We start from the raw sequence: 143,489 nt of genomic DNA on the forward strand, positions 1-143,489 counted from the left end.
TAATGGCAAGCGGCACACTCTTGTTGTAGGTGGAGGGTGCGCATAATAGTCTTCCTGTGGATACTGGCAATCCGGGAAGTAGAGCTGTGGACGATATCGGTCCCATTCGTAATCATCGAATCTTGACCGGGGATCGGAGTATCTGGAAGCTCCGTCCCATTCACGGCGCGGTGTTAGTCTTGGTGACGGCTGTAATGGGATTAATCCCTGAAGTACTTGAGGCCTTGGAGGTTGTTGAAAAGAAGCCGCTGACGCCGAATCCCTTAGCTCGCCCTCCGATAGGCTGGGCGGGCATGTCGGTACCGTAGCCATCGGTACCGACTGAGATCTCGATACCGAAGGAGGCCTCGGTATCGAAGCGGTCGGTACAGTGGGAGGAGTGGAGTGACTCCTGACCGGCTCTGCCGCATGAGGTGACGCTAAGGAGGGTTTCTCCGTGTCCCTCTTCTTCTTCTTCTTCCTTTTTTCCATGTCAGAAGAAGGTTTGGGAGTTCTGGCTTTCTTTGAGATCTTCTTTGCCATAGAACTCGTCAAAGACCGGCCAGGCGTGAGGGGTATCTGAGCCCTATGTGCTCTGGCTTGCACTTCAGTGCTGCGGTCTGTCGGTTTATTAGTAACGGACTTACTAACTGCCGTTTTGTCGGTAACGGATTTAGCCGTTTTATCCATCGTAGGAGCCTCCGTGGCCATGAGAGCTTTTTCCCAGAAGATGGAACGAAGTCGGTCAGCTCTGTTTTTTCTCGTTTGTTTTGTAAACGACATACAATGATGACAGGCCTCAACGACGTGGCCTTCGCCCAAGCAAAGGACACAGAGGGAGTGTCTGTCAGTAGGTGGAAGCTTGGCCCCACACTTAACACACTTCCTGAACGGGGCTTTAACTGCCATACGGGCCTCACATGACCAAAGTCGCTGAGGAAAACTATCTAATAAGAAAACTTTTTTATATATATAGATATAAAGAGAAGAAGTGAGAAAAGTCTAAGAAAAAGATCGAAGAACGAAGGAGATTGTAAAAGTGAGAAGAAAGTTAACAAGAAAAACGCTAGAGGTTCAGTTAAACAGTCTGTGCACAATGGCGGACGACGAAGAACTGAGGTAAGGGCGGGAACCCCATGGATATGCGCGGTAGCATGGGGGGAGGGGTTCCCGCCAAAAACGTTCCACTCAGCTATAGAAGGCGCAAAGCCCATATGTGTGATGCACAGAGACCACGAAGAAGAACTGGATGCAATACTCAAGACGAGGCCTAACCAGGGCTGAATAGAGAGGAACCAGTACCTCACGCAATTTCGAAGCTATACTTCTATTAATGCAATGCGAAATAGCATTTGCTTTTTTTGCAGCCACATCCCACTGTTGGCTCATATTCAGCTTGTGATGTCTTCCATGTAGGCTGAGCCTTCTGAATGTGACCTACAATTCTCTTGTTCTTCATCGTGGTCTCTATGCATCACACATATGGGCTCTGCGCCTGCGCTGAGACTTAGATCGGAACCTCCAATAGCTAAGCGAAACGCTTTTGGGCGGGAACCCCTCCCCCATGCCACTGCGCATGTACCGTGGGTTCCCGCCCTTACCTCAGTTTTTTTCCGTCCGCCATCGTGCTAGACGCTAGTTTCTATACCTCCAGAAAAAAACTTACCTGTATTTCTTCTATCCTCTTCTTCTCCAAGTTATTCATCCTTTTCAACCTAAAAAAAAAAAAAATTTTTTTTGTTAGATATAGTACAGTTTTTCAGACTCGCGCTTCAACTGAGGCGAATGGCAGTAAAGGCCCCATTTTGAAAATGTGTGTCCTGCGGAGCTAAACTCCCGCCCACGGACGGGCATTCGCTGTGTGTACTTTGCTTAGGGGAGAGCCACAAAGTACAGTCGTGCCACCATTGTATGGCGTTTACAAAACAAATGCACAAAAATAGAGCAGACAGACTTCGCTCCATCCTGTGGGAAAAGGCACTTTGAGCTACCGAGCCAAAGAAGGCCAAAATGGACAAACCATCTACAAAGACCTCTGAAACCGAACACGAAATATCCTCGTTCATCGTGGGAGATGAGACCGTGGCGGATTATAGGGCTGAAATACCCTTCACGCCAGGACGGTCACTAGCGAGTTCCGCGGCTAAAAAGCTTACTATTAAAGCCTGGACTCCTAGATCCTCCGAAACGGAGAAGAGAAAGAAAAAGAAGAAAAGGCTGGACAAGTCCTCCCCGAGGCGTTTTGGAACGTCCAAAACGAGTCGTACCATGCCGACCTCGCTACCGACAGCGACGGCAACTTCTTCGGTATCGGTACCGACTACGGTACCGACACCTACCGTACAGAGACAGCACGAGCTTCCAAGTCTCTCGGAGGGGGAGATTAGGGACTCAGCCTCAGCGGCCTCAACACGAGACCTGGCACGCCTCACAACAACAGACGAGCCTGCCGAAATACCTAGGCCTTTAACTCCTAGACCTGTAGCCGCAGTAGAAGCACATCAGTCCCCCAGATCAGAATGGGATAGATCATCTCAAGTTGCCTACTATAGACCCGATCACCGGTACTATGACTGGGAGGGCTATCGGCCGCATGACTATTTCCCTGATGGAAGAAGGCCCCAATACCCTCCGGAGGCATATTTTGCTTATCCACCGCCCCCAACTAGGGTCTGTCGAATCCCAGCAGCTCCACCATTATCTCACCACTCATCACCAGCATCTACTCTTCGACGTCGAGATGATACGTCTCCGCATCGACCAGCGCCACATCAAGAGCAAGCGTTGCAGCCTATTCAACAGCACTTACAAGCCGAGACACCCTCTTCACCGGAAAACGACTACCCTTCCGACTCAGAATCTGCAGTTTCGATTGCTCCATCAATCCCATCACCTGAAGACGCGGTCTACACAACTGATCCAGCTTCCCCATCGGATGACACAGGGAGATTTGCCGAGCACATTCTAAGAATGGCTCAGTCCTTGGGATTGGAAACCAGAAACCAGAAACCAGAAACCAGAACCCAGAAGAACAAGTACAAGACAAAATTTACGATGTCTTCCATACCGACGATAATACACCGATCGCCATTCCATTGCCGCAGACATTGATACAAACTGCCCAGCTAGCATGGAAAACCCCAACTTCGACTCAGCCTAATTCTAGAAAGTTAGAGTCTATGTATAGGATTCAAGAAAAGGACGCGGGTTTCCTATTGCAACATCCAAAACCCAACTCCATAGTAGTAGAATCGGCACAAGGACGATCACAGAGAACCCACTCGGCGCCTACTGATAAGGAGGGTAGGAAGCTCGATGTAACGGGGAGGAAAATTTACTCCTCTTCATCACTTGGTATCAGGGCAGCCACTTATGAAACAACGATGGCCCGATACCAATTATTTCTTTGGCAAAAAATAGGAGCACTGTGCGATCACCTTCCAGAAGACAAAAGGGAGTTAGCCAGAGTCTTTCAGTCGGAAGCATCGGCCATAGCTAGGCAGCAACTTTCCACGGCGAGGCACCAGACTGATTGCCACTCCAAGGCTATGATGGGCACCATAGCCTTAAGAAGGCACGCCTGGCTCAGATCTGCTAACTTGACGACTGAAACCAAAAGCAGGATTGAAAGCCTACCCTTCGACGGGGAAGGACTCTTCAATTCCAAGACAGATGAGGCATTAGATACCATCTATAAGGCCCGGACAACAGCTAAAAGGATGGGGTTCAATGCACCATCCCAACAGTACAAACCACGTCGCTGGACAAGACCACCTGCTCAGCAATACCAGCAGAGGCCTTACTAGCAACCTCAACCTAGGCAACAACAACAGCAGTTGCAGAAAAAGAGACCTTTCCAGAGTCGATTTCAAGGAGATAAACGTCAACCTGACTTTAACAAAAAACAGCGGGTTTGACTCCTGTGCCCCAAATCTACCACCATTTTTGAACCGCTTAGCACCCCATTTCCATCAATGGGAGTCGATAACAACCGACTCCTGGGTGCTCACTATCATCAAGCAGGGCTACGCCATCGAATTCGATGCCCTTCCTCCTCCTTCGGGACCGAAAGTAACAGCACCTTCCGCACCCCTTCTTTTCGAAGTTCAGACCCTCCTATCGAAGGGAAGCGAATCGTTTGTTGTTTTCCGAGTGGCCACTGGGGGCGCAGGAGGAGGATTTGATAGGTTTAAACTACCAATTAAACAAATGCTTACATCTGCATAAGTTTTAAAGATAAAGACATCAAAATTGGCACAGTAATAGATATTGAGAGCATGAGTTACACGTGGCGAATTATTCCCTTTGAGCCACTGTTTTGGTACCTACATTTTAACAACTCCTTATACTTGAAAGCACTTGTGTTTTAGCTGCTGAGAAAGCAGGGCAACAACTGTTTCTTTCTTTAAAAATATTCATAGCACACCTTTCCTTCTCACATCTCAATGTTCAAGGTGGCAACCATTACCAGAATGTTTAAAAGAACCTCATGACTAGCAAAACCACATACATTTTATTTATTTACTTTTTTTTTACAGGGGAATAACAGAGTTTTTAAAAAATTGGGCAGGTCAAAAGTCCACTGGGGGAGAAAAGGTAGAACTATCTGGTTCTAGAAGTTTGCACCCAGTTCTTACACCAAACTGGCGAATTATGCAAGGTGTCTCCACAGAGATGTGCACATCTGCACAGAATGGAATGCAAGTTTGGAGAAGTAATGATAAGCCCTGATAGACAGAGGTCCCCTCAGACAGTGGGTGATTGAAACTCTCTTGAGGAACAAAGATATATCCATTAGTTGTGGAGTGCCATTTACCAGTGCTGGCTCTACTATTCTTCCCCCTACTCACCTTGTGGGAGCCTTCACTGAGGGACAGACTAGCTTATCTAATAATTTCTACCTTCAGCAGGTCATGAGGTTTGGCCAAAGGTATCCTTTGTGTGGCAGTAACTTTGGTGAAATTCAAGAGTACTGATAGTCTAGGCTGCTCTTTTGGTACTATTTTCAAAGACCCTCTGAGGCAATGGGGTACTTAGAGCTGCCACTGTTGTCTGACAGGGCTCCTGGTTCTTTAACAGCTGCGAAACAGGCAGACATGAAATAGGTGGAGCTTTCCAGCGTCCCTTTTCCATGCTGGAAAAAGCTTTACCTGTTAATGCTTCTGCTTGTCACCCAGAAATTAGATGCAACCTTTTTTTACCCTAATTCAACAAGTTGAATCTGGAAACCATCTCTTTACAGTTCTTTAATCAGATTTAGTTTTGCATTTTGAGCACCATACAGAGATTACATCTAATCTGAACAGTAAATATAATCTCAAAATGGAATTCTAAGGCCACAATCCTAAACCACATTTGGGAATGTTCTAATATGTCAGGCAGTGTTTATCCTCTCAGAATCCATTTTGCTGCTGCTTCCTCCTCTGCCTCCAATATTCTAAATTCTCTTCCAGGGGACAAGAGAATGGAAAGGAGAATGAAGGAGGGTAAACCTATCCAGAAAGACTCCATGAGAACAGATCCTCAGGGTCCAGAGGGAAATCCTCAGGAGAGTGGTTTGCACAGTGTTGGGCAGGAGAGCCAGAGCAGGCCAGTGAGGCAACGAAGAAAGAACCCTGCAGCAGGCAGGAAGTTTGGTATATCCGCCCAATGTGAGGAAGGCATTTGGAAGTTGAAGGACATCTTGGCGTTGCACAGGTCCCACTCCCGCACGAGGCCAACGATCTGCAGCGTGTGTGGTAAAGGCTTCAGCCGCAGTTCGGACCTCATCCGGCATCAAATCACCCACACAGGGGAGAAGCCGTACACTTGTGCCGACTGCGGGAAAGGGTTCAGCCAGAACTCCAACCTTGTGACCCACCAGAGGATTCATACGGGAGAGAAGCCCTACCAATGCAGCGACTGTAGCAAGCGCTTCAGCGAGAGCTCGGCCCTGATCCAGCACCAGAAGACTCACACGGGGGAGAAGCCTTACCAGTGCATGGAGTGTGGAAAGAGCTTCAGCGTCAGTTCTAACCTTATCCGTCACAGACGGACCCACACAGACGAGAAGCCCTATGCCTGTGTGGAGTGCGGGGAAGGGTTCCGACACAAGTCACAGCTTGGAAGACACCAGAGGCTGCATGTAGCTTAGTGTTTTGGAATGGGGGTGGGGTGGGGATACAGAATCAAATTTAATAGCATGTGTTAAGAGGAGGAAGATAGTATATCATATGTGGAACTAAAGTAGGTAATGGGGGGAAAGTTTTCAAGCACATTTTCCTATTTAGGATTTACTTGCATAAACCTAGATGTTGCTCCTTATAATTTTGTTTATTGCATTCTCCTTTACAGACACGATTGAATTTAGACTACAATGCTATCCAGCCTTCCCCAACCTGGTGTTCTCCAGATGTATTATTATTAATTACATTTATATCCCACCTTTTTTCCTCCAAGGAGCCCAAGGCAGCATACATAATCCTCCTCTCCATTTTATCCTCACAACAACAACCCTGTGAGGTAGGTTGGGCTGAGAGTCTGGAACTTCCATAGCTGAATGGGGACTAGAACCTGGATTTCCCGACTCCCAGCACAACACTCAAACCACTATACCACACTGTTTTCGACTTCAACTCCCATCAGCCCTAGCTATTATGGCCAATAAGGAATACTAGAAGTTGTAGTCCAAAACATCTGGAGGCCACTAGGTTTGCGAAGGCTAACTTTACAGTATACACATTTATCTAAAATTAAGTCCCACTGAACTCAATGGAACATATTTCTGAGTAGACTTTCTTACCGTTAAGTTGTGTTTTCTGGGGTTGTTGTTTTTTTTAAAAAAAAAAAAACTTAGGCTGCCAAAGTACTGCATTTGGCAAATTAACACTTTAAAATGTAGCAGCAACACTGAAAATTTTGTTTGTTTGTTTTTGGTTAAAGTATTCCTCAAAATCAGATTTTGTAATTGATCTTTGAAAATGGACTGACATTTCATTCAAGTTATAGTGTGGTTGTAAATGGATCAAAATCACATGAGGCCTCCATATTTTATAACATCATAACACAACCATTGAAGCATTTCTTTTCTTAAAGTGTGCACATTTGCACTTTCAGCCATGTCATGCTCCTGTTTTGTATCTAGTTGAAATGCCGCACCACAAAAAATGACAAAAGAGCAAAGCCCATCTTTGCCAAGAAACAATTTATTGAAAAGTTGATGTTAAGATTTCTCAAAATTCTCAATGCATTTAAAACGTCTGTGTTTATTCCCCTTGAGAGACTAAAAATATTCATCAGTTGTTGCAAAGCGAGATCAAACCCAAGCTTGTGCAACACGCATATAACAGCTAATAAAAGAAAAAAGCTGCACTTTCTGATAAAGCACCTATGAACAGAGAGGTTTAATAACATAACATAATTTACATTCGCAGTGTAGGTACAGTATGTACATTAGGTTTGTAAGGCTCACAGAATATGTCACTATGAGAAGGACTAAAGAGAAAGGTATAAACTGTGGAGGAATTTTGAATCTGATTTTAGCTAGAGACATGTCAGGTTGTTGAGCAAAGCAAACTGTGTGAAGGTGTGGGTATCTTGCAGCCTTCCAGATGTTTTGGCCTACAACTTTCATCTGCTCTCACCATTGGCTATGTCGGCTAGGGCTGATGAGACTTGGGGGTCAAAACATCCCTGAAGTAAAGGCTGAATCTGCAAAAGGACTTAGTTTTTGGTTTTAGTATTCCTTTGGGGAAACCTTCCCCTGAACAGTCAAGCAGTAGTAGTGTCAGGGGCAAAAATATGTTAGTCACATCTTGATAATGTCAGATAGACAGGTCTGGTGTGTGTGTGTGTGTGTGAGAGAGAGAGAGAGACATTCTTGCCATATGGAATAAATTCCTTTCCTTGTATTTAATGTAGTACTCTCCTCCAGTTAAGGAAAGTTGTGTTAATTTGTCTTATGTTTTAATGAAATCTACATATATTTGCATAAAATAACAGTTCAGAAGACAAATACGTTCTCTTCTGCACTTCTGCCAGCAGGTTTGATCCAGCTTAAATCTGGATCCAACCTCTCTTCTTTAAATTTTAGAGGACCCTGTGCGAGGCAGCAAATGGAGTTCCGGTTAAATAGAAGGCTGAAGTGGGTTTAATTATATGTTTTAGTGACGCACTTTCTGGACTACATCCTACATTATGAACATTCTGATGGCTGTCATAAAAAAACCTTGATACCTTAAGTGCTGTTGTTATACATACTGAAGATACATTAGAACTCATTCTTTAATTAAAACAGGTTCCATTATTTCTATAAATATTTAATTCCCTCCCTACACTTTCAAAATCTGGTAGAACTGCTACAATTAGGATTGACAACAGTGGTGTTTTGTTTTTTAAATTGGCCCCTGTGCCTTAAAACAGTCATTAAATCAGGAGACATGGCAGGGAATCACTGTATACTTCTATGCTACAGAAAGCATCATCTGCTGATATCTAAAGATCAGTGCAGGCTCTGCTGCCTGATAAGCAGACGTTTAGTAGTCAAAAATTTCCTGGAGATGAAGATCTCACCCTAAAGGGGGAGAGACTGTAGCTCAGTAGAGGTGCACATGCTTTCCGTGTGGAAGGTCCTAGTTTCAAATTCTGGCATCTCCAGTTAAAAGGACCAGGAAGCAGATGATGGAAGAGACCTCTGTTTGAGATTCTGTGGAACCATTGCTAGACACAGTAGTCAGTTCTGGGCTAGATGGACCAATGGTCCAGTCTGGTATAAGGTAGCTTCAGCTTGTCAAGAGTGCTGTTTATAGGGATAGGAGCTCTGCCAGAAAAAGAAAAGTTGGCAACCCTTTTAAAGAATGATCAACAGAGTGATGCTAAGGCTGGGTTCACACAACATACTAAGCCATGATGGTTTATTTTCTGGCGGAACCCATGATGAGTTCATGTGTTGTTTGTGGGATGTTTCTGCTACCCACGATGGGTTAATCCACCCAAACTCACCACTTTGAGAATCCACACTCTGCAGAACGGGCATAGTGGGCTGTTTGCATAGGGCCTGTTCAGACAACACGCTAAGCCATGGTTAGGCTGCTAACCCATTTGTAGCAAATGGTTAGTGAACGTGTTCAAACCATGGTTATGTAGCCACCATGGTTAGGATGGTTCACGCAACATTCTAAGCTATAATGTTCAGCTCAAAATGCTCAACCACCGTGACTTAGCATGTCATCTGAACAGGGCCATAGTGATTATTGACCCATCATGTCTTAGCGTTAGGTGTGAACCCAGCCTAAGTGTGCATACTTAGAAGGCACTAGAAAGGGACTTACTCCCAGGTTAGTGTGCGTAGGATCGCAGCCTCAGCAGCTAAAATGTTTATCATCTCTACTAGGTCAGTTACTGAGCAGAGAATTTCTAACCCAATAAGGTTACAATAAAGTTCCATTTGCTTTATGCATAACATCCATATTCAGGCCTACGAACAACTTAAAAATCAACTTTTCTCCTTTGAAATCCCTGGCCCTTGACAGAGCCTGTAAAACCAATTAAGCAAGCTAGGGCCAGAGTTTTAATATTTGAATGACAACATTCATTTTCATTCTGGTGACCTACAAAACATGAATGCTTTCAAACATCAAGGAATTGCTGTGTTAGCATTCCTCTTCAGACGCAGTAACTAGCTCGTAAAAGTTGCCTGCAAGTCAGATTTCTATATCATAAATAAGCCAGAGGCTTCATTTTCACAAAGATGAATTCAACTAATTAAAGAGAAAAGTAAAGAGACACACACAGAGAGAATTAAGACTAATTACATAAATCTGAACTGGAAGAAAGTTCTTCAAGTGTGTGCGTCAGAAGGCATGGAAGCTTACTTAGGAATTCATGCCTTCTAAATGGGTTGGACTACATCTCTTATCATCCCCAGACAGCATGATGGGAGTTGTAACCCAACACATCTGGAAGGCACCAGACTGTGATAGTCTGATCTCATTTGTTATTGATCATTACATGTTAATTCGACTGTGTTTTTAAATATATATTTCTTTTTAAAAAATCTTATTTGTATATTTAAAAATAAAATAAAATTGTAACTCGCCTTTGGGGGCCTTTTGGAGCCAAAAGGTGACTCATAAATAATATTCATAAATAAATATGAATATAAGAGAGGTCCAACACTGCAGTCTGTTGGTGTGGGGTTGGTAGCGGGCTTTCTGCTTTTTTTAAGCCTGCTGCTTGTTAAGTGGATTGGGTGCCCCCAGGTTCTAACTTTGCCTTTAACTCAGTGGTTCCCAAACTTTTTCAGGTAACTGCCCCCTTGGTTCTACAAACTCATGCTCAGTGCCCCCTACCCTACACTATAAAAAATATTGTTCAGAATAACCATTTTCAATGACCCACTAAGGAAGATAATAATAAAATTCAAAACAGTAACAATTAATTGAATATTTATTCAAAATCCGAAGCATCTGCCACAGGCTTACCGAGGGAGGGAACAGAGAGCTAACGCCTCTGTTTTGCAGTCGGCGTGGCGGGGCACACCAAGCAGGGTATGGCTCTTCATTAGCGTTTTGGTGCTTTTGAAACATTTTAATTCACCATTAAAAGGTCTCTTCTTAAATGGTACAAAAACATGTGTGGATTCTTCCCCTATATGGCTTGGGACCAAACTACCTTCTCCCATAAAAATGTCCCTGGGTTTTAAGACCGTCTGGAGAGGCGCTTCTCGGAAAAGACCACTTTGAGCGCCCCCCTGCCGCCCCCTTGCCTCTTAATGCCCCCCTATGCAATTCCATCGCCCCCAAGGGGGCAGTACTGCCCACTTTGGGAACCACTGCTTTAACTGATTGCTAGGCTATTTAACTTACCAACTAAAAATAGGGGTGGAAAGAAGGAAGGTCAGACTAAGAACATAAGAAGAGCCATGATGGATCAGACCACTCTGTTCCAACCAGCTGTCGACCAGGGACCCGCAAGCAGGACATGGTGCAACAGCATCTTCCCACACATGCTCCCCAGCAACTGGTGTATATAGGCTTACTGCCTCTGATACTGAAGAATCCACTTGTAGATTGCTGGGTGATTTGCAAGAATTTCTGACTCCCAAAGGTTGAAGATAAAATCACTTTTGTCACTTAAATGAGGCTCATGACTAAGGGCAATCCTATGCATGTCTACTTGGAAGTAAATCCCAATGGGTTCAATGGGACTTCCTCCCAGATAAGTATGTATGGGATAACATATAATTTCTGCTTCTCAGGCTGCTGTTTTATCACCTGCCTATTTCTTCATATGCCACACAGCTTCTGCTAAAGGCACAGGAGCTGGTTTTGTAAAAAGTTGGCAACCATCCTACCGACGGAAATGGCCTTGCATAGTGACATTTACTTGGAAGTAAGTTCCTCAACGAGTTGTTCTGCATAAATTATTTCCAAATAACTAAATTTATAACTTCCAACAACCCATTGCTGTATTCACAATCACTGACCTCCAAATGCAAAGTGGGGATGGTGACCATTCAGAAGAAATTACTACACATCATACCCACCTTCCCCTCCGCAGTAAATTTACACGGTCAAATCGGCGAGTCTTACTTTCCAGCGAACCCTGATCCGAGAGCCTGCCGACGCCCAATTCTGCCGTCTGCATTCATGTCAGGTGAGAAAGTGCAATTTTGCTAACCGCTTGCAACAAGCGAGCGACCGCTGCTGATCGCCCATTCCCTAACGAGGAAAGCGAGTCACTCGCCCGGTTTTCTGAATGTTTAACCCCGGTCCCTAGGAGATATAAATATAGATATATACAAAAATGTCACACGATCACATCGATTGGATCTTCACGTCTAAGAAAGTGCGTTAAAGGATAGCCGCTTTAACCATAGAGCCACCAGTTCCTCCCTGTTCCTAGCGATCACCAGGAAATGCAGCCGAGAGGAGGAGGAGGAGGAATAGGGGATTAAATTAAAACTGGGACCTTCCTGTTCCCAGCGGCCCCCTGAGCTGAGAGTTGAGCTTTAGTGTAATCGCTGCCGTGGCTGAACCTTCGTTTTCTGCCTAGGAACGTCAAGGAGGTTACCTTGGCACCCCAGGGGCAAGTGAGTTTTTATGGAGGGATCTGGGCGGTTGGGGCGGTGGGATCAAAAGGAGGAGAGGAAGAAAGAGAGAGAAAAAGACACCATTGCCTGTAGGAAGTAATTTGGAGAACTGGGAGCAGGACTGCAGCGGGGAGAGGAACATCTTTTGGAATAATCTCCGTCTCTGCCTCCTCCTCATTGCAAATGGGCAAGATTGCTTTGCTAATTGGGCGCAATGCAAAAAGACTTTCCAATCCCCCCCCCCCCCCCCCAAAAACCTGCACGCTTTAGGGTTGGTCAGATCTTTCTACTGCCAACCTTGGTTCTAGTTTTCATATTCTTCCTCTCTCTCTCTCTCCCTCTCCGGTGCAAACTCGCAATGGCTTTCTCTCCCGGAATGTAGACTTGTTTTCAAAATGCAGAGAATCCGTTCATTTCGTCCACACCACCTGCTTGCTTGCTGCCCCAAATGACATTGCTCGATCCCAAGATGGCCACCCCGCACTATAGAGAAAGCTGTCATTTAAAAGTTGCGGCTCTGGGGTGCAGCCTGCCTGCCTTGGGGTATCCAGATCGAGGTTTCTAGGGCTAAGTGAAAAGCTGGCTGTAGGTGATACCTTATCCTCCGGAGCAGATGTTGAACTGAGCAGTACAAATGAACAAACGAAAAAGGTGGCGTGAGTCGGTTTCTCACCCTTCTTTCAAAAATAAGATTTATAACTTAAAATTGAGTCTAGTAACACCTTAAACACTAGCAGATTTACAGTATAATCCTATACGGAAGCAAGCCCCGTTGAGTTCAGTGGGACTTATTCCCAGGGAAGTGTGTATAGGACTGTAGCTTTATTGCAGGATAAGGATAACAAGAATATATATTGGTCTTTGAGACTCCTTGGGTTGGATCCAGGATCTACCTTCTTTGGATGAAGGACCCCACAGCCCAGCCCATTCAGCAGGGCCTTCTGAGTAATATTTTCAGGGGGCTAAAGATGCTGACATAGGGAGAAGCAGGCAAAGAAGTCTGCTTCCAGCAGCCCAATTGCATAGGCCTAAATCTGGATCCAACCCCTTATATTTGGTGTAATGACCAAACATGGCTACCTTCTCTGAGACTTATACTTGCAGCTTGCTATATTTTTTCAAGAATAAGGGAAAATATGCCCCTTTGTCTTCATTAGTACTAGATCCCCATGCGTATACTTGGTTGCAAACTAATCTCTTGATGTTGTATTTGAGGCAGTAAGCCTGTGTGTACCAGTTACTGGGGAACATGGGTGGGAGGGTGCTGTTGCACCATGTCCTGTCTTGTTGGTCCCTGGACAATGGCTGGTTGGCCACTGTGTGAACAGAGTGCTGGACTAGATGAACCCTCGATCTGATCCAGCATGGCACTTCTTACGTTCTTACACGTCATCCCCTCCCTCTTACATGCACACCCCCCCTGTCTGGATGGCTGGACTGTTCATATTGTGCCAAGTTTACATATGGCAACCTTGTTTTGAAGGAATGTTGAACACCAAGAATTTGACTATGCAACTTCTTGGCAGTAAGTTTCCAGGCTATAGTTCCTGCTCAAAACTTGCCGGAGGTTTTCCCTATTGATTATTTTTATGTCTACTTCTGCATGGACAATTAATTTGTCTGAACTTTTTTTTTTATATAAAAAAGCCCACACCCACCTTTCCCAGGCTTGACTGGAGTGTGTGTATGTGTATTTGTGGTGAGCAGGGACAAAGGAGGCAAATTGCTCCAGGGCCCTACAAAATTGAGGGTTTCCCACATTGGTTTATATTGCTAAGGTTAGTTGACGAAAAAGGTTGCACCTGTTGTACTCTGTTTCCACTCACAGGCCGTGTGAGTGATGGAGAAGAATCAATCCCACTTTTGCAGCACAGACCTGGAAGAATGGTTGGGTCTGTACAATCTCTTCAGAGGCCAGAACAATCCTGAGCCTAGATGAAGCCGGGATCAATTTTTAGTTATGTTGCACTTGCTTCATTTCCTCCAATCCAAAACTTTTGGCCCTGGATTTTCCCAATGAGATATAATAATAAATAGTTGTGTTTTTAGAAGAAGTCCAGTGTATGCTGCTGTTCCCACATATACAATCCAATCATTCCCTTTTGACCTTCAGGCAGGTTAGTCATATAGGAAGCCTCTTCCCAGAATTCCCTGCAGATTAACTGGAGTGCTGCAGTGATTCCTTGACTGTGTACTGTAAGTAGGGATAAACAAGGGTTTTGAATGGGAGGCCCCAACACTGCTTTAAGCTCTTTGGAGAGGGGGAAAAAAGCAGGATATAAATGCAATAAATAAAAATAATAAAATATGCATGCTTAGCTGCATCCCCATATCAGTTGCATCAGATGAGTGTAGCTTTAGTAAACTGAAACTAGTAAAGGATGGCCTAAGGGCAAAATAACCAACCTATTAATCAACTGGGTCTGGTTTTCACGTAATGACAACCCAGGGATTTTTAAATTTACCAGATTTACCCTGGCTTGTTGGGTTTACCAATACTATGAGGATTTGTAATTTCCTGAGATAGCAAGATACTCATTTTGCATTCCAGTAAGGTAGGTTTACCTGTCTAGTGAATTGGCATTCGTAGTTTTATTAATGAATTTATCATAATTAAAATACCACATATTAAACTATATAATACATTTATTATGCTGGTATCCCATGTATTTAAATATTTTATTTATTTATTTAAGCATTTTTATGCCGCCATTCAGCCAAAAAAGGCTCTCATTGCGGCTTACAAAAGTATTTCTTGACAGTCCCTGCCACAGGCTTACAATCTAAAAGACATGACACAAAAGGAAAGGGGATTGGGAGGGAGGAGGTGTGGGGAAAGCAAAGCAAATATGCTATATTATCTACTGATAGCACTTTTGGAGTGCAGGAAGAGGGTCCTGTTTTGCCCTAGGTTATCTCTTTGGCTCAGATGACAGCCCCCTCCCCCCCCTCCCCCAAATGGAAAAGGCTACATCCCTGATCTGGGAGAAGCTTGAGTTACAATGCTTTTCTTGCAAAATATTTTCACATGATGAGTGTAATACATGTACACAGAGGGCTTGCTATCTCTGCAAGATGTATCCACCACTGCCACCAGCCCAGACATACAGTGGGAGTTCCTCGTGGAGTTTTGCGATGAGATTGAGTTTTGTAGCCGACGCCCCTGAGTTTTGTACCTGACTCCATCATTTTTGCTGTTAATGGCTGAAGCCAGAAAAGCAAGTGAAAGCTCAGATCCTGGACTTTGTGATCGTCAAGCAGTTCCTAACTGTCCTGCACCTGGAGATGAACAGGATTGGCAATTCATTCCTGGCCTTCTCCACTTTGTAATGGGATAGAAGCAGTTGCTGTGCAGTTGCCAGGTCAGGGCTTACTGACCTCTGAGGAGGTGGCTGTGTAATTCACGGAGGAAGAGTGGACTTTGCTGAAGCCAGATCAAAGAACCCTGCAATGGGAGGTCATGGTAGAAAATTATCAACATCCTTGCCACCGTGTCTCGTACCAACTATATCTTCTGGATAGTCTCCAAGGGCAGCCCCACATAAAGTGGATTATAACAATCCAAACGTGAGGTTACCAGAGCATGAGTCACTGTGCCTAAGTGATCCTTTCCAGGAATGGCCATTGCTGGTGCACCAGCCAGAGCTGGCTAAAGGTACTCCATGCCGCTGAGGCCACCTGGGCTTCTAGTGACAAAGCTGGATTAGAGAGTGTCTCAGACCTGCTCTTTCAAGGGGAGTGCACCCTCATCTGGATTAGGCCATCTGTCTAATTCCTGAACCCAAGAACCACCTACCCACAGGTTGTCTGTCTTGTCTGGATTCTATCAAAGTTTATTGGCACTCATCCAATCCACTACTGCTTTCAGGCACCAGTCTCTCACCTGTACAGTCTCACTTGATTCAGATGACAAGGCAAAACAGAGCTGGCTGTCATCAGCATGCTGCTGACACCTCACCCCGAATTCCTGGATGACCTCTTCCAGCAGATTGATGTAGATATTTAAACATGGGAGACACAACAGAACCTTGCAGGATGCCATAGCAGAATTGTTGTGGGGTCGAGCAGATGTTCCCCGTTGCCACTGTCTGGAAATGATCCTGCAGGTAGAAGTGGCGTCAATGTTTTTAGCGTGCCCCCAACCCACAGAGTTGATTAAGACAGTATCCAAAGCTACCAGGAGGTTCAGGAAAATCAATAGGGATACACTGGATCTCATTGTCCATAAAGTGTCAGTGCATAGACATTGCATAATAAAAGACTACAAATAAACGAACTGATGAAGAGTATGCACACACACTCCAATCTCTGACACAGGCTGTTTCCACTGGTTCTCATTCAGGTGCAGCCCTAAACAGCATGGTCAAATTAAACTGTCTCCTGAAGGAAAGAAGCCCAGATGGGCCTCTCCGAGGAAGGAATTCTATAACTTGGGTGCCACTGATGAAAAGGCCCTCTTGCTAGTGCCCGCTTAATCATTGGGGTGATAGTTAGTGCAGGGTTTGAGATTATGAAGGTTCAAATGGGAAAGTATGTGTTCCCAAACTGATCATAAAAGCATTGGCTTCCTGTTGTGCCAGTTGCTGAAATAGTATCTTCTAATGTCTGCACCTTGAGTTGCTTTTAAAGCCATGGGGATAGTGGCTCATTGAAGAATTGGCAACTTGCCTTATACCATAGGATCCATCACAGGAGATGAGCATCTAGTTGTTTCTCAATAGTAATTTGAGGGTTCCTGCTTTATCAGCTTCTGGCAGAGGATTTGACTTGCTAATTCATGCCTTACTGCTCTGGCAAGGGGGCGCAGGTTGCGGTGAGGTTTCTTGAAGGTTTGTGCCTTTTGGATTCTACTGAGGGTTACCCTTGTATTGGATCCATTATGAAGGCTCTTGTGATTTTTATTCTAGTGCATTGGTTGTGCTCCTGCCTCTTAGGGCACATCCCTGAAATATGTTTTCAAGGTAAGATGGCCTATGCTTGCACACTCCCAACATGAGTTCCTCTAGGGTAGCCTTCTCCAACCTGGTGCTGCTCTAGAGGAGCAGCTTGTGATGTGTCACAGACGTCAGCGTCTTAAAGGAGAAAAATGAAGAATCCCATGGTGCTTGTGCAAACTCCTTGCCACAAGCCTAGGCAGCTCTTTTTGCTTCCCAGCCTGCACCAGCCATGTTTGGTGCCTTCCAGATGTTTTGGACTTCAACTCCCATCAGCCCATCCAGTCAGAAATGCTAGTCCCAACACATCCAAAATACACCAAGTTGGGCAAGGCTTGTCTACACCACTCCTATAATTCAAAACAAGGTAGCTGATTCATTATTATTATTATTATTATTATTATTATTATTATTATATATAAAACCATCAATGTACATGGTGCTATACAAAGCAAAATAATAAAACAGCAACACCCTGCCACATAGGCTTACATTTTAATAAAATCATAATAAAACAATCAGAAAGGGAAGAGAGTGCACCAAATAGGCACAGGGGACAATAAAACTAACAGTGTGAAAGTAAGTATATCATGTGATATAGGAGAAATTCTCATGTCCCCAACAAAGGGATGGGCTTTAATACAGGTAGTGATAAAGCTGTGTAATAGCTTTCTCTTACCTGGAGGCTTCTAGATGTGTTGGACTACAACTGCCATCCCATGATAGGAGTTGTAGTCCAACATACCTGGGAGGCATCAGGTTGGGGAAGGCTGCTCTGTATGCTAAGCAGGCTACAGCATAATTTGCTTCTGGCATCTCCCTGGGAACATGTGAGGCGGTACAAAAAAGTGTTCTTTAACATATGCAAAGTGATTTGGGGTGAGAACTGAGCTGCCTCCTCCCATTTGAGCTTTTATTAGAGCAGAGGATGTGGCTTCCAAGTACTGTTAAGCCCTGAAGCTTTGCTTTATAGAGGTTAACCCTACACAATGGGAGATCATGGATTAGCAGAGCTAGGTAGGCCTCACTCCCATCATGAATCCCACCAGAAGAGAGTCAAAGGAGAGTCTGTGTGACCCCAGGCTGTAATTGGTTGGGTCACTCTTGTTCTTTAACCCAGCATTGTTTTTTTTGTGCACCCCACAAATACTTGACAATTTCTCTCACCTCAGCTTTTTTACTTTCCCCCCATAACAGCACCATTCTGGCTTGAAAAAACTCCCTCTGAGATGGAGCGTGAAGATCCAGGCGGCGTGGAAATCCACAACTCAGAGGATGGTGGGATTTCAAGGAGAGTTTACGTAGGTGAGAGGCTCGGGGCCAGCTCCATAGCCTTGGATGAATCCTTTTATTACTTTTATCCCTCCCCAATTTATCTGCACAACAATCCTGTGAGATAAGTTAGGCGAAGAGATTATAACAACTGATCCAAAACCATTCAGGAAGCTTCAGGACTGAGTGGAAATTCAAAGCCAGGACTCTCCAATCTGACACTCTAGTTACAGTTGGACAAGATGTGACCCCCAGTTCCCTCTCCCCATCCAGTGTGGCCCCTGCCACCCCCTGAAATTCAGGGCATCCCAAAAAATGTAAAGAAAAAAGAATTTGCAAACAAAATGGCTTCCAGAGCTGCTATGGGGTCAAAGTTAGTTTGTTTGTAAGCTCATTCTGGTTCCCACAACTCCTGAAGTTGACCACCTCTGCTCTAGCCATTTCATCCAAAAGAAAACAAGGACAACATTCACAAATATAAACAACCAGCAAATTCTTCTATAATTAAACCATTGAACCCTAATATGCATACAAATGTCTTGCCAATGTTGGTTATCTGCAGGCTTTCAGTTATTAGAGAGAATAAAGAAACATTTGAGAAAGTGCTATAAGACAATTTTGGCTTTTAGGCAGCTAATGGTCCTTCTTGGGAAAGAATGAAAGGAGCATGTGCGTGGATCAAGAATCTTGGCTATTCAGTGGCAGGACCTGCTGAAGTTCAGTGAAACAGAATTACTGGTTGCCCATCGCTTTGCTTTCTTTGTCAATGTGTTATTTCTTTAGAAAGATACACTTAAAGATGCGATCCTACGCATGCTTGGACTGGGGGGGAAATTCCTACAACTCCCAGCATTTCCTAGGCAGCTGTTTTTTCTTTCTTTCTAAACATGCATATGATTACACATTTACCTATTCAGGAATGTAGAACTTTGTGCCTTTCATTGCAACGTCTCGCTTCAGCTCCTGCCTGACTCTGTATGTATGGCATCTTTCCTTGAAAACGAGTCCAAGGGTTCAATTTCAAATGAGGACCGCTGTTGACGTATATGCCGAATGTCACTCTTCAAGGCTCAAGGGTGCAGGCATTGCCTCTCTCCAAGAATGGGTGGGGTTGAATATGGTGGCTAAACTGGAGGAGGGCCACTTAAGCCACTTAAGCAGGAGGAGAAAAGGCAGGGTAAAAATGTAATAAATCCTATTTGTTTTATTATTGTTTTAATCAAGTTTTATTTTATTGATTGATTGATATTGCATTTCTATACTGCTCAATAGGTGAAGCTCTCTTACCATTTATGATGGTAAGCTGCCTTGGGCGCCATTTTTTTGGGTGGAAATGTGGCGTACAACTTAATAAATAAACTTGAAGTGCAGAATAAGGTCCTGGACAAAGATGCTACCTTTCATTCTAGAATCTCCCTGCTAGAGACTTTACTGCATTACAAAGAAATCGAATGCCGAACAGGCTAGTCGAAACCAAACTTGCTTTCGTCAGCCAGTTATGTAAAATAATAGACAAGGAAGAATAAACCATGCAAAATGGAAGAAATTGTGTGAAGTAGCAGAACTAATGCAGGTTGCACAATTCTCTCGTGCATCACATTTGGGTCACCTGGGTGCAGGTGTCATTTTTTTTTAGTTCCAGTATATAAAGCAAGGGTGGGGAACCTGCACCCCTCAGATGTTGTTGGGCTCTAACTTCCATCAGCCTCATCTGGGACGACCAGTTGTTGGGAGTGATGGGAGTTTTAGTCCAGTAACATTTGGATGGCTGCAGGTTGCCTACCTCTGACTTATAGCCCTGCTTATAAGAGTTTGCAGGATCCCTCTTTTTGGAGAGGCAGCCTGCAGCGTTGCTCCTGTAATGGAAGTGTGTGGCTTTCTTCCCCTACAGCCGACAAAGGTGCAGTAAGTGAGGGTGAGGACGATTATTTGGAGCATGAGACCATCCAGCCCACCATACAACACGGACAGCCTAACTGGAAGGCAACTTCCCAGCAGGAAGGAGCAGCCGTGGAACGGCAGACCCCCACGCTGGCCCCTGGCAGTTATGGCGAGGGGGAGGTCGCCGCGTCCCCTGCAGTCATCTCGCGCCCCAGTAAGCAGCGCCCCTTCATCTGCAACGAGTGCGGCAAGAGCTTCAGCCACTGGTCGAAGCTGCTCCGGCATCAGCGCACGCACACAGGGGAGCGCCCCAGCACCTGCTCCGACTGCGGCAAGAGCTTCTCTCAGAACTCGCACCTGGTACAGCACCGGCGTACACACACGGGCGAGAAACCCTACGTCTGCCGCGATTGTGGCAAGAGCTTCAGCTGGAGCTCCAACCTGATCCAGCACCAGCGTATTCACACCGGCGAGCGCCCGTACACGTGCGGGGACTGCGGCCGTAGCTTCACCCAAAGCAAGAACCTGGCCAAGCACCGGCGGACGCACACGGGTGCCCGGCCCTTCCGTTGCCCGGAGTGCGGGCGGGGCTTTGCACACACCGCCGGCCTGGTCAAACACCAGCGCCTGCGCCACGACACGGACTCCCCCATTGGCCACCCTTGTCCGGAGTGCGGGCAGCGCTTCCGTGCACCCTCGGAGGTGGAGCGCCATCGCGTCACTCACCATGGGGTCACCCCGTCGGAGCCCTTCATCTGCGTGGAATGTGGAGAGTGTTTCACGAAGAGTACCACGCTCATCCGCCACAAGCGAGTGCACAAGCCGATCTTTGTGCGTTGAGGCTTTTGTCCCCTTTGGGGCGGGTATCCTAACTGTACGCCCAGGTTGGAATCCAAGGTGTTTCTTTGACTGCAACCTGGGTCTACCTTGGCCAGGTCAAGGGCCCTGAGAACACCATCGTACAGAACCGCTGAGCAGCGACAAGGGGGAGGAAGGAGATTGGGCCCAGAGCTCGGATTTCAGTCACTTGTTGGGAGAGCGCAAAGATCTTGGTGCCCAGGCCTTGATCTGCGTGCAGAGCAGGATCCAAACGGAGCAAAATCCTCACCGGTCTCCTGAGACCCTGGAGATCCTGCTGTTGTACATAATGTGGGGGCAATTCTTTAGTTAGAAGCCAAAAATAGCGATCTACGAGGGGAGGGAGGGGGAAGAGATCCAGTCAAAATCAGGCTTCTTGGGACTTGGTTGGAAGGAAGAATTCCAGAAGAGAGCGCACATCTCAGCAGAACTGAGTGGCCTCAGGGAAGGGGCAGGGACAATGGGCAAAAAAAAAAAAGTTGCAAGGGCAGCTTGGGGGAAAGGGAGGTTGAAATCAGCCTTGTGAAATAAAATTTTCGGAATCCCCTTATCTCAGATTGCCAGCCTCTCTCTAACCATTTCCTGTTCCATACAGCTATGATTGAAAGGGGCAGTTCAAGAGACAATGGAAAACCAGGCAGGGTGTCCAAACAGAAGCTGCACCAAACTGTGACCAGGAGATGGCTTTGCATTGCTGAAAAGGCTGGTGGAAGGCTGCCATGGCAGGTTGGTGCCACCGGCTGCAGCATGGGCCACACGGGTAATTCACACACACAGAGAGAGAGAGAGAGAGAGAGAGAGAGAGACACTTACTTTTTTAAGTAACCTCACGCTTGCACATGCTCACTCAAAGGCTGGTCTCTGTTGCAAACTGCAATAGAAGGGAGCTTTCTCTCTCTGCCACATGGCTGCTCAAGTCAAAAGATGTGTTCTGCTGAGGGAGAACCAATAGCCATTCTCCTCTCTCCCTCACATACTGATTGGATGGGAGCATCCTCCCTTCTCACCTGCTTTTTCATGGAAGCTTTCAGTCACAGTTGGCAGGGGTGGAGGGGTGGGACGGAGCATTGCCCATTTATGGCGTCTAGGCTGTTCAAGTGTCCCTGACAGCCTGCCTGGAGCCTAAGCTAGTCTGCTGTCTACAATGGGAGGAGGCAAGGTGCATACGTTGCCTCTTCGTTCATTCATAAAGGTGCAAAGAGCCAGCAGGCATGCTCAGAGGCACCGTGAGCCCCACTAGAAGAAGACTGATCTGGCTGCACACAGTAAGTCAACCTTCCACGAGCTGCTGCCCTCCAGTTGTTTTGGACTACAACTCCCAGATTTCCTAACCATTGACCATGTTGGCTGGGGCTGATGGGAGTTGAAGTCCAGACAACTTAAAGGGCACCAGCACCAGGTTGGGAAGGCTGTAGTAAGTGAATGATTTGCTCATTTGGCAGGAGAGGAAGAAACTTTTTTTTGGGGGGGGGGGTAAACTTAAAATATCCTTGCCTTTACACTTAACAAGGGTCAGATTTACTGAAGAATTGTAAAAGAGCTCCAGGCGACAGTGATGATTCTACCATGACAAATGGGCCTTTTAAATCCATTGCCTGTAATGATTGCTTGCTCACTGTGTCACGTGTACAAGGTAAGTTACTGTCAGTGTACTGTACCTTAGTGTGAAAATCAACTGGTAAAATTATACTGAGCCTACAGATACAGGCTTTTGAAGTTCACATGGAAGCAAAGTGAAAAGCAGAATTAGGGGGTCGTATGATACAGATTATTTGTTGACCTATCCAGGGATGCTAAGGCTGCAATACTAAGCATGCTTACTAAAAGCATTAAAGGCTCATTAAAATCTAGAACTGTGTTCAGACATAATGCAGAAGCGTAGTTTACGGTTACAGCAAACGTTGGACTTGCAATACTCCCTCCCCTTTTCTGGTGTGGCTGTGAGCAGACTGGAAGCTTCAGCTTTAAATTAACTGCAGTTTAGCATGTTGTGCAAACCTTGGACCAAAGGAAGCCAAGGTGGTGGTCCATGGGCACTAATGTGTCCCCAGATACCTTTCTGGTGCCCTACTCTTCCCACCTGTCTTGCTGTGAAACAGGTTTCTGTTGGTGCTTAAAACTGGATTCAAATGAGTTTAGTGTGTGTTTGGACGCAGACTCTACCTCTGCCTTGTCCTTTGAGCAGTGTACTTGGTCTTTTGGGTAGTTTACTCATCCTTTGCCACATCTCCCATGGCAGCTATTTTACTGAGGTGCCCGGAGCAGTTTCTCAAATTGCCAAATGTGGCTACAGCCCAAGAAGGCTGCCTACTCCTGTCCTAAACTGTGGTTAACTGTGCTTTGTTGAAAGCAGTGAACTTAAAACTCTGGCTTTGAAGTGTCCTTCTTTCAACTAAGCATAATTAAAATTAAACTCAGCTTGCTGTGCCATCCAAACTTGGACAAACTAACCTAAAATGGAAGCAAAAGCTTTTGATCTCCGCTCAGCGGCCCTGGGAAAGGGGGGGGGGGCATGCAAGCATGAGGCCAAGCGTGAGGCTAGCTGCAGCTCATTCTCGTTAACACTAAATTAGTGGTTTAGCAAGAACAAGATACAACAGTCCTTAGGCTCACATGCACCCTCTCCTGTGCTGTGGCCATGAGGAGGAGCTTGGAAGCTTTTGCTTCCAAAGTCTGAACAAGTTTTATGGGATTTGCTTCTGAATAAATATGCTAAGGCATCTGGTGCCCTCCAGATACATTGAACTGCAGCTGCTGGCCTGGTCAACTGGCTGGGGATTATGGTAGTTGCAGTCCAACACATCTGGAGGGCATCAGGTTGGAGAAGGCTGTGCTACAGTTTACACTCTTAACGACTATTTAGCAAGAAAGAGACTCAGTCCTGGAACCTGGACCTATTCTCCCTCACATTCATTTCATACATACAATCAGAATGTTATTTACCCTAGATCCAAAAAGATTTAACAATTGCCCACCTCCACAACCCAGTTCCTTGCTTTCCCCACTCTCGATTCCAAATATCATCCAGTCAGTCTGCACACACATTTCTTGCTCTGTAATCCTACCTGTTTTATTTTGTACAATTTCATTTACAAACAAAATTTTCACAGGTGTTTTTTTTTTAAGATTAAAGAAAATTCTATGTGGCAACCAGCAATACAACCACCCGTTCATAGGGCTACTGAAAGCCCGTCCACTTGAACAGATGGGATCTTCCTCAAGATGTCATCATTCCCAAAACAAAGCTTCTGCCATACTCAAATCCCACCTGTATTCAAACAATGAGCCACCTCTTCCCCACCCTCAAGTGCACAGTTGGCTGGAGTGCTGCACTCTGGGCTGCTATATCGGGATACATCACAAAATAGTAAACCATGAAGGCATAGGAGTGGTCCGTGTTTGCTAGGCCTTTGCTGCTGTTGCCTGTGAAGCCCCTGCTGCTGTTAGTTGCTGAATCTTCTGGCTCATCATCTCTATCACAGCTGCAAAAGAATAAACAAAGAGTCAAGAACTCACTCCAGCTGTATGCTATGACATAAGAACATGGATGGCTTTAAAAGGGGGTTGGATAAATTCCTGGAGGCCAAACCTATCAATGGCTACAAGCCCTGATGGTTGTGTGCTATCTCCAGTATTCGAGGCAATAAGCCTGTGTGCACCAGTTGCTGGGGAACATGGGTGGAAGGGTGCTGTTGCACCATGTCCTGCTTGTTCATCCCTGACTAATGGCTGGTTGGCCACTGTGAACAGAGTGCTGGACTAGATGGACCCATGGGCCCATCTAGTCCAGCACTCTGTTCACACAGTGGCCAACCAGGGACCAAGAAAGCAGGACATGGTGCAACAGCACCTTCCCACCCAAGTTCTCCAGCAACTGGTGTATGTAGGCTTACTGCCTCAAATACTGGAGGTAGAACAGATGGGCTATCACCAGATTTAGGTCTTTGCCTACTGCCAGGCCCTCACCTTGCTTCATTGCGTGCTTCTCCTGTAGTGCTGGCTGGATTTTCTCCATCTCTTTTGTCAGGAAATCAATCTTCCTCTTGAAGAAGTCTCTGGCATCATCTAATGACTGCAAGATCAAAGGTACTGTGACAGCCCTCCATCCCACCAAGATGGCTTTTGAACTAAAGAATGGTGCGCTAGAACTGCTAAAGGGGCACACTATAATTTAAACCAGCCACCCCAACCTGGGTCCATCCAGATACTTTGGTCTACAACTCCCATATCTCTGACATTGACCACACTGGCCATGGCTGATGAGAAGTTACAGGCCAAAACATCTGGAGGCACCTGACTTAAACCCTTAACTACTTTGGCATGCCAATTATTCAGGTTACCTTTTCCTCTGAAAACATCATACCCACGGTTATTGTAGGTTTATTCTCTAGGGATGCAGGAAAACCCTGCTAAGAAATTTAGCTACTCTTACTGAAACTCTTTTGGCTTCCTTTGAAAATTGGTCAGACTTTTTGACTCAAGAAGAATCCCTGACTTTTATTTATATTTCACTTAAGGCACATTTCAGAAGCAATTCTCGTCATCTCTCAATGCCATGCCAGCTTTGATGCAAGCGGAGTAGCCAATTGCTGGGGCTCATAGACTGTTGAGGGATTTATCCCTGCTGCCGCATATGAGTGCACACTAGCCAAATGAATCTTGGGTACAACACACAGGCATCTGTGAAATGAAAGAAGCTACTTGAACATAATGGTCTTCACCAGAAGCCCTTTCCCTAAATCTCAGGTATTTTGAAGCTGGCTATGGTTGTGCAGTGGTAAGGCAAAGCACATTGTACATTCTCAAGGACATCAGGGGTTCCCCAGCACCCCATGCACCTGGCACAAAATGGGACTAGGCGCCCCCATTAATAGCCTCTTGCTAAAGGGACCACAGAAATCTGGATCAGACTGTAGTTATAGCTCCCATTTCGAGTCCCCCCCCCCATGCTGAAGCATTTCAGGGCTACAGTCACACATTCAATACTAAGCAGTTCTGAGTACAGATGCAGTAGGTGCTGTTTACTGCAGGTCAGTCAACATGAAGTAGAACAGCATGGTTTGCGTATGCGGCATAAGATTAGACATTGCCTGACATGGGGTAGGATTGTCCACAATTTATCACCTTATTTTAAAAAACCTTAACAGACCTTGAAAAACCTCATTATTACCCATACTGATAGACTCTAGGAGAACAGCTAAAGCCACAAACTAGGGTCCACAACAGCTACCTCCAGGCCAAGCCTGTTGAATAGTACAACTTAACCTTTTTCTATTCAAAGCAGAAAGTAGTAAAGAATCAGACTGTAGCAGGCCCCAATGTTTCACATAAAGTTAAATTATGTGTTGCTGCTTCCTTAAATTGCATATCACTTTTGTGCAAATCTAGAGTACGGGTGTCTTACCTTTTCTACATAGTAACCTGTCCCTACATCTATCAACACTTGGCTGACGTCAGAAAGCTTCCCAGGAACATACATCTATAGAAGAGGTTAAGGAAATGTGCAAGAGGCAGGGAGAAATCAACTGAGGAGAGAAGAATTACGTTTCTGATGACAAAACACCCCATCCGGCAGATGTACAGAAGCCAGGCACACTGCAGGACCATATAACAGTTGCACCAAATGTTTCTAGCCCTCATGGTCAAGGACAAAACTTTGAAAGTGCAAAGGCTCAGAAAACAAGGACCTTTCAGGGGTTATATTTGTATGGTCTATGTAGCTCCCTATTAATTCACAGGACACCTTTCTCCCACTCATTTAATAACCTCTACCATACTTGTCTTCTCTCTCTCTCTCTCCAATTTTTGTAAAAAAGCAAAACAGGACACCAAAATTATCCCAAATACTGCAATAAAAATTATGCAAGTTACATTAATGGATATGTGCAACATTTATCTAGAGACATCATTTGGTTTAAGGATGTAGAGGCACAGGAGGATTCATACATTATAAGCTAAAGAGAGGAATAGGCATTTTTTTCTTTGCAGAAAACCCTGTAGACATCCCCTTAGCAGTCTTAGACACGAAATGGACACTAACTGTCTAATTAATGAGGCACTTAATTAGGCAATAGATGTTTTCCAACTGTTTTATATTTCCTCAATGGCCAGCGTGACCCCAAACTTGTGCCTGATGGATCTGTTGCACATCAGAGGGAAGAAAAGATGCAGGAATGAATATAATCCATGGAAACACAAATTTACCTTATATTTCTCCAGAAGTAGCACCGCGTATTTTAGCTTGTTCAGACAGCACAGCAACCTGGTGTGTTGTTTTAGGCTGAAGGTGCAAAAGATGTTTCAGCCGGAGGAGACCACAACACTACACTATACAGTGATATCTCTTTGATGAGATGTGGCATCACTGCACACAGTGCTCTATTGTGACAAACACAAAACACGCATCACTATGAAAGGTAGGGAGTGGTCATACAGAGAATAATTGGAGGTACAGCTGGGGAGAGGCATCCTTGGTGACCCCAGGGCCTTGGGGAGTGGGGCAGGTTTTGCCTTTCTCCAACTGTCTCAAAATCAGCTTGAAACCAATGTGCACTGGAAGGACTGTGGCTCAGTGGTAGAGCACCAGCTTTGCATGCAGAAGGTCCCTGGTTCGATCTCTGGCTTCTCTAGGTAAAGCTGGGGGGAAAATCTGCCTGACACCCTGGAGAGCCACTGCCAGTCAGTGTCGACAGTACTGGACTAGATGGACCAAGGGTCTGACTCAGTATAAGGCAGCTTCCTATGTACTGCTTATGCTAAAACCAAGAAAATGTCTAAAGAGCCATGGTGGAGAAAAGTATCACAGAGATGACAAAATTCAGCTACCTACCACCATATTTACATGTGCTTACAAGGCCCAGGCTTTTCTACTTAGGAGCCTGAAAAGAACCTCAGAGAGAAATGAGGCGTCCCTACTCTTCGAACAACCATGATTAGAGCACATGCACAAAGTGATTATAGAGAGGAGGCGTAAGGCTCCCCAAAGAGACTGCTCCCTGAAAGATACGACATGGAACCCCAGTAATTATAGGATAATGGAATGGCAGCTTATGGAAGAATGGAAAAGTTTTAAGCAGGAGTAGGTTATTGTGCTGCCAAAATACCACATCTTTCCAGAAAGGATACAGAGCTGGAGAGTGGAACCAATAGCTCTTTACCTGAGGAGACAAAAATACAGCCTTTTAACGTTACTGTTCATAGAATCTGCAGAACTATCCCTTTCCTGAGCAGAAACTTCCACAAAGATGGGTTTTCAAAGTGCTAATTCAGTTCAGCTCAGTTTAACTGGTTAACTTTTTTTTTTTTAAGTGAAAATAGTTTGAGTCACAGGAACTACTGACGAATTCCTCCACAGCATCTTTCATGCAAATCTCTAAGATAGCATAGTAAGGTATGTCTCGGTCTTGTTTCATGTAAGGAACTAAGGAGAGGAAAAGGGTTGCCAGGTAGGTCAGTGGCAGAATTCAGAAGTTTTGACCTTCAAACCATCCTCTTCCAGTCACAGCTTCCTTAACCCAGATGTCACTGTGAGCCCAAACCGGATGACCAGAATCATACAATTGAATGATTTCAGCAGGCCACTGAAATTCACAAATTTCACACACACCCCGAAATGCGAGAAAAGCAAAATTGTGAGAAACATGGCGTATCTACCCTCACTGTAATGGGGAAAAAAATACTCAATTTGTAAAAGGAGAATCTTCCAGGTAGCAAGAGGAGGTGAGGACAAAGTCAAGGTTCACCCTCTTCCCCAAATTAAAGATGCTTAAGGCTGCAATCCTATACCCACTTACCAGGAAGTAAGCCCCATTTAATGCAAAGGGGCTTACATCTGAGTAGACCTGTATAGGACTGTACTGCAAATCAACCCTTCTGCATGTCCAGCATCCAGTTAGGCCACAGCGCATGCACTAACATTCCACAGGTGTACTGAGCATCTTATCCAAACAAAGGTCATCCTTGGAGGGCTCTTGGGAGGAGCTGGGTGAGGGCTGCAAGGTTGCCTAGAGTAATGCAGGGTGTTGATCGAAAAGGAATTACATAAAAGGGGTCATTATGGAATTCATGGCTCAAGACAAAATCAGGTGCTCCATTCCTTGTTTATGGACTGTATCCAATATTAATCATTTTAATGAGCCTACTCTAAAAAGGACTAACACTGGGCACAACCCTGCTTTCATTGGGACCGGTTCTGGGTAGTGATTGGTTTGGAGCAGTGAGATAATGCACTGCCTTCAGATTTTAACATTCTAGTATCCTGAATTTTTCACATTACTACTTGCATATATAGAGAATGTTTGTTTGTTTTCTAGCTGGTCAGGAGAACAGAATTTAAATACATCCTCACCACCTAAAAAAAAGACACAATAATATATTACTACTACTTTTTAATGTTTGTTTTGCTGGTTTATATTTTCATTGTTGTAGCCCACTGTGAGTGGCTACATTTTAGAAGGGGGAAAGCAGGATATACATGTAAAAAAATAATAAAGTTACTTGCCTTCATTGCCTTTAGTCAAGACAGTCAGACAGTCCTTTGCTTCCACGTATTTTGTCTGCACCACCTTAAGTTGTGCGATGGATGAAGAAAGGAATTCCACTTCCTATAGAAAGGCATACAAAACCCAAAGCTCAGCAATGGAGGACCCATAGCCTCAGTTTACAAATTATAATTGGATCAGGCACTCTTAAAGTAGTGTAAAATAATTTTGCCAACGGGGGCCACTATGCCACAAGTGATTACAGTAAAGAACTGGGATAACTGCTTTATTGCAAGGGGAAGCAACCTGGTGTCCTCCAGATATTTTGAACTATAACTTCCATCGGTCCCAGCCAACATGGCCAATGATTATGGGCATTGTAGTCCAAAAGATCTAAAGAGCACCAGTAAACATAACCCTGGTTTATTGAGACACCAGGTGCTTTCATTAAAAAAAAAATCTGGCCAGCTTTGTATGACATTCATAGTGACATCACAGACACTTGGAGGAGGGTAGAGGCTGCATGGCAAGAAAGTGAATGGAGCCATAATGGATATGTGGACCAGAAAGTGTGGCAACTGAGTGCAATTTCCTGCTATTGACCTTCTTTAGGCATGCTAGCCTCTTCTGACACTCATGGCAAAACTTGGAGCAGTCCACTTCCTCTTCTGTTCCATGTGAGCACATGTATGAAAACTAAAGATCCCATGTTAACTGCTATTCTATGATTCTATACTGGGCATGTTTAGCCTGGAAAAGAGAAGACTGAGGGGAGACATGATAGCACTCTTCAAATACTTAAAAGATTGTCACACAGAGGAGGGCCAGGATCTCTTCTCGATCCTCCCAGAGTGCAGGACACGGAATAACGGGCTCAAGTTAAAGGAAGCCAGATTCCAGCTGGACATCAGGAAAAACTCCCTGACTATTAGAGCAGTACGACAATGGAATCAGTTACCTAGGGAGGTTGTGGGCTCTCCCAAATAAAAGGCATTCAAGAGGCAGCTGGACAACCATCTGTCAGGGATGCTTTAGGGTGGATTCCTGCATTGAGCAGGGGGGTTGGCCTCAATGGCCTTGTAGGCCCCTTCCAACTCTGCTATTCTATGATTCTATGTTTATTCCATGACTGTCTGAACATAAACTCCCATTTATCCTGGATACAGAACACATGAGCACCAATCCATTCTAATATAGGCAAAGCCAATTTTTTTTTGTAATTCAATTAACATCAGAAACCATGGGGAATGAATGACCAAGAGATGGCTTACTTCAGAAATTGTTTGGTACCTTTCTCATACACTTCCCCAAAAGCAGCCCATCCCTACAATGAACTAAATGGTTCATAGTCTAACCCAGTAGATAACAACGTAAGTCTCATGCTCTCTTATACCAACAGACTGTGTTCCTCACCTGACATTCACTGGAAGAATTATTATTATTATTATTATTATTATTGGCTGGGGACTGCTGGGACCACCTGTGCCTCCAGTTGCAGTGCTGGATCGAAGGGCACCCAAAACTACAAACTTGACCCTTTAGGGCAGAGCTTTCCAAACTTTTCATGTTGGTGACACATGTTGCTTTCCTTCTTTCTTGGGCTACTTCCAGTGTCTCAGCAGACAGCCATCTTGCCTTCTTGGTTGTCTTTTTCTTTGGGACGTTTTTTGTTGCCACCTCTTGGACAATGTTGCGAACTTCTGTCCATAGTTCTTCCAGGACCCTATCTACTAACTCTAGTCCCTTAAATCTATTCTTCACTTCCACTGCATATTCATTAGAAATATTAGTGAGCTCATACCTAATTGATCTGTGGGTCTTCCCTATTCTCTTTAGTTTGATTCTAAATTGTGCAATAAGAAGTTCGTGATCCCTGTGAGCTCAGAATTTTTAAACATGCAAATAGGAGAGAAGGCAAAGGCAGTGGATTGGCCTACTGGTGGGCAATGTCATTGTGACATCACCAACCAGTAGGCCAATCCACTGCCTCTGCCTTCTCTCCTATTTGCATAAGTGGCTTGGAGGAGGCCTCAGGGCTTTTATTATAGATAGAGATATGAAACGGGCGACGCCAGGAACATCAGAGGGCTGGAGCTTGTTGAAATGGGGCAGAAAGTAGCGGTGCCCATTGGGGACACAGGGCAGCACTTGGTGCGGATAGGGGGAAGAGCCTGGCTGGATCTGATGGCCGTACAGCAAAGCCTCTCGCCAAGCCAAGCCGAATTTGAGGCGAGTGGGGAGAAGGCGAAGTATTGCAATCTGAAGCTTTCTGGCTTTCCAGCAACATCACGAAATCGGGCTTTCCCCATCCTGTCCCCTTCCACTGCAGATCCCGAAAAAGTGGCTGAGGCTGCAATCCTTCTCGCTGGGTCCAAGGGAACTTACTGCCGAGTAGCCCTACTTAGCCCTAAACCTTCCACGCAGACCCTGACACTAGAAGCATCCTAGGGCAGCGCTGGCCAGGAGCCCCCTCGCTTGCGGGCAGTTGGCGCCTGGCAGCCTCTTCATGGGTTCAGCCGGGCTCCGGCGGGGAGGGCTGCCCGTCCCCTTCCGCCGCCGCCTCCTCGCCCGTTCGCTCCCTCCCTCCCTCACCTGGTCGAGCTGGTTCTTCAGCACCTCCAGCTGCGGCAGGGAGAGCTCGGTGATGTTCACCTGCTGCGCCATCTTGGCCGGGAGAGAGAAGAGCCGTTCTTCCACACGCCACACTGGGCGGGCACGGGCGTCCTCTCTAGCCCACGGAGTCTATGGTCAATGAGCCTATTGTGACCCAATACTCGCCGGAAGCCCCGCCCCCGTGCTACGCAGAGATCCCACGCCGCCCTCACTTCCGGTTGCAGATTAGCCTCCTCCTGGAGCGGTAGACGCAGGGCGGTGTTCAGAGGCTTCCAGTGTCGTCTAAACGGCTGCGCTACAAGGCAGAAATCCCACACAGCTATTTCGTCATGATGGAGTGAAGGACTCTACTGGTTGAATTTCTGCCTGTTGCACAAACTTTAATAGCAAGCTAGCCGTGGTCCTCCCCCACTTTTGACTACACATATTTTGTTTGCTTTTTTTTTTTTGGCGTAGTGGACACAGCGGTTTCAAAACTCGGCAACAAAAGTGAGCCTGTAAGACACTCCTGTGCTTTTAAAAACTGAAATGACGCATAAATTCACAGCTTGAAATGTTATATCGCTACATTATTTGCTGAAAATCTGTTTGTCATGGAAGCACTTAAAAAGCACAAGCACCTTTTGCTCTGTGTGTGTGTGTTGTGGGCATATTTTAGGGTGACCATATGAAAAGGAGGACAGGGCACCTGTATCTTTAACAGTTGTATTGAAAAGGAAATTTCAGCAGGTGTCATTTGTATATATGGGGAACTTGGTGAAATTTCCTCTTCATCACACCAGTGAAAGCTGCAGGTGCCCTGCCCTCTTTTAAATCTGGGCACTCTTGTATAGCTCCTGCAGCTTTAACTGTGGTGATGAAGAGGGAATTTCACCAGGTTCTCCAAATATACAAATGACACCTGCTGAAACTCCCTTTTCTATGAAACTGTTAAAGATACAGGAGCCCTGTCCTCCTTTTCATATGGTCACCCTAAGCACTGCCAAAAAAGATTTTAGGCCTGCCCGCTTTCAGTTCGTACATCAATATCCTTTCTCTCAGCCGCTCAGGGAATTCTAGTAGAGTAGCTTGTCTGCTTGTTTTTCTAATAGAAATTCATGATAGCTCAGTTGTATCTGTTGGCAGAAGTTTGGCTTTTGAGCTTTTTAATACAAAACCTGATTTACACGGACTAAGATTCTCATTGTAATACACAATACTTGGAATGACATCCTATTGTTTTCTAGGGTAGCTAGATGTCCTACTTTATAGAAGACAGTCCTGTTTGAAAATCTGTCAGAGGACTATCCTCTCTTTGAAGGGCTGTACACTCCAAGTCAGATTTAAAGGTAAAGAACCACCAGAAGGGAGACTAGGAAGTTGCCCATCAACACTTAAGAGTCTGGACAGCCAACTGAGCAGCCACACAGGTCACCCAGTCAATCTTCCACATGATAGTGAGATGTCCTGTATTTCTATTTGTTATAGTTGTGATTTCTTAACGTGCATCTAAACATATAAATTGGCATGTGCAATGCTGTGCTCTCTTGGCAATGTGTAACTGGCCACCCAATGTTTGTGGGAGTGTGTGTACTGAAACAGCATCTTTGGCTATTGGGCGGCATAAAAATGCAATAAATAAATAAAATCTGCCAACAGTGCAATTTCTCTCCCTGCTGCAGGTCCACATCCTTCCCCTCCCCCCACCCACATTCTACTCTGGAGAACTGGGGGACCCTCCAGAGAAGACTTTAGGGGCACTCAGTGGGGAGAAGACAGGAAAATTGTTATGTGATCAAAAGTCTGCTTATGCAATTCTGGACATAACATAGAATATTCAAATTATTTCACATACCATCTTGGTCATCCTTACAAACAAGCCTTGAAGGTAGGACTTGCAGATTAGGGACTGATGCTTATAGGCAAGGCACAAAGGCAGCGCCTTGAACTTCTTTCAGCCCAAGGCCCAAATCCTACTTTGAAGATGCTCTCTGGGGCCACATTCCCAGTGGTGGGCAGGACCAAGAGTAAAAAGGGTGCCCCCAATATAACAAAAACAAAAAAAATCAGCATATTTTATCTTGAAGTTATTACCAATAAACAAGCCTTAGGAGAGGCATTCCAATCTTTTAGAATTGCGGGGCGGGGAGGGAGATGTGCAAAAGCAAAGAAACCACCGAACCATCAGTAGTTGGGAAATCCAGAGGGTTGGATTTAGCCCCTGGGCCTGAGGTTCTCCATTCCTGCTCAAAGGCCTAACACAGAAAAATGATGCCCAACATCGCCACCACATTGAATTTCCCTCCTGCACATTGATTGCCACTGGGACAAAGATGTGGTATGTAACACAATGGGATGATGTCACAGTCCATCATCACAATGGGATGATGTACCAGGAGGCTGAGCTTGAAGCCTGGCCACAAGCATTGCCTCTTTGACTCAGGAACTGTGGCCCTTACTCTCTTTAGGGGTTAAGGTAAGCTGTGAAAGCTGATGCACCCTCTTTGCGGCTCTCTGGCATTCTAGTAGGGTTCTGGGGCTAGGCCAAGGCTCAGATTAAATCCTACCTGTGATAAGTGGTTTTGCTTTAGTTTAGAAATGTACAGCAGCAATAGAATCGGTAAGTTTCCCACAATTTCACACGTGTGTGTGGTGGGATGGGGGCACGCTTGTAAATAGTTTCTCCAATGGCAAGATTAATCTTTGCTAGAACAAGCAGCGGGTCAAGCAGCACTGTATTTAACTGTAGGTATACATACCTCAGTCCTTGTGAAAATATCTAGAGTAAGCTATCCTAATTAAGGGGAGGGTGTTTGCAGTTTTAAGTATCCACTCTGTTAAGCTTATGTTTTGCAGTTCTATGCCCTATCCCTTTCTTCACCCATTTGTCATCCTGTAACCAGTGAGGTGGATCCAAATATCAGCTTGATCAACTGTGCTGGTGGAAGAGAGTTTCAATGTGTTGCTATTTGTATAGTGAACATTATACCCCCTGCTTGACATTTACAAAGGAATTTCCTCATCAAGGTAACCCAGATCCTGTACCAACAAAACAGGGAATGTGGGGACCTGTACGTATTATACAACTGCATCTCATTCTTCTGTTTTATTTATCAAATCCATTATATACACCACCTTTTAGTCTTCTTTTACGTAACTCATGATGTTCTGCTAGCCTTGGGAAGAGCTAGGAAATATAAATACATTTGCAACAGAAGGCACGTGTGCCCTAGATGCTTTGCCAAGCGAGAGTGGAAGATTAATCACAGAGCTAGAATGCTATAGCCACTACCAGGAGGCATATACAAATCAGGAGCTATAACATATTGGTCAGAACTAGTGTGTGTGTATACACACACACAGAATTATTTGCTTTGACTTTTATTTAGGCTTTTAAACATTAAAATACAAATAGATTTAAGAATAACTGATAATAATCTCTGGGAATTTTATTGGTACATTGCGCAAATGATATTTTTAAAAAACCAACCCAGAAACTTAGATAGGAATGTCCCCCCATAAATGCAACACAGACTCCTCAAGACAAGGTAAGGCACCAATTAGTGACCAAACCAGCTTCCATAGGCCAAATATTTTATCCTCTCCCCCCCCACAAGAGCAGTTTGCATTAAAGGCAGTTCAGAGTCCATGAAAAAATCATCCAAGTCAAATCCCTCCCACCCTAAACCAGATGTCATGCTCTTGTCATGTTGTCTACTGCAGAGACACTGGTAAGCCATAGGCTATAGGGGCAGCACCAATCATGTATCTGAGTCTGGGAGCCTGGCGGGCCTGAATGACATATTGGAGCAGTGGAGCTCTGGACCCTGCCTTGAGCCAACTCTTCAGAAGTGCCTCCATGTAGCGATCGATGTCTCGGTCAGTCACATCCCAGAGGTTACCCAGCACCAGGGGACTGGAAAGCAAGGAACACACACCACTTTTAAAACGCAATCCTGGATATTGCAGTTCCTACCCAAAGAAAGCATTGAAAACAAGTTCAATTGCAGCTTTTAAAGCTCAGCTAAAAACTTTTCTTTTTCCTAAAGCTTTTAAAACTTGATTTTGTTCTGACTTTTATACTGCCTGTTTGGTGCATTCTCTTCCCCTCCTTATTGTTTTATTATGATTTTATTAGAATGTAAGCCTATGCGGCAGGGTCTTGCTATTTATTGTTTTACTCTGTACAGCACCATGTACATTGATGGTGCTATATAAATAATAATAATAATAATAAGGTTCTACTATCTAGCTTCTCCAAAGCACTGAGTAATGACTTTAAGGCAGGAGTTTCCCTGGAGAAAGACACACACACCTGTCTTTGTTTGGAGATAATAGTGGGGATCCCCCCTGCATGCCACTCCCCCCTGAAAGAATTACCAGCTGCCACCTCCATTGGGGAGTGGAGGGGCTTTGCTGTACACCAGGGAAAGCCTGCATGCAGTAAAACTGATCCCTGGCTGAAACGCTGGCTGGGGCAGGCATGGTCACACCACTGAGATCATCCAGCCCAAGAAGGGCTGGGTGAGGGGCCATTTGGTCCTACCCCCAAAGTGTTCCCCATTCTTGAGGGTCTATTTCTACTTGCTAGTTGCATCCACAATTAAATCCTTGCCCGGTCTCAACATAGCATCGGGGCTTCCTATAGCTGGATTTTTTTTATGAGCTATAACATTTGTCCTCATTCCGGCCTATAGCTTTACTTTCCCAAACCAGCAATAAATATCCCTCATGATTTCAGAGTAACAAAGATCATGGGAAGAGTGTTCTCTATAGGACTAGAAGGGCGCAAAGGCCATCAAGCTCCACTTTTTACTGGAAAAGTAGTACCATCCACACAAGGGCCCAACGCTACACACATCAAACATATGCTGCATACACTCTGTGTGGGTGCAATACAGAGAGATGCTGGCAGGGGAGATAGCAAAATTAGTTGTGCTGCACAGCTGAGCACAACACCACATACACTTGTAAGGAATGCAATCCTCCCTTTGGGGCCCCTAGCTAATCTGACCTGGAAAGAATTCCTTTCCAGCTACAGAAAAGGAGCAGGGAAGTACTCTCACTCACCCTCTGCCACCACTAAGCATGAACAAGCCTAACCACCAAAATACCCGTTGGGGCAGAGGAGATCGTTTAAGTGAAACTTTGGATTAAACCAAACTGGAAAGGACACATCTCCCCACATCAGTTGGGCAGGGATAGCCTAGTTCAGGGGTGGGCAGAAAATAGTTCTCCAACTCCCAGCATTCCTTACCATTGGTGGTGAAGTCCAAATAGTTGGATATCTATCTTCTGCCCACCCAGGCCTGGTTGGATAGTCCACCCTTTCTAGGGAATGGGGATGCTTCGGGGATCGCCCTGCACTTGTCAGAGGCAGTGCAAACTCGGCTGGAGAATCGTAGCCGTTACTCTCTCCCGGGCATAAGATACCACTACACATATCCTGGTTGATAATGTTGTATGGGGCATCCTTCCTCCAGCAGACTGAGCAAAGATAAAGGCACTCAGTGTGGTGGCTCCGTTTTTCGTAGGCGGACTTCACCCTTCACATACAGTATGGGAATCCTGCCCACAAGATTCCAGGGTCTGTAACGCATGCTGATCTCAGATTCTAAGAGACAGGCCGAGCCAGCGCAGGTTGCGGCAACTTACCATCCTGCCATGATGAACCTGAGGACAGCACCAGTTCCCTCCAGGTTGCCTTGCACTGCTAGGGCAGCGCTGCTGCAGCCGAAAAGAAGAGCCACCGCCCTGCAGTCCACCTTAAGGATGGAGTCCACGAAACGGGCGCCTGCACCATGCCCAGCGTAGCTACAGGAAGACAAGATAAACAGCACCACCAGAAATAAGACAATGCCCAGTTGGATCCAAACTCTGGTCATCCTTTTTACTACAGCCTCAGCTGCCTGTTGTATACAAGTGCATCAATCCGATAGCTGATGCAAGCACCAACCCCACTTACACTCCGAAGCACATAAGAAGAGCCCTGCTGGATCAGACCAGGGGTCCATCTAGTCCAGCATTCTGTTCACACAGCGGCCGGCCGAATGGATGTGGAATCCAACAAGCAGGACACGGGTGCAACGGCGCCCTCCCACTCATGCTCCCCAGCAACTGGTATACATAGGCATGCTGCCTCTGATACTGAAGGTAGCATTTAGCCCTCAAGACTAGTAGCCATTGATAGCCCTTCTCCTCTGTGAATCCTGCATATAGAAAGCTTCTATATCTAGGGGAAATTTAGCACCAGCTAAATTTGGCTTGTTACCAACTTGGACACGTCATTCATAACTAGAGGACCAAAGGTTGATGGGAGGCTGCACCCTCAAGATGAGCACCACTGCGAGGAACGAAACAACTTGACCCCAGCCCTCAGATCAGCAACTGTGGGGAGATTGCTTCACACACCCCACCACCCAGGAAGCACACAGACAGTTGCTCTGTGGCTGCAAAAAGACAGCAAGGGAAGAAATTCTGGCCTTGTCACTGCCCAAATGAACAGGGACTGCTAGATCACCCCCCACCCCAGTCCTTCAGAACAGACAAACAGCTTGGTCCCAATTGGACTGAAAATGCCTGTTAAACCTGTCCATTCTATCAGTGAAAAACTGGCCTGTTTTCCCCACCACCACCTTTTTCCTCCACTCTCCTTGCAAGTTAATTTTATCATTGTAAGCCTGAGGACAGAGCCTGTGCCTTTTGATTTCACTACACTGTTTAATATAGGTGCATAAGAATCAACACTAATAAGCATGTGCAGAGCTTTCTAGAATGGAACCTCCTTAAAAGGCCCAGGGAGTGTATCAGAGTGTCAGTCATTGTAGTTTTAATTAACCAGGAAAGTCTGATGTTTGGGAAGGGAAGAGGAGCTCAGTCTCAAAAAGATTTCCCATGAACTGAAGTTGCCACTCATTTGTAAAGCCTAAAATCACTTTCTGGGATTTTAGGCTCCACCACAAGAGCGAAAGGACCAGACAATCATTAGAACTCCAGGTCGTAGAAGGATGTCTCCAAGTACCATTTGCTGGGGAAGAGCAGGAGAAGACAGCTGTCTGTTTTCTCAGATTCCCTTGCCCTCTTTCTGCTCACATCTTTCTTAGCAACTGTGACTGCCCACCTCACAATGAGATCAATAGAAATCTCAGACCCATCGACATGTGCAAAGCCCACATTTGCCCAGGACAACGTGGTGACCTAGCTCAATAACTGCTGGAAAGTGTCTTGCCTTTTACTGCCAACAACATGCTTTCCCCACCCCCACCCCATTGCATCACAGCACCAGCCTTCTCCTCCGTCACTAGTTTACACTAGAGCTCCACGGTGTACTTACATGTAGAGATCACGTTCTTCAAGGGCCAGTGGTACTTGATCTGCGCTGGGGGTCTCTCCCACCACTCCTGTCCACCCAGGCTCACTACCAAGCGATAAGGGAAGGGTGGGTGGGTAAAAACAAGTTCACACGGTTAAGACCAGCTGTACTTTGGTTTAACTGGGTCAACTTTGCAAGCTCCCATCGGTCAAAAAGGAAACCTACTAGCAGGTTGTGTAGAACTCCAGCTTGCATGCAGGCCCTAAGCAGGCACGTGCTGATACCTACCTCTGAAACCAGTCTTTGAACACCTTCTCCGTCCCGGGAAGGTTTGTGTGGGGGTTTAGGACATAAAAGGTGCTGCTGCTGTCGACACCACCATTGAGGATCGTCTCTTTCCGATACTGCTCAAAGGAGATTTAAAAAGTTGCTTTGTTAGATGGGAGATAAAAAGAGCACGGAATTTGGTACTGGGCACAGATTTCAGCCTGTGAAGCTTTTCACTAGGTGTAGCCTTGATAAGACAAGGGCAACCTCTAAGGCCAGAGCAGACTCATTGCCTAAAGGAATCCAGTTAAATCTGCAAACTGACTGACACAAATGACAGAACTGAGCTTCTTAAAAGGTGGAGAATTAATAAACAGAACAACCTAAAAGCCCAAGCGTGTGCTTACACCTAGTCAGCCCAGTGTCTCATTTAGAACCAGAACCAGAAAGGGAACCTCTAGGTAAAAGTTCATTCATCCATCAGCCCCAGTCCCTTTCCTCCAAACCCCCAAACCTATGCAAATCAAAGACAGGTAGTAGGTGCACTACAGAAGCATTCCTATGCAAACAGCTCCAGCTGACTCGGCAGAATAAGCCAACCTTCTGGCCACAGAGGAAGCAAGGGTAGCTCAGTGCCATTTCTAACCGGTAACAGCCATGCTGGGTCAGACCCAAGGCCTATTTGGTCCAGAATTCTGTTCAGACAGTGGCCAACCAGATGCCCCAATGGGAAGCCCACAAACAGGACAGGAGTGCAATAGTACCCTCCCACTCGTGTTTCCAGCAACTGGCATACAGAAGCGCACTACCCGATACGGGGGGACGATATACAGTATAGCCCATTGATAGCCTTATGCTCCATGAAAACCCTCCACGGGGTCTTTCTCAGCACTTAACTGAACAATCCTTTATGCTAGAGATATCACCAAGGCGACAGACACCTGAAGACTCAGGCATGCAGTAAACCCGCTACTTAGCTTTGACTACGTCAATGCATTTTGCTATGAAGCCTATCTTCAAAAGGTGGTGGTATCAAGCCATGTCTAGATCAGGCTCTTCCGTCTTCTAACAGGGCAGGGATTCTTTTACCTTTTTTGTCAGAGAATAGCTAAGCAGGAAATGCAGAGATGGTAACCGGGTCACTGACTGATCTCTCAAGCATGGTATGTTTTCCCAGGGGAGCTTCTGCAGGTGCTGGAAAGGAGGATCGGGAGGTAAGTGCAAGAGAGAACTGCAATGCTGGCCTTCCCCACCCTGATGTCCTCTGGATGTGTTGGGCTACAGCACCCATCATTCCCGGCCAGCACGGCCAGTGTGATGGGAGTTGCAGTCCAACACATCTGGAGAGCACTGGGTTGGAGAAGGCTGTGCTAGGCTTATTCAATTGTACATCAGCAATATGTCACATTATATTCAGCAAGCACATGACAAATTCTCAGAAAGATAATAGGGGCCGTAGCTCAGTGGTAGAGCATCTGCTTTGCATGCAAAAGTCCCAGGTTCGATCCCCGGCATCTCCAGTTAGGGCTGACAAAATTCCTGCCTAAAACACTGGAGAACTGCTGCCAGCCAGTGTCGACAATACTGGGTAGATGGACAAATGGACTGACTCAGTATAAGGCAGCGTCCTACGTTCCTAAACTAAAGAATTTGGGAGGTGGCTGACAGCTCCATATTTTGGCAGGATCAGCCACGCCTCGCTACATGTCCATCAGCATATTGCCATGTAGCTGATGCACATTCAAATTAAACCACCATTATGTAGGACACGGAGAGGAATTTATTAATCATCCCAGCAGAAGAGCGAGGGAAAAAAGTTACACAAACATCTGATTGACTACTGATCTTCCTTTAGCTTTTGAAGACTAGGGGTGCTTCCAGACGAGGCTTTTGTTGTGCCATCGCCCTTTCTCGTTCACAGGATTTTACAGGGGTTCCAGAAGCTGTCGTCTTCCATTTGTAACCCACCTGTGTTTTCCCCCACTGCTCCTTCTGTGTGTGTTTTTTTCCTTACCCGAAAAAGACGTTAAGGAGAGAAATAACTTCACAATGTCTTTTGATGGGTAGCGCTAGGAGTGTCAGTCTGGAAGCACTCTTAAGTCTCTTCTGTCTTGTGGGGGTGGGGGAGGGTCAGACCATTGGAAGGAAGCAGAGACATACCCCCAACCCACCCAATGTCCGGTATAGGATTTCCATTATCCACAGTTTTAGGTTTGCCCGCAGAAGAAGATTCTACAAGAGACTGTTAAATGTCAAGGTCAGCCATCTGGACCTGGGCAGGGCATTTTCTAGTGGGGTGACTTGATTGCCAATTAGTGGCTTATTTGTCTGTACAGATAATGTGTTGTATATATATGGCTAGTGCATGAATGTCTTCTTATTTCTTTCCTGGTATATGCTGTTACGCTGTGAGTATTGTGTTATGTGCCACGTATGCTGTAAATATATTTTTATCAAACTAAGTTAAGCCTCAAGCCTCGTGTGGCGCAGAGGGGTAAAGCAGCAGTTTCTGCAGCTGAAACTCTCCCCACGGCCTGATCTTGATCCCAGCGGAAGCTGGTTCTCAGGCAGTAGGCTCAGGTCGACTCAGCCTTCCATCCTCCCGAGGTCGGTAAAATGAGTACCCAGTTAGCTGGGGGAAAGGTAATAACAGCCGGGGAAGGCAACGGCAAACCACCCCGTTATAAAGCCTGCCAAGAAAACATAAGCGAAAGCTGGCGTCCCTCCAAGAGTCAGTAATGACTCAGTGCTTGCACAAGAGGTTCCTTTCCTTCCTAAGTTAAGCCTCAGTAAATGTAGTTGAAGAAACTCAAGTGTCTGTGGTCTCTGGCTATCTCGCTGTCTCTTCGCACACTAAAAACTTCCAGCTGTTCTTCTCTCTAACAAGAGAAATATAGCAATCTCGACACCCAATCCCCCTGATCATCAAGAAGAGAGAAGCTGTACTCTCAAATGCTGCTTTTGTAGAGCCAATATGTTTTGTATTGGATTCTTTTAACTGTTTTTATTGTGTTTTATTCTTTTAACGAACTGTAATCTGCACCCAGAAAACATTGGTTATTGGGAAGATTAAAAATACAAAAAACAAAATTTGGAGAGTGATACTGGGCAGGCCAAAAGCTGGGCAGTGCCCAATAGACCGGAGTGAGTAACTCTCTGGCCCTCCAGGTGTTTTGGCCTACAAGTCCCAGCAGCCCTAACCAGCATGGCCAATGGTGAAGGAATATGGGAATTGTAGGCCAAAATGTCTGGAGGGCCCATAGGCTGCCGGTCCCAGCAATAGACCCAGCCATCCCACAAGGTGATGCTTTTCATCCCCCACTGGGAAGGGAACCCAAGCAACAGCCCCTTCCACAAGCAAAGGATGCGTTTCCCTGTCCCAGGTGTAAGACTACGCGGAAACCTCCAATTCACTCACTTTATCCAGCACAAGGACCAAGTGGCTACTTGGCACCTGACCAGTACAGGATCCCAGTTTGTCCACTGCCTCCTGCAGCAGGTTCAGAGCTCTCTCGGGTTGAGCTGGGTTGAGCCCCTGCACCAAACCCCGCACGTCTTGCGGGGTCAAGAGATGTGACCCAGTCAGCATGGCCTATTGGGAGGGGAGAACAGACATTAAACGCAAGCCATCTCTGCCCCCAATCCCTATCAGGGCTGCCTGATACAACAAGAGCTTGTGAAAGGGCCAAAAAGCATAGAGTAGCAGAAAAACGAAGGGGGCAATTAGAAAATTAAAGGGTTGGACAGCATGCCCTGGGAGAGAGATTTAAAAAAAACAAATCCTAGTTCCTTTCAAATGGTGGGAGGGGGATTGCATGATAGAGGCTTATTTTTTTAAAAAAACAATAACAACACTGCATGAGAGAGACCGTGGATGGGGGAATTCTCCCAGTGAAGCAGATCTGCAGCAGAGAACAGTAGATAGAAAAACCGGGGGGGGGGGGGAATCCCAATCCAGCCCATAAATTCATGCAATGCATAATAGGGAAATCACTGCTGCAGGATGTGGCAGTGGTCACTAATTTAGATCGCTTTCTAAAAGGGAATTGGAAATACGCATGGAGGGTAGGTCTATCAAAAGTGATGGTGGTGGTTATATGGAAGCTCCATGACCAGCGGCAGTGTACCTCTGAATACCAGAACCTGGGAGCAAAAAGGAGGTCATCACCCTTCGTGCCCTGTTCCTGGAAAGGACCTGGCAAGCCAGTTTGAAACGGAAAGCTGGATTTTTGCTCTGGATTCACCCAGTCACCAGTAGCTCTTTCCAGCTGTTATGGCCCTCCAAACGTCATTGGACTCCAACTCCAATGATCAGCCCCAGCCATCACGGCCAATGGTCAGGGATTATGGGAGTTGCAGTCCAGCAGCATCCAGAGGGCCACAGGCTCCCTGTGTTGAAGGCTCCCGCAGGGGCCCCTCACCTTGAGCAGCGCCAGATCCACCTCCTTACAGCCACATGCCCCGAGATGAGTCCAAAGGTGGGCGGCCTCCTTGGCCAAGCTTCGGTCCTCGCAGGCTGGTAGCAGGGCGCCCCTCCAGCAGCCCAGCACGTGCTCCTCCAAGGACTCGGCTAAAGCCTGGGGAGGGAAGCAGGAGTTCCTCGAAAGGGGCAGCCCTTCGCCCAGCTGCCAAGGTAGGGCAAACAGCACGACAGCAGTGGAGTTTAGGAGCGGATGCTGCTCTCCTACCCAGCTCAAACTCTTGCCCTCCCCTCTGCAGCAGCCACAGACAGCAAAGCCACAGGGTTTTGGTGGGGAGAAGAGCAAAGTCTGATGGAATCAGGAGTGACAGGGTGAGACAGCAAGAGGCTCTGACCCTGGGTATCAAGAGCCCCTCTTCCTACAATCATCGCTGCCAGCTCAAAAAGGGCCCAGAGTTCTGAACAGGATTGGCTCTCTTATCCCTTACTAGCTTTTAGCATCTCTTTTTGGCCATAGGAAACCAGAGGGGGCTCAGGCTTCTAGCATGGAGCCAATATAAAGTGCCAGTGCCTCCTTATTCCCTTGAAGACCAGGGCTGGGCAGAAAGTAAAACTAGATCTCTGGGTGATTTCCAGTAGATCAACAAGGATTTCTGAGCCCCAATTGTTTAAGGATAGCAAGAACAAAGTGACTTCCCCACTCTACACTATACTGCTGAAATGGAGAAAGATTCAGGTTAGCAGGAATGGATTGCTGTGTGGTAGGACTATGAGCTCCATTCAGCTCAGAACTCTTTCATTCAAAGTATATGCCTTTTGCACTGGCCTTCGGATAGTGGTTCGATGGCGATTCTGCAAGGCTGAAGCCTGCCCACCCCTGCAAGCGACCTCACCTTCATTCTCTTATCCAGGGCAATCCGGCCGGTCCACCACTCCTTCTTCTCAGTGAAATTAGAGATCTCTTTCTGTTTTTGCAGGATGGCATCAAACTCACTGAGCGCTGCGCTTAAGGGCACCTGAGAAATGAAAAAGGGTTTTGTGAAAAACTCGCACCAGATTCAGGAAGCTGAACTAGGTGATGTTTTACTTCCTGCTGCTCCTACCTTGCTGTGTGCGGTCTGTATCTGCACGGTGACGGGGTCAGCATTTTTCTTCAACCGTGTCAGCAAGAGAATGTCCCCAACAGCTTCTGGCTGGATGCTCACCAAGGTCAATATACACACTGTTACCCCTATAACAGGAGACAGCAACGTACCCACCCCAATCTGATTAATATTTTAAAAAGAGGAACGCTTCAGCTGTGTTGAGGAATTCAGCTCTCCAATCCCCCAGTCCGGATTGCACCAATGTATGTACGGGATTCTACTGCGTGGGATTGCAAACGGACAGCCCATGAAGAATTTTGCCATAGCAGTGGGGAACCCCTTTCAGCCCAGGGCTGAATCTGATTTCAGAGAAGCTCTCGGGGAAGGGGGGGCATTCCAGTGGTGGGCGGAGCCAAAAGCAAAAGAGGCGGAGCAAAAAACCCCAGCATATTTTGCGTAAAGCTCACTAAGCCTTGGGAGAGACATTTCAATGTTTTAGAATGGGGGAGCAGCGGGTAGAAATTCCACTAAAGCTTGGAAAACACCAGAGAATTGGTGGTTGGAAGAAAAGAAACACCAGAAGGCTGGACTGGGACCCCAGGATGGCCAGATTTGGCCCTGGGCCTGAGGTTCCCCACCCTGTTCTACAGTTACAAGCCTTACAAGCTTTTCTGCTGCAACAACATAGATTCCTTCACCCACAAGAAGGGCTCTTGGAGAGCCAGAGGCCTGCCTTGCTACTGGGAAGGGCACTTGCTTGGCTCGCCATACAGGAAGCACCATCCCCTCTCCCACATCGAAGCCAGCCATATACCGTGAGGGATTTGTTGCAGCTGTTCTCTGAAGTTCCCCGTCACCAGCTCTGTGGGGCTGGGGCAGCTGAACTCAAAGAGGTGCTGAAGCTCCAAGAGGTGCTGGAGCCGAGAATCTGCTTTCCCTTCTTGCAGGCTAAGGGCCTCCAACTGCTTGGATGTGCTGGCCACCGATGCTTTTTTCATTTTGCTAAGGGTGAAAATAAAGAGGTGACGGGCAATGAAGGGATCAGTTTTCAAAGGAAGTACACCACAGAGCACGAAGCAAGCACAGAGGGATTTCATTTCAGGGACTACTACAACCATTGACCACTCAGCATCTCAGACCTGCACAAGGGAGTGAAAATGAAAGCATCCCTTCCAAATGGGTTCCATTGGGCAGCCTCCCCCAACCTGTACCTTCCAGATATCTTGGACTACAACTCCCATCATTCCTTAGCCAGCATGCTCAATGATCTGAGATGATAGGAATTGTAGTCCAAAACATCTGGAAGGTACAGGCTGGGGGAGGCTACGCCAATGGAACCCATTTGGAAGGGATGCTTTCATTTTCACTCCCTTGTGCAGGTCCAATATGCTGAGAGAGACACTGATTTTAAAGACAACTCTGAAACCTTTTGCCAGGCGCAGCTGACTAAACAATGCAAAAGTGTGAAAGGCTCTTGGGAGTTTGTAGTAACCCCCACAGAAGAGGCTACCTACTGCCTCTCTGCATGACTCTGTTATGTGAATGAATGAATGGTTTGTTTGTAGCACAAAGACCATTACAAAATACAGAATTGCTCTCATATAGCAACACACATTATTTAAAATCTTCAAAATATTTGAGGTACAATCCTTTCTCAACCAAGGAGTCAGTCAGTGGGTCACTCTAGGGGTGCTCCATTTATCTGCAGCACCCACCCTTTGCTATCACAATGGTGACATACATGCCAAAGTCACAAGGATAATTTCAGTGATTACATTATAACCTAAAATGCTAGCAGTCAATATCTGGCACTCTCTGCATGACTCACTGATCTGATCTTACACCTTGCATGGGGCAGGAAGCACCGCACCAGATGCGACTGGTCTTCCATTCAATGTAAAATCATAGCAGAATGCCTTGCCTTCAGAGGAGGCTGCCTCCTGAGTATCAGCACAAGGCACTGTTCTGAACTTACCTTCTTCCAGTCAGGTGGCTTGCTCTGGTCAGTAACTCAGGCAGGTGGACCCCTCTGAGGGCGGGTTTTGTTTTGTTTTGACTCTTGCAGACAACAAGTAAACCTTTCCAACGCCAGATCTTCCTGATTGACATATACCATGCTCCCATCCTCAACCCCCGCCAGGTATGAACTCTTACTTGAGTTTCTTGTGAATGACGGTCATTATCTGATGACGAAGAGTGACTGAGACAGACTCTGAAACCAGGTAGGCAGTAGTGATGGGATCCTGGCTCCCAATGCACATGGCCATGAGTTGGCAGAGATGGCTGTAGAGGGCACCCGGAGGGCAGTGGGCAATGGAGTGGAAGGCGGCTTGCAGGCAGTCATAGACAGAGTCCATGGATAAGACGTCTGCAATAGCTGCAATTGGGGGGAAACAAACAAACATTCTAAAGTCATTGGAAGCCTGAACACAGTTGTGCTTCAGTCAGCAGGTTTGTTTTCCACATTGAACAACGGATTGCACCAATGTATGTTCCAAATTCTACTCTGTGGGACTGCAAATGGACAGCCCATGAAGAATTTTGCCATAGCCTTTCCGACAATGACATAGCTTTTAACAGAAGGGAGGTGGGGACAAGAACAGGGATCCTTGCGGTCCTTACTGGCAGGCGCGTCCAGGGACGAGGCAAGCGTGCGCAAGTTGAAAGGGTCCTCGGAGCCTCTCTTCTCTGCAGCCAGGAACATTTCCTGCAAGTCACCACTGACATCTCGCCGAAGAACCTCTTGGTCGTCTTCTGCATTGGGATGCTTTCTACTTCCTGCGGAGAAGAAATGCAGGTTGCTTACCTGTAACTGTAGTTCTTCGAGTGGTCATCTATGCATTCACACATATGGGCTCTGCGCCTGTGCGAGACCTGAACCGGAACCTTCTAAAGCTTAGGGAAACGCTTTTGGGCGGGAACTCCTCCCCCACGCTACTGCGCATGTCCCTGGGATTCCCGCCCTCACCTCAGTTTACAGGAGTCCGACATTGTGCCCCCATAAACATGAGTGTATACTAATAAAGTCAAGTCAATTATACATTTAACTGTGTCATTTGTAATTTTCACACCACCAAGTGGGGATGGTGGGTGGGTTGTGTGAATGCATAGATGACCACTCGAAGAACTACAGTTACAGGTAAGCAACCTGCATTTCTTCATCGTGGTCTCTATGCATCACACATATGGGCGAGTAGCAAGCTAACATACCTTGGAGGTGGGCTGGTGTATTATTTCAAGACTTCTGAGAGCACCATCCTTCCAAAAGAGCAGTCCTGTCTGGAGCGAGTGTCCAAGCTGTAATGCTTGACAAACGTGGAAGGGGTGGACTAGGTTGCAGCCCTGCAAACGTCCCGAAGTGCAACACCCCTGTTGAAAGCCACAGATGTTGACATCGCTCTGGTTGAATGAGCTGTCACGGGAAGCTGTAGCTTCAGCTTGGATATAGAGTAGGCAAGTTCAATTGTCTCTACAATCCAGCGTGACAACCGCTGACATGACACTGGGAGTCCCTTATGAGGCTCTCCATAACATATAAACAATTGTTTGGTCTTCCTGAAATTATCAGTCCTCGCTTTATAGAAAGCGAGAGCCCTCCTAACGTCCAGCATGTGCAAAGATGCATCTGCAGGCGTCGTAGGATTCGGGAAGAATGCCGGTAAGACAATCTCTTGGGCCAGATGAAAAGGTGTCACCACCTTAGGCAGGAACGATGGGTCTGTTCGCAACACTACCTTGTTGTTATGAAAAATCGTATAAGGCACATCTATCCGTAGAGCTCTGAGCTCACTTGCGCGCCTTGCCGAGGTTATGGCAACCAGGAACACAGTCTTGAGGGTCAAGAGTCTCAAATCCGTTGTGGCCATGGGCTCGAACGGTTTTCTTATCAGCGCGTGCAACACGACTGATAGGCTCCATGCTGGTATAATGTTCCTAGTTGTTGGCATAGTATTTTCAAGTCCCTTTAGAAATTCTTTCGAGGTGGGGTGAGTGAAAGGCGAGAACCCCTCCACGCCGTTGTGAAAGGCTGTGATGGCAGCTAAATGGACTCTGATCGACGAAAGTCCTAATCCTGCTCGGTACAGTGAGAGCAGATATTCAAGAATCACTAAAATAGGACAAGCCCTTGCTGTTTGATTCCTTTCTAGTGCAAACTTAGAGAATCTTTGCCACTTAGCCCTGTACGATTTCCTTGTCGAAGGCTTACGTGATGCCGTTAAGATGTTCTGCACAGTCAATTGTACGGTATGGAGGAGTGCCACGTTATCCTCCACGCCGTCATCCTGAGCGTCGACAGGTCCGAGTGTCGAACCCTGCCCTGGTGTCGAGACAGGAGGCTCGGTATCGACGGTAATTTGATGTAGTCCCCTCTCGACAGTCGAAGGGCGTGAGGGAACCATGGTTGTCGAGGCCACCAAGGAGCGATTAGAATACAGTCTGCTTTGTCTGCCTGTATCTTGGCCACGACCTTTGTGAGGAGTGGAAAAGGGGGGGAAATGTAGAGCAAGTCCCCTGTCCATGTTCTTGTGAAGGCGTCTCCTAGCGAGTTCCTTCCTCTTCCTGCTCTGCTGCAGAATCTGGTACAAATTGCATTTTCTGCGGTGGCAAAAACATCGACAGCACGGTGGCCCCAGTACCGAAAAAGATCGTCCTTGACTTCAGTATCGAGCTCCCATTCGTGGTTGACATGAAAGGACCTGCTGAGGGAGTCCGCGACGATGTTCTCCTTGCCCGCTACGTGGATCGCGGTCAGGTAAGTTTTTCTTTTTATGCACCAGTTCCAGATTCTGAGTGCAGATCGGGTCAAGGGGTGTGACCTCGTACCACCCTGTCTGTTTATGTAGCAGACTACTGTGGTATTGTCTGTTGCGATCAGGACATTCTTGCCCTCGATGATCTGAGCAAAGGTTTTTAACGCATTTTCTACCGCCAGGAGCTCCAGATGATTGATATGCTCCTCTTCCTGTTGAGGAGGCCAACGACCTTGGGTGGTGTAAGAGCTGCAGTGAGCTCCCCATCCCGTTAGAGAGGCATCGGTCGTAATTGTTACCGATGGTGCCTTCCGCTGAAAGGGAACTCCTTCCAATAAATTGTCCATCGACAGCCACCATTTCAAGGATGCCCGTACCTGTCTCGGTATCGAGAGGTAAGTTCTGTGGGCGTTGCGTCGAAGATCGAATGTTCTCAAAAACCACCCTTGAAGGACCCTCATTCGCAGCCTTGCGAAGGTGATCACAGCGGTGGTCGCTGCCATCAAACCTAACAATCTCTGGATTGTCCATGCCGAGGGTCTTGCTTGAGTCTCGATATTGAGAATAAGGTCTCGAAGAGTCTTTGCTCTTGCCATAGGAAGGTATGCTCTTCCGTCCCGAGACGATAGAGTCACTCCTATAAAGTCTATTGTCCTTTGAGGAGTCAGTATGAATTTCTCCTCGTTGACCCATAGTCCTAGAGAATCTAGAAGATTGAGAGTCGTGACTATATTCTCCTGGAGCGTATAACTGTTCTCTGCCACCAGGAGCCAGTCGTCTATATATGGATAAATGTGAATCTCCTTTTGTCGTAGATGTGCGCATACAGCCGCCATCACCTTCGTGAAGACCCTCGGTGCTGTCGCGAGGCCGAAAGGAAGAACGGTAAACTGGAACTGCTGGGCGCCGATGGAGAAACGCAGGTAAGTTTGATGCGACTTCCTGATGGAGATATGGAAATACGCATCCTTCAGGTCTACCACCGCAAACCACACCCCCGTATGCAACAGCTGGAGAATAGAAGCAACCGTTGTCATACGGAACTTTTTCGGGGTGATGTACTTGTTCAACTGCCTTAAGTCCATAATTGGTCGAAGACCCCCATCCTTCTTTGGGACCGTGAAGTAGCGCGAGAAGAACCTTTGGTTGATCTCCTCTGCGGGTACAGGCGAGATGGCTCCCTTCGCTAGTAGGGTTTGTACCTCGAGCAGCAGAGGAGGGGACGGCGCTGTTACTTTTACCCCCAAACAGGGAGGAAGGGTATCGAACTCGATGGCATACCCCGTCTCGATGATGGTGAGCACCCAGGAGTTGGATGTTTTGGACTCCCATTGATGGTACTTGGGTGTTAGACGGTTGGTAAAGGGTAGTAGGCCTGGGGCAGGGGAGTCAAAGACGTTGCCTTTTGGAGAAATCCGGCTGACGTCTGTTTTGTTGGTATCGGCCTTGGTAAGGCCTCTTCCTTTGCAGTTGTTGCTGCTGTTTGGCAGGCTGTTTATCATATTGTGGCCGCTGCTGTAATTGCTGGTAAGGCTGCCTTGTCCAACGCCTCTGTTTATATTGAGGCAGAGGTTGCAAGAACCCCATCCTTCTAGCTGTGGTCCTTGCTTTATAGATAGAGTCTAGGGACTCATCAGTCTTGGTATTGAAAAGGCCTTCGCCATCGAATGGCAGGCTTTCTATTCTCAGCTTTGTCTCAATGGCAAGATTAGCAGATCTTAGCCAGGCATGGCGACGAAGTGCAATCGAACCCATCACGGACTTCGAATGCGAATCAGTTTGATGTCTCGCAGAGTTGAGTTGTAGTCTTGCTATAGACGTAGCTTTGGACTGGAAGATCCTGGCAAGTTCACGCTTGTCATCGGGAAGATGGTCACAAAGGGAGCCTATCTTCTCCCAAAGAAAAATTTGATATCACGCCATAGTGGCTTCATAAGCTGAGGTGCGTATTCCCAGTGAGGAGGAAGCATATACTCTTCTTCCAAGGTAGTCCAGTTTCCTACCTTCCCTATCAACGGGGGCTGAATGTATCTTGTTGGACTTGCCCTGAGCCGATTCAACAATTATCGAATTTGGTCTTGGGTGCTGGAACAGGAATTCCGCATTGGCCTCTTGAATTTTATACATTGCTTTCAGTCTCTTGGAAGTAGGTTGAGAGGCACAGGGTGTTTTCCAAGAAACTTGCGCCGTGCGTTTCAGGGTAGGCGGAAAGGGAATTGCCACAGTAGAACTAGCTTCAGTCCTTAACACATCGTAAATGGGGTCATCGTCTACTTGCGCAGGTTGTTCGATGTCCAGGCATAACGACTGCGCCATCCTGAGGACGTGATCCGAAAAACTACCCATCTCCTCGGAAGGGGAGGCAGGATCATGGGTATTTACTATGTCGTCGGGTGACGGCATCGAGGCTGCGACAGAGACCAAGGAGTCTGAATCGGACCTGTACTCGTCATCAGGTGAGTTCAACACCGTAGTCTGCATCGTTGTTTGGATTGGCTGCAGCGCTTGATCATGGCGCGGTGCCGAAACCGATGTAGTAGCCCTAGGTATCGAGGTCTCGGCAACGGTACGGTGCCGTGATGTTGTTGGTGAAGGAACCTGAACAATCCTGGTAGGGCAAGGAGGGGGTCTATATCGCTCCTCCTGCCTATATCAGTCCGGATAATATTCTTGGGGTTGATAATACTCCCAGTCATACAAATCCTGTCTATGATAGCCCGAATATTGAGAGACTCGGTCATAATCTGGTCGAGAGGGTACAGGCCTCTCCAGACAAACAGGCGACGTCAGTACCATAGGCTGACGTGCCTGCTCTTGTTCAACAGCACACGGTATGGAGACGGCTGATACCAAGTCACGGATCTCTCCTTCCGACATTGAACTTCTGGCCGTCGGTATGGGAGTCGGTACCGATGAATTTTCTGGTACCGAGGTTTGCTTCGGTACCGTAGCCGGTCTCGATGCGGTAGCAGGCTTAGGCGATACCGTTGTTATGGTCGCAGCCCTAGAAGAGGAGGATTTGTCGACATCTCTCCTTTTCTTTTTCTTCTTTTTCTCCTGTTCTGCCGATTTTGGGGTCCGCGCCTTTTTCGCAATCTTTTTGGCTGTGGATACCGCAAGTGATCGGCCTGGCGTCAGGGGTATGGCCCTGTTTTCCGCCATCATCTCCTCAGTAACCACAAAGGACTGGATTTCAGGGCTGCGGTCCCTGCTCATTGTCCTTGAGGAGGATTTTTCCACGTGCTTTTGAGGCGCGGGTTCGGTAGCCTTCAGGGCTTTTTCCCACAGTACGGAACGAAGCCTGTCCGCTCTATTTTTGCGGGTTTGTTTCGTAAAAGCCATACAGTGATGGCACTGTTGAACTTTGTGTCCTTCTCCTAGACAAACTACACAAAGTGAATGTCCGTCCTTCGGCGGTAGTTTAGCACCACATTTCACGCATTTTCTAAAAGGGGCCTTCACGGCCATGCGCCTGAGGCGCCTGCGATCGAAGATCGCTCGAAACAGAAGGAGAGAGAATAATATATATATAAAGTAAAGTTTAAGAATTTTTTTTTTTAAAACAGAGAGTAAAGAGAAGAAAAGGAGAAAAGCTACGATAATTAGAAATTTTCCAAGAGGAAAAAAGAGTTCAGAGAGAGAAAAAATGCAGAGGAACAGTTTTTAGGTCAGTGCACAGTGGCGGACGACGAAGAACTGAGGTAAGGGCGGGAACCCCAGGGACATGCGCAGTAGCGTGGGGGAGGGGTTCCCGCCAAAAACGTTTCCCTAAGCTTTAGAAGGTTCCGGTTCAGGTCTCGCGCAGGCACAGAGCCCATATGTGTGATGCATAGAGACCACGATGAAGAACCATGACAACTTGACAATGCCAGCTGCCAAATAGCAACCGGGTTCAGATGACACACAGCGGCTCGCCATGGGTTACTTAACAGATGATGAGCTGTGATGCACATGGTCACCATGTTGCATATCCAACCCCTATTCGGGGATGGTTGTGTCGTGCGAACCCAGTGAACGTGGGTTATGAAGGAGTTAAACCCTCAGATAACTCATGCTTATTGAGTTTCCATCACAACCCGACTAGTAGTGCATATTAAAAATTGTAGCTGCACACACCCTGCAGCCTATGTGTTAAATAATGCAGTGGGCTGTTGTGTCGAGTGAATAGCCCATTGTTTTTAAGGCAGCGGTGCACAATTTGTCACCCTCCAGATGTTTTGGCCTGCAATAGTGAATGGTGAGGGATCATGGGAATTGTAGGCCAAAACATCTGGGAGGCTACAAGTTGCCCACCTCTGTAGGGTCTATGATCAGGGCTGCACTTATACTGCAATTCCACAGCAGCACAGAATGCATTATTGGCACAGAATAGCACTTCCTGATAAATCTCAACAAGAAAACCTTGCCTTAAATAGTTAGGTATTTATTTTGCGTGGACTAAAGTGTCCTTCAAGATGCATGAAATCCAAGAAAACCTATGCCACAATAAACGTGTTCAGGCTGTTGCAGCACACACAACAAATGCAGCTACCCACTGGAATTAATTCTAAAAAGCAAAATTTCTCACTTGTGTGGCTTGCAGCAATATACTTGAAAGCATGTAGACAAGAGTCTGCCAAAATCTCAGACGCATGGCTGAATTGATGCTGTTGTCAGATGAAGGGGGAGATATCGTGGCCATTATTGTTCATGAAAAATAGAGTCTGCAATTTCCAGAGGGGTTGCCGCATTAATCTGTTGCAGCAACAACAATGAAGAGTGTTGTGGCACCTCAAAATCTTACAAATTTATCCTAGCATAGGCTTTCATGGACTATATAGCCCACTTCATCAGGTGCATGATTACATCTAAGGAAGTGGGTTACAGTCCATGAAAGCTTATACCATTCCCAACCCCATACACACCTTTTTAATCTGTTGCAGATTAAGAACATAAGAAGAACCATGCTGGATCAGACTAGGGGTCTATCTAGTCCAGCACAGTGGCCAACCAGCTGTCGACCAGGGACCGACAAGCATGACACGTGCAACAGCACCCTCCCACCCACATTCCCCAGCAACTAGTGTATAAAGGCTTACTGCCTCTGATTCTGAAGGTTGCGCTTAGCCATGAGGACTAGCCCTTCTCCTCCAGAAATTTATCCAACCCCCTTTTAAAACCATCCAAATTGGTGGCCGTCACCACATCTTGTTCCTGTTATAACTGCATATTAAACAAGAACAAACAAACCCAAAGCTTATGGCCAGAATAAATTTGTTAGTTATTCAGGTACCATAAGGCTCTTGGTTATTAGAAAATTGATTTTTTTAAATGTGTAAAGTACAGAAAGCCCTTCTTACACTGCTTTTAGAATTCAAGAAACCCCAAATGGGGAAAAAATACAACCTTAAAGAGGATTCTGAAAAATTCTAAAGTCGTATTTCTCATCATGTGGCTACCACCTCTGCTCTGTCTGAGAAACTAATTTTTGGCCAGTGGGGGTGGGGAGATAAGGAGATACTTCTTCATACCTCTGATGAAAATTTATAATGTGTAGCTTCAGTTAGTATTTCTGGTCCCTTCATCTTTGCAGATCAGGCTGTTCATTTCATGTATTACACTTTTATATTGCCCTATAGCCAAAGCTCTCAGGTGGTTATCGTGGCAAGAAAATTAAATCTCCCCTAAATAGCTCCCACTTAATGTCACTCCATGTCCGTTTTTCATAGGATGGCCATGATGCATGCTGTGCTTCAAACCTCAGAGAGGCAGAGGGAGCAACTTGCTCCAACATCTTGGCTTAGAAAGGTCTTAGTTATGCATCCAGCACCTCAGCTCCATCCCCCAAACTAGAACCTGCCCTTTGTATTTCCACCTTAAAGCCTCACCCTTACACTCCCCACTATTACTTTTGCCTGAAAAAATCTACCAGCTCAGTCACGCCTACATCTCTGCCGGCCATCTTATACGACTGGATTTCTTGAGCAGCCAAGTTTACCTTTAAAGGCTTCTTCCTCATCGGAAACCCGTAAGACTTCAAAGCTGGCCTCAAACCCCTCCTCAATGGTCCTCAGAACCTCCTTGTTTTCTTCTTCTTTTCCCAGATCATTCTGAGATTTGCCAGTTCTCTCCTTACAAGGAACTTGCTGTTTTCCTTGCCTAGCAACTCTTTTGGCACACGGCCTTCTGTGTCGGGGCTTTGCCTTTGCCACCTGGGAGCAGTCATCTGAAGAGCTAGCGCTGCGCCCCTCCATTTTAGCCAGACTCAACTTTGACGGCTTTCTGATAGAAGCTGGCCTAAGGCCTGTCCTGCGGGGAGCAGTTGCCGGCTCTTGGGCAGCAGGGAATTGGGAGCCTTGCGTAGCTTCTGGAAGACCTTCAGGGTCACTGTCATCACTGAAGGAGGCCTGGAAAAGACAAAGTTGTTTGCTTCCTCCTTTCCTCACCCTCCCCACAGCTCTTGCAGCAACAGAGTTTGCTGCCACAAAGATATCACAATGGCCACTAGTTCAAATTGCTTTAAAAACTAAAGTGCTGGTATTAACTTTCAAAGCCCCGGAATGGCTTGGGGCCAGATTAACCAAAGGATCATCTCCTCCCATCTATATGTGCCCAGAACTTAAAATTATCCCCAGGTGCCCCTGCCAAGTGAGGTGAGATGAGATGGATGGCTACTAAGGAGAAGGGCTTTTCAGTGGTGGCATCCCAGTTGTGGAGTGCCCTCCCGGGAGAGGCTTACCTGGTGCCTACACTGTAGTTTTTCCAGCAACAGGTGAAGACCTATTAATTTCGCAAGATTTTTTAGACATTCAGGTTTGTTTTTAAATGTTTTGTTGGATTTTTAGGTCTTTACGCTACTGCTGGGTTTTATTTTGGTTTTAGCTTCCAAATCGCGTGAGGTACTGGTTCCTCTCTATTCAGCCCTGGTTAGGCCTCATCTAGAGTATTGCGTCCAGTTCTGGGCACCACACGTCAAGAAGGACACAGAAAAGCTGGAGCGTGTTCAGAGGAGGGCAACCAGGATGATCAGGGGTCTGGAAACAAAGCCCTATGAAGAGATACTGAAAGAACTGGGCATGTTTAGCCTGGAGAAGAGAAGACTGAGGGGAGACATGATAGCACTCTTCAAATACTTGAAAGGTTGTCACACAGAGGAGGGCCAGGATCTCTTCTCGATCCTCCCAGAGTGCAGGACACGGAATAACGGGATCAAGTTACAGGAAGCCAGATTTTGGCTGGACATCAGGAAAAACTTCCTGACTGTTAGAGCAGTAAAACAATGGAATCAGTTACCTACCTAGGGAGGTTGTGGGCTCTCCTACACTAGAGGCCTTCAAGAGGCAGCTGGACAACCATCTGTAAGGTATGGTTTAGGGTGGATTCCTGCATCTTAATATTAATACTTAATATTCTGCCATGTTGTATCTTGGCGTTTTAGCTTTTGAGAACTGCCCAGAGAGATTTGGCTATTGGGGGGTATGGAAATTTAGGAATTGACAAATTCATGGAGGATAAGGCTACTATGTCATGAGGGTTCTATGCTACCTCCAGTATTGGAGGCTGTAGGCTTCTCAATGGCTGTGTTCAGAAGACACCTTAAACCATGATTTAACCACGTTGAATAGGCTTTTTGCCTCATTCACCATGGTTAAAACCATGGTTTAAGGTGCCTTCTGAACACAGCCTGTACCTGTTACTGGAAACACAAGTGTGGGGAGGAGGATGCTACACTCGTGTCGTACTTGTGGGCTTCCTAGAGGTAACTGATCAGCCACTGTGCTGAACTAGATGGACCTTTGGTCTAATCCAGTACTGCTCTTACGTTACCAAAACAGCAAATACATTTCTACTAAGAGCCAAAACAGTTGTCTTTGTGTGGGAAAAGCTCCATGGAGAGGTCATAGAACTGGGGAAAGAGGAAAGCTAAAGACATCAAGAGTCTGGAGCACATTTTCAATGAAGGCTTGTGGACTTTTCAGTTTAGACAATGGACAATTAAGGGCGTAGACAATGACCCAGTAAGGCAGCCTTCCTCAACCTGGGGCGCTCCAGATGTGTTGGACTACAACTCCCAGAATGCCCCAGCCAGCTCTGCTCTGCTGGCTGGGGCATTCTGGGAGATGCAGTCCAACACATCTGGAGCGCCCCAGGTTGAGGAAGGCTGCAGTAAGGGCTTATTAAAGTGCTGAAAGAACAGAGAACTGTCTCTTTCATGAGACTGGCACCGAGGGTCACCTAAGAGAGCTGACGCACAGTAGATTCAAGACAAAAAGTTACTTCTGACACAATGTATTATTATCTTTTGGAAATTATGGTACTGGCCACTAGTACCTGTTCATAGATTCTTTCTCCATGTTTGTGTTTTAATCCTTTTTCTTCTTTTTTAAGCTTTTGACCATGCTGAGCAAGCGAAGCCTCCACAAACAGAGACAGTAGCTTCAACGACAGCTGCTGCAGCCCCTGCTTGCTAACTTCCAGGAGCAGCCAACTGGCTGTTGCTGAAACCCCCCACCACCACCATAGACTAAAAGGGGACTATGGCCTGATTAAGGAAGGCAATGTTTAGATTTGCTTTCTGATAGAGCTGCAGTGCTGCAATTAATCATATTACATTTCAACTTGAACTAAAAAGGCAGCCTTTTCAGGCAGTATTTTTTAAAGGGCTTTTAAATTTGATTTTAAAATAAGAAAATACAAAGTAGGTGATTAAACAGTGTTTCTTGCACATTTCAAGTTATAAATAGTATCTAAAGATCAACAAAGAATATAACCCACAGAGCGGTTTCTTCGTTTTTCCCTTTTTCCACTCCTCTCCTCCAACATTACAAAATAAATATTGAACTCTGTTGCAAGTGTCTTCCATGCATTGTGTTTTTTGCTCAGTCTACATATGTAATAAATGGGAACTATTTTTTCTAAAATAGGGTGGGGAACCTGTGGCCTTTGGGATGTTGGTAAACTCCCATCATCCCTGACCATTGCTCATGCTGGCTGGCACAGATAGGGCCACTGACTCCCCACCCGTTAAGTCATCCACAAAGAATGGTTCACATGGCCCCTTGAACTTGTGTTGGAACCTTGTCCATAACTAAAAGTTCCCATGCTATATATCAAACTAATCCATAAGAGGCGGCATTATATTGGGTATTTTTTAAGTGTAAACACTTATACAAATTGCAGGTGCGTAAAGGTGCCATCTTCAAGGAGGCATTCCTTCCTCACCTTCAGATGGGAGAAAGTGCTTCTTAAAATGGCGCCTGCCAAGTCATACGCATGCCCCATTGAAGAAGGATATGCTTTGTTTCTTTAGAATGAGAGTTTTACTCATTTGCAAGATTATGGAGATTTTTAAAAATAAAAATCAATTAAAACCCTTTTGGTTAATTGGCCAAGATCTCTTTAACCGGCATACATATACTTACGTACGTGCGTGAGAGAGAGAGGAGGAGGAGGAGGAGAAGGAGAAGGCAGGCAGGCAGACACACCTCCCTACCTCCACCCCGCCCCTATTCCTGTACCAATCATTGCAATGTTTTCATTTACCTTAATTCGAGATTTCATTCTTCTGGTCACTTTGGGAGCCTTTGGAAGTTGAGTCTTCACATTCGGAGAAGATTCCTCAAGGACCACAAACGGAGCCTTGAGGGCGAGGCTTGCCTTGGCTGCTGAGGACAGACCCGTCTTGGAGGCCGGACGGGATTTCTGTGCTGGGGTCCGGTGTTCGACAGGCGGTCGGAGAACAAATGGAGGAGCTTCTGTATCGGAGTCAGCCATGGCAAACACGTCCTTAGGGGTTAACACAGGCAGGGGTTTGGTTCCTTGGATCCTCTTAGACTTTGCTTTGGAGGCAGCACCTGCCTGCCTCTGTGCCTTGTTCTTCAGGGGCAGTGTACAAAGCACATCGAGCGTCTTCTCCTCCATGTTTTCTTGGCTCCCCTGCAGAGACAACGGGGACTTCCAAGACCAGGCGCTAGAAAAGATGTTTTCTGCACAGCCATCTTGACTGGAGGCCAGGACAGAGATGGTGGCCACAGCTTTGGCCAGCAGCAGCCTGGCCCTTTGGTATTCAAGTCCAGGCAACTGAGGCCCTTTGGAAGAAAGGAAGTTTAAGCCAGTCTCTAGAAGTTTCCAGAGCTTCTTCTCTGGTCTTCCGGAACACAGGCTTTGTTTGGCCAGCATCACATAGATACGGGCTACCAGATCGTCAAGGAGCCCAACTGTGGACTGATGCGGGACAACAGCCTCCTGGCCTTTGCCTTGAGAAACGCAGGCCACCATGCTGGAGATGCGTAGAGCTGCAGCAGAGCACCGACGCAGGCTGGATTCCAGGAGATGCAGCCCTTCTCCTCTGTCCCCGATGGCCAGCTCCCCCTCGGCAGAGGTAACCAGCCATCGAAGGCAGACAGCCGAGAGGACCACGTCAGAGCACAGCGAGCAGCAGCACATGTCCAAGTGGCTGAGGAAGCTGGGTCGCTTCTTCAGCTTTGGCTTCAGCACCGGCGATGTGGTGAGAGAGGCCTCCTTCTGCACGGAGACCATGTCCACGAACTCGAGGGAGAACTCTTTCAAGAATGGCGGTTCTTCTTCGGAAGCCTCTGGGCGTAGGCCTCGGGGCTTCTTGTCCTTAGGGCCTCCTTTCTTTGGCTTGATTTTCACGTTGCTTTTTTCCTCTTTCGTTTCAAACACTGGAGGAAGAAGAGAGGGACTAGTAGAGCATTTCACTCACAATCACCAAGCTTCACAGCAGATTTAAAAGCATTTCAAGCCTTTACAGGGGGTTAACATAAACCTGATGCAACCCCTCCATAAGAGGAAACTAATCTTAAAGATTCTCCTCCTCCTCCATGATACTCAGATTGGCCACTCTCACTATTAAAAGGCCTAAGCGCAACCCTTTTGGAGAAAGTCCACAAGCTGGTCTCAATATCAGAGTGTGCTAAGATCCAACACTCTCACATGCCTGGCTTGTTTGGCTTTTACCTGCACTGTGAAAACTACCTAATTACGGTCTGGGCTGTGTGCATGGATCCATTCTAAGCTCCAGCATACAATTTGACACCCTAAGAACTATGGTTTAGTTTTGAGAGCCATACAATTAGACATGCTTTAGCGGTGGGGAACTGACAGCCTGCAGGCTAGATCCAGGCTGCAGGGCTTCTTCGCAGCCTCTCGTCCCTAACCGCACCCCATCCTCCTTCTGGCCCCTCTCCAAGCAATCTGCCTAGAGAGCACTCCCTTTCTCCCCAGGCACCCCCCATTATGAGTCCTGTGGCAATGGCAGCCCTTCCCTCCCCATGGGCTACCATCCCCCATCAAGATCTCACATTGCCCGCTGCCCAGCAAATAAATGTGGAAAAAAAGCACCCCACATTGGCTCCAAGGGGAAGCCTTGTTCAAACTGAATTGCTGCACACAGGGGGCAGAGCGAGTGATGGTGGCATGAGCGTGAGGGCATCCCCGCCCACTGCTGGCATGCAGCCCCAAGACATTTTTCCTGGAGGGAATGCAGCCTGCAAAAAGCTCCTCACCCATGCCCTGTTTTAGAAGGAAGAAGGGGCTTCCAATGACTGAAGTAAACGCTCAACGGTTCTGTGGGGCTGCCATTTTCCCCAAGCGGTTGCTTCATCCGTTCCCATTCCCAGATCCTCCTTACCTTCTACCACTCCAGAATTGTCAGAATGAATTGCAGTCTTAAAAGTTTGGGAGCAGCGCAGAGTTCCGGTCACTCCAGAACTCTGGTCAACCCAACTCAGATTCATTTCATTTCTATACTACCCAATAGCCAAAGCTCTCTGGGTGGCTCACAAAAATTACAACCCCCAAAAAGATAACGTAATAAAAACATAATATAAAATCTTTAACACAGAACATTTCAAAACAATCTAATACAGGATTGTTGTTTTAAAATGCTACAACAAAATACTAGGACCTGATAAAAAACAACTGACATTAAAAGCCTCATCATATTATTATTATCATCATCATCATCATCATCCTGCCTTTTGCCCAACGCTGGGCCTCAAGGAGGACATCATATGCTGTCAAATGCCTAGAAGTAGAGGGAAGTCTTAACTTAGTGCTGAAAAGATGACCATGTTGGTACCAGTGGGACTTCAGTGGTGAGAGTGTTCCATAAATAGGGGGCTACCACTAAAAAGGCCCTCTCCCATGTTGCCATCCTCCAAGCCTCCCTTGGAGATTGCACATGGTAGAGGGCTTCTGATGTTGATCGTAGTGTCCAAGTAGGTTCGTATCAGGAGAAGTGCTCCATTAAGTATTACGATCCTGAGCCTTGTAAGGCTTTATAGGTTAAAACCATACATTGAATTTGGCTTGGAAATGTACCAGCAGGTGGTGCACAATGGGCCAGAATTGGATGCTCTAACTGCCAAGTTCCTGCTATAAATCTGGCTGCTGCATTTTGCACAACCTGCAACTTCTGAACAGTCTTCAAGAGCACATTGCAGAAATCTAACTTGAAAGTTACCAGAGCATTGACAACTGAAGCCAGGTTATCTGTGTCCAGATAGCGGAGTAGCTAGGCCACCAACCAAGTTGGTAGTATGGCACTCCGTACCACTGAGGCTACTTGAGCCTCAAGTGACAAAGATGGCTCCAGGAGAACCCCCAAGCTATGCATCCGCTTCTTCAGGGAGAGTGTGCAACCCCAACCAGAACACACTGAGCATCCTCCATCCAGTCAGAACTACCCACTAACAGCATCTCAGTCTTGTCTGGATTGAGGAGGACCCCGCTCCACAATTATATATATATGTTAAGCAGCATGGGGAGACAAAACCAACCCCTGTGGAACTGGAGAATCCACAGGGCTGAGCAACATCCCCCAGACACCACCTTCTGGAGCTGGCCATCCAAGTAGGAGTGGAACAACTGCAATGCAGTGCCTCCCACTCCTCACTCAGACAGTCGCCCCAGAAAGATACCATGGCCTCTAAGAGATCCAGGTGTATCAACAGGGTCACATTCCCCATGTCTCTCCTGACATAGGTCATCATACAGGGCAATCAAGGCTGTTTCTGTGCCAAACCCCGGCCTGAACTCTGACTGAAATGGATCCATATAAAGGGTCTGATCCAAGAATGTCTGGAGCTGGTTGACCACTATGCACTCAAGGACCCTGCCCAGGTAAGGAACATTTGCCACCGGCCTAGTGTTAATAAAATGTTCTGGGTCCAGGGAGGATTTCTTCAGGTGTAGTCTCATCACTGCCTCTTTCAGGCAGCCCGGGGAACCGCTCCTTCTGACAAGGAAGAATTTATCACCTCCCTGGCCTAGTCAGATGTTCCCTCCCTGTCAGATCTAATAAGCCATGAGGGGCAAGGATCTAAAATGGAAGTGGTCACACAAACCTGTCCAAGCACCTTGTCAACGTCCTCAAGCTCCACCAGGGTGAGATCTACCTTGGCTTCAAGAGGGAAATTAGCTACCTCCTCAAATTACATCCAGGATGGCTTGTCAGTAAACTAGAACTTGCCTCCTCCCTCCTCGCAACAAAAGATTCCAAGTTCCACCATTCGACCCTGCTTAGTCTATAAAGCTGTGAAGGCTCACCTGTGCCCGATTCAAGAAGAAAGAGGACCTGGTCAAGGTCTGAGCGACACAGCTCCACGTTGCTGCATTGCAGTTCCAGGCCACTCTTTAAGACCAGAAAGCGAGCACACCTGAAGAGAGAAAGAACAGATATTATCCTCGGCAAAAAAGATGGCAGCCTTCATTGGTCTGAGGTAACGTTTTACCCATCAACCAGCCCTTACAAGTGTCATCCACCAAGTAGTGCATCTTTCAACCTCAATGTGCGGCACTCTAGAATTCATTCAAGCCAGCCCTCATTCACTTCAGCGATATGACTCTACCATTGCTCTGGCTACATAAGCTCCCCAAAGCAGGGCCTGCAACTAGAATTCCTGGGCCAACGTTTCTGAGAAGGGACAGAGCCAATGGGAGTTAATTTCGATTCCATGTATGTTAACACACACACCACTCACACGTGTGTGTCTGTGTGCACACATACATACGTCCTTACCATCGAATTGACTGCAGCTTCATGGAGATTTTGAGTGTTTCCAGGCAGAAAGCTTTCGCTTCACTTACAATCTCGATCTTGCCAAGGAGGGAGACAAAGCTCTCTGAGCAAACAAACATGTCAGCCAGCACCTGCCACTTCTGCACCAGGTTATCACCTGAGAAGGAAGAAGAAAATTACGCGGATGTACACCCAGGAAACAATTAAGTATGTGTAGGGCAGCTGAAGCTTACGTTCAGGTCACCAGGCTTAATATTGCAAGAGACATTGCGTGCAGTAGTGCGAACACAGTTCCACATGGGTTAGGACTAGCCAGCTTGCACCGGTATTCTTAACAGCCCACTGTTCTCAAGATAACACTGAGGACTAGGACAATCATTCCCCCCTGCCCATTCCTACCTCACACATATAGTTGGTTTTGCCTAGCAATAAAGGTGTCACAAATATGGAGCCCATGTACTTGAATGGGAGGAAAATATTTTTTTTATATTGGTATTCTGCCTTTCTCCCATGCTGCAACTCAAGGGGGTGCACACGGAGCTCTGGGGCTCAAGCTCCCAACCAGGCATTGACCAGACCCCTAACCTGCTGAGTTACAGCAAGGTGGCTGCATCCTAGGCCTTCAGACCAGACCCTAGTCTCATCTACTGGGAGTGGCTGAGAAATAACTGCTTCCCAGAAGACACTGATCTGCCTCTAGAGAGCAATGACCTTTGCCTTTACAGAATGCCCATGGGACAACACATTCATGTGCAAAGCGACAGCTCTTTTCCTCGCGAGTGTGCAAGGATTAAAAAGTCTGGAGCCAGATAAAATGGCTTTGGGAACTGAATCCAGGTAATGAACCACCAGAAGGCCACCCCTGAATTACAGAGACTGAGTGACTTCACTCTGAAGCTGTTCTGCTCATCAAACGCAGGAGTGTGCGCTTCAAGCAGTGCACTGAATCCACCTGATCACTACACAAGGCAAGCGACTTAAAAAAAAAACCTCCAATGAGAACCCACACAACTACTTCAGTAGTCATTTATCAAGCTTGCCCACCGTCATCACTTCAAGCAAGGATGCTTGAGGAGAGGCAGCCATAGCTCAGCTGTACAGCACATGCTTTGCATGCAGAAGGTCCCAGATTGAAACCCTGGCACTTCCAGTTAGGAGAAAATCAGATAGCAGGTTGTGAGAAATATTCCTCTCTGCCCGAGACTCAGGAGAGCAGCTGTCGGTCAGAGTAGATAGTACTGGCCTCGACAAACAAACCAGTCTGACCTGGTATAAGTTTGTAAAGCACCATGCCCAGAGACGGTGCAGTATGAATACCCATAATCACCACCACCACTCACTCCTCCTCCTATGGATTATGTTCCAGGCTGCCACTTAAGATTCTCAGAGCGTCATCTGCTGAGACTGTTTAATGAGAGATTGACAGGCAGATACCAGAGGACCTTTTCCTTTGCTGTCCTCAGCTGTGGAACGACCTGCCAGATGAAATGTGCCTGCTGACTTCTCTGAATGTCTTTACGTAGGCATTAAAGGAAGAGTCATAATCATTTAAAAGCATGATAGTTTTCAGAGCGTTGGTTGAAAAGGGGGTTTATAGGAACTATTAAATGGAAGCAAGATTTCTATCTGGACCTCTTTGCTCCAGGGTTTCGCAAAAGCAGCAATAATACAGGATTTTAGGCACAGCGAGAGTTGCCGCACGCTTCAGAGGAAAGCAGTCCTCTTTTACCATGATCGACAAACTGATGCTCGGGAACATCTTTGGCAGACGCATCGCTGCTAATCAGTGAGAAGTTCAAGAGGATGCTGCGGTAGAGTCTGTGTGCATCGCTCAGTGCCATTTCAGGGGTCTTCCATCCTGCACAGAGGGAGAAAAAGAACACTGTACATCAGCGTTTTTGCAAGCTTCGGGGAGCTCTTCCCACAAGGAACCCACCTGCCCTGAGCTCTTTGTGAGGAAGGACAAGCTATAAATCGAAATCCATAAATAAAACCCACACAAAAGGACCTCTGTGTGTCGCAGATATATGGGGGAAGTATTATAAGGTTGCAGGTCACACTTGCAGTTCCCACATAGGGACTAGCCAAGCCCACTGTGCCTTATCGTTGGAATACACCCTAAGGAACGCTCATTGCTTTCCTATGGCTGCACAGGTTAGGGGACAAGCTGTTCTTCAGAGAAACTAGTCTACCGCTACCAATCACCTCATTAAGGAACTCTTAATGAGCTACAGAGGAATTCAAGGGCTCCATGAAGCACAGTTTGGATGTCACCACATCATCCCAATGAAGTTGAGGGGAGCAGGTGTACTTCCACCAATACTCTTTACTGCACAAAGGCCCCCTGGCCCCCTCTACACCCAAGGTGACGGATGCACAAAAGTGTCCACAATGTATGGCATACTGTTGGAACTGCTTAAAGACTCCATCATCTCTGCTACATGGGTGGAATTCTCAACCCCCGGGATCTGCACACTGCCAGCCAGCACTGGTAGTGCTGCCCTACAATTTAAAGTGGCCATTTCTCATCCAGCTTGGAATGACTTGCTGTTCACCTTCATGGAGGTGGAAGGCAACCCCAGGACATGTATTATCAGCAGTTGGGTACCTTTAAGGCTGCATGTCCCACCCTGCCTCTGGCATGGATTGCCTTGCTACTGCGCATGAACACCTGGCTACCCTCTTTGGCTCACATGATGCTCCAAAGCTTCCATTCATTCACAATCATTTTATACTGGCAGATGCATATATGCAGGTTGCTTACCTGTAACTGTAGTTCTTTGAGTGGTCATCTATGCATTCACACATATGGGCTTTGCGCCTGCGCAGAGACCGAACCGGAATCTTCTAAAGCTAAGTGGAACGTTTTTGGCGGGAACCCCTCCCCCATGCTACTGCGCATGTCCCTGGGGTTCCCGCCCTTACCTCAGTTTACAGGAGTCCGACATTGTGCCCCCATAAACATGAATATACATTTAATAAAGTAAGTTGCACATAAATCTGTGTCATTTGTAAGTTTCACACCACCAAGTGGGGATGGTGGGTGGGTTGTGTGAATGCATAGATGGCCACTCGAAGAACTACAGTTACAGGTAAGCAACCTGCATTTCTTCATCGTGGTCTCTATGCATCACACATATGGGCGAGTAGCAAGCTGACATACCTTGGAGGTGGGTTGGTGCATCATCTCAAGATCTCCGAGAGCACTGTCCTTCCAAATGAGCAGTCTTGTCTCGCACGAGTGTCCAAGCTGTAGTGTCTAGCAAACGTGGATTGAGTGGACCAAGTTGCAGCTCTACAAACGTCTGTTAAGGGGACACCTCTGTTAAAAGCAACAGTTGTCGCTATTGCTCTGGTAGAGTGAGCTGTCACAGGTTGTTTCAACTCTAGTTTTGAGAGAGCGTAAGCCAGTTCAATTGTCTCCACAATCCAGCATGATAATCGCTGGCATGATACAGGGAGCCCCTTGGAAGGCTCTCCATAACAAACAAATAATTGATTTATTTTCCTAAAATTTCAAGTGTGTGTAATGAAGACTCAACAGGTGTTGCAGGATTCGGAAAGAAGGCTGGTAATGTGATGTGTTGAGACAGATGAAAAGTTGACACTACCTTAGGCAGGAAGGCAGGGTCTGTGCGTAGTACAACCTTGTCCTTATGAAAAATTGTGTAAGGAGCATCTACTCTGAGAGCTCTAAGCTCACTTGCACGTCTCGCCAATGTAATGGCCACTAAGAAAACAGTCTTGAATGTTAGAAGCCTAAGGTCCATTGAGGCCATGGGCTCGAAGGGTTTCCTTGTCAGTGACTGCAATACAACGGACAGGCTCCATGGTGGAATGATGTTCTTTACTGTCGGTATCGTATTCTTAAGTCCCTTTAAAAATTTCCTTGATGTTGGATGTGTGAAAGGTGAAAAACCATCCATGCTTGATGAGAGGCTGTAATAGCTGCTAAATGGACTCTGATTGAAGTAAGTTTGAGTCCCTGCTGGTAAAGTGTCAATAGATATTTGAGAATCAGTGATATAGGGCAAGATTCCGGTGCTTGATTGTTCTCCAAGGCAAACTTTTGGAATCTTTGCCACTTTGCTGCGTAGGACTTTCTTGTTGAGGGCTTTAGCGATGCCAGCAATATATGGTCTACAGTTAAGTTTTTGATACGAGGAGAGGGGTGGTTGTTATTCTCCACGCCGTCATCTTGAGGATCGACAGATTTGCGTGTCGAATTCTGCCCTGGTGTCGAGACAGCAAAGTCAGTATCGACGGGAGTCTGATGTAATTCCCATTCGATAGTCGAAAGGCGTGGGAAAACCACGTCTGTCGAGGCCACCACGGTGTGATTAGGATGCAATCCGACCTGTCTGACTGGATCTTGGCTAGTACTTTTGTCAAAAGTGGAAAGGGTGGAAAGACATAAAGAAGTTCTCCTCTCCATGTTTTGGTGAAAGCGTCTCCTAGAGAGTTCTTTCCTCTTCCTGTTCTGCTGCAGAACTTGGAACAAGCTGCGTTTTCTTCGGTAGCGAAGACATCGACAGCAGGCTGCACCCAGTACCGAAAGAGGTTTTCTCTTGTCTCGGTGTCGAGCTCCCACTTGTGGTCGACGTGTAAGGATCTGCTGAGGGCGTCCGCAATAATGTTCTCTTTCCCCGCTACGTGGATCGCAGTCAGGTACGTATTCCTCTTTATGCACCAGTTCCAAATTCTGAGTGCCGAACGGTTCAAAGGGTGTGATCTTGTTCCACCCTGTCTGTTGATGTAGGCAACTACGGTGGTGTTGTCTGTCGCGATCAGGACATTCTGGCCTTCGATAATTTGTGCGAAGGTCTTTATTGCATTTTCCACCGCTAAGAGTTCCAGGTGATTGATGTGTTGTTCCCTCTGGAAAGGAGGCCAACGACCTTGAGCGGTGAGGGAGTTGCAATGTGCTCCCCATCCGGTCAATGAAGCATCTGTTGTAATCGTTACCGAAGGGGTTTGTTGTTGAAACGGGATCCCTTCTAAGAGATTCTTCATCGACAGCCACCACTTCAGAGATGCCCGTACTTGCCTCGGGATCGACAGGTAAGTTCGGCGGCCATTGCGTCGAAGGTCGAACGTTCTTAAAAACCACCCCTGCAAGATCCTCATTCTGAGTCTTGCAAGCTTGATCACTGCGGTGGTCGCTGCCATTAGACCTAGCAGTCTTTAGATTGTCCATGCTGAGACTTTTAAACGGGTCTCGGCAACGATGATCATATCCAGAAGGGTCTGGCTCTGGACGAGGGCAGGTATGCTCTCCCGTCTCGAGACGATAGGGTTACCCCTATAAAGTCTAATTTCTGGCGTAGGGTCAAGATGGATTTTTCCTCGTTGACCCATAGACCTAATGAGTCTAAGAGGTTGAGAGTGGTTAGTATATCCTTCTGGAGCGTGTGACTGTTGTCCGCTACCAGAAGCCAATCGTCTAGGTACGGGTATATGTAAATTCCCTCCTGTCTTAGATGGGCGCACACCACAGCCATCACCTTCGTGAAGACCCTCGGTGCCATGGCAAGTCCGAAGGGAAGGAAGGTGAACTGGAATTGGAGCGTGCCGATTGAGAATCGCAGGTAAGCTTCCTGATGGAAATGTGGAAGTACGCACCACAGCAAACCAAACCCCTTTGTGTAACAGTTGGAGAATGGAAGAAACCGTTGTCATATGGATTTTTTTTCGGGGTGATGTACTTGTTTAATTGCCTTAAGTCCATAATCGGTCGAAGACCTTCATCTTTCTTCGGGACCGTGAAGTAACGCGAGAAAAACCCCTGGTTGAGTTCCTCTGCGGGTACGGGAGAGATGGCTCCCTTCGCTAGCAGGGTTTGTACCTCGACAAGCAAAGGAGGGGACGGCGCTGTTACTTTCACTCCCGAAGAAGGAGGGAGGACATCGAGCTCGATGGCATAACCCGACTTGATAGTGAGCACCCAGGAGTCGGATGTTATTGACTCCCATTGATGGTAAAATGGTGCTAGGCGGTTCGCAAAGGGTAGTGGATCTGGGGCGAAGGAGTCAAACCCGCTACTTCTTATTGAAGTCGGGCTGGCGCTTATCCTGCTGGAAACGACCCTGGTAAGGTCTTTTCCTCTGGAGCTGGTGTTGCTGCTGTCTTGGTTGTCCTTGGTATTGAGGACAACCAAGGTGCTGCTGTTGTACAGATGGTCTCGTCCACTGTCTCGGTTTGTACTGTACAGAAGGAGCAGAGAAACCCATCTTTTTTGCCGTTGTGCGTGCTTTGTAGATAGAGTCTAAAGTATCATCAGTTTTACTATTGAACAAGCCCTCGCCATCGAAGGGCACGTTTTCAATCCTGGACTTGGTCTTGTAAGTGAAGTTGGCCGAACTTAGCCAGGCATGTCTTCTCAGAGATATAGCACCCATCATAGTTTTTGAGTGGCAGTCGACCTGATGTCGTGCGGTCGATAGCTGTTGTTTGGCTATGGCCGAGGCTTCAGCTTGAAAGACCCTAGCCAATTCTCTCTTGTCCTCCGGGAGGTAGTCACATAGTGATCCCACTTTGTCCCAGAGAAAAAGTTGGTACCGAGCCATGGTTGCTTGGTACGTTGAGGCTCTGATACCGAGAGAAGCAGAAGAGTAAACTCTTCTCCCTGTAAGATCTAATTTCCTGCCCTCTTTATCTACTGGGGCAGAGTGCACTCTTTGTGACTGGCCCTGGGCTGACTCTACTACAATTTTGGGTGTTGAACTAAGAACCCTGCATCTCCCTCTTGTATATGGTATAGGGTTTCTAATCTTCTTGACGTAGCTTGCGTGACGGCTGGCGTCTTCCATGATAGCTGTGCTGTTTGTTTCAGGGCAGGGGGAAGAGGGATAGCAACTCCTGAATTAGTTTTGGTGTGAAATACATCATAAATGGGATCATCCACAGGTTCATCCGTTTGTTGAATGTCCAATCCAAGTGCTTGGGCCATTCTTAACATATGGTCAGAGAATCTGCCCATGTCGTCAGATGGTGAAGAGGGGTCTTGTGCATGTATGGCATCGTCCGGTGATGGTACCGATGGTGTAACTGATAGTCCGGATTCGGAGTCAGAAGGGTAATTATCCTCAGGTGAGGATAAAGTAATCAGTTGCAGCTGTTGTGCTGGATCTAGTGGTACCGTGGCGGTCGCAACGGTCAGTATAGAGGAAGTGTGGTGCCGATGAGTAGACGTGGGAGAGCTTTGGTGAGCCGAAGGTGGAGCCAGTGGTAGTTGGCATACCCTGGATGTTGGTGGAGGCTGCGCAAAATACGATTCAGGTGGGTATTGGTAACCGTGATCGTGTTGGAAATATCTTTGTGGTTGATAGCAGTCCCAATCATAACAATCATGTCTGGACTGGGGCTCAGAGTACTGGGAAGCCCTGTCCCATTCGCGCCTCGGTGTATGCTCCCTCGGGGAAGGGTGCGACAGAGGAATAATTTCCTGTGTCTCTTGCGGCCTCGCAGGCTCTCTAAATGAAGTTACTGAGGCCGAGTCCCGTATTTCACCCTCTGATAGACTTGAAGGATGCGTCGGTACCGATTGAGTTTTCGGTGTCGAGCGAGGCCTCGGTACTGAGACAGCTTCAGAATCTGTCGGTACGGGAGGAGGATTTGATTGGCTCCGAGACGGTTTAGACGGTTGGGAAGACCTTGGAGAAGGTTTTTCCGCGTCCTTTCTCTTTTTCTTCTTTTTTCTCCATCTCGGAGGAGGACTTGGGAGTCCGGGCCTTTTTTGTGATTTTCCTGGCCGCGGAGCTCACCAACGACCGTCCAGGCGTGAGGGGTAACGATGCCCTACTGTTCGCTCTGGTATCATCGCACACTTCGGTGCTACGGTCAGCAACGGGCTTATTTGATGCCGTTTTGTCCATTTTCGCTGTGTCTGTTGCCCTGAGGGCTTTCTCCCACAAGATGGCGCGAAGGCGGTCCGTTCTATTTTTCCTGGTTTGTTTAGTAAACGCCATACAATGGTGGCAGGCCTCTACTTTGTGGCCTTCGCCCAAGCAAATAACACACAGGGAGTGTCCGTCGGTAGGGGGGAGCCTAGCCCCACACTTAACACACTTACGGAACGGGGCCTTCACTGCCATACGGCTCAGGCACCCGTGACCGAAGTCGCTGAAGAGAATTTAACAAAGATTTTTTTTTTTGATAGAAAAGAAATATAAGAAATATGAGGAAAAGACGAAGAACGAAAGAGATTGAAAGATTCAAAGAAGAAGAACTGGAGAAAACACTAGAGGTTCGGTTCTACAGGTCTAGGCACAATGGCGGACGACCAAGAACTGAGGTAAGGGCGGGAACCCCAGGGACATGCGCAGTAGCGTGGGGGAGGGGTTCCCGCCAAAAACGTTCCACTTAGCTATAGAAGGTTCCAGTTCGGTCTCTGCGCAGGCGCAAAGCCCATATGTGTGATGCATAGAGACCACGATGAAGAACAAGGGGGATTACAGATGCATATCGAGGAGACAGATGGATGTTTTCCACACTCACCTTGAGCATGGAGCTTTTGTCTGAGCGCCAGTGGGAGACTGGAGGGCGGTAGACCAAGGTAAGCTGCTGTTAACTGGAGAGCACTGGCTCGGAGCAGGTACCAGACCTTCGAGGACCTTTTCAATGCTGGGTTTTGCAGGGTTTCGACTAGTAGGACAAGGCCTTCTTCAATCTGTCCATGAGAAGAGAAAGATCACTTGGTAGGAAGGCCTCTCTCTATTCTGCAAAGTTACTCAGCCAATGCTTGGCTTATGCTGCAATAACTCATGGATCAGATTGCAGGTTCTTCCCAAACCCAGAGAAGTCTCCTGAAAAGTCAGGAAACGGCTGCAATTCAAGGCTCCTGCATACTGGAACCAGCAACATTGCCGACAATGGGGTACGCAACCCTGCTTACAATGTGTTAGGAAGTCCAGTGTCGAAATCCTGTTACAGCCAAGACTGAGTGCAAAATGAACTACTGTCTGGAGACTTTAAAGAGTTGCTAGGGGAAGAGTTGGGGTCTTCATCACATAAACATCTTAACCTCGACTGGACTAGGAAGCAGAGTACCAGTAGCCCAATTCTTCTTTCCTTGAATTGGTTGATCAAAGTTAGGATAGGGAAAGCAGGGCAATTTCCTTTCTACTGATCTACCTGGAACCCCACTTAACTAGTTTACCAGGCAGGTTGCCTCCCTTGGTCTTGGAAGCTTTTAAGAACCGTTTATTTCCTTACCATGAACACCTGATGCCATCATTTTGAAAGCACTTGAAGTAGGTTTTTCAGGGTTACCAACAATGACTTTACACAAGAGTGAAATAAAAATGGAGTGGGCAGGAGAACTCCAAACAAGATTACCAAGAGATGCCAAGGGTAAAGTTCACTAGTACTTGCTAACATGGTAACAAAGATAGTTGCTGTGTGAGTCCAGAGATTACACTCTTTTCAGGGTCTATGCAAGGATCCAATTGTCAAAATTCCCTATTCCCCGCTGCCCACCTCCACCTTTGCATCCTACCCATTGTTTTAATGGCAGCACCCATGGGTTTTCTTTCATTTAAACCACCAACTTCCTAAACGGGGAGGGCAACTTGTGGCCTTCCAGATGTTTTGGCCTACAGCTCTCATGATCCCTTACCATTGGCTATGCTGCCTAGGACTGATGGGAGTTGTAGGCCAAAAGATCTGAAGAGCTACAAGTTGCCCACCCTTGGCCTAAGACATAGATTAGGCTGAGAGAGAACAACTAAGATCACCATGTGAATTTCATGGTAGCGTGGGCATCTTAATTCTGGCCTCTTCGGTCCAGTTCCAAAAACCCTGCTATGCTTCAAAATATTAGTTTCCCTTTACTCCCAGTGGTCCTCAGAAATAGCAATTCTCTAGGTTTACAGTCAACGTAAGGGTGAAGGGGCTCCTCAGCTCATTTCTTCATTCCCCACTGTATCGATGCTCCAGCCCATGAGTACAAAAAAGGGACCCAACCTGGATGGATTCTGAGCAAGACCAGAGGGCAACTGAGCTGTGCTGAGTGGATGAGCCTCCCTGCTACGATAATTTGCCAGGGGAACCTCCTCATAAGACATAGAGTGAGATACAATCAGCAGCAGAGGGATAGTCTGCCTTTGAAAGATTGGGTCAATGATTGGCCATAGCAGAATCCAGCAGGCTCCCCTTTACAGTCCCTGTAACACAGCCTTTCCCCATGTGGTGGCCCTCCAGATGTTTGGGAGCAGAATTCCCTTCATCCCAAGCAAGCAAGACCAATGGAGGTTATAACCCAAACATCTGGAGGTTGCCACATTGGAGAAGGCTGCCCCAACAGAATCTGAAACACCACGTACTTGTCACTTTGAGTAAAAGACAGCTTTTTATTGAGACAAATATTTTGAAATGCCCTGGTTTGACAGTCTCCGAGCTATAAAATGTGTCCATGGGAGCATGCCATACAAGGTACCTTGCGGGTTGCTAAGCACAGCTTGCTATGGAGAACAGCTAGGGTTTGATTGGTCAGCAGGCGGCAGTCATTATTTTGGTCCACATGTTGCAGGCAGGATTCAGCCTCCTTTAAGATGGTCTAAAAGGAAAAAGCACACACAGAGCAAAATTATCAGAGGAACAGGTAATCCACCAGAATTGTAATAGAGCTCTGCTCAGCGTTTGTCCCAGCTATTGACCTCAGCAGCCGAAAGATGTAGGCCATGAGAACACTGACAAGAAATCAGTTCACATGAAATAGTTTGCCCTATAAACTTTAGATTCTTGACTTTACAGCTCAGCATTTGCTTATGGTGACAACCAGACGCAGGCTCCTGGTTACTCCCAAACAAGCCAGGTTCATTAAGCCAGCAACAAATCAGGGTGGTTTCTTTGGGATCAGGCACCATGTTCCGATGTCACAATAAGCTAGTAATTCTTTGCTTGCTTTGCCCACTCTCATGAAAGGAGGAGCAAAGTGAAAGTGAAGAGGTTGGGTGCACCATTATCCTGTTCATTCACAGTAAACCAGGATAAGCCAGGCAACATGGCTCTTCACTAGAGCATTGGGGAAAGGACCTATTTTGCTGCAATTCAGATAAGCTCTGATTTCATTTATCTGTTGTATTGCATTTCCCCTTATTTATATGCTGGTGTTTTAATTGCTATTGTTTATCATGTGGACTGTTTGCACCTTCAGTGATCTTTTTAATATGGAAAGGCAGAGTACGCCTGTAACAATCATTCCTGGGGAAAGTCAGTTCAAATCCCACTTTTCCCGGTTTGGGATCTAGCCTTGGGCATGGAACCCAAGAGGAATAAAGTACACAACTAGCTGATTTGCCTGGCGTTGCTCGGGTCTGTGAATAATGTTCGTAACATTTATTTGATAATTATAAATTTCTCTGCAACTTATTCATCTTAGGCATGATGGGAGGTGTAGGCATTTCAGGTAAAACAAAAAATGTGGTTTATCATGAAGCTCTAATTTAAAATACAGTTCTTATTAACACAGTTTTCCATTTATTCTAGCAAAGCAAATTACTAACTCAACTGTCTTATTTCTTATCTTTGGAAGCCACTCTGGGAGCCTCCTTGGTTAAAGGATGGTCGGTATGTGTGTGTGTAAAAACTCTAAATAACGCTAAGTTGGCTATCTTTAGAAAAGTGGGCATATAAACTGGATACTTCTGCTATCAGAGAGCTACTCTTTGTACTTACCTCAGCGTAACTGGGACATTCCAGCTGGAGAAGTAGCTTGGCAATTTGGCACAAAGCGCTGGTCTTCCCAACAGAGTCTTGAAGTGCGCCGGAGAGAGCTGTGATCAGGAAGTAGCTCTCCATGGCTTGCAGTGGCTGCAGAATAGAAGGGTGATAAAGTATTTAAATACATAGCTGGGGGTGGGGGAAGAAGTTGATGGTAATAATAATAATAATATTTCTTGCTCGTCTCTCCATTTTGATCAAGGTGGGGGAACAACAATAGACGATAAAATACATAATACTCAATTAAAACATAATATACATTGTTGAAAACATCCTAAAAACATTTTAAAAACATCTTAAAATTCCACTGGATAGGCCTGCCAGAAGACATCAGTCTTAATAGCTTTCTTGAATGCTGATAGACTGTTAAGTTGACGAGTCTCCTCCGGCAGGCCATTCCACAGTCTGGCAGCAGCAGAAGAGAAGGTCCTCTGGGTAATACCTGTCAGCCTAATTTTGGCTGGCTGAAGGAAATTCTTCCCAGAAGACCTGAGTGTACGGGGCAGATTGTACAGGAGCAGGCAATCCCGCAGGTAGCCTGGGCCCAAACCATGTAGGGCTTTAAAGGTAATAACCAATACTTTATACTTTGCTCGTAAACTAATTGGCAGCCAGTGAAGAGATTTTAAAATGGCAGCAAGAACACCAAGAACAGTGCAGTAGAGCGAGGATGACCAACTATGGCATTCTGGAGAACTGGGTGGCCCAGACCTGTTCATGGAGAACTCAGGCTCTGTAACGAAGTTGCTGTCACCCAACAGGGAGGCCTTCCTGGATCCGGAGCACATGTGCTCACTTGTTATGCAGTCATCAGCTGAAGGGCCAAGGAACAAGTCTGCTTCCAAACAATCCACTCTCCCCTCCTCCCAGGAGGCAGCCTGGTATTGTTGGTTTGCCTTTCCCTGGATGTGGCATGAAGGCATAACACAGTCACATTCATACAATATGGGGGAGACTCATTGCTTCTTTTCCTTGCAGGAGAAACTGAACATAAATGGTATGTTCAACACCGTAATTAAATGTTTGTAGGGCCACTGCCAGCCAGATCAAGATGCCATATCTGTCCCACTGTGGCCATCCACCACTGTAAAAGAATCACTTTGCTTTCTCCACGATGGGAAGAAACTTACATAAGAACATAAGAAGAGCCCTGCTGGATCAGACCAACGGTCCATCTAGTCCAGTGGCTAAACAGCTATTATCCAGGGATCCATAAGCAGGACACGATGCAATAGTACCCTCCCACCCATGTTCCCTAGCAACTGGTGTATATAGGCTTACTGCCTCTGACACTGGAAACATACCCCTTTCAAAGAGAGAATAAACCTAGACACAATAGCAGATGCATCTATACTGGGACAATTGGAGAAGAACTGGCATACAACCATCTCGGCAAGATGGCAAAGACCCGCTCAAGGTAAGACTCGCTTGGAGCTATGAAAGGGTATTTTTCTAAATACAGGTTGTGTGTGAGCTTCCTTTGAGGAAGACACACAACTCACTGCTCTCCATTGCCACAGCACTGAATTACATACATGCCAGGAGGAGGAACACTAGCAAGACAATGTTATGAGCACAGGGAAGCTCAGGCTCCATTTTCTTAGAGAGCAGCCACATAGACATCACCTGTGCACGGAACATCCATACAGCCCAGGAGAAGGAAAGGCCACGCACAGCAGACAGGGTGCTTTCGGGTGTGGCTTCCTTTTTCAGGAACTGTGCAAGCAACTCCTCCTCCTCCCACCTTGGTCTCTGCCCAAGTCTTTCCCCAATATATCTTTGCCACCACTTGAGCTGTAGTGGGGAAATTCCAAGCATGGGCATCCACAGTCTGTACTCCACTAGGTTCCAGATTTTTTGCCCTTCCTCCTACAACATAGGGCCAACAAGATGAAAGCATGGCTGGTGTCACGGAAGTGCAGCTACCGCAGCTTGCTCTCTGACCCACCTATACCCCTCTGTACATTTTGGATGACCCCCTCCAACTAGCATATCACAGTCCATTCCACCAATATATATGCTTCTCCCTCTCTGCAATGCTTGAATTAGACTGCAAGTCTGTGGGTGGGTGGGTGGGTGAGGGGCGCATAATGCCACCACCACTGAGCACTAAAAATTACAAACAGGAACAAATTCATCCTAAAAAATGTGAACCACTCTGAATTCTGAAAAAATATTTCCCTCACCTCTCAAATTGGGAAGAGGGCAATCTCAGATTGGTGGTGGGGAGGCGGGAGGAAAGATGTGTGGGACCACTAGCAGGGGGTGGGGTGAAGCTCCCATATGGAGCCTTCACTCTGCTGCCCCAAAGGCTTTTCATAATGACCTCAACCATCCTCCATGGAGAAGAGACAAGAGATGGAGGAGAAAACGGAGGCAGAGAAGAAAAAAAAGCATGAACTTCCAGGAAGTCAAACAAAACAAGTTACATAGACTTGGATAGCCAAGGCAGAGTGCCCAGCTCTTGTTACCTTTCCCATCATTCTGTACAAAGCTGCCATGATGTGCAGGGATGCTGTTGTCTGCTCAATGCTACGCACGGCTGGGATCCCATCCTTGGAGAGGAGTTGCTTCCACAAGGCAAGAGCCTCGTCCAGACACTTTGACTGGACTGAAAGGGAAGCACAGTATTGGACATGTGAGTGTGTGGATCCATTCCTCTTAGACCAGGGGCAGTCAAAACCCAGTTCTTTGTGCAGTAGCTACAACTGCAGCATCCCACCCACCCAGGGCCTAGCTTGCTGCCAGGAGCTGCTGCTACACAATTGGCGTTAATAAGCAACAGTACTGCTTTGTGTCTCCCTTCTGAGCAATGGAACAGTCCTCTGAACCTTTAGGGTGCAGCTTTAGAGCAGCTTTAGGGTGGCTTTGTGGAATCTGTTTAGGGTTTACAGACTGAGCAAGGATTGCAGCAGCAAACCTAGACTGTGCTAGGCCAGGCCTAGTTCTCATAAAACAAGGAATCAATGAGGAGATAAGCTTGGGTCTGAATTGTCTGCAAGCAACGGATGCTTAAACCCACAACATACACACATGTGGAAAGCCAGCATATTAAATTCCCGAAGAAGCGTCCTCCTCCTTCCTCAACTGTCACCACCAACAGCCATACCAGTCAGCCATAGGAGGAGACGGGAGGCGAAGCAGGGCCATTCCACCAGCCCTCCTGAAAAATGACTTCATTTTTTCCTCTTCGCTTCCCATTTCTATAAACAAAAGTAATTCTTTTAATTTCTGCCTTGGGTAAGCACTCTAGAGGCTCTTCCTATTTTCAAAAGCTACTTTATATAATACAATACAATTGTAAGTAACACTTCTGAAATTTGGAGCAGCCCCAAGCATACTTACACAGGGCAGAAATTAAAATAAATATCTGTAGCCTTGGGTAGGCAGAGCTTGGCTGTGGAGCATCCAGGTTTTATCCTTGCTGTCTTCTACTTGAATGTTAACAAATGAACATTTCCAAGCAAGGTTAGGGAAAAAATACTTCTTAGAGGACGACCAATTTTGACCTGCCTGACCATGAATGGATATATGGATTAGTGCAAAGAGAATTCCATGTAAAGTAGAATATTAGAAGGTCCCACCCAAGCTTCGCCATTTCCATTGTATTGTGAGACGACGACAACAACAACAACAACAATATTTCTTACCCACCTCTCCATTCTGATCGAGGCGGGGAACAACGATAAACAATAAAATACATAATATTCAATTAAAACATAATATACATTGTTAAAAACATCCTAAAAAAATCCTAAAAACATTTTAAAAACATCTTAAAATTCCACTGGATAGGCCTGCTGGAAGACATCAGTCTTTATAGCTTTCTTGAATGCGAGTAGACTGTTAAGTTGACAAGTCTCCTCCAGCAGGCCATTCCACAGTCTAGGAGCAGCAGAAGAGAAGGTCCTCTGGGTAACAGTTGTTAATCTAGCTCTTGCTAGCTGAAGTAGATTTTTCCCAGAGGACCTGAGTCTGCAGGGCGGATTGTACGGGAGAAGGCGATCCTGCAGGTATCCTGGACCCAAACCATGTAGGGCTTTAAAGGTGATAACCAATACTTTATACTTTGCCCGGAAACTAATTGGCAGCCAGTGAAGAGATTTCAAAACCACAACTATCCCAGTCCAGCAACGAAGCTCCTTACCAGAATCTGCAGACAGGTTAAACGCAATTCCAAGATAGAGGAACTTGTCATCGTGGGACTTATCCTCATAGCTCAGATCATTGGTTTCAAAGCCCTCAAGAGCTCGTGTATTTTTTTGCCCCTGGATGTTTCTGGTTCTCTGCTCTTGCTTGATGCTCTGCATTGGAAAAAAGCAAAGGTTCTGTAAAACCTGCGTGGGGGAATTGGTGAGGAAGGAGGAGCTAGTATAAGTTCTCCAACCCTCACAGAGCAGCCTAGGACAAGAGATCCCCAAACCACCGCAAAGGAGATTCCACTGAGCCCAACCGGCGCAATACGTCACAATCTGTGTTAATGGCTGCACAAGCGGAAATCAAGCGCAAGGACTTGAGGCAGCCACCAGCTGCCTCCTGAAGGCATGGCAGCTGTCTGCCTGTGCTATGGCTCCTAGAAGGCATTACTGTGTTTTGGATATTTTGCATGGCCACATGCATTTTAGAAAGGACTATAAGCTGCAACGGAATAAGAGCCGTAACAATGCAAAATATGAAAGCAAAAACTATTCAGCTTTCTAAGAATCTCACTTGAGATTAAAAAAAAAAAACAAAGATGGAGAAAAGTTTCTAGTCCTTATGGCTACAAAGGCCTGCATAAAAGCAAGTGGGCAATGCATGGTGTGGTTTCAGAACCTAGGTGGGCAGCTGAATAAGATTTATAGTGGCCAGGGGTGAAGTTCTGTGCCTCCTCCCCACGACCAGCAGGAAATGATAAAAGTTCCTGCAATACACCATTGCAGAATTATGCCAGTGGAGGATCTCTGCATAAAGTCTGCACAGGTTGCAACACTTAGCCTCTCTTAAGCACAGAGTATACATGGCCCTGATGTTTAGCCAGGGGAATTGTGTGCTGTTCAGCTTACCACCACATACCTCACGCAGTTTGTCCTCAATTGTGCAGATGTAGAGCCAGAGGAAAGCTTGGGCCTTGTCGTCCTGGAGCTGCGCCTCATTCTGGGGGGTCTGCTGCACAGAGTCCAGCAGCCGCAAAGCTTCACGTACGGATTCCAGGGCAGAGCTGCAGAAGAGGAGACCTAAGCTTAGCCAACCGTGCCTTGCATACATCAACTGTAAGGCCCTTCTGGACAAATTGAAAGTCTTCTTTTACAGGGGAGAAACAAGCAGCCTGGCCAACAATGGCTCAGACATAGCGGAGCTGGAACATGTCTTTAGCACCTCAACTATTAGCATAGCATCTTTGGAGAGTCACCTGATCCTCTTAGTGAACTAGGATGAACCTGGAATCAAGGCAAGGGAACCGCATAATATGCAGACTTTCTGGAGTCTTGCAAGACCATAATGCAAGATGCAGACTTATTGGAATTACACAGGGCTTATCCTGAGGATGAATGTTTAGGAACAAACAACACAAGTGTATACCATACATAGCTTTTACACAGCTTATCCCAGATCCACAAGCCTTTTCTTCCGCAGTCCTAAGGATAAAGTTGGAACAGACTCATAATTTGGTTCCCATGCCAAAATGCTGAGGTTTCAAATTCTACAAAGGCCTCTTAGAACAAAGGAACAGATGGAGAGAGCTTAAAGAGGTTCAAAGGGAGCATGTTAAAAAGCTTGTTTGTAACAGAAGAAACTTATGCCCAATTATTCTATGACCCTGTTCAGACGACAGGCTAAGCCACGCGTAATTTGAGCTACACATTATGGCTTAGCCTGTCGTGTGAACCATAACATAGTGCGTCATGTGAACCATTCCAAACCATGGTGGCTGTATAACCACAGTTTAAACACACTCACTAACCATTTGTTGCAAAAGGGTTAGCGGCCTGAACAGGCCCTAAGTGTCTGTTCAGGTCTTACTCCAACCATACAGACTGAAAAGTTGGAAGACATGGGATACGCTGGGCTAGCACTTTTTATTTCTTGGATCTCCAGCTCAAGGAAGAGTTCTCTAGAATACAAATCCATGGAGCTGAACACAAAACTAGTTGCCTGGGGAGATTCCCCAAAACCACTGGGTGTTCTGGGTAGAGGTGGAGGGTTGAATGAACAAGTTTCTAGGCCTCATGGTTATAAATATACGTTTGAACACATGCAGGTACTCTGAAGCTTCCATGTTCAGAAAACAGGCCATTGCTCTTTAATATCCAGCTAAATATTGCTGTCCACTCACTTGACTATGCTCACCCCTTTACCAAAATCTTTGACCCCAGCCACATCACTTGCTAAAAAGCATCAGGCTTCTGCCACAATTCAAAAATGAGTTTTGAAATCAAGACATGCAAATTAAGAAAGCTTATACTAAATGATATTCATATTAATAGGAATGTAGTTTTAAGTACACAATTTGCACTTTGCAGAACAGTATTGGTGTATCATGCTCTATCTGTTCTCCTTCAGTCTTTAAATAGCAACAATTTATTTAAATTTAACTTAGTGTTTTACATTTATCTTGATAAAATTGCCAAGGTTAGCATCTCATAAACACAACCTAAAACAGAGGTTCTCAAACTGACATCTGCAAACCAGAGGTAATCATGAAAACGTTGAGAATAGTTGAAAATAGCTGTTCTTGGCCTTGCTCTTGGGTTTTTTTTCTGACAGAGGTTGAGACCATTTTGACCAGGGATGGATTATTGAAAAAGCTAATAAGGCTCTGGCCTAGGGCTGTGACTTTGATGATATGGAGCTGGGTTTGAAGAAAAAGAGATTATTAAAATATAAGTTATACATGTGCTTTCACTTATATAAGAAAGTGACTTGCCAAGAGCCCCAGCAATTTTCAAGTGATCTCTGGGGGGCGGTGGGGGGGGGGGAGATACCTCCTGGCCACTCACCATTCTGTCTGCTCATTGTAGTCATGATAACAGAGGACCTGTGCCAGCTCCACCAGGATCACAGCCTGCTCATGAACCCAACAGCTGCCTTCCGAACAGATGTCCAGCAGGTCACAGATCACGTTGAAGCGCTCTTGGCCGGTGTCTACCCGCACAGCCTTGTAGGCCTTCAGTTCTTCCCACAGCACTTTCATGAGGACCTCGGCATCTAAGCTGTAGCCTTCCAGGCCCTCCTTCAGAGTCCTGTGTTGAACATACAAGCCAGTCAGGAGCAAGGATTCGAACACAGCCAATGTGGAAAGACTACCAAGCAAGCAAGCCTGGAACTGGGGCAGAGAATCTCCTTCCTCTGAATAGGACCAAGCATGAAACCACTCACTTGGCCCTGCCTCAGGAGGAGTAACCCAGTCCCAGATAACCTCCACCACTGAAAGGGAACATATTGTTAACAAGAATATGTGCGGCTGTTCAGCACCTTGATGGCTTCCTCACAAACAGCATTCTGTTTTCAAAGGGCCTTGCCAGATACCTCCTGATGCTTACAAGCAGGCATTAGCCATCCTCTTGCAGTAATTGTTAGCCCTATCCTAGAGGACTTTCCCCAGTTTTGTTTTTAAGTTAATGGTCATTCCCATATCCTGTGACAGTGCTTTTTCCTTATATTAATTGCATGCCATGTGCCTGACTGAACTGCCTGCCTCAGCCTCATCACGTGACCACCCCTCCTCACTCACCAAGTTCTGGTATGGTTAAAGTGTCTCTCCTCCTCCTTACACCTGTCATCATTTTTTAAGGACTTCATATGACATGTCGCCATCCGCACTTCTAAAGTGAAATGCACTAAACCAGGGGCAGGCAACCTAGAAGCCAAAACATCCAGAGAGACACAAGTTGCCCACCCCTGCACTAAACACCTGAGTCTTTTGCTCCACAAAGTGCTCCAACCCCTTTACCATTATAGCTCCCAATTTGTGTATCTTCCCCCGTACACACCCACTTCTTGCCCAATGTCTACAATATTCTTTTTGAAATTGGGGAACCAGAACTACACACATATGCATGCCCATATGAGTCCCAATTGGGGTGGGTGGGTGTCACATTGTAAGATTTCTAGAGAAAATGCCCACAGGTTGACATATTTTCCCATTGCTAGAGCATTCTTTAGCTGGTTAAACAACGCCTGGCATTGTGTGTCAAAGCCTCTAATGCTTTGGGGATTCAGTTAAATTGGAGGGATTGTTGTTGGAACTAAAGCCCTGTTCACACAAGCCTCCAAGAGATAATCTATGTGCAGTGTAAAGTGGGCTTGTGCCTACTCACCTGGCTGTATCTGCCCCACCTCATATCAAAATGTATAAGAGCCCAACGTTCAAATGTATCCCATATACACGCCTTATCATTACAACCCAATTTTGAGAGGTAATGCTTGCTTGGGTCAGGCCTACATATGTTGGACTTCACCACCACTACCCACATGAAGCAGTGCCTGAAAGTCTGGGAGAAGAGTGAGTGACAATCCTGCCACTAAAAAGACACTTCACGTTTGGAAGTTTATGTGAACAAGATAACAAGTTTGGTGGATTCCATTAAATACTTAATGGAATAATTTAGTTCGAAATCCCACTAAGAATAAAAAAAAACAGCAGACAAGAGTTCCCACTTTATTTGTAGATGGTAATTAAGGAAGGGTTCTTTTGTTCTGTAGCAGAGAGTTCCAATTACAGGGATGAGTTCTATCGCTGAAGTAAAGCAATAGAAAAACTTAAATGGCAAGAAAGGTTACACTAGCCCATTTCCTGTTTTCCTCACTACTAGGATGGGAGCTTAAGTAAAATGCTCTAGTTTCTTCAGGATTAACTGTGTTTCCTTTATCCTAATAAGGATTGAGGGAGCATTTAGTTGGAACACCTTCAATCTCTTGGAGGAACAAGAGGCATAACACAAATAACACAAGTTGTCCTTTATTTTTATCTGCCATGATTTATCTTAACACTAAACATCAGTAAAATGGAGCTTGTATATTTTGTTTTTAAAAACTGACACAAGCGCTGTTTTTACAGTGAAAGGGCAGGATATTTTTTTTCTAGAAGGCGCACACACACACACAACAAATGGTCAAGGACGAATCCAGGAGTTACCCTCAAATTGCCAGTTTCAAGCTGTAATAGACAAATAACACCCTCTATTTTATCACTTATACACCCATCTCTCAATATCCTTCTTACTTTAGTCTCAGGTCATCGACCCCATTTTTGTTGGCATCCATTTTGACATTGACCCAGGAGGAGATTGGCTCTGCCATCTGTTCTGTGATCTTGCTGCGATAAAAAGCCAGCCAGAGTACCACGGCCTGGAGAGCCTCCTCTAACAAGCCAAGCTTCCTGTAGTTTTCTACTTGCAGCTTAAAGCAATTGTGTAGCTGTGAAGAGAACGAAAAACTATCAAGAGGCATAGAATAGAGACTCATCCAACTCCTGCAATCCACAGCCTGAAAGGTAAGAAAAATCCTCCCAATTCTCAAACTAGAGCAAGAACTGTCAAAATTACTCTGAACAACAATTCATCCTTTAAACCAGGAACGGGCAACTTGTGGTCCTCCAGATGTTTCAGCCTACAACTCCCATGACCCTTCATCACTGGCTATGCTGGCTAGGGCTCGTGGGAGTTGTAGGGCAAAAACTTCAAGAGGACCAGAAGTTGCCCACCCAGCCTTAAACTGCCAATTTGCTAAGCCTACTAGTTCAATGTCTTCTGACAGTGACATCCAGATGTCAGGCAGCGGCCTTGTTTTCTAATCCAGTTTCCAAGAAACCTTGGGGATAAAGGTCACTACACTTGTATTCTACGTTTTTTATGATGCAGCTCTAGGCAGTGCCCGGGGTGTGTGTTTCTGTATGATCAAGCCTCCAGCAGCAATTGGATGGCCTACCCTGATGTCATGGACTGCCTGTTCTGTCAATGGAGCTCTGGGTGCCATTGACAGAGGTCAATAATATTTGGAGCGAGGAGGGGAGCAGAGCAAAAGAGCCTAGGGAAGGAACAGGAAAGCAGGCAGGAATGAACCCATGGAAGACAGGAATGAGGTCAAGAAGAGACTGCCAAAGAGCACTGCAATTAACATGTTAGTTTCAATTGGCCAGCCAAATCTTCATTGACAGCCCCCTGAATATTTTTTAAAAAACTTAACACCCATGGGATGGCTTGGGGCAAGGCAGCAATCCTATTTACGTGTGAACATGGAGGGCCTTACTTTTTAAGTAATAGGATCAGACTACAAGAGAGTGATCTGCCAAAGCCCCTAACCACAGGGATTCCAGCCCAGGTCCAAGCTCACTGCTCTACCCGTTACATAATACATTAAATTGGATGTAGGACCTTCTTCACACAAAGCGAAAGCCCGGCCGGAGCTCAGGTAATGCAGCAATCTTTGCTAGCTGATACAACTCCAGCAGTCTAGGAAGCTTCTCCTGTGCCTCCTTCATGCCAGCTTATCAGGCTGCCAGGAAAACATGTCATTACCTTTTCTGTCGGCAAGTCTGGATATTTGAAGAGGTCCTTCTTGCCCAGCCACCTGCAGAAAAGATTCACTAGGGAGTTTGACTCCACATACATCTTATGAGAGTAGAAGCTATAGGCCAACCGGGACACACAGTATGCTGTTAAGAGAACAAAATCAGCCTTAAGCAACCTGTCATGGTTATTCAAACCTACTTTTGCCAGAGAACTACCAAATTAATTACTTGTTTGTCTCCTGAAGAAGAGAGCCGATTGGCCTCCAAATGGCTCAGTAAGCTTCCAACAGGAAGTTCTTTTGCACAAGATCAGCCCGTTCCTTTATACTAGGAAAGAAGGCAAGCCTTAATAAGCCATGACTGTCGTCGACCATTCCTACCTCTGGCTGGTACTGAAGTTTGAACCAGAGCCATCTTTGGAATTAATCAAGGGCAGAAAGGGCAGCAATGTTTGCTTTTATCGAGTGACAAACACCCACACACAGGCAGAGGTCTCTTTTTAAGCCTCTCTTTCTCAGAGTTAACCACGATTTGTGCAACACCTCATTGCTCATACCTATTTGCCTGGGTCAAGATTGCACACAGGCCTAAATAGCTGAGATGCCAAGAAGGAAGTCCAGCAGAACTTTGGTTGCTGTTCACAACACTGGGAGAGGTTAAGGAGCTCTGGCCTGCATCTCAGGCAGGGGTATAGTGCTAAAGTTTGACATACAGGCACTAGGTCGAGTAGAAGAAGGAGGCATGAGTGTGGAAACAGCAATCCTGGCTGCTTTGGCATCAAGGGAGGAAGGACGAAGCTACACCCTCCTCCTCACCCCAGACCTGATTGCTGCCTTACTACCGTCGTTAGCAGTGATAAAGCAGCAATCCAGGCCAGTTGATACTTTATGGCCATGGTTTGTACTGCACTGCCATGGTTTTTTCAGCTGCAGCTGGGGGTGTATGTGCCCAAAGACACATCCCCAAGGAGTCTCCAAAAATGCAGACACAAGCTGTGCTGATCCGTGTCAATGAGCCACTCCTAATCATTTCTCCACTAGGAGCAGGGCTTTTGTAAAGCTAATGGGTCTCAATTGCCCATTCAAGACCAAGCCACCATTTCCTCCTAAACCTTCTCCTCATCTCTCATTCTCTCTTACTGTCAATGATGTTACGCTTACTCCAGTCACGGTAGCTCGTAGTCTTGGCTTTATGTTTGATTCCTCGCTCTCCTTTATTCCTCATATTGAGGCAGTAGCTAAATCCTGTCGTTTTTTCCTGTATAATATTGCCAGGATTCGATCATTTTTGTCTGTCTCTTCTGCCAAGACTCTTGTTCATGCATTGGTTATTTCTCGGTTGGACTACTGCAACCTTCTTCTCACTGGCCTTCCTTCTTCTCACATCAGTCCGTTGGTTTCTGTTCACCACTCTGCTGCTAAGATCATCTTCTTGGCTCGCTGCTCTGACCATGTTACTCCGCTTCTGAAATCTCTTCATTGGCTTCCGATTCACTTCAGAATCCAATATAAACTTCTCCTGTTGACCTTCAAAGCTTTTCACGGTCTAGCTCCTTCCTATCTCTCCTCTCTCATCTCACACTATTGCCCCGCTCGTGCTCTTCGCTCCTCTGATGCCTTCTGTCTGTTCGGCTGTCTCCTTGGACTCAGCTGTCTCCTTCTTTAATTCCTCCTTATCTTCAACTCTTGATAATCTTGCTCCATCTACAACTCGGATAGTTCGCCCTTCTCAACCCCAACCGTGGCTCACCTCTTCCCTCCGCTACCTTCGCTCTTGTTCCCGGGCAGCTGAACGCCTTTGGCGTAAGACCAGGGACCGGGCAGACTTTGTCCATTACAAATTTGTACTCTCCTCTTTCTCTTCTGCCATCTCACTGGCCAAACAGCAGTACTACTCAACGCTGATCCAGTCAAATGCTAGGCATCCTCAGCGGCTCTTTGCGTCCTTCAATTCTCTTCTGAAGCCTAATCCGCAATCTCTCCCCGCCTCTCTGTCTGCTAATAACTTTGCCTCTTTTTTCAATGCTAAAATCCAAACTATCCGCTCTGATCTGGCCAGCTCTGCTCCTCTTCCAGTTCCTGTTCCTCATCTGTCAGCTCCTCCTGCAAATTTCTCTGCGTTTCCTTCGGTCTCTGCGGATGAACTGTCTACAATACTGCGCTCTTCGAAGCCTTCCACTTGTTCTCGTGATCCGATTCCTTCTCGCGTCTTTATTAATCTTATTCCTGCTATCCTCCCTTCCTTGCTACATATTATTAATCTTTCACCGTCCTCTGGTTCATTTCCTTCTGCTTTTAAACATGCTACAGTCTCTCCCATTCCCAAGAAACCTACTCTTGATAGGCTCTCTCTGTCTAACTACCGACCTGTCTCTTTGTTGCCGTTTGTTTCAAAGATCCTGGAGCGTGCGGTCTACTCTCGTTGTCTTGACTTTCTTTCTAGTAACTCTGCTTTGGATCCATTTCAATCTGGATTCCGTCCTCTGCATTCCACCGAAACAGCCCTTACTAAGATCACCAATGATCTCCTTATTGCCAAGTCTAAAGGCCATTATTCCGTTCTTATTCTCCTTGATCTAACTGCAGCCTTTGACACGGTTGATCATGATCTTCTCTTAGATTCCCTTCATGACCTTGGATTTTGTGGCTCTGTCTATAACTGGTTTGCCTCCTATCTAGCGGGTTGCTCTTTCAGCGTGTTGACTAATGGCAGCTCGTCTTCCTCCTTTCCCCTTTCAGTAGGGGTTCCGCAAGGCTCGGTGCTTGGCCCGTTGTTGTTTTCCTTATACATGTTGCCCTTGGGCAAGCTTATTCAATCTCATGGCCTCCAATATCATCTGTACGCCGATGATACACAACTATATCTGTCATCTCCGGAACTTTCTCCTGATGTTCACGATCGTATCTCGGCATGTCTTTCAGATATCTCAGCTTGGCTGCTTCATCGTCGCTTGAAGCTTAACATGGCAAAGACTGAATTGCTTGTTTTTCCTCCTAAACCTTCTCCTCATCTCTCATTCTCTCTTACTGTCAATGATGTTACGCTTACTCCGGTCAAGGAAGCTCGTAGCCTTGGCTTTATCTTCGACTCCTCGCTCTCCTTTATTCCTCATATTGAGGCAGTAGCTAAATCTTGTCGATTTTTCCTGTATAATATTGCCAGGATTCGATCATTTTTGTCTGTCTCTTCTGCCAAGACGCTTGTTCATGCACTGGTTATTTCACGGTTGGACTACTGCAACCTTCTTCTCTCTGGCCTTCCTTCTTCTCACATCAGTCCGTTGGTTTCTGTTCACCACTCTGCCGCAAAGATCATCTTCTTAGCTCGCCGCTCCGACCATGTTACTTCGCTTCTGAAATCTCTTCATTGGCTTCCAATTCACTTCAGAATCCAATATAAACTTCTCCTGTTAACCTTCAAAGCTTTTCACGGTCTAGCTCCTTCCTATCTCTCCTCTCTCATCTCACACTATTGCCCCGCTCGTGCTCTTCGCTCCTCTGATGCCATATTTCTCGCCTGCCCAAGGGCCTCTACTTCCCTTGCTCGGCTTCGTCCATTTTCATCTGCTGCCCCTTACGCCTGGAACACTCTTCCAGAACATTTGAGAACTACAAGTTCAACCACAGCTTTTAAAGCTCAACTAAAAACTTTTCTTTTTCCTAAAGCTTTTAAAACTTGATGTTGTGCAGACTTCTACTGTTACTTTCTACTGTTAGTTTTTCCCTACCCTGTGCCTGTTTACCCTACCCTGTACCTGTTTGCATTCTCTTCCCCTCCTTATTGTTTTACTATGATTTTATTAGATTGTAAGCCTATGCGGCAGGGTCTTGCTATTTACTGTTTTACTCTGTACAGCACCATGTACATTGATGGTGCTATATAAATAAATAATAATAATAATAATAATAATAATAATAATAATAAATGTTTCTCGCCTGCCCAAAGATCTCTACTTCCCTTGCTCGGCTTCGTCCATTTTCTTCTGCTGCCCCTTACGCCTGGAACGCTCTACCAGAACATTTGAGAACTACAAGTTCAACCGCAGCTTTTAAAGCTCAGCTAAAAACTTTTCTTTTTCCTAAAGCTTTTAAAACTTGATTTTGTTCTGACTTTATACTGTTAGTTTTACCCTACCCAGTGCCTGTTTACCCTACCTTGTGCCTGTTTGTTTTCTCTTCCCCTCCTTATTGTTTTATTATGGTTTTATTAGAATGTAAGCCTATGCGGCAGGGTCTTGCTATTTACTGTTTTACTCTGTACAGCACCATGTACATTGATGGTGCTATATAAATAAATAAATAAATAAATAATAATAATAATAATAATAATAATAATAATAGCCACTGTGAAGTTTGCAGCTAAGCTCAGAGGGAAGCTGAGGGTGCTGGCGGCGGCTGATGATTTCAGCATCCCAACTAATCAAAAGGTTGCACTGCTTCGACCCTGTGAGCCCTGGTTCCATGCAAACACTAGTCTCAAAATAGTGTTTTGAGATTTCCAAGATTTCCAAGGAATTCCTTGATGTAGTCAGTTAGTCATCATTGATCTTGGCTATCAGAATATTAGCGGCATCCGCTGTCTCCAAGTTCCACGGCGATTCAACTGATCAATGCGATCAGGATTGAGGAGGGAAAGCTCCAGACCTCAGATAGAGAGATCTAACAACAAAGAACCCATTCTTATTTCATTCTCCTTAGGAAGGGCAACGCCTCCAACAAATCAAGGCATTGCTACACCTGCCCACCTATTAAAGTGGACAGCTGGAGAAAGACAGCTGTCTTGCCTTGGACACCAACCTGAGAGATCCAGGTATTCAGCCTGCTCTCTGTCAGGAAGATCTTCTAGCATATCCAGCATCCAGGTAACAAACCTCTGAAGGCACACCACCAACTGCGGCAGACCTGGAGATTCGGGCCCCTGAGAGGAAAAACACAGGCTTTAGGCATAGAAGCAAGAGTAAGAACGTCAAGAGCCAACTAACATTTCATCACAGAGCATCTGCAACAGAGAGCAGACCATCCCCTTGAGCCATCTTTGACCTCAATGCTCAACAGCATCTAGGAACAAATTATGCAGATCTAGTGAGACTTTCCCATACTGTACCATTTCAGACTGCAGATGGAAGGAAAAGTTGCAGGTTTGAGCATCCAAACTCAGAAACACCTTCCTGCACATGTCAAGGAAGCTACCTCATATGTTTCTATTAGGGCCGGAGTGGGGAACCTCAGGCCCACGGGCCAAATGCAGCCCTCCTGAAGCACCCTTCCCTTGGTCCCACCTCCTTTCCCCAACCACTGATTGGTTTCCCAGATTTTGCAGTCCCCCCATTCTACAAAGGTGACATGCCTCTCCCAAGGCTTAGTTACTGACAGTAAGAGCTTTAAGCTACGTCAGTACTTTTGTCCCTGCGCCCTTTGGCCCCACTGAAATGTGGCTCCCACAGAGTTTCTCTGAAATGGAATCTGGCCCTCAGGCTGAAAGAGGTTCCCCACCCCTGGAATCACCAGTGTTCTCCTTTTCTTAGCCACATTCCAACCCTTCCTTCCCAAAATTAAACCACTGCACAGTGCTGGGACCCACTGTTTCCAGCTGCCTTGTGGTCACCAGGTATTTGGGGGAATGTGCCCCCTCTCTTAGATGCTGCTTCGCAGGCACACAGAAGGAGCAAGAAGCCTAATTACTTTCCGAGAGCCTCTACCCAGCACGACTGTGGCAACAAGCTCTTGCGACCTTCCTCTGTGGCTCTTAATCCTTTAAGGTCTGCTACTTCTTTACTCTTCCCCTTTACATCTGTGCCTGTGTCCCAAGCAGCTGATAAGAGATCAGAAGACTTAAATATCTCCTCTTTTGGGAATCTGGGCAAGGGCTGGGGGGCTCAGTATCAGGTGTTTTTATCAGTTCATGGTTTAAAATTTTTACCATTAAACTGCATTTATTAGGCCTTGCTACGGGTTTCCTCCGCACACAAGATTATTGTGTCATAAAACCTAATTCAGAACCTCAGATTAAGGATATTGATTTTCAATATTCTATACTAAATGCTCGCAGATCTGACTCTCCAATACATTTCGGTTTAACTTTTGAATTCCCTAGACATAACAGATATCTGGATAATTTAACGACCCCAAGTACTGGCATGTCTTCTCTAGGGCTAGATTTAATTGTCTCTTTCTGCAATATTGGAACAATGTTACTGGAGTGTCCCATATGAGGATCGCTTGTATCCCTGCGGAGATGAAATAGCTGAAACTTCAGGTTATTTTTTTTAAAGGTAGCCTTCATAGGGAGGAACGTAATAGGCTACATTGCCCTATTATAAGAAAATGCCCTGGAAGGACATCGGAACAGTATTTGGAACATTTCTTGACTGGTACAAACAAATCAATGGCAGAGTTAGTGGCTAAATTCCTCTTCTCTATTCACAGATCTTGTAAATTATTGCTTCATCCTAATTTGTAACTAGTATTGTTTTACTTTTTGTATTACATCATGTTTTAATTATGATCATATATTTTAAATGTGTATGTTTTAATGACTACTCCTCAGCTTGCTGTGTAATGAATTACTGGTTGTTTTTATTGATTACAATTCACTGTTTTAATGGGTTTGTGACCGCATAATAAAATGAACTGAAGGTGTTTACTCTACTTCTATGGCTAGGTTTGCCCTATTTGTAGCCCATTCATCTTCACATCAGATGGTTCTCAAGTCTACCCCAACAAGAAAGTATGAGGTTAGACATAACATTGGCTATCGATGATCACAAGTACTAATTTCTTGCCAAGGAGAATCTAATTTTGATAGAGAACTAATACGTGTAGAAATCACTTTTTTAAGAATCTTGATATGATTTTTGCTGTTTGCAAAGAGTTGGGAAGGACACCATGGAATGGTATCCTATTTTGAACCCTGTTCCAACACGGAGTATAATCTAAGTATCCGAAAAGCAGATGGATAGAACAAAAGAAAGCCATATTAAAGAAAAAGCTCAATGGCAGCAGTACCTACAATTCTCGTTTGTTCCAACATGAGAACACAGCATGATCCTATTTGCCAAATGTAGAAATATTAAGGTACATCAACTCTAATCCAAGAGCATGCACATAACTAGAATACAATAGTAGCAGACAAATAAACACTATTTATTCTTCCCCTGCATTAAGCTGTTACCTAACAACTTATCACTTACACACATATTTGTTGGTATGACTATAAGATATTAAGAATTTTGTGTCAGCTATCAATTTGTCTATCAATTCTACGTTGAACTACAGAACTTTACAGAATCAAAAGTTACTCATTCAAGGTACAAGGCTGGGCCACCACATCCCACTATATTTCTTTTACTATTCCATTTAGCCCAGAACTGTCTACTCTGACTGGGAGTAGCAATCCAATACCTCTCCAGCCAAGGATCTTTCACAGCCTTACCACCAGCCCTTTGACAGCAGATACTGGAGACTAAGCCTTGTACTTTATAGATGCAAAGCATGTCCTCAACCAGTGAGCCAGCAGAGATTTAAGGGACCCACACCCTTATTCAGCCCAAAGATGAAAACCTCAGTCTTATTTCTATACACTCACTGGAGCCTTCTCTTATCTATCCAAGATTCCACAGGGCCAATGCAGCCCTTCAGTTTCCCATACCTGCACAATCTGAAGAGAGTCATATACCACAGTTGTGTACAACTGGAAGTAGTGATACAGCAACTTTGTTAGAGCTTGCTGCCGTTTCATAGTATCTGGTGGGACCTGTGAAAGAAAAATGAGACAGAAAAGACTTAAATAATCCCACAACAAGCCTTCACAAGGTTATTCAGGCTTTAATTGGTTGAAACCCCCTCCTGAAAATGTTACACTGACATATTAACATTGGCAGAGGAACTGTGCTTCCTGACCAATTTTGGTTATTCGTACCATTTATTGATTTACCTCACTCTTGGTCAACTTTACCAAGCTTTTCCACCAGGCTTCCTCAACCTGTTCTCTAGATGTTTTGGGCTACAAAAACATCTTGGTCATTGGCTCTGTTGGCTAGGACTGATGGGAGTTGAAATCCAAAATATCTGGAGTGTACCAGGTTGGAGAAGATGTTTTAAACCACCTCCAGTGTGCAATGCAGAAGATGGAATAGTGGAAAACAGGTGGGAAACTAAGCTTTCCTAGGATGTGGCTCAAATATTTGTATTCTGCAAATTGAATTCTGTATCACACATGTGCACACACAACAATTGCAATAGGCTCTGCTTTTAAAACCAGCTTTCTTGACCTCATGATAGCAGAGCAAGGATACTGAAATACCTTTCCTTCCCACTTATCCACATAGCCTGCTCAATTTCCATATCAATACTCCTCTCATGACACAAAATAGTTTTGAAAGCCACAAGTGTTCTTGACTAAGCCACATTTGCTTTCCTCAGCAGGATTTGAATTTGGAGCGGTGCAAGAGAATAACTTTCCAGTCCCTGGCCTTTCACAGCTGCCCTCGGTATGACACCCAGGGCTGTATGCAAAAGTGTAGAAAAACAGTTTGCTTACCACATGCAGCAGCTTGCTGAGCAGCCTGAAGTAACTTTCCATGAAGTCAGAGATCCTGAGAAGGTCTTGCAAGTTAAAGAGTCTCCATTTACTCTTTGTGGCATGTCTGTACAAAGGGATGAAGAGCAACTGGCAGCTTTCAGCCAGCAGTCTAAGGAGGGGCTCTTGAGTGCCAGCTGAGTTTAGAGCCTCAGCTACTTGGGTGAAAAAAGCCCCCACTGAGCTCTCAGCAAAGGCCAATAAATGGTTCAGTTCAATGCCAGAAGAGAGAATGCCTAACGTGGTACTGAACAAATTGCTCTTGCCACTGAACCTTCTCAAGTAGCCAGCAGATTCCTGGAGAACTTCTTTGCTCTGTCTGAAGCAGCCACTTTTGCAGAGGTAACGACACCTGATGACCATGAGCTCAAAGACACAGAGGCAGTCCTGGAAGGCCAAAGGCTGGTTCACCCCTTTTCTTTCCAAAAGGGCGGCAACCAGATGGCGGGAGAACTCCTCACTGAGAAAACAGGCTTCTTCCCCGCTCAATGGGCTCCGCTGGGCCTCAAATGTAACAGCTGCAGCAGACGCATTCCGGGCTACCATGGAGGTAAAGAACGGAGGCTCCTGGACCAAATTGGTAGGGGTGTCGGGCTCTAAAAGCACCAAGAAGCGTACTGCCTGCAGCTGGGTGGAGAGCACAGCTCTGAACTCTGCAGGAGCCTTGTCTGCTTTACCCACGGCATCTGTACTCTTCCACAGCAAACTAAAGGCACTTTTGGCAATAGATACATAGTCACAGGAAGGCACCTGGGGAGGCTGGTACTTCAATAGGTCAGTATAAAGGAGATGAGCAAACTTCAGGCAGGTATCGGATGGGCCCTGAGCAGCAACAGCCCTCAGCAAGTGATACAGCAACCTTTCTAAATAAAGGGGGACATACTGGAGCCTAGCTGCGACGTAACCATGATAGGCCATCTCGACTAAGTCCTGGAGGTTTTTGAAGTGAGCAGGGCAGTCCAACCCTTCCCCAAACCTGTGGATACAAGCCCGTAGGATTCTGTCGCATGCTGTCATCTGTTTGGAGGCCTGACTTGTACCATCTGCATTTTTTGCTCCACAGATGAGACATTCCTGAAAATAAGAGGTGGTTTTAAACGTCAGCATGTGTGCTGCTTTTTTAAAAAAAAACCTGACAAAAGCATTCCACAATATTTACATATTTTAAACTTTACAAAATTCCTTAATTAATTTGCATCCCACATTTCCACCAATAAAAAAATAAAAAAATGTGCTCAAGGCAACTGACAATAAAACCCAGATTAGCAAATGGAATTAAAATATACCATAACAAAGAAATTAAACACAATAATAAAAGAAATAAACAGCACCAATGAAAAACTTCTTCAGGAACAAACCAGGTTTTATGCAAAAGGTGTACCTGAATAAAAATATTTTTGTCTGCTAGCAAAAAGACAACGAAGAGGGAGCCAATTTGACCTCCCTCAGCAGGGAGTTCTAGAACCTGGGAGCAGCCACTGAGAAGGCCCTTGCCTGGGTCACCACCAAGCATGCCTCAGAAGGCAACGAGACTGAGAGAAGGGGCTCCCCCAAAGATCTTAAAAATCCTGGCAGGCTCATGTAGGAGAAGGTGGTCTTTCAAGTAGCCTGTTCTCAAGCTGCATAATGGCTTTATAGGTCATAACAAGCACTTTGACTTTTACCCAGAAACAAATTAATAGCCAGTGAAGCTGTAGCAAACAAAAATGGTCAGATATATTTGTGTCTGTGCTGTCTCTTTATAAGTTTGTATGTAAATGGTGTTTTATACTATGTATAATGTATTTTTGACAGGGGGGTTCATCTTTGTAAGCCACCAAGAGAGCTTTGGCTATTGGGCAGTATAGAAATATAATAAATGAGATGAATAAAATGAAACATAACAAGGGAGTCACATTCTCCCTGTCAACAGTCTAGCCACAACATTCTGGACTCTTCTGCAATTGGGTGAAGATGTGTGCAAGAACAGTATTTAAGAAGAGAGGCTGTAATATCACACATCATACCCACTCTCCCATTTGGAAAAGTGACATTTCTTTTCCAGGTACCTCAGGAAGACTGTGACACCTCCACCCCTGCTAGTCACTGGTGAATTAAGCATCCCAGTGCTAGCAGTGTTCAGCTAGATGTCTCCAGGAAGCTCTCAACTCATTTGACACCCCCCCCCCAAAAAAACACTGGCATATTTAGAGGTAAACTGCTCCTCAACCTGGAGGTTCTATTTGCCTATTCCAAATAATAGCCACCATAAGCCCATCTTCCATGAACTTGTTTTAAAGCCATCAAAGCCAGCAGCTATCAAGACATCTTACAATCTTACCTTTAGCTCCAACAACAAAGCCAGAGTTTCCTCAGGAGTGCTGATCTGAGCCACAAAATCCACACCTTTGAAGAACTTCATCTTGCATCCTGCAGGAAGGGAAGATGCATTATTAGCCTATACACAAGAGTTGCGCCAAACCTGTTCTAAACATACTTCTTTATCTCCTATCTCAGCCTGGTCCAAATGCACTCTTATATTTCTCCACCCCATCCCCAATCCCTACCCTATTACAGCAGTACAGAAGCATTACCATCTCTCTGGGTCACGTCTCTCCCCTATCAGCCCTGCAGCAGCAATATTTATTTACACCCAAATAACGGACTCAATTTTAATAGGAGCAACAGTTCGTTGGCAGAAGCTGGGAAGCTATGGAGCAGAAACGCCCAACTAGATCAACTTATGTTAAGCAAAGGGATGAAATCACATAGATTCCCAAATCTGGACTGCTATCCCATAAGTCTCTTGTATTTCTTGCACACCACTTCCTCTCACGAAATCTAGAAACAACTCCGCCGCCTGGGGCTGCAAACACTTAGGAATATTTTAGAACCCAAGCTTGAAACACGAATCGTTCTACTTTATGTAACTACAAGGCTCAGACATAAGGGCCAAATCTTTAAAATACGGGGCATGTGATGATCCCATTCCTTCCACTCATTCAATTGCCATACCATCCTAAAAAACTACAAATCTAAACAGCACTTAAGCTCAGCCCACACTCCTCACACTTCCCACTCAGCCTAATTCTACTCAGCCATTTTGCGTTCTTCGACCCTACATAATACATTCCTATTACTGGAGTTTTATTCAGTAGAATTCAGAACAGCTCCACTGTTCACACCCACACCCATCTAATTTCTTTTCATCGCTTACACCTTCCTCCACTGTCACCCTTGGTTTGTTTCCTAGATTACAAGGCCCTTGGGGCAGGGGACCATTGCTCTCATTCTTTCGGAAGTGCCATCTATATATATATCTGTATCTATCTATATATAAAACACTTAGGTATGTTTCGTAAGGGCTTCAGCTGATACAGGTTGCTAAGCAACAGTAACGTGTAATGTCAGCTGATACAGGTTGCTAAGCCCCTCACCCGACTCCTCCGGGCTTTCCAAGGTAATCCTACCCCCCTTTCTGCCTCTTCACTCCCCCCCCCACACACACAAAGGGGGCAGCACCACGGTCCTGAGCATGAGCGAGGCATGGCCGGGGCCCTTGGTAGCCAGATGGGAGCCCAGGCCCCGGCCTAATCTCATGCGAGCTGGGCAGGCGGCCCAAGGCTGACAGGAACCCCGGGGAGAAGGGGACAACTGCTCCCCCTCCCCCCTGCCCCCCAGGTATGCCAGACAGCGCTGTATCGGCAGCCTCCAAGTAGTCCGTGCCCCCCTCCAGCCTTTCTGTCTCTCGGCCGCTTAATGTCTCCATGACTGGGCTGAAGTGAGTCATTTCAGTGGGTCTACTCTAAGTAGAGCTTAGATTGGATTTCACCCAGGGACTGCATCACGAACGCTTATATATATAAAAGCAACAGTAACAATGTGTAACGTCTTAATGTTTCTGTACAGGCTTCAGCTGATTTCCTATACGTTTAGCCTTTTCAATGACCATTAATAAGTCACAGGGACAGACTTTTGACAGAACCTGCCTATACCTTCCGAAACCTGTATTCAGTCACAGGCAACTAACTATATGTTACTCTCTCAAGAGTTCGATCATAGGGATCATTAAGTGTTGTATCTGAGAAGAACGAGATTGTTAATTGTGTTTACAATGAAATATGTGAATGAATAAATAAATAAAATGCGATGATATTTAATTAATAAACTTTAAGATATGCTACAACGGTGTGTTACGCCGGGTACAGCTAGTAATTATAGATTAGTGTTATGTAAACATCCTAATTACCCACATGTTTAGTTTTTAATCGGTTTTTAATGCTTTATGTGTGTATGTTCTGTGTTTTAGAGTTTTAAATTTTGTATACTTGTTTTTACCTCAATTTTAGAATTTCTGTAAACCGCCTAGAGAGCCCTGGCTATGGGAGCAGTATATAAGTGTAATAAATAAATAAATAAAATAAAATGAATTTATATTCTACTTTTGTTTACACTGCACTTCGAACTAATGTGAACAACATAAAAAGTTAAATACGCAACACATAAGGTACCCACTTGTGTACGGATTAAAGGTAAGACACGTTTCCTTAATGCAGCCCCTCCTCTTTAGACGCCAAACTTCCTGCCTTTAAGAGCATCCACTGGCTCTCCCTCAACACACCCTACCAGGCTGGGCTCAGAAATTCATCACCATTACGGGGTCATTTAAAACCGGTTTAACGGCTATGGATCCTCCCCCAATAAAGAAACCCCGGAACTTCATATCTATATAAAAAAAAGAAACTTCTGTACAACTTGAGAATTACTGGTGTGAGTTTTTAAAAGAGGGAGGAACGAAACCTTAATCCAGTTTAGAGCAAAATCCAGATTTGTCGTGTCAATGCACCTACAACAGCACCACCAACCATTACTCCAAAAATCTTGCCCACAATCTCCTGCAACCCTTCCCCACTCCAGAAAACCATCCATATCCTCTACCCACCTTCCCTCCCTCCCTTCCTCCCTCCCAGCCACGCACCCACCCAATCCAGCCTACCCGCCGGCAGTGGGTCTTTCTCCCCCTCCAACCAGCTGCACGCTCTGTAAAACAGCCACTCCCGGAGACAACGCCACCGGTGAAACCGGCCCCCGCGCCCCGTTCAAATCGGCGCCCCCGGCCAATCACCAGCGCCGCATTGTAGCTCCACCTTTTTTTCTGCCTGTTGCTTGCTGGGAACTTCCAAAGTAGTAGCCCAGTTCAATCATTTTCCTGCAAACTCGCGAGCATCTCGTGGCAGCTGTAGCAGATACCGGATGCGGTTCAGCTGGGCTCCGCGTCTCTTGCGGCCTTTAAAGGATCCTAAAACAGTTTTTTAAAAAAATTCTGCGAAGCTTTGTATTGATTTGGGGTTGGGGGCTGACCCTTCTTAATATTTTTTTTTATCTATACTATACTTTTCAACCAACCAATATAACTGGTTTTCTGGACGGTGTACAAATACGTTAAAAAATAAATACAAACATTCTAAGAAAATAAAATTTATTTATTTATTTATTACATTTCTATACCGCCCAATAGCCGAAGCTCTCTGGGCGGTTCACAAAAATTAAAACCATTGTATCTGTTGCTGTTTTTCTTACCTTGGATTTGTGGGTTTTTTAAAAACATTTTTCTTCTAAGGTGCGATGTCTTACCCTAATAAAAAATATTAAATAAAATATGCACGCTTTCCTGAGAGTAAGCCCCATTAAATGCATTGGGACTTTATCTTTGAGCAGATACGCCACAGGACCGCGCTGTTAACTGTGATAGAAGCTATCTCAACCCAACCTCTCGCATCTTCTATTCCACGAAAGCCACGATAAATATACTAGATATCAAGGTGCCACAAGGCATTTCGTTGTTTCTTGCGGCTTTTTGTTGTTTTGAATGCGCTGGAGCGGGAGAAGACATTTTACAGAGGAAAGTACTGGATAGGCAGTTTGGTAAATCAGCATCATTCCTCGTCATTGAGTTCATGCAGGACAGTAAACTCTACTCAGGAGTAAATCCCACTGACTTCAATGTTATTTACGCCCAAGCAAATGTGACCATAAAAACAAAAAGCCAGTTTACAGGGGAGGAGGAAATCCCCAAACTGCAATCCTGCAGTGGGCGTAAACAGGATGCACTCCTGTACACATGTAACTGAGTGTAAGTCCCACTGAATCCAGTGGGGCTTACTTCTGAGTAGAGACATATAGAATTGTACTATCAATGTGTAAATCCGTCGTCTTAAAATCAGTAGGAGTAAACGTACTGGATGGATCCCAAACACAACCTTCCGTAACCTAGTGCCCACCAGATAAATTGGACTTCAACTCCCATCCTTCCTAGCCAGCATGTTGGCCATTGGCGGCTGGAGGGCACCAGGGTTGGAAAAAGCTGAGAGAAAGCGTCTTCGAAGTTACCGCAACCATCCTGAATAGATTGGCTGGTGTTCTCTTTTAAAGTGCCGCTGTTATTGCTGCAACGGACTAACGCGGCTTCCCCTCAAATCTAGAGGGGGAGTCACGCTAGGCCGTGGCAGCCAGCAACCAACCAGCGGCACCACTACTAGCTGGAGGAGGCACTTTTGGTGGCACCTTTAAGTCGAGCAATCAAATAGAACGCGAATGTGACATATGTGGAGCGAGGTGAAATCATAGAAGCCGTCGGGGCAACGGCAGTACGCACGCGCAGCCAGCCCTGCTTGCTTAGCGATTTTGCTCGACGGTTGCCTTTGATGCGGCGGCGGCGGCGGCGGCTATTGCAGCAGCGCGATGGCCACTTCGTCCAGCGGCAAGCCGCTACAGCCCGTCACCCACGTTATTTTTGACATGGACGGCACCCTCCTGAACACCGAAACCCTTTATACCATCGTGTTCCAAGAGGTATGCGACCGCTATGGGAAGAAATTCACTTGGGAAGAGAAAGCTTTAACTATGGGCAGGAGGGAAGTGGAGGCGATCGAGATGGTCCGGAAGATCCTCGACATCCCCCTAAGCTCCGCAGAAATCTTGCGTGAAACTACAGCGAAGAAAAAGGAATTGTTTCCAACCGCCGCGCTGCTGCCAGGCGTCGAAAGACTCGTCCGTCATCTCCATCAATGTAAGATCCCCGTCGCGGTCGCCACCAGCTCGGTTCGAGAGTGCTATGAACTGAAAACGGGTCATCTCAAACCCTTCTTCGGCCTCTTTCATCATATTGTTACGGGAGATGATCCCGAAGTGAAGAATGGCAAACCGGCCCCGGATATTTTCCTCGTCTGCGCGAAGAGGTTTGAGCCTCCTCCAACCCCGGGAAAGTGCCTCGTATTTGAAGATGCGCCCAACGGCGTCACCGCGGCCCTAATGGCTGGGATGCAAGTGGTCATGGTGCCCGATGAACACCTGAAGAAAGAACTTACTAAAGAAGCAACCCTAACACTCCAGTCGATGAATGACTTCAAGCCAGAAATTTTTAACTTGCCCAAATTTAGTTGAAAACGGTTTCGTATTCATCAACTTAGTTCAGCCTTCCCGGCTGGATGAAAGCACAGGGTTGTTTTTATGCAAAGGGTCCATAGCCCCTTTGGTACTTATATGTTTCAATTCTGAAATTAAAGTTTGCTGGAAAACTCCTTTTTATTCAAACTCATATTGGTGCTAGATGAAAAGATGGACCTTTGGTGCTCTGTCTGCCTTATCCTACCTAGCACCATCCAAAAATGTTGGACTACAGCTCCAAGCATTCTTGGCCTTAGCTAGGCGTGCTGGGAGTTGAGGTCCAAAACATGTTTAGGGCACCAACTTGGGCTTAACAGATCCTTCAAGGAGGTAAAATGGCTCATTGTATACAGAAACACACTGCAGCCCCAGGCAATATATTACAAGCCTTTCTCCCTCCACATACATACTATACTCAGCTCAGTAATCATTTTATTAATGCCTCCCAATTATAATGATGGGCATTTTTGGTTTGCTGCCCCCACCCCCAAAGATAGACAAGATACAAACTCATCTTCAGATCACACCTTACTGTGTACATTGTGTAGCTAGGTTAAGGGGCAGTGTTGCCATATAGCAGAAATACAGGTGCTTAGGATTGTACACTTTGAGCTTCTACTGAGTCTTTCCTCATGGGGAACAGGGAGCAGTCAGATTTATTAGGTAAGTTGAGGAAGCCATCTCAGGCAGCTAATCTGCCTGAGATGGCTTCCTCAACTTAGTTATTTTGTTAGTTATTTTGTTAGTTAGTTATTTTGATTTTTGTTAGTTATTTTGTTAGCAAATTGTTAGTTATTTTGATTTTTACATTTATATTTTGCCTTTTTTCTTCAAGGAACCCAAGACGGTATGCATAATCCTCTTCCATTTTATCCTCACAACAACAACCCTGTGAAGTAGGTTGGGCTGAGAGTCTGTGACAGGCCCAAAGTCTCCCAGTGACCTTCCTTGGCTGTGTGGGGACTAAAACCCAGAACTCCCAACTCCCAGTCCAACAGTGGAGAGATACTTGAGTTTTCCTTCTCAGATATCAAAATAACATGGCTGCCCTTCGGTATTGTAGATCTTACTTGCGTGGGTGGTGTGCAAGTTGCAGCTCCGCCTCAGGCAGTAAAATGTCTTGGGATAGCTCTGTGCCGAAAGAAATATTTCAAAAGCAGCACTCCAATGTAAAGGGAAACTGTCTTTAGTCAGAATATTAGATCTTCTAAACTCAGTATTGTCTGACTGGGGCAGGATCTACACTACTGCTTTGTAACTTTATTGAAATGCACTGACAACTGTTGGGGCCCATGACACATTCCATATACTGTTCTCAAACCACTTTCAACGTGTTATAACCTGTTAGTTGTAAATATGGTCTGACAGAACCTTTCTAGGGATACAGAGTTGGAATGGGCCTTGTACACTTCTTGAAAATTGGTCAAATTACAAAAATTATAAAACAAGGATCACAAAAATGCCCTACATTACAGAATTGATGTAAAGATTAATATATGAAGTGGTTTCAAATTAAAAAATGCAGTATAAATGTAAAGTATTGTAAAGTCACAATAACATTACATTTCCTTTTAAAAGCCAAAGAAAGTCTCTGGTGAAAAAAACTTTGGTTTAAAACAGGGGTTCCCAGTCTTTTTGGATTGATGGGCACATTGGAATTTTGAGAGTGCCACGGTGCTCTCAGAAAATGGCTGCCATGGGGTGGGTGGGGGGCTTTTCCATTCACAAAATGGCTGCCATGGTGGGCATGGCCAGTCACAAAACACCCATTCCACAGAATAAAGCAGGTAAAATTAAAAGTAATTTGCCTATAGACATGTTAAAGATAGAGGTGAGTCTGAGCTCCAAAACAAAACCATTATTTTGACCCCATGTTTTCTGCTCAAACACCCATTTTTCAGAAGGAAAACTGATGAGGTTCAGAGAGAAGTAACTTGTCCCTGAAACTGAGTACAAGGCAGAGGCTGGGACTGAGCTACAAGTGCCAAATTTGCCTCCACAAAGCACAATAAAATAACCCATTCCACAGAAGGCAAACTATGCTCAGAGAAACACTTGCACAGCAGCAACCTCCCAGCAAACAGACGCACCACACAAAATCCAGACCATACCATAACAAATGAACCAACTAACACACACACACACCATAAAACAGGCAAAACACCCCCTTTGGTTTTTTGGGGCAGATGGACAACCTGTGCTGCATTCGTTTTCCATGAAAGCCTTTGCGCTCAGTTCTTTGTAGCATGCCAGCTTAAAAATTAATATTTTTGATAAAATCTTAAGAAAGAAAAGTCAGGAGCAGCAGACGGCTTTGCAGGCAGCAAGAGAATTGTCTGTGGACACACTTGTACCATGGGCACCATGTTGGAAACCTCAAGTTTAAAGAAGATGTAAGACTCTTAACAATTCACTTATACACCAAAAAGCATGTCAATTGAGAGTTAAAACACCCAGGCTTTACAAATCTGTGCCATGGAAGCAATGCACATCTAATAATAATAATAATAGTAATAATATATAATATTTATTTCTTACCCGCCTCTCCCTTTGGATCTACACTCTCATGTAGTGTGCTCCATTACAACTTATGTTCCTTATTTGTAATTGTCTTCTGGGGTATCACACATTAATGAAGATTGTGCAAAAACAAGTATCGATTTCCAAATCCATTATTATTATATTTATTTGTATCCCGCCTTTTGCCCCTAGTCATGGAAATATGATATGGGCTAAGCCAACGCTTAAATCTATTAAACGTTAAATTTAAGTCTTCTGATTGAATCCTGTTATGATTGAGCTCATGCAAATAAGGAAGTGAAACTAGTAATCAATTTCAACATCATTGCTTTCCCTTCCAACTTTCAGTCCCCATCCTTTTCCTCAGCAGTTTGAAAGAAACACTGAAGTTGTGGTCAGCTGGATGTAAAACTAAAAAACAAGACACAGGCTTTTACGTTCTAATTCTGACAATTAGCCTCCTGAAAAATTGTATATTAAACTACAAAGTACAATCTCTTGCATGCTTAATTGAAATTAAAAATAATGTACTATACCAATTGACAAGACTAATCCTAAGCATTTTTACTCATAAATGCAGGTCTTGCTGACTTGTCTACTACCTCATGACACACATACCCGTGCCTGTCTGACCCAGTCCTTTATCCCTCCTCACATCCTACATTTATCAGCCTTGCTGCTTTCTTTCCATCCAACCTGAATATACAATATGACACTACTAATATATGCAGTACTTTCTAACTCTAACCCAAATGAAAGCATAGAGGGATCAGTGTACAGCCAGGTGGTTACTATGTCCATAGCATCTTGAACTGCAGTGTTATCTCCAACCTGAAGAATATTCAGGCTGAAAGATCAAGGGAAAATATGAATGCATAATCTCCGACGAGTCCTAAGCATTCACAATATGCAAAACTATAGAATATGTTTGTTGCTTACATGGCACACAGTTTAGGCAGGTTGCCTTAATTGACAAATGTTAAGCACCTTAACTCCTCTCTTAAAGAAAAAGCTAGGTTTTTTTATATGAAGGTTTTATGAACTACAGATAAGAATATCAAAGCATCACCATATTGTTTTCGTTTATCCTAAAATATATGCATATATATGTATGCCTTAAGATTGTCTGTGGATGTGGATGTTTTTTCATGAAACATTCTCTTAGATTTGGGTGCTTCTGTGGTACTGGTTATATACAGAGATCCATATTCCATCCAGTGATCTTTCTACTTGCACTTCTGTTGGCATAAGCTGGTTTTCAATTTTAAAGAAGGTTTAAAGAAATATTTTGAAGTGGAGAGAGTACTCCAGGAGGGAACAATCTACTAAGCCAGCCAAGACAGAAATTCTTGACTGGAATTAATCTTGACTGTGTACTGCATAAGAGCAAGGGTACACAAATATGATCGTTACAGAGAATAGTGGACATCCGTTTTTAAACACTCATGTACACACATTTTGAGAATTAGTTTGTGCCACAGTTTTAAGCCACGCTTAAATCCACATATTACCAGTTTGCTGAAAATGGCATTTCTTTCAAGTAATCATAATATGTAGAACTGCCCTATTGGAAGGGCCATAGCTCAGTGGTCACGGTCATGCTTTGTGTATAAATAAAAAAGTCAATCCTTGGTATCTCTAAGTAGGGCTTGGAAAGTCCCTTGTCTGAAACCCTGGAGAGGCACTGTCAGTCAGCGTTGACAGTACTGAATGAGATGGCTCAGTCGTTCGTTTTGAACTAAATCAGCTTCTTTATGTTGCATTTAGCTACTGTCTATACTTGAAGACTGGGAAGCTGTCTTGTACCACTAAATTTGAATAGTACAAATCAGCTTCACAGCTTTCAGTACACAGAGGTAGAAAACCAAGGCTTCTGCAAAAACGGTACCATGTAAAGAGGCAGCATAGGAGGCAGCATTTGGGCAAGAAGCATTTTTTCACGTGAAGAAAAAAGGTCAAACAGACACTTTCCCTTCCCTTTCGCATCAACAAAAAATTGCACACACCTAGAGATCGTAGCAGGAAAAGGACATGCCCTTTTGGAATCTACTGCCTGCAACAATAATTGCTTCCCATTGCTTCATGGTAAAAGACCAGCCCTAACTAGGTAGGTGCAACTGCTCAGTGTCTGGAAAAGATTCTTGCCTCCTTAAAGGGTTTGGGCTGTGTTGATGACAGCAGTGCAATCACACATATTCATCATCCACATACACGCTCCAGATATGCAATACCATCATGCCCAAACATGTGAGCTCTTACATTATTCCGCATTAGAGCAAGCCCAGCACTATTTCTAACTTTGGTTGACTACATGTGGGCGTTAAGAATCATCCAAAACAAATACCACTTGCACTAAGGCAGACTGATAGTTCTGGGCTGAAAGTAGAGCAGTCCAACAGGTTTATCATGCATTACTGCTCTCACAGTCTTCTCCATACTACAATGTTGCTAATTGGATAGGCATACTACCAAGCTGGGCAGCAGAAGTTACCAGCCGGCTTCCGCAGAGACATAATCCTACACATTCTAGGTTCTCAAGCTATGACTGGGACAGGGGAGGAATTTTTCAGGGAGACTAAGTGTCCATGGCAGCTAGAACTCATCTCCACAGGAAATGTTGCTCCCTTATATATTGGTTTAGGAAGGGATTGGGTAGGTCCTGTTCCGTTACTTTACTCATGTCACTGTCAGCATAATGAACCTTTCTCAGGTTTATGAACTGCTACTAGCCTGTGCACCTATGGTACGAAACCGCTCCAAGCAACCAGTTAAGAAGTCTTCAGCAACTTGAAAATACCTTTTCAGGCCACCAATGAGTAAAAGATATAAGGCAAGCTCATACAATTATTTTGTGGGCTAATAAGCTTTGGAGGTTTATTTACAAGGCTACCTTGCCTAGAAGTTGTCACACAGAGCAGCACACGGAACATAGGTGAATGGCCCAAAGATCGAATGTGTTTAGGATGCAGCCTGCGGATCAAGACTTCTGGGAGCCTTGCAAGCAGGTCCAGGAAGGAAGAACGAAGCCTTCCAACAGGTCCCTTATAATCTGGGAAATGCTCATGGGTTTGCTCTTAACTCCAGGTGACATTGAACTACACCACATGCATGTTAAATGTGGCAGAACTTCTCATGACACAACAATGTAATAAAATATGGGGTTTTAATTATTAATATCCACCTAGTGGCCTTGCAAGAACTTCATGAAAGAAAAGAAAACAAAAAACACTGAGGATGAAATCTACTACTCTTTTTTACTAACAGACTAATCAGAAATTTATTGTCTCCTAGCCAGGAAAAAAATCTATTTGAAGTCAATCTCCTGAAGCAACAATACTGTATGTTTTAAAAACTTCATATGGGTTGGAAAGGAGAGATACACACTAGCAGGCAGTAAGTGAGGAACTGGGATTAAGAAGGACAGACAAGTTCATGGTTAGAACATCCCTTTTTATCTCAATTGATTCTGCCCTTCTCTAGTGATATGCATGGTTAATTATGTACATGCACAGGAAGCGGGGGGGGGATCAAGGCTTATCACTTCAGTCAAAACAGAAGCATCCTGTAATAGCAAATTAGTAAAAAAACAGGCTCAGCATTAACTAGAAGAGCTGTCAGGCGACTAAAAAAAACTTAAATCAGTCAATAAATTATGCACATATGCACACAGTAACATATGAATTAAAAATAGTCCTGATAAAAGCAAGTATGGTTAACTGGATTTAGATAAAGCATGCTTGTATCATAGCAGGTGCCATTTTTGAAAAGGCATTCCCTCCCATGTGAGAGAAGGAGGAATTCCTCTTCTAATATGCTACCTTTGAGTACCCAATGCTGGGGCTAAACAGTAAGAGATAGAGATGGTCAGTGCATGAGTTTTGTAGCAACAACTGTTTGACCACTGCTGGAAACAGAAAGCTGGGCTAGATGAGCCCTCGTTCGTATCCAGGAGCACTGTGCCTAAATAATCCTGCCTAATTCTATATAGATGCTGTGGTAGTGGACTGCCTGCACAGGCAGGGGATTTAACTAGATGAGCTTTAAGGTCCCTTCCAACTCTTCTGACTTCTGCAAGTGGATAAACAATCATTCAAACCTAGATGTGCTATAAAGGAGTCAAGTAACCTTCCCCCTCCACATGACTCCTTTATAGCACATTTGGGTTTGAATGATTGTTTATCTACTTGCAGAAGTCCAATGGCAAGGAATGCTGGGAGTTGTAGTCCAAATATCTGGAGAGCATTGGAGTAAAGCATCTCATACTCCTTTACTAAAAGCTGCTTCCATCCCCAACTTTTTAGTCTCAGAGCCTTTTTATCTTGCCTATCTTTGTGAACAATGTGGTTTATAATCCAAAACTGATGACTTAATATTTTTACACTTCTCTGTAAATAGGATCCGAAACTTAAAAATCCCCCTGAAAGCTAGGCCCCAGAAGGAAGAAAAATTCTTATTCACTGCAAAGAGTACAATAGCCCAAAACAGTTTCCTGCATCAAGAAATTCAAAATATTCCAGCTCCTAATCTATGAAACATTTGTTTAGACCTAGCAGTATTACCCCTAAAGTGAAATGAGTTGGGAGAGCTGCTTTCTTTTCTTTCTTTTATTTAAAAAAGTAGGAGGGTCGACAACATAGAATTTGGTTGACATTGTGATAAAGTTCAATACTGATAATGGATGATTCAGTAGATCAACCTCTCCACTCACTTTTTAAAAAGAGGACCTTGTCTTTTTAACCCATTACCTGCCACCATCTATCCAGGATGAAGTGGTAGAATGCAGCCCCCCACCCCACCCAACAGTCTGCTAGCAGAAGTCAAGATGCTTCATTAGTCAAGAACTCCAAGGTGCAGAAAAGGAAGCTATGCTGCAATCAAGCTATCTGATGTGGACCATCTTTACTGGAAAGGGCAAAGGAAGGATTTCCCCCACTCCCATATGGAAAGGAGACACACGCCAAGGCAGAGGCTCAGTGTTCTTTTTGTAGAGTCTCTTGCCTATATACAGTACCAGCACTATGATGTTTTACAGGTTAGCAGCTGGTTAGCTCAGAGTATCTTCCCCTGAAAGGATTCAAAACACAATAGGATCAGAGCTCAGGAGATGAGGCCTCAGTATGACCTGGTGGACTGGGCAACCTGAGCTCTGCACTGTTACGGACCACGGTGAAGAGACTTACAACAGCCAGGAGGGCCAACACCATCATGACAGAGCAAATGGTGAACATATTCCTGGTGCCCGTCTTGTAGTCACTGTCATGGAGGATAAAGAGGCCGAGGCAGGCCAGCAGGTTCAGCGGGACGCGGAACCAGTGCATCACACCTGCCTGGTCCTTCTCGGGAATCACCTTGTGTCGGAGAAAGCCCATCGAAGGGAAGTAGAGCCCACAAGACAGCTCAATGAGCAGGAAGGCCAAGAAGGATTCCAAAGGATTCTCCTGCCCAGGATTGGTAGAGAAAGTCAGCATGAAGAGGGAGAAGAACACCATCAGGACCGAGAGGGAAAGGATGTGAATGGGCTGGAGGTGATACTTCTTGGAGGTTGCAACACGGTAGAGTGATGAACCCACCATGCTGGCAGCCATGAAACTGGAGAAGACAATGCCCAAGGGTGGGTTGTGGGGATCCAGGACAGGGGTCCAGAGGAAGATGAAGATGTAGATGACACTTTCAAACAAGGCTTGGATGGTACCCAAAAGCAGGACCCGGCGGTCGGAGAGGAGGCACTTCAAGCCTTCAGTGCAAGTCCTGGACAATGCCCTCTTCTTGCCATAATTCTCATCCCAATTCTTCATAGCCAAGACACCAGCCAGCATGAGGAAGGGAATAGAGACCATGAAAGGGGCCACTGGGCCAAAGCCCAGCCATTCAGCAAAGACATTGGCTACCACCCCAGCTCCAATAGCAATGACGCTGTTCCAGATGGCTGCCTTGGAGGAGGTGGCGGGAATCCACTCTGCTGGGAAGTCATGGTGCTCCACATGCTCATGGATGTACCATGCCTCAAAGGCAGAGAAGAGCAGGGCAGTGGACAGCCCCCCTAATATCCTTCCAACAATTAGCACAAAATAATCCCAAGAGAGCTTTGTGAGGCAGCAGATAGAGTAAGTCAAGGAGAAGAGGATGCAGGATTTCTTACGGCCCAAGCGGTCAACCAAGGAAGTGGAGACCAGCCCAAACAGCACACTTGATGCAAAGCCACAGACATAAATGATGGTGATCTGGGCCTCCAAGAAGTGATAGTGCTGATACAGTTTGTAAAGGTAAGGTCCTTGCAACCAATCAGCTGCAAGAGCCAAGAAGTAGACCTGGTAATAGTCTAGCTGGAACCGCAGGAAGGCTGGGTTGGAGCAAGACCTGCCACTGAGCTTGGAGCGGCAGGCAGAGAACTCCAGGCCAATGCATATCACCAGAAGGGAAGCAAAAGCGACATAGGCAGCAATCAGCATGGTGCTTCAAATCATCATGTGCATCTCCCAAGATTTACACCCAACACACCTGAAAGAGAAGAACACGTGAGACATGAAGGGGACAGTTACAACAGGTGACTTTTCAAAAGGAAGAACATTCATTTATTTTTATTATTTGTAAATTGATGAGTCGCCTTTCAGCTCAAGGTGACTTGCGGTTATTCATGGTATACTTCTGTTTTCAAAAGGTTTGCCCCCACCCCAGGTTGTATATATTTAGCCTTACGCATGCTTGCTCTTGCACACCCTCACATAAGGCATCCCAAATTTAAAAAAACAAACAAATTACACATAATAAGCAAATGTTTATTAGGCTTGTGAACAGCTTTTTGTCTAGCCACGTGGTAAGCAAGAACTATTTCTAGTTAGCCAAAAAGAAAAACTTGTGTAAAGTGGAAGTTGTTTCCTTTCATGCAATTGATGATTATGGTAGTCAAGACTATTATTTAACCATGGAACATCCATTCCATGGTTATATAGTTATGAGATGCCAGCCACATAATACAGGGGGAAACTATCTCCTTCAGCCCTTGTTTATAAGATTCCCAGATTGCTCATGGGAAGAGAATGCTGGATTAGATGGAAATTGGTATTTGTGACTACAGAGGTTAGTAAAAAACAAAAAGACCAATTACTACTACCAGCTAATTTACTTCTGTGGATTTATTCGAAAGGCTAGTTTACTATGCATAAGTTATTTTATCTTTCGATTTCATTTGGAAGATTTTAAACAATGGGTATGTTGGCATGGACTGGAAAAGCAAAGGGTGAGATGCTGACACCCTTTCCCCATCACCAGCAGGGCTAAGATTCACCATGCCCAAGAAAGCTGAGATCTTTCAGGCTTCCCAATTTCACTCCAATTAGCAGATTCCAACCTTGAACGGAAAGAGCAGCTGCTTTCCCCTTTGTACACATAGAGAGACCTACTGAAATGCTTTTTGTTGTCTGAAATATACCTACTCAAATGTACAGGAGGTCTCTCCATTTGCTAGTTAAGCTGAACTACTGTATAAAGAAAAACATCTAGTCGAGAGATTTGCCCCCAAGGGGGATCTTGCAAGGGCAGCAAAACAGGGCAAGGCTTGTGTAGCAAGACCTGCATCTGCCAAGAGTTGAGAAAGAGGCTGCATGATCTTGAGATTATTAGAGGATGTTAGTTCTAAGTTTCCTCATGCTGTTCCATTGACTCCCTCATAAGTACTGAAAAACAAGATCTACCAGCTGAACTAGCCATCTCTCTTCCACTATCAACAGCAGTGTTTTGCTGGACTGTTATAATGTCTCCTAATGACTCTTTTAGAGCCTATTATTAGAATGTCTCCCAGCCAGGAGAGAGGAGCCATTAACAAAAACTCATACCAACAGTATATTATTGCAACAATCTTGAATTTCAGCTTCCACACAGTTGAACTTTACAGCCCAACTGCTCAGTTTTAGGTATCATGCAAGTCTGTGTTAAATTAACACCCCACCTTAATTCCATACAAATATCAATAATGAAAACCAGAAAGGGCATTTTAAACTCAAGACTTCAAAAAGGGATTGCAAACATTCTTTTCTCACACTCCCTATTGCTGTGCATCAACCAGTATATCTAACTGAAAATGATACAATTTATCCCTTTCTTTACCAGTCCAACATATGTATTGTTTAAATTTTCAAATTACATTAAACTCTTCATCAGCTTCATGAGCCATTAGCCAGAAGCAATAGCAGATAATTGCTCAAATGTAAGGCAAGTGATAAATTTGGTGGCCTTGGGCACATACTATTTCAGCATCTGCTCTTCATTTAGAACAGGAACAACCACTTACTTCATAACTGTATTATGGGGATGGAGGAGATAAGGGAATATTATTATTATTATTATTATTAGCTTTAATGGAAAAGCTTGATTTAGACATAAATAAGGCTTGTAGGACATTCTTGGTGAGATTTAAGAAAGTGTGTAGGTTTGGCTAACTCAAAACATTAACTATTTTAACTTCCCCATTTTTTGGAAAATAATGCTTTAATGCTAGTAGGAAAAAAACAATTGCCTGCAGAAAATACAGCCTTCCTAATAACTGCAGAAGAGGCAATTCCAACATCACACCTCTAGAAACAGGGCACAAACCATATCTACTGGTTGAGGTTAGACATTCATTCCTAAACATGAGTAAGTCAGCTACAGAAGAGCATCGCTCAGTTGAGTGAGGGGAGTCTTCAGTACACCTCCTGCCACCTTACACAAAAGTCTAAAATCACAGATACACATCAAGGCAAAACAGGCACATGGTGTAAATACTAAATGTTTAGGTGAAAGATACCATGAACTAGGAAGGGAGAAAAGGAGCTCTTCCACCTTTTGTGCTTCTACACTGAATCCGGGAATTTTGTCCCCACCTGCCCAGGGGTAGATTCTAATCCTGAGAAAGCGCCGTGTCTCCTCCACCTCTGAGCGCCCGCCCTCTTTCAGGGGGAGACCCCTTGGCTTCTCCAGACTTGCCCCAAACTAATTTCCAGGTCAGCTCAGTTTCCAAAAACAGCAGCCGCCCTACCCTCTTAGCTGAGATCATCTCAGACCCTTTCGCAGGGGATCCCTCCTGCAGCCCTCCTCTTCACTGTATGCTTAAGCCGTCACACACTTCTCCCTTTACCAACCTGCCCGGGTCGACACTCAGCCCCGTCTTCTCCAGGCGATCTCACGCTGCACAATGAGCGCCTCACTTCCGGTTCCGCCTAGCGAGATTCGCCGAATACAGGAGCAACACGCTCGGAGCCGCCGTACCGCTGGTCACGTGATTCCAGCCCGCCAGCCAAGAGACAGCCTCTCAAAAGGCGCCCTTACGCAGCAACTGGTAGTGTTTTGGGCCTACAATTCCCACCATGCCTCACCACTGGTCATGTTGGCTATGGGAATTGTAGACCCAAAACGAAACAAACCGTGTAGGCCACAAGTTGCCCACCCTTGTACTACGGAAGCTGCTATCCTGAACATGCTTATTTGGAAAAAAGCCCCACTGAACATAGTAGGACTTGTTTCCGAGTAAACATACACAAAATTGCCTTTCTGTTCCCCCTAAACTTGTATTGCTATTCTTGTAAGTGCTCTATTGCATTTTAAGTGTGATTTTAATATCTATATGAAAACCGCTTAGGGATTTTATTATACTTAGTGATATATAAACATTACAAATAAATAAATGCTCTCTAAAGCATCATGTTTTCCTCTATGCATTACCAAGGAAATTACTGGAACAATTATTGGAACTGGTTAGGAGTAGGGGGGGGGGGGAGATCTCATTATTATTATTATTATTATTATTATTATTATTATTATTATTATATCCCATCTTTTTCCCAGTACTGTGACTCAAGGCAGTTTACAAGATTAAAACATGTACAATTAAAACATATAAATATAAATTCCAAAACTTAAATAAAATTAAACCTATGGTAAAATTAAAAACATGTTAATTTTTTTCAAACTGTACCAGATTAAAAGGGGGGGACCCAATACATTAACACAGGTCCAGTATAGTTCCAAAAGCCTGCTGAAACAAAAAAGGTTTTGTCTGCCTCCGAAACTGTAGCGCAGAGGGAGCCAGCCTAGCCTCCCAGGGAAGGGAGTTCCAGAGCCTTGGAGTAGTCAACAAGAAGGCCCTCTCTCGTGTACCCATCAGGGGTGCCTGGGATGTTGGTGGGACTGAGAGAAAGGCCTCCCCAGAAGATCTCAGACAGGCTCATATGAGAGAATATGGTCTTTCAGATAACTTGGACCCGAGCTGTAGACGGCCTTATAGGTGATAACCAGCACTTTGAAGTGTGCCCGGAAACAGACCGAAAGCCAGTGAAGCTGTTTTAACAGTGGAGTTGTATGCTCCCTGTATCCTGCTGGTCTTACCTCAGGCGAGGGGAGGGGGCCATCCACCCCTAATATAGACCTGATGGCCCTGATGCCATCCCCTTCTTCTTATTGCGTGTGTGTATGTGTGGGGAGCAGGATTGCCATTTAAAAAAACAACAAACTGGACCTTGCCTCTGATAACAATTTGCAGCTAACACTGTGGATTCCCTGCGTAGGAGGAAGAAGTGGTAATACAGTGGCTGGTTTTCTGTTTGCAAGGAGTTGTTAAGGTGCTGCAGCCAAGCCACCAAAAGTCGGAATTGCGCTCTTTGTGAAAGCCCAAAGTTGGTATATGCAAAGAGAACCCTATGACGAGTGGGCAGCAGGAAGATCGGGATTAGCAATAGGGAATCTGCAAAAGATGTGGAAAGGTTTTTTACTTCCAATTATTTCATAAGGGCAACTACAAAAGACTTCTCTGGCTTTAAGCATCTGACAAGGGCCAGCCCAAAACATTTTGTTGCCTGAAGCGAAGTCAATGGGACCGGCTCTTGAATCTTATTTCAGCATTGGCTACAGGACTGGGTCCTTGAGCCACAATTACCTCCTTGAGCCACTATTTTGCACTTAAAAAAACAAAATAGAACCGCAAGCCTGACATCTGCCCTACAAAGGGCAAATTCAAATTCAACTAGTTGAGGCTGGGGTAGGTATAGATAATGTCATCTCTCAGATTCTATGAGTCCAATTTGCATTTTTAAATATACCAACCTAAAGAGCACTAACCAAGCAGTACTTAAATGTGAGGCATTACTTTATAATTATATCATATCTATATGCTGCCCTGCAATAAAAAAAGTTCTCAGACAATGAAACAGGTTTAAAACAATAAATACAATAATCAAAATCTAAAATATCTAGCACCAAAGGTGACCCTCCTGGGTGAGGGGGCATTCCATAACTGGGGGGTAACAACTGAGAAGGCCCTCTCTGGTAGCTACCCACCAAACTTCATCTGGAGGAGGACATATGGAGGAGAGCCTTTCGGGATGGCTTATGGGTCCAAGCAGGTATATGTTCTTTTAGCTCAGTGGGAGCGGGCAGCGTGTGTTCCTCCAGATATTTTGGCCTACAGCTCCCATAAGGCCTACCCAGCATAGCCAATGATGAGGGGAGCCCAAAATGTCTGAAGGGTTGCTAGTTGCCCACCCCCTGTTTTAGATATTCTGGCCCAACTTATTTAGGCCTTTAAAGTTAACTCACACACTTTATTTATTTATTTATTTAAGGATTTTTATGCCACCATTCAGCCAAAAAAGGCTCTCACGGCGGCTTACAAAAGTTTTTCTTGACAGTCCCTTCCCACAGGCTTATAATCTAAAAGACATAACACAAAAGGAAAGGGGATTGGGAGGGAGGAGGAGGAGGAGGGGGAAAAGGAAAGCAAATTCAGGCACTACAATCTTAGTTGCAAAGATTTGAAGTGGGTCTAGGGACAAAAGCTGTTGCCGCTGACTAAGCACTGGCACCACATGATCATATCAACTACCAGTCCCAGTTAGTAGCCTGGCAGCTCTATGTTGGACTAATTGAAGTGTCTGAACCATTTTCAAAAGTAGCCCCATGTAAAATGCACTGCAATAATCCAACGGGAAGATTACCAGAGCATGGATAACTATTGCCAGGCTATCCCTGTCCAGATTGGGTCACAGCTGGTATGCCAACCTAAGCTGATAAACGGCACTCCAAGCCACAAAGGACACTTGTGCAGAAAATGACAAGGAGCACTCCCAAGCTGCGTACCTGATCTTTCCAAAAAGGGTTGAACACCACTCAGCTGGGCAGATGACCCACTTACTAACAGTACCCCTATCTTGTCTGGATTAAGTTTCAGTTTATTGGCCCTCATCCAGTCCATTACTCTGTTCAAACATCATTTCAGGGCATCCCCTGCCCCACCTGGATTAGCTGAAAAGAAGGGTGTCATCTGTATACTGATGACACCTAAATCCACATCCTCAGCCCACAACGGCGTCATGTAGATGCTAAATAACATGGGGGGTATCCCTGTGGAACCCCATGATGTAATTGCCACTGAACAGAACAGTAAGCCCCCAGCACCACCACCTGGAAACAGCCATACAAACAAGATTGGAACCACTGTAAAGACAATGCTTATAATGCCCAACTCTGGTTACTCTAGTATAGCTCCTGCACCTTTAACTGTTGTGGTGAAGAGGGAATTTCACCAGGTTCCCCATATATATACAAATGACATCTGCTGAAATTCTGTTTTCTATGCAACTGTTAAAGATACAGGAGCCCTGTCCTCCTTTACAAATGGTTACACTAACATAATAATCTCAGCAGTATCATCTGATCTGGTCAGATGGGCTTCCGTGCCTTTAAGTCCATACAAACACAATTCAGCAGCCTGACCTTAGATCACTGGCCAAAGGATGGGGCCAGAGCATGCTTTCCTTTGGATCTGCAGTCCCAGTCAGGGCAACAGGAGGTGAGTGTTTTCTAAAATAGGCAGGACCTACAAAAGGAAGAATTTTATTGTGTTACCAAGAAGCTCAGCTTTGCAGCTATTCTGAGTATCTCTCCAACATCTTAACACCAAAATCTGAATTTGCCTAGGAAGGTAGACGAAGCCGAGAGACTTCCAGCATAAGAAAACAGAAGGCATATTGTAGCTGGCCACCATTAACAAAGACCATTTTTTGTCTGCTCATGATTGCTCTACTCATTGTTGTTTAAGGGTTCCTTAGGCGGCATCATGATCCTCTAGTTTCGCTTCTTTTTTTAAGAGCTTTTCTACAAGGCATTTATTGTGTACTCATGTTTCCTTACTCATGGTTTTCTTTACAGGTTCTTTAGACAGCATCAAGATCCTCCAGTTTCTATTTTATTTTTTAAGAGCACTTTCCTGGGTTTTTAAGAGCATGGAAAATAGGGTATTATTTCTGAAAGCGAAAGAAAGGGTATTTTCCTGCTTGTTTATTTACACTTTTCCACTAGCACAGTGCCACTGAGAGGTTATGTAATGAAAAAGCAGGCAAGGAAAAGCTCTTTATGTAGAGCTCAGATCTCAATTCTCCAATAAAACTGAAAGTAGATATAGCACTTTGCCAGATTTTTAAGAGTGGGGAAAATGGATTATCATTTCTGAAAGTGAAAGGAAGTGCATTTCCCTACTTGTGTAATTGCAATATTCCACTATAGCACAATACTACCTAGTAGTTATGTAGCAGAAAAACAGGAAAGGAAAAGCTTTTTTTGTAGAGCTCAGATCTCAATTCTTAGACAAAACTGAAAGTAGATACAGTAATTAATGGCCTCATCTAGAAAAGTTAAACACCACAGGAATTATTCTTGCTTTGTGTAAGGACTGTGAGACCTCCAGAATATGCAGATACCTTGCTCTCTGTCAGGTTCCTAACACAATCTGGTCATCGAGATACATCTATTGAGTGGCTTATCTAGAGCCTTGACAAGGCAAGCACCATGCAGAAAGCACTGGCCAGCCCACATGGGCACTTAGTCACTCATTAGTACAAATTAGCATCCATCATGATTAGGGACCTACACCCCAAATGTACACACAATTCACCTCTGGCACTCTGTACCTTTGTACTAGGCAACCTTGGTGGGAAACCTAGACCCTCAGTGCCAACTACATCCCTTCACCCCTGGCTGTTTGCCGTAATAAACTTGATTGATTGATCACCCCGTTTTGATCTTGGGAGGTGAGGCAGCGAAGCCTGTCCAAAGCCAAGGTTTTTAAAAATAGTTATTTACAGCTGGAATTGAATTTGTTGCTTGTTCTAAAGTAGCGGTGAGCAACCTCAGGCCTACTGGCCAAACCCAGTAATCTTGGCATCTCAATCTTGCCCTCTGGGGTTCCTCAGATGGCCACACCTCTTTCCTCTGCCCTCCAATCATTCGGTGGTTTCCTAACTTGTGCACATCGCCCCCACCCCATTCTAAAAGATTTAAATGCCTCTCTTAAAGCTTAGTTACCAGAAGTAAGAGCTTTAAGTCAAACTATTTTGGCCCCACCCCTTTTGCCTTCAACCACTGGAATGGGCTCCCAAATGCTCCCAAATGGAATTGGACCCACCGGTTGAAAGAGGCTGCCCCAGAGGATTACATTTATGTCTGCTGTGATCAGCAAGATTTTTTTTTTTTTGCACTTTTTTGTTCTGGTACTACATTCTATTTTTGCACCAGTTTGGAGGGTTCAAGGAGAATTCAGATTTTTGTTTTGTTTTAAGTTCTGTGCTGTCAAGGATAAAAATCCATTTTGGTTGTAAGCCAACCCTTTTTATTGAGCTTAATGCAGCTTCTCCCCTGGCCATGTGAAAAGCAGAAATATTTGTACATATTAGGATCTTAACTAATTAGCAGTTAGCAAAGTTCTAAAGCAAAAGAAAGACAGATCAAAGAAAACACCTTCTTTATAGCCCATAGCTCTTCTAGCAATATCAGATTGACCTGGATGGTCATATTATATCAAAAAGGTTTTGACAGTTAGAAATTCCAATTAAGCATTGTAGCACATTCAGATACATCATTCCAATCCCATCATGCAGTTTACTTGCAAGAACCAAACTACATACAGAACAGGTATATCAAAGCTTGTAGCATTGCTTTCTCAGTGCTATTTGGGCTCAAGGGAATCTTTGAGGGCACAGCCTACCCTTGGTCCTCCATCATAGCTCTTTTCCTGCATGCCGATAGTGCATAACTGATTGTTACCACTTATCTAAGAGCCAGGGTGATTTCGGCCACCTACAGTTCATAAAGAACCCACACAACCCTATTAATCCAAGGCAAACTCCCGGATGACAGCGGACCCCTGAGAAAGGGACCCCTTATGGTAGCTATTTACTAAAAAAGAGGAAACACACCACCAAAAAAAAAAAAGGACAAAAAGAAGACAGCAATTTGTATAAAACATGCATATGTTAATTTATATGGATATAACCAAATGTAGACATTATTGTTGTTGTTGTTTATTCGTTCAGTCACTTCCGACTCTTCGTGACTTCATGGACCAGCCCACGCCAGAGCTTTCTGTCGGCTGTCGCCACCCCCAGCTCCCCCAAGGTCAAGTCTGTCACCTCCAGAATATCATCCATCCATCTTGCCCTTGGTCGGCCCCTCTTCCTTTTGCCTTCCACTTTCCCTAGCATCAGCCTCTTCTCCAGGGTATCCTGTCTTCTTATTATGTGGCCAAAGTACTTCAGTTTTGCCTTTAATACTATTCCCTCAAGTGAGCAGTCTGGCTTTATTTCCTGGAGTATGGACTGGTTTGATTTTCTTGCAGTCCAAGGCACCCTCAGAATTTTCCTCCAACACCACAGTTCAAAAGCATCTATCTTCCTTCGCTCAGCTTTCCTTATGGTCCAGCTCTTGCAGCCATAGGTTACTACGGGGAATACCATTGCTTTAACTATGCAGACCTTTGTTGTCAGTGTGGTGTCTCTGCTCTTAATTATTTTATCAAGATTTGTCATTGCTCTCCTTCCAATAAGTAAACGTCTTCTGATTTCCTGGCTGCAGTCAGTGTCTGCAGTAATCTTTGCACCCAGAAAAACAAAGTCTGTCACTGCCTCCACATTTTCTCCCTCTATTTGCCAGTTATCAATCAAGCTGGTTGCCATAATCTTGGTTTTTTTGAGGTTTAACTGCAACCCAGCTTTTGCACTTTCTTCTTTCACCTTTGTCATAAGGCTCCTCAGCTCCTCCTCGCTTTCAGCCATCAAAGTGGTGTCATCTGCATATCTGAGATTGTTAATGTTTCTTCCTGCGATTTTAACTCCAGCCTTGGATTCATCAAGCCCAGCATGTCGCATGATGTGTTCTGCATACAAGTTGAATAGGTAAGGTGAGAGTATACAACCCTGCCATACTCCTTTCCCAATCTTAAACCAGTCCGTTGTTCCATGGTCTGTTCTTACCGTTGCTACTTGGTTGCTATACAGATTCCTCAGGAGGCAGACAAGATGACTTGGTATCCCCATACCACCAAGAACTTGCCACAGTTTGTTATGATCCACACAGTCAAAAGGCTTTAGAATAGTCAATAAAACAGAAATAGATGTTTTTCTGGAACTCCCTGGCTTTCTCCATTATCCAGCGGATATTGACAATTTGGTCTCTAGTTCCTCTGCCTTTTCTAAACCCAGCTTGTACATCTGGCAATTCTCGCTCCATGAATTGCTGGAGTCTACCTTGCAGGATCTTGAGCATTACCTTGCTGGCATGTGAAATAAGTGCCACTGTCCGATAGTTTGAACATTCTTTAGTGTTTCCCTTTTTTGGTATGGGGATTTAAGTTGATTTTTTCCAGTCTGATGGCCATTCTTGTGTTTTCCAAATTTGCTGGCATATGGCATGCATCACCTTGACAGCATCATCTTGCAATATTTTAAACAGTTCAGCTGGGATACCGTCATCTCCTGCTGCCTTGTTATTAGCAATGCTTCTTAAGGCCCATTCAACCTCACTCTACAGGATGTCTGGCTCTAACTCACTGACCACACCATCTGAGCTATCCCCGATATTATTATCCTTCCTATACAGATCTTCCGTATATTCTTGCCACCTTTTCTTGATCTCTTCTGTTTCTGTTAGGTCCTTGCCATCTTTGTTTTTGATCATACCCATTTTTGCCTGGAATTTATCTCCGATGTTTCTAATTTTCTGGAAGAGGTCTCTTGTCCTTCCTATTCTGTTGTCTTCTTCCACTTCCGCACATTGCTTGTTTAAAAACAATTCCTTACCTCTTCTGGCTAACCTCTGGAATTTTGCATTTAATTGGGCATTTCTCCCCCTATCACTGTTGCCTTTTGCTTTCCTTCTTTCTTGGGCTACTTCCAGTGTCTCAGCAGACAGCCATCTTGCCTTCTTGGTTTTCTTTTTCTTTGGGACGTTTTTTGTTGCCACGTCTTGGACAATGTTGCGAACTTCTGTCCATAGTTCTTCCGGGACCCTATCTACTAAATCTAGTCCCTTAAATCTATTCTTCACTTCCACTGCATATTCATTAGGAATATTAGTGAGCTCATATGTAACTGATCTGTGGGTCTTCCCTATTCTCTTTAGTTTGATTCTAAATTGTGCAATAAGAAGTTCGTGATCTGAACTACAGTCAGCTCCAGGTCTTGTTTTTACCGTCTGTATAGATGTCCGCCACCTTTGGCTGCAAAGGATGTAGTCAATCTGATTTCGGTGTCGGCCATCTGGTGAAGTCCATGTATAAAGCCGTCTTTTAGGTTGTTGGAAGAGAGTGTTTGTTATGCACAGTGAGTTGTCCTGGCAAAATTCTATCAGCCTATGTCCCGCTTCATTTTGTTCTCCTAGACCATGCTTACCTGTAATTCCAGATGTCATTTGACTACCCACCTTAGCGTTCCAGTCTCCTGTAATGAAAATAACTTCTCTTTTTGGTGTATCATCCAGTAGGTGCTGCAGATCCTCATAGAACTGATCTACTTCTGCTTCTTCAGCATCTGTGGTTGGGGCATATATTTGGATCACTGTGATGTTAAATGGCTTACCCTGAATTTGAATTGAGATCATTCTATCTTTTTTTGGATTGTATCCAAGCACTGCTTTAGCCACTTTATTATTAATTATGAAGGCTACTCCGTTTCTTCTGTGATCCTCTTGTCCACAGTAGTAGATCTGGTGGTGATCTGATGTGAAGTGGCCCATTCCAGTCCATTTCAGTTCACTGACACCCAATATATCTATATTTAATCTTGACATCTCTCCAATAACCACATCCAATTTGCCCTGGCTCATAGATCTTACATTCCAGGTTCCTATAGTGTGTTGATCTTTAGAACATCGGATTCGTCGTTCACCACCAGCACCATCGGCCGCTAGAAATACAATACATCTCACTGAAGTTGGAAGACTGACCAGGTGACGTGAATGCCTGCCTGCTCAGTCTGCTGTCTAGGCACTAACTGCAGATGGGCAATAGTTCTTATGGATCATAATTTTTAAACTGGAATTAGACTGGACAGCTCTCCAAATAGATGATGCCATCAGAGCACAGTCCTCTGGCAGTCCTTCAAATAAGAGGACTGCCCTCTGCAAAAGAGGAAAGATGGCCAGCCTAAACCCTTTTTGTGTCCTTCACTTTGGAACCGGTAATAGTCTCTTCTTCTTTCTAACCCTGACTCTCCTTTCTTGCATCACTAACAATGACCCATATTGTTGTGGGCCAAGTTATTTACAATGACCCTGTTCAGACAATACGCTAACCCACAGTAGTTAAACATTTTAAGCTAAACCATTATGGCTTAATGTGTTGTGTGAACCATTCCTAACCACAGTGGCTACATAACCACGTTTTAAATAACTCCTTAGCCATTTGCCACAAAACAGTTAAAGTAGCAGGAGCCCTGCCCTCTTGACAAGCTTTAACTGTTGTGATAAAGAGTGAATTTCACCAGGTGCTGCATGCATACAAATGACACCTGCTGAAATTCCCTTTTCTATACAACTGTTAAAGATACAGGAGCCCTGTCCTCCTTTCCATATGGTCACCCCAGCCATTATCCTCTCAGCCTCAGCTCCCTCTGTGATGTGGAGATAATAATGCTGACCAACTTAACAATGTGTTAACAGAGAATGCATGCCAAGCGCTTTGAAAGTGCTGTATAAGCACCAACCATGTGAATTTGCTTTGGTGCTCAGCATGAGAGTCATACCATTAACACACAATTTTCACATTTAATACTTACACAAAGGTGTTTTCTACGTAGGTGCTTTGTTGTTCATTAATTGTCAGTGCAGAACTTCATTATTTCAAAGATCCAAATTTTACTATTATCCACCAGGTGGCAGAAAATACACATTCAAGTAGGCTGGGTCAACTTCCAATAAGGTTGCCATGTATTTTGTTTGTATGAGGTGAAAGGCGTACTGCAGGGAGGGGGAACATTTGGCCCTCCAGGTGTTACTGGACTACCATAATACTTATCCACTGGCCATGTTGGGTGGGGCTTATGGGAGGGCCACAGATTCTCCATCCCTGCTGCACTGGGACAAAGGCTATATAACTGTCTTGGCCCTGGCTTTAATTATATTTTAGTTGAGACTCATACTTATCTGAAGAGCCTAACGCACATCTAACTTTTGCTGTCTGCCCTGGAACAATTTGGGAATTCATCTCAGTGTTGATGTAGATAATTTCCCTCTCCATACCAAACTGTTGCACTAAAATATATGTGTTAATGAAAACCCCGTACCAGGCAAAACTCCAACAGAAGAATCTTTCCCCATCACTGCATCTTCATGCTGCAAAAAGCCTCCCTTGCTGAATTTCTGTCCAATGAGCAAGGACAAGGACCCTGCCAGGATAAACAAAATGGTAACCCTGCTTGCCACCTATGGCTTTGTGACTTCCCTTGCCAAGTTGTTTTTGCTCCCTTTAGATTTCTGTGTGCATAAGTAGGATTGCTACCTCCCCACAATCCCCTGTGCCTCTTACAGGTTGTCTGACAGGCAGAAATTCAATAGGTGTTGCCATCTTTGTCTCTCCACATGGAGAACCTGTGCCTGATTTTTTGTCTAAGTGCCGCAATCTCAGCTATGTGTATGTGTGTGACTGCACTTCTTCATAGGGCTCATAGGCACAATATGAAAGAGATTTTGTTTTCTCCCAATATGCTTCTCAGTATGCTGAGTTCTCAGCACAAGAAGTAAGTATCTCTCTGTTCAATGGGGGTTTACTCAAAGGTAAGCATGCATAGGGTGACCATATTTGGGAAACCAAAAAAGAGGACACCTAGTGTGTGTGTGGGAAAGCAGCTTTCTGAGTCCTGCAGAAAGTATGTTATTCCCCCTCCACCTTAAAGAACCCGATTGGAGTGGAGGAGGGGAAAGGATTTCATTCTGCACCACCACCATCCACTCCAATTGGGGCCTTTTCTATAATGTCCACGAATGACCCACTTTCCCCTTTAAGACCTCAATTGGCGCTCGGGGTGGGGGAATGATGTGCCTCAAGAAAGCATGTCATTCACTCCTGCCATGCTAATGGCAGCCTTAAAGGGGAAGGTGTGTCATTCCAGGACATTATTGAAAATTATAGAAAATCCACCCTGACACTATGGAAAGAACAAAAACCAGGACAAATCCGGGGAAATCCTGACAGTTGGTCACCCTAAGCATGCATGGGATTCTAGTATGACTTGGATGTAAATGCAGTTGAAATCAATGGGATTTACTCTTGAGTAAGGGAACCAGCAGATCTCTATTTTATGAACTTGGAGATGCACAGTTTCGCATGATCAAAGAAAAGGAAAATCAATCCTTCACCCTGGTGAACTATCCAGAAAAGGGTTTATGGGGGGAAATTTAAAAAATCCTAAAAAATCAAGGAATAAACTGTTCTGATTTAAATTTGGCATGGCTAAAGCCCTCCTTAAGAGCTATCACTGTGCAAAGTTTGATCTCTTTCTCTTTAAAAAAAATGATGCAGATGTAAGCATTTTTGTTAATTTCCATTTTAAAAATTCCTTAAAATCAAGGGATGAACTGATCTGATTCAAACTTGGGGTGGCTAAAGCCCTCCTTAAGAGCTATCACAATGCCAAGTTTAACCTCCATCACACCAGGAGTTAACACGCTCCCTACCTTCGCTTCTCCTCCCGTGTTTTCGTTCCTCAGTTACTTCCTCTTTCAAAAGAGGAAGTACACAATGAGCATGAGGCCCATTGAGTCCACTGTTCTAATGACGCTGCTTCTCCTGCACACAGCAGGAGAGAGCAGCAATTCTGTGTTTAAAAATACATTGAACTTAATGAGGTTTTTTGTTGTTGCACAAGGAAGGCCAGAAGGGGTGGAAGGCGCACGGGAGGCAGACGACATCATGTGAGGGACCTGAGCAAACTCCGTGAGTGCCCAGTAACAAGTGTGCAATAAAACACTTGTCGGATGGAGCTTTTTGATCTCTTTATCTTTGAAACTTATGCAGATGTAAGCATTTTGGTTACCTTGGTGTGAAAAGGGGGGACCTGACCACCTTTACAAAAGAAGTTAGTTAAAATGGTTATTCATCTGCCCACCCTTTGAAATGAGCAAAACAAACCTTCGTTACTCCTCACCTGTAAACCTTTCCCAAGGGGTGGGGCAGAAGATTTAACCGGCATAGTAGCGCTCCAAGTGAAATGATACATGAGCTGAAAGAGCACAACAATGCACAAACGTGAAAGTACCCAGCGCTCAACTCGCTAAGGAAACAGAGGGGGAAACCACAGATGAAAACTGGGTAAGAAAAGTAGCTGTGATGGAGTTCACAGAAAGCATATTCCAGAATAAATGTGTTAGTCTTTAAGGTGACATAAGGCACTTTGTTGTTTTTGCTGCAAAAGACTAACACAGCTGCTCCTCTGAAAATTCCTAACAAAGTTGATTTTCCTCCGTTCACTATATATAGACTGAAACAATATGCAAGGGGTTTCTTCTTCTCCTTCCCTTTGAAAAGACATGCGGAAGACTTATAGATCACAAGCTGAATATGAGCCAACAGTGTGATGTGGCTGCAAGAAAGGCAAATGCTATTTTGGGCTGCATTAATAGAAGTATAGCTTCCAAATTGCACGAGGTACTGATTCCCCTCTATTTGGCACTGGTTAGGCCTCATCTTGAGTATTCCGTCCAGTTCTGGTCCATACCACACTTCAAGAAGGATGCAGACAAGCTGGAGCATTTTCAGAGGAGGGCAACAAGGATGATCAGGGGGCTGGAAAAAGTCCTATGAGGAGACTGAAACAACTGGGCATGTCTAGACTGGAAAAGAGAAGACTGAGGGGGAGACGTGATAGCACTCTTCAAATACTTGAAAGGTTGTCATACATAGGAGGGCCAGGATCTCTTCCCAATCCTCCCAGAGTGCAGGACACGGAATGATGGGCTCAAGTTACAGGCAGCCAGATTCCGGCTGGACATCAGGAAAAAATTCCTGACTGTTAGAGCAGTACAACAATGGAACCAATTGCCTAGGGAGGCCTTCAAGAGGCAGCTGGACAGCCATCTGTCAGGGATGCTTTAAGGTAGATTCCTGCAATGAGCAGGGGGTTGGACTCGATGGCCTTATAGACCCCTTCCAACTCTACTATTCTATGATTCTGTGAAACCTGAGAAGTTGCATACTACATTGTAAACTCTGGAACTTTGATCCTAACAGAGGTGTTAGTTCTGGATCCTGTGCATTATTCCTTTATTTAGCAAGGTGCTGTTGTGAGTTGATGCTTCTTCTTCCAATTCATATGGCTCATCCAATGCCTGCTTTGTCCCTCTAATGCTGCCTTCCTCAACGTGCCCTTCATATTAGACTACATCTCCCATCAACCCCAGCCAGCATAGCCATTTGGGCTGGGGATAATGGGGGTTGCAGTTCAACACATATGGAGGGCTCCAGGTTGGGGAAAGTTGATCTAATACATATAAGCTCTCAAAGGGAGGGGGCTGTATCCTTTTTAGTAATAGCGAGGGTTCAGGAAGCTGCAAGCAACCCAGGCACAATGTGTATTGGGTCTTTGGAAGCCACCAGGAGCAAAGGAAGGAAGGGGTTAGGTGAGGTTGCGTAGTTCCACAACCTGTTTTCTGCACCAGCCTCTAGCCTGACCCAGTTTTACACTGTGGCCCAGATATATTTAGAATCTTCCTCTGGAGTGTGACATGACAAGCATGCATAAGGCACTTGGATCCTGTAGTGTCCGCAGTGGGTGGGAAGGAGATTGCTCTCACTCCCTTAACATCAAGTTCCTAGGCAAAAGGGGGTTATGCAGAAATTCCGTAGAATTGCTGGAATTGGCTTGTATTGTCCCAGTGCTTGAAAGAAAATTTGTTACACTGCATGCAGTGGCTGTCAAAAAAATTAGACCAAGGGCAGGAGGAGGGGGACAAGAAAAGCCATAGCTCAGTGGTAGAGCTTTGCATGTAAAAGGTCCCAGGTTCAATCCTTGGCATCTGCAGATAGGACTTGGGGTGGGGGGAACCACCCGAAACTCTGGAGAGCCACTGCTGGTCAGTGTTGAAGATAGAGAGCTAGAAGTATATGTTTCTATGGCATCCTTGCCAGTCAAACAATGCATAATTTGAGCCAGGGCTCAGCCAGAGCTACATGTCAAGAGGTAACAGTAAAGAATGTAGTGCTTCTGACCATGAGCCGAGTACCATTCCCTCACTACTGAAAAACTGATGCAAGCCCCTGTACATCTACACATACCTGATGGAGGGGAGCACAACGTTGTGGACGTCCTAGTGCCTGGGCTGGTCCTACTTGGGCACTATTTTTCATCCATCCATTAGATTCGTAGCTCACTCTATTCTAAGGGCTTCAGGCAGCATAGAAGCATTGTTTGGGACACACATGTTTGTTACCCAAGGGGCTCACGATCTAAGTCGTTAAAGGTGCAATCCCATGCACCTTTAATTCCCGTCCGGGGAATGCTGGGAGTTGTAGGACTTTTTTCTGTCTAAACATGCATACGATTGTGCCTTAAAGGGATTGAGAGAGAAAAGGAGCTCAATGACTGATTATAAACCTTTTAGATGTTTAATGATTTTGGAACCTCACTCTGTCCACTTGCCCCCAAATAAAAGCAAAACAGATGGATAAGAAAATGAAAACAAAATAGCCACGATTCCTCCAGCTCAGCAATAGCATCTTACACTCCCACTTCAGTTTACAAACTGTAACACACAAAGCCATCTGTCCCTGTTACTGTATGCTATACACTTCTCAGTACATTAAAAAAAAACACCCCACCCTATAGAGCCATTAAACTGTGGTGTTGTTGTAACCATGTAAATCAAGGGTGCACAACCTTTTTGGCATCACAAAGGGCCATTTCTGGTGTCAGATGGGGGGCACACAAACACACTTCTTCCTCATTCATTCATTCACACACACACACACACACACACACACACACACACACCGGAATACAGGAAGCTGCCTTATACCGAATCAGACTATTGGTCCATCTACTCCAGTTTTGTTGACACTGACTGGCAGCAGCTCTTTAGGGTTTCAGGCAGGAGTTTTTCCAGCCCTATCTGAGGATGCCAGGGATCAAACCTAGGACCTTCTGCATGCAAAACAGGTGCTCTACTGTGCTAATTCCCTTTCCAGAGATGGGGAGGTTTAAACTTCCCCTCCTTTCCTACTAAGACTAAGGATGGGGGTGGGAAATGAACATTTCTCTCCTCCTTCAGTGATCACCACAGAGATGGTTGTTTCTCTGTTGCTATTCACAGCAGGAAAACAGTGACCTCAGAAGCCATGGAACAGCAGTATCCCTCCAGCCCCAGTGGCGCGGGGGGTGGGCACACAGGGAGTATAGGCAACATGCATCCCCAGGGCTGCAAATTGTGCACCCCTGAAGTAAATGGAGCAATAAGGGCACAATCCTTTGCATGTTTAGACAGAAAAAAAGTTCTACAACTTGCAGCATCCCCCAGCCAGCATATTTTATTTACTTATTTATTACATTTCTATACCGCCCAATAGCCGGAGCTATTATTCACAAAGCTCTCTGGGCGGTTCAGCATATACGACTTCCTAGGAGTTGTAGCTCTTTTTGCTGTCTAAACATGCATAGGATTGCATCCTAGATTGGCTTATTGTGATGGTGTTATAATGTGGGGTTGTCTTTTTTGAACAAACAGCTGATTCAGAACACAACAGCCAGATTGAGCCTATTTTGCTGGTGTCAAAATACCTTTTCCTGTTGAAACTTGCTGTTTCGTCTATCTTTTATTTATTCACAGCAAGGGGGTTAAAGATTGGTTAAAGTGAGCCCCAGATTTTAAAGCACGGATGGGTCAGGAGGCTTGGACTGGGCCTGCTTGTACCATCCCTCTCACCCCACATATGCACACACTTTTGTCATATTGGCATTCTGCTCTGCCCCACAGCCACTTCGTTAAGGCTGCAATCCTATAGCCACTTACTTGGGAGCAGACCCCTTGAACTCAATGGGACTTACTTCTGAGTTGAACTGTACAGGGTTACACTGTAAGCCACTCACTGCGCTGGTCCTGAACATCAGGATAGCAATGAGAAGGGAGGTTTAAGGGATCACACGAGCTTCAGCTATTGGGCGGTATAGAAATGTAATAAATAAATAAATAAATAAAGAGGGATGAAGCAACCTGTTCAGAACCAGCGCGGTACCTCAAGCCCAGCTGCAGTCCTAGCATATCCTGCCCACTTCACCTCCTTTTTCCAAGTAGTCTCTGTCAGCACAAGGGATTCAGAGGTGAGAGACAGGCCACCTCAGACTACGTTACCACTCTCCACAAAAAGTGACACATGGGATTAGTTCAGTCGTAGACTCTTTACCAGGTTCTGGGCTTCATTAAGTGCCCATTATGCTAACTGCTGGCATCAGCATTTGTGAGTCTCCCATATATTCCCCAAGTATATTCCCCCTTCATCTAAACCAGGGATGGACAGCCTGCAATCCTCAGCCTAATTTCATGTGGGCCTTGGGCTAACTTCAAAAGCCCTCTGCATTTGATCAGTTCAGACCTCTGGAAAAACCAGTCGGCCCCTTCCCTGGCAGCCCGCTGCTTCATGGGAAAGAAAAGAGAGAAAGAGAGAAAAGGATGTCGGGGAGAGGGAGAGGGGTAGGGGGGTGTCAGAGGAAGAGAGAGAGAAGGGGGTGACAGAGCAAGAGCAAGTTCCATCTACTTTTGGCTCTGGCACTATCAACTACTTGCATGTGGCCTGCAACTGATTACTCCTGAGGGAACGTGGCCCCTGAGAGGAAAAAAAAGCTTCTCCACCCCTGATCTGGAGCGTTGGAGACAGGGTCTAGTAGAAATAGCATATTGCAGCACCAAATATAATATTGTTTGACGTTATCATGCAATAATAAAGAAACTGTGAGGGCAGAAATACGTTGTAGAAATATAGTAAGAACATAAGAAGAGCTCTGCGGGATCAGACCAAGGGTCCATCTAGTCCAGCATTCTGTTCACATAGTGGCAAACAGCTGCTCACGGGAAACCCACAAGCAGGAAAGGAGTGCAACACAATCATACTGCCTCTGGTACTTGAGGTGCCATATAACCAAATCCTCCATGAATTTGTCTAACCTCCTTTTAAAGTCATCTGAATTGGTGGCCATCATTACATCTTGTGGTAGAGAATTCCATAGTTTAATAATGCACTGTATAAATAAATACTTTCTTTAATTTGTCCTTAATCTCCCACCAATCAGCTTCCTGGGATGACCCTATCCCTTTTCTCCACATTAGGTATAATTTTGTACACATCTATTGTCTCTCTTATTTGTGCTTTTTTTTTTTAAAAAAAAAAAAAGCTAAACAGTCCCAGGAGTTGTAACCTTTTCTGGCAGAGTTGCTCCAGTCCTTTGTAGCATTAAGTATTATATAATTATTTTTGTTAGGTACCTTATTAAAACTATATATTGGCTCTAACAAGATGAATGTGCTCTGTTCTTATTGAGCCAGCTTTTTTCATTTATGTAAATGAATGCATGTCTACTCAGAGGTAAGCCCCAGTGATCTCAATGGGCCATGCCTAGGTGTATAGGATCAAAGCCCTAACGTGCTTTTAAAAAAATATTATTTGTAATTTTCCAATATAAAATGCAAATATAAAAAAATATTTTAACTAGTTTCTTGCTTCGTCTTCCCCAAAATGTATGAAGAGTCCAGCAGCCATTTTCAGTTTTAGTTCCTTTTTTGGTGGAGAGAACACTGATGCCTTAGTAAATATTATTTAGAAATGAACATGTTGAGCAGGTACCAAGGAAGTGTTTCTCAGGCAGTACTCAGCAGAGGCTCTGATGTCCGTGGGGCTGTGAATCCACTCTGGGTTTCAGTCAGAACTCTAAAGGAGCTATTTAAAGTGCTGAACCCAAGCCCCAAACTGGGTTCAGCACCTTGGATTGCTCTTTGGAATTCTGACCGCAACCCAGAGAAGATTCACTGCCCCACTGACATTGACGACCCCACTCTCCACTGCCGGTACTAGATCCAAACTAACATCAATCCCAAAAATGGGAGCAGCAACTTGAAAACAAACAAAAATCCCTGCTTCTTTCCATCAACTCCAAAAGCTTCAAGCTGTTCTTTCAACAAACAAAATAAAACCCTGTTCTGAGACCTAGCCAAATTAATTCTGCTTTTCCCCATCTTATAGTTAGGCAAGGCATGTTCCAAGGTGGTGCAATGACCCATAATCACAATGGTCCATTAAGGAAGCATCCATTGTTCACATTATACAAAAATCCAGAGGTGGGGAGGGCTGCCCCTTCATTTTGTATAGTGGAAAAACATGCCAATAAGAATTAGGAGTGTCAACTGAAAATTAGTTTGAACAGTGGGGTGTAAACTTAAATATGTTGTTGTTGTTGATTAATCATTCACTTCTTTATCAGTTAATTAAAATGCTTATTACCAAATCATCAATATAGGTGTCTTCAGGGTCTGTTTAAATGAGGATGCAGACAATTGCCTGGGATGCCACAATCCCCAGGATGCTTGCCTGAACTATATAAACATCTCCGTCAGGGGCCTGCCTGCATTTTTAAGGAGAGTGAGCTGGATAATATTCTCTGCATTCCAAGAGATATATCACTAAGAATCTTCTTGATATCAGTTGACTGTTTAGAGAATAATCACAGTTGTAAAGGGAGGAAGTAAAGAAACAGCAGACAGTGAAAAAATAAAATTAAAAAATCGTATCCTGATTCTTTGGACATATGTAATTTTGTTCAGCATACAGTAAAATAACATGTCTGAATAACATTTGCTGGGCAAACACAAACAGGGGAGTGATATTTACAGTCATGTCTTGCTTGCAAGGCTCCCATTGGAGCAGCTGGTTGGACTAGAAACGCCTTTGGTCTGATCCAGCAGGGCTCTTTGTATGATCTTATGAAAGGAGACCAAATTTTATTTTGCCTAGGACAGAAATAAAAAAAGTTGGCCAGCCCTTGTGCTCACGATTAAGTTGGGAAAGGACGGAGGAACAATTTTTTGTTCCATTATGTTGGAAGAGTTGCTTTTATTGTGCTTTGGGATGGAACAGGCTATGAATGAATGAAAATGGAAAAGCATTTAATTCTTTCTACATGCTTGGAAGCAAAAATGCTTACATCTCAAGTCTGACTTCAGAGCTAAAAATTTAAGAACAAAGTATTTGAGACTAGCTGTCTGGTTTGTTAAGAGCCAGAGATAAGACAAATTAAACTAGGTGTAATAGCCAATGGGACACTCTCCTAGTCTTCCCCAGGATCAACGTTTTTGGCCCGGTAACACCAACTGGATGACCCTTGGCCGCCACCTCTTTTATGGACCAAGGTGTCATGCCAATAAAAGAGAAACCAGAGGCTAAGCTGGTTTCCTGCATCTCTAGTCTGGGGGAAAGCCTCACCTGTTGATTTCTGCCTGTTACACAGCTGTTAGAGACACAGAACCTTTCCCTTTATTGCATTTTTTTAAGCAACAGGCCCATTGCTCTTTGGTCTGTGATCTAGTGAGCATCCACATCTACAGGAGAAGAAGAAGAAAGAGGAAGACTTTCTTCTTGTCCTCTGATTCCTGTTCCCCATCTTAAGCAGCCTGGTGAGCCCTGTCCGCGTGCTGGCTCAGACGGCTTTAGGAGCGAGCGCTCTTGGCCTTAGGGAGCTATAAATACAGTCCAGGCAGCCGTGTCCCGTGGGCCTGCCGGCCCTGTGCATGTCCTAGAATCCTCCCTGAGCAAGGAAGGCTCTCGAAGGGCCATGGGGCTTTCGAGCTGGATGCATTTCTCTGGTGCCAGCAGCACAGACATACTGTGAGTTTGCTCCTGGCCTTGCTGCTCCTCCCTGCTCCTGGAGGGTTTCCCCTCCCCCTGCCTGCATTGCTCATGTGTAGCATTGGCTGCTGCCCCCCACCCTGCCCCATGTGCTGCCCTGGATGCTTTCGGGGGCCCTGCCCCGCTTGTTACCCACCTCCCTGCTGCCCCACTTGCTGCCGCCCCGCCTGCTGCTACTGCCCTTCGGCCTGCTGCCGCTCCAGCTGCTGTACTAGCGGCTGCCGCCCCCCTACGCCCTGTTGCCACCCTCGCCCAGCCTGGGGCAGCTTCAGCTGTTGCCCGCCTCCCCCATGCCCAGGCTGCCGCCCCCCTTCCCGCTACTGTGCTCCCTCTTGTGCGGCCTGCCGGAGGCCAGGGGCCCGGCTCAGCACCAAGTGAGTTGTCATCCAGCACTCCTGGATGCCTCTCTCCTTCAAACATCGAAATCTCACGCCCGGTGGGACTGACCCAGCTCAGCAACTACACTGCCCAAGGTACAGTGAGTAACTACTCTCGTTTCTATGAGGTAAAAATCCGTTGGTTCCCAGTGCAGCCTACTTATATCCCAGCATGCTTTGCTACCTTTGATAAGAAGGAAAGGGAGAGGCGGACTGAGGAGGCGTGTGTTTAGTCATCAACTCCGAGGGTGGTTGGGAAGTGTTGCTTCTGGTTATGTATTTGGCAACCCTCAAGTACCATCCTTGATCTTCCTTGCAATAATCCCATCAAATCATAATCCCCCGAGATCGCTAAGAAATTCATGGTGGAGATTCGATGGGGTATGGAGGGAGAACATGGAGAGATAGGGATATATAACTGGGGGCTGTATTCAGCCTCCAGAGTCTTCTGATGGCTCCTATCCCTTTCATGAACCTCAGCATTTCTGTCCTGCATGGACCAAGGGAAAACAGGCTCCTATATTCTTTTCCTTCCATGTGAGGGAAACTCCATCTAGCATGTCTAAATCTTGGCTTTTGCAATGAAGTGAAGATGTCAGGTGCATAAAAGGAAAGCCTCTGTTGTTTACACCAACAGAGGAGGCTAAGAAGAGCCCAGTTTCTGCGTTTTGCATCCTGTGGGGTTGAGCCGATTGGGCGATCCAGGGTTGTTGGCCTTTGGGCCCCTAAAAAAAATAGTAATGCAGCCACTGTCAACAACCACAAGAGAAGCAGCAGCATTCACAAAGCTCTAAATCAGTGGGAGTTCCTCCTTAACTGACAGTTCTGGAGCACAGAAGCCTGTGAGCCTCTCAACAGCAGTGCCCAGCTGACACTCCTACACACTGGGTACATTGATTGCTCTGAAAGATGTAATCTCAAAAAGAAAGAGCATTTGCGAAATTAGTTATAGAGGACTGGTGGGGCAGAGGTGGGGGGTCCAGAGTGGAGTTACATGGCTAAACACAATAGCTGCTTAGGTAACTTTTATCAGTAGGGAACCAATTGCAAAGCCTCAGATGGAGAAGCTTTAGGAGCAGTGAGCTATATGTGTATGAGGTACCAGGAAGGGAGATTTGCGCAAGCAAAAAGAAACTTGCACCAGTTGGCATGGCAGACACAAGACTTGAATTGTGGGGAGTATGTGGATGGCTGTGGGTAGGTGGTTTTGAAAGAGCAGAGAAATGTAAAAGTGCCAAAGTAGCTGCCCAAGCCACAGGGCAACTGTAAGAGTTTTGAGATGTAAGAGATGCTTAGAAAATAATTTTGGAAGCAGCAGAAACAATATTCTGTTTTCCCACCGTGAGCTCCAGTTGCTGCAATATCTGTTAAGACATACCTATTACTGGATACATCTTTGTGGCAGGTTTTAGTACTAAAACTCGCACCTTTCCACTGATGCTTTCTCCCCATGCAATATTGGGGTCCATCCACTCCTCTGGGACCTGCAGCCCAATAAATCTTATCTCGGGGGGAAGCACTATTGAACACATTGGAACATATCTAGCATAACTGGTGTTATTACAGAGCCCCTGACTATTCTGCTTCATTGTACTAATGACAGTTTTCAATGCTTTATTAAATTACTTGTGAATCTTCTATGGGCTGACAAGGTAATCTTGACCCAGGATTGGAAAATTGCAGCTCTGCCCAATAAGGAATAGTGGGCAAAGATGGATAGACTTACTAACATCCAGTGGAGGACTAGGTAGCCACCCCGTGTGACAATGTTGAAGAGGATCCCTTTCATACTATATGAGAATATGCATTGAAATTTTGTCACATTATAAATATCTTTTCTGCACATTTTATTTACAACTCTCTCTCTCTCTCTCTCTCTCTCTCTATTTAAAATCTGGTCAGTCTGTGTAAGCATATGTTAGGAAGAACTAACCTTATCTTAGATGTGAACTCACTAGGGGGGGATCTACACTACTGCTTTTAAAGCGCTTTGAAAATGTTTTGAAACCTGTATATGCAGTGTGTCCTGGTCCCCAACAGTTGTCAAAACTGTTATAAAGCACTTTAAAGCAGTAGTGTAGATCCCCCCTAGGTGGCCTTAGGCAAGCTATTTGCTCAGCCTCCCATCTCTAATATGGAGGACAGGACAATAATATCAGCCTACCTTATCAGGACTCTTGTAAGGATTGGTGAGATCATGTATGTGAAATACTTTGAGAGCTTGAAATGTGGCAAGAATGATTATTATGGAGCTATTTTCTCATTCAGTACTATTATCAAATAATATTTTTTTCCTGTGATCCAGATAGCACATGGGAATTTGCGGGGGGGGGGGGGCTCATATGGCAGAGTTCTGGTCACCTCTAGCCCTATAACTCTATGCATATTGAACCATGCAATTCCATCCTAGAATCCATGCAAGTAATTATTTTCTTTGTGAAAATCTAAGGCAGCTTTCAAATCAGCATTCTTTCACACCAATCCTGGGTATCTTTACTAGGAAGTAAGTGCCAGTGAGTTTAATAGTGCTGACTTCCTAGTAAGTATATTTGGGATTATTGCATTGTGTTGCCAGTGAGAAGGCATTGGGCAACTGTTCTGTATTTCTTTCTTTCTGAATTTTCTACAGTAAAAGAAAAGACAGGAATAATGGGGAAACATGGGAGGGTTACAAGTTGAAGGCTATGTTGTCTGATGTCCTGTAAAATTCTGTGAATAAAGCAAGGCAATGTCCTCATAAATGCTTTGTCTAGAAGCACCCCTAGTATTTACCTGTATAAATTATTGTTATTATTGATATAAAGCAGGGTGGCCCTCTCCAGATGTTGCCCTCTTCAGATGTTTTTTGATTTCTACTCCCATCAGCTCCAACCAGCATGGCACAGGTTCCTCACCCTGGTATAAGGTGTGTTATTGTAAATAACATACAGAATTTACTGCCACTACAAATGTAATGATGGCCACTACATGGCTTCAGCAGTGTAATCTTGTACATGTCAACTTGAAACAAAGCCTCACTGAGTTCAGCAGTCCCAGGTAAGATAGGGCTGTTGTCTTAAAAGGTCTATCAACTGTTGCTCTGTTACCTCTACCTCAGTGCCAGATGCTGGGGTACAAACAAGAGGGAAAGCTTGATATCAACTTGATTATGAGTACCTAGAGCAGGTGTGGGAAACATGTGGCCATCCACATGTTGTTGGACTGCAAATCCCATCAGCGCTTGCCAACATACCCAATGGGTGAAGGATGAAGGGAGTTGCGATCCAACATCTGGAAGGCCACATCTTGACCTAAAAGCATCTGTTGGGAACAGAATGCTTGGAACTATCCAGAAAGGCAATTCTTTTGTTCACATATTTTATGTTTGTTTGTAATTATTTAATTAAAACATTTATACTGCTGCACTTCAGCCAGAAAGATTCCAGAAGTAGCTCACAGATCAATACAAATAAGACCGTTCCTGCTTAGACTTAAAATTGAAAAAGACATGGCATAATGGGAAAAGGGATTGAAAGGAAAAGGAAAATAAAAGGCCACCACCTCTTAATGCTGTACAGTTCTTATAATGACCAGATGTGATGAAACGGGCTGCTTGTGGTTCAGAAACAAGCCTCAGCAACCCACCAAGAAAAGCTTGCAGTCGTTGTTTTACAGGGTGGGGCACTGGTCTTCTGTAGCCTAGTTGGAAGATGCCAACTTCTTGTTACTCCTACCACTGTAGGTAAGGCTGGTAAGAGCAGCAGCAAGCAGAGATGATAGCTCTTCATTGTCTGCTACTTCTCTCCTTCATAGCGCAGTTGAACTGATAGCCTCTGTGCAGAGGGAGGAAAGACCCAACCCAGCTGGTAAAAGCAGCAGTGAGTGGAGAAATTCATACGTTTTTCCTTCTTCTAAAATCGTAGGGTTCAAGGGCCTCCCACACCATTTTTTAAAATGCTGAATTTGCACAACTGTGACGACACATACAACCCCTCCCCCCCAATATATTATGTCCAATATAACAGAAAGTGGGCTTTAAATTGGTTGTAAGGGATAGAAACACAAAATGCCATGGTTTGGTTAAAGTATGTAGGTGGATGAGTGCCAAAGTGCAATAGCAAATGCTGTTACTCATTGCAAAGCAATAGTAAAAAGTTTAGCTCTTTTCCCCCTGGCATGGAGATGCAGTGATTGTTAAAAGAGTTCCACCTGTTGTATTTCTGCCTGCTCCACGGGAGCCTTGCAAAGTAGGAACCAATAGCTCTCCACCTTAGAAGGTAATGCTGCAAAACACTTCACTTCAGAAAGTTACGATAATGTTGACTTCAATTACCCACCCGGCCCCAAACAAACACAAACATTACTTTAATCTGTCTAGCAGCTACGCCCCCCTCACCCGCTTCTTGTTTTTACTCTAGAGGCAAAGGGAGGCCGATCCGGCTCTTAAAAGCCCCCTTAGATCCACTCCACGCAACTGACCAGATTCGGACCTATTCTAGAGTGAAAATGGGGAAAGGGAGGTATCCGTTGTAGAGAGATTTTAAATAATCTCTGGTTTGGCCCACATGCACCCAGAGGCGTTCTGTACCATCAACAAGGCAGGAAGCCAACAAGTCGATGGCGAAACCTGTACATGTTACATTTCTGCCTACCAGCAGGCAGCTATTACAGGCACAGAAGGCCTAGCAGGAAATGCATTTTCAAATGTAGCGTAACAGCCCTCCTTTCCCGGGTCAGCTTGCGCCGGGGCGTGTGTCTATGCAGGAATGGCAGTCTGTCCTGAGTTTCGGCGAGGGCCAAGATCCAGGAAGGAGGCTTCGCTGGCTTTCCCCTTTTTCCTTTCCCGTCCTCACATTGCCCCTGCCCATGTGCAGCGAAGGAGTCACGCTGCGGCCCTCCCCTTTCGGCACATGGCTTCGCCTCGCTAATCCTGCGCCGCCCGGACGGATCTGTGCCAGCAGCGCCTCGAGGAATTAGCGCAATTGGTCCGGCTTGCCTGGAGTTGGCCCAGCGGGGCCGGAACAGCTGGAAGACTTAGGCCTGCCCTCGCTGCCCTTCCCCGGGCCAGGCGGGGCGCGGAAACAGCAGCGGTAGCAGCTTCGCAGATGCGGCTGCTCCCCGCCCGCCCCACACGTGCTGCTGCAGCTAATCGCAGTTTGGGAGGTCGTGCCTCTTGCTGGAGGTGGATCAAGGGAAGAGAGGATTGAGAGCAGCTAAATCTCCCTGGTTAATCGCTCCTTTCCCCCCTCGAGGTCGGACCGAAATAAAAATCAAACATGCCCACGCTTGCCAGAGTTAAGGCCGCATTTGCACCCTCGGTGATTACTTTATGAAAGGAAGAGATACCAGGGCTCAAGCGGGCTTGCCAGGTTTAAAGTCCATCCTCTTTCCTGAGATCTGGATGGGGTTGCTAAACCTAAATTTCTTTGAACAGATAGGTGCTGGGGCGCAGGCCTGCTGAATTCTGTACACTGCTGAATAGCATGTACAATCTAGATTATAAACTCATGGGGGCAGGGAACTGTCCTTTTTTTTTTTTTTTTTTGCTTATGAAACACTGTACTTCACTCAATTATTTAAAAATATATATTTTAATGCCCCCGTCAATTGTATTTAATAATTAAATGTTTTGTATGCTTAAGAATGGATGCCTATTTTATTAATCTTCATAATGTATGTAGGTAGGTGGACTGGAAAACACTGCACATGTTCAGAGGCATTTTTCTTCACATATCTCAAATTTCACTTACTTTTGGAAAAATACTCCATGGTGGAATATTAAGCCCTGTACCCAGCAATGAAAGGCTGTCTGCACATGCTCAGAGACCTCTGAGGCTTTCGAAATAGTGGTGCAAAGTGAAGCATTTGTCTTGGTAACAATAGAAGGCTCTTTGCAGTGGTTACTTACCATAACCTATTAGTAAAGTGGTCGTCTGTCTTATCCTGCTAAGTGGCGAGGAGAAACTTACTGCATATCTGCATCTCATCAGAAATCTACAAAAGCAGAACTATGGTGAGGGGTACAGCATCTACTTTGTATGTAGAAGGTCCCAGGTTTGATCCACGGCATCTCCAGGGAGAGTAGGAAAAGTTCCTGGCTGAAACCCTGAGGAGCCGCTGCCAGTTAGCGTCAACAAATACTGGGCTGGATGGACCAATGGTCTGACTCAGTATAAGGCAGCTTCCTATGTGACATTTTCTACACTGCTTTGCTGGACAATACAGATGACCAGTTTACCAAGTGGTTACATGCTCACTGTAGTTTAGCTATCACTTGGTAAATAGTTGTTTGCTTTGGCCCTTTGTTCTTGTTCTGAGGGATCAGCACAGCTAGCAAGCCACTGGGTGGATATAGGTGACCATCTGCACCTGATGTTTGCTAAAGTTGACAAAGGGCTTAGCAAGTGACAACATTTACTACCACAAGATGCAAAGATGGCCACAAATTTGGACAGCTTTAAAAGGGGATTAGGCATGGAGGATAATGCTGTGTCAATGGCTCCTAGTCATCATGGCTAAATATTATCTCCAGTATTGGAGGTAGTATACCTTTGAATACCACTTACTGGGGAACAGGAGTGTGAAGATATTACTGTGCTCACGTCCTGCTTGTGTGCTTCCCATGGGCATCCTGTTGGCCACTGGGAACAGAACACTGGACTAGATATGCCTTTGGGCTGATCCAGCATGGCTTTTATATTCTTAAGCATGGCAATTTAGCGTTTAATAAATGTGTCTACACACTGTATTCTAAAGCTGAGCCATAGATATAGCAAACAAACAAAAAACACTGGACCACAGCCCTTTCTTCCAGTTATTTGAAAATCACCATTTGAATGCCAGGGCCATGATAGGGAGAACCACTCTACCTCTGCATCCCCATCCAGATACCTATATTTAGTTGGAAATAGGAGGTGCAGATCATTCTAGATTGGGAGTGGGACTCTATGAGCTCAGCCTAGGATTTTGAAAATGAATTTCATGGTGGATGCCTGTCAGTAAGATTTGGCTCAAAATAAGACCTATCTTCACTCCAAAGAGGAAGGAGGGTTAAGTTTTTGTTTGTTTTAAAATAAAGGCAGTGAGGAGTGGTCTGAAAGCCATGCCAGTTTCATGTGATCACAGCTTCTTACAGACCTGTTGCTGCATGCCAGCTCAAATCTAACATTCAGCCCACTTGCAAAATATGAGTGAGGACACACCCTGTTGGCATTTTCACAAGTGACCCTAGAAGCAGCCTCTCACACTATTCATGTGGATGTGATTAATTCAGCTAAGGAAACAGACCTGTGTATTCTAACAACGTAGGTCATACATTTGTGTTAGTAGGAACTGGAGTCAAGGCTATGTTTACTTGAATGTAAGCCCCATTGATTTCAGTTGCATTTACTTCCAAGTATGCTCAAGATTGTAGCAGTACAGGCAATCAATGGGCCAAACCCGCAATGAGCACAGAATTGCAGGCCTAGCATATATTTATTGATTGATTTGACTTTGTACCAAAATAGCACTCAAGGCAGCTTTCAAAACAATTTAAAATAGATTAAAATAATAAAACATTAAAATGCAATAAAAATGTAACAAGTTAGAATCAAAACAGCACCCAGCCCAAGAGACCAACTTACACGCCAAAGGCCTTCTTGAATAAAGTGGTCTTTGCCTTTTGTCGGAAGGATAGTAGGGAGGAAGCAAACCTAGCTTTCGTTGGGAAGAAGTTCCACAGCCTGGGAGCGGCCACCAGAAAGGCCCTCTCTTGGATCACTGCCAAACACTGCCTCTGATGGTGGCCTCTTCAGAAGATCTTAAGTGCCAAGCAGGTTCACATGGGGAGAAAGTGGTCTTTCAGGTAGTCTGGTCCCATGCTGTATATAGCTTTACAGATCATAACCAGCTCTTTGAAATCTGCCTGCAAACAGACCTGTAGCCAGTGAAGCTGCTGTATCAAGGGAGTCACATGCTCCCTGTAACTGGCCCTGGTCAACAGTCTGGCGACAGCATTCTGGGCCAGCTGAAGTTTCTGAACAGTTTTCAAAGGCAGCCCCATGTAAAGTATGTTACATCAGCCTAAATTTTATTTAGCAGTGATTCATCACTATCTAAAGAGATTAAAATTTGCTAAGTGCAGTACAGAGATGGAAAGATAAGGAAGCCTCTGCCTGCAGCCTCATGATCGAACAGACACGATATAAGAGCAATAAGGAAAGGAAGCACTGGCAGGGATGGGGGAAGCAAGCTCCCTGTAGCTGTGCCTTCTCTGGCTGATGGATGGGGTCTGGATGGTCTTCCTCTTGCTGTAATCTTTCTAGGAGCCCTAAAACTTCCATATACCTCTTAACCTTTGTCCAGAGGATAGATTCAGCAGAAGAACTGAAGAATACCCCCATTCTTCCTTGGTTTGCTCCTTTAAAAAAAAAAAAAGCATATCCACAGAGCAAATAACAAGCATCCTGTCCCCTTTTGTTTATATACAAAATGATGGTGACTCCTTGCTTTGCTTGTTTAGTACAAAGTAACAGTTCCATGCAGGAATCTGGGTCACCTGGAGAGGGTGGGGAGACTGAGAGTAAGCACATGATTTCTGGGCGGAGGAATCCTCTTAATCATCATGGGGTGGGATACAGGACAACTGAGCCAGGTAGGACTTAAGCAGATATTCTTTGGATGGCTCTTAAGAAATACAACACCCTATAAACCAGTGTTTCCCAATTGTCTGATATCATATGAATTAAAATTGGAGGCACACTTTACTCCTACAGGATTTGATTGCAAGATTATGAGTTACATGTCCTTAAAAGAACGCAGAACTTGTGTTTCTGTGTGAGTCACAGAATGCACACAAAGGGAAAGACCTCTGCTTGAGACCTGGAGAGCAGCTGTCGGTAGACAATATTGGGCTATTCCAGACTTCTCCAATGTGGAGTCCTCCAGATGTTTTGAACTTCAACCCCCATCAACCCCAGTTACCACAGCCAACAGTCAGGAATGCTGGAAGTTGTAGTCTAAAATGTCTGTTTGGAAGGTGGCGTAGTTAAAACAATAAATCAAGCACAGATGGAGCAGGAGGCCTCCTTGATGAGCAGGCACTTTGGTTAGACACATAGTGGTTTGTTTGTTTTTAAGTTGATTTATTTCGTGCAGCACCAGCTTGGGAATTATTGCTATAGACATATGTAGCTGTATATGTGCATGGCACGGATGATAGCTTGCACACTAATGTTTGTACAATGCTATCCTATGCTAGGCAAATGGAGCTAGGCTATCCTGCTAAAAAAAATTCCGAAGTGACCAACCTAATCCCTCT

At 45.3% G+C, this 143,489-nt stretch overlaps 6 protein-coding genes across 6 annotated transcripts; 3 read left to right on the forward strand and 3 right to left on the reverse strand.

Annotated features, from left to right (window-relative positions):
- Nucleotides 1–5,477: 5,477 nt before the first annotated feature.
- Nucleotides 5,478–6,215, forward strand: LOC134394280 (zinc finger protein 853-like). The gene has a single exon (XM_063119566.1). It carries the CDS (start codon nt 5,489–5,491, stop codon nt 6,110–6,112), a length of 624 nt encoding a protein of 207 aa, XP_062975636.1. The 5' UTR covers nt 5,478–5,488; the 3' UTR covers nt 6,113–6,215.
- Nucleotides 6,216–11,937: 5,722 nt separating this feature from the next.
- LOC134394279 (zinc finger protein 629-like) lies at nt 11,938–21,998 on the forward strand. Its single transcript, XM_063119565.1, has 3 exons — nt 11,938–12,049; nt 18,181–18,288; nt 20,147–21,998. The coding sequence occupies exons 2-3, from the start codon at nt 18,213–18,215 to the stop codon at nt 20,974–20,976; spliced, it is 906 nt and encodes a 301-aa protein (XP_062975635.1). The 5' UTR covers nt 11,938–12,049; nt 18,181–18,212; the 3' UTR covers nt 20,977–21,998.
- A 2,040-nt stretch (nt 21,999–24,038) lies between these two features.
- Nucleotides 24,039–32,174, reverse strand: PFDN5 (prefoldin subunit 5). The gene is made up of 6 exons (XM_063119567.1): nt 32,067–32,174; nt 29,495–29,597; nt 28,120–28,151; nt 26,399–26,473; nt 24,961–25,066; nt 24,039–24,476 (listed from the first exon to the last, which is right to left on the reverse strand). Exons 1-6 carry the CDS (start codon nt 32,136–32,138, stop codon nt 24,397–24,399), a joined length of 468 nt encoding a protein of 155 aa, XP_062975637.1. The 5' UTR covers nt 32,139–32,174; the 3' UTR covers nt 24,039–24,396.
- A 3,352-nt stretch (nt 32,175–35,526) lies between these two features.
- On the reverse strand, nt 35,527–97,115 carry ESPL1 (extra spindle pole bodies like 1, separase). The gene is made up of 30 exons (XM_063123107.1): nt 97,035–97,115; nt 94,676–95,788; nt 93,785–93,889; nt 90,934–91,054; nt 86,145–86,281; nt 84,851–85,044; nt 82,626–82,868; nt 80,701–80,845; nt 79,793–79,949; nt 78,117–78,256; nt 75,601–75,735; nt 74,360–74,479; nt 72,421–72,592; nt 65,654–65,782; nt 63,925–64,081; nt 63,453–63,562; nt 59,424–60,565; nt 55,879–56,287; nt 47,773–47,928; nt 47,305–47,527; nt 45,965–46,152; nt 45,169–45,296; nt 44,959–45,081; nt 44,067–44,222; nt 43,064–43,237; nt 40,735–40,839; nt 39,667–39,782; nt 39,400–39,483; nt 37,722–37,880; nt 35,527–35,982 (listed from the first exon to the last, which is right to left on the reverse strand). Exons 1-30 carry the CDS (start codon nt 97,113–97,115, stop codon nt 35,781–35,783), a joined length of 6,624 nt encoding a protein of 2,207 aa, XP_062979177.1. The 3' UTR covers nt 35,527–35,780.
- A 4,316-nt stretch (nt 97,116–101,431) lies between these two features.
- LOC134393955 (pseudouridine-5'-phosphatase-like) lies at nt 101,432–102,136 on the forward strand. Its single transcript, XM_063118981.1, has one exon. It carries the CDS (start codon nt 101,435–101,437, stop codon nt 102,134–102,136), a length of 702 nt encoding a protein of 233 aa, XP_062975051.1. The 5' UTR covers nt 101,432–101,434.
- A 5,773-nt stretch (nt 102,137–107,909) lies between these two features.
- Nucleotides 107,910–113,837, reverse strand: MFSD5 (major facilitator superfamily domain containing 5). The gene is made up of 2 exons (XM_063119568.1): nt 113,776–113,837; nt 107,910–111,157 (listed from the first exon to the last, which is right to left on the reverse strand). Exon 2 carries the CDS (start codon nt 111,106–111,108, stop codon nt 109,750–109,752), a length of 1,359 nt encoding a protein of 452 aa, XP_062975638.1. The 5' UTR covers nt 111,109–111,157; nt 113,776–113,837; the 3' UTR covers nt 107,910–109,749.
- Nucleotides 113,838–143,489: the final 29,652 nt, after the last annotated feature.

This window comes from Elgaria multicarinata, chromosome 3 (assembly GCF_023053635.1).
Source record: "Elgaria multicarinata webbii isolate HBS135686 ecotype San Diego chromosome 3, rElgMul1.1.pri, whole genome shotgun sequence".
NCBI lineage: Eukaryota > Metazoa > Chordata > Lepidosauria > Squamata > Anguidae > Elgaria > Elgaria multicarinata.

Excerpts from the sequence above, each read along its gene's own strand:
- LOC134393955 (XM_063118981.1), top strand. The coding sequence starts at position 101,435 with ATGGCCACTTCGTCCAGCGGCAAGCCGCTACAGCCCGTCACCCACGTT.
- LOC134394280 (XM_063119566.1), top strand. The coding sequence starts at position 5,489 with ATGAGAACAGATCCTCAGGGTCCAGAGGGAAATCCTCAGGAGAGTGGT.
- PFDN5 (XM_063119567.1), bottom strand. The coding sequence starts at position 32,138 with ATGGCGCAGCAGGTGAACATCACCGAGCTCTCCCTGCCGCAGCTGGAG. Across the intron at positions 26,474-28,119 it reads TGGTTCCACTCTCCAGCTCT|ATGTATGTTCCTGGGAAGCT; the intron begins GTATCCTTTCTG and ends CCTCTTCTATAG. Across the intron at positions 25,067-26,398 it reads CAGGTTACTATGTAGAAAAG|TCATTAGATGATGCCAGAGA; the intron begins GTAAGACACCCG and ends TTGATCTTGCAG.
- MFSD5 (XM_063119568.1), bottom strand. The coding sequence starts at position 111,108 with ATGCTGATTGCTGCCTATGTCGCTTTTGCTTCCCTTCTGGTGATATGC.
- ESPL1 (XM_063123107.1), bottom strand. The coding sequence starts at position 97,115 with ATGAAGTTCTTCAAAGGTGTGGATTTTGTGGCTCAGATCAGCACTCCT. Across the intron at positions 65,783-72,420 it reads ACAAAAGCTCCATGCTCAAG|GATGGAAGACCCCTGAAATG; the intron begins GTGAGTGTGGAA and ends CCCTCTGTGCAG. Across the intron at positions 45,082-45,168 it reads TACAGACCGCACACAGCAAG|GTGCCCTTAAGCGCAGCGCT; the intron begins GTAGGAGCAGCA and ends TTCATTTCTCAG.
- LOC134394279 (XM_063119565.1), top strand. The coding sequence starts at position 18,213 with ATGGAGCGTGAAGATCCAGGCGGCGTGGAAATCCACAACTCAGAGGAT. Across the intron at positions 18,289-20,146 it reads TTCAAGGAGAGTTTACGTAG|CCGACAAAGGTGCAGTAAGT; the intron begins GTGAGAGGCTCG and ends CTTCCCCTACAG.